The sequence below is a fragment of the Rattus norvegicus genome, chromosome 16, assembly GCF_036323735.1.
Source record: "Rattus norvegicus strain BN/NHsdMcwi chromosome 16, GRCr8, whole genome shotgun sequence".
NCBI classification, from domain to species: Eukaryota; Metazoa; Chordata; class Mammalia; order Rodentia; family Muridae; genus Rattus; species Rattus norvegicus.
Genome location: NC_086034.1, coordinates 7728770 through 7858207, shown reverse-complemented (window position 1 = coordinate 7858207; position 129438 = coordinate 7728770). Strand labels below are relative to the sequence as shown.

The window sequence follows — 129438 nt, the reverse complement described above, 5'->3', positions numbered from 1 at the left end:
AATTTTCTCTAACCTCTTTACACTTGATGTTCACCAGACTCATAATGTTAATTGGCTTCATATACGGATCATCAGTTTAATGAAGAAATAAATCCTGTGTTGCTTTATGTTTTAACAGTGATTGCTTTAATGAGGAATTGTGACGTGTTCCAAAATCAAAGCTGCAGGAGACATTAAATGGGACTTCTATTAGGACAGAAATGCTTATTTAAAGTTGAAAGACAGGATCATATTTCAGCATTTTTCTTTTGTGGGGGCTCTTCCCACCCCCACCTACCTGAGCTGTTTCTAGACTCTACAAGGAGACACTTCTGGGGTCCTGGAGGCTGCTTGTAACATTTAACTCCATTGGCTTCAAGCTGCATTCCCTACAAGAATCATTTTCTGGTTATCGCATAGGGCATACTAACTTACCTCCTGCCCAGAAGGGCAGAGCAAATCCAGAACAGAGTGGGGAGTTCAACTCTCAAGGTTGTTCATGGCTTTAAATAAAGGAGGAAAAGAGTAGCACACACACACACACACACACACACACACACACATACACACACACACACCAACTTGTGTACAGATGTGTTGCAGAGGCAGCTTGCCCAGTGCAAACATATTCACAGTACTGGAAATCCAAGGCTGAGCTCCAAAAGGCAAACAGCTCCCAGATTAGAGGGGGGCTGTTTGCTGACCTGTGCTCTTCAGGGGAAGTGCTGGGCCCCCACCCAGGTGCTGGGAGCTTTACACCCCCTATCAATTAATAGCAGAGTAAATCTGCTTTCTCTAATGTGGGTTTGATTTTTCTAATTTTAAGCTGGTTCCATGAAGGGAAAACTGTCGTTACAAAAACACTGAGAGCAGCAATAACGTGCTGGAAATAGGAGCATTCTCCATGCAAGACCTCGATCGTCTGCAGTTATGCTGTGAGTCATTTTAAATTGATTCCTGGAAAGTATCCTGTATCCCTAGAAAATGGAGGAGTTTGAGATGCTGGGTTGGGATCTCCAACACCACACACAGCTGTGCTTCCTCCCATTCGCCCTGTTTAAGGAAATCCGGGGGAGCATTTGGGAGCGCTCTATGCACATCTTGTGAAGCCCAGCCCATGAGTATATGCTGGATTTGATAAGTGTGTTCAGGAGGAGATTTTCCCAGCTTCTCTTTTAAAATTTACCTTTAGCAAAACCAGCTCCAGGAAACACCACTCAAGTCCATAACAACAGGGGCAAATAAAATCCTCCAGTTAGCAAGAAGGAGAGAGAGCGTACTGAACTCCTGCCTACTTACTCTGGGAGAGTCTAAGATATGTGTACTGTTATTTGAATGACTGTTTTAGAATCTGCCTCTCGAGCTCAGGTGTGCTTAGCTGTGTGTTTAGGGTGAGTGTAGAATTCTTCCTACTTACAGCCAAAGGTAGGGTCATTTTGCTGCTGTAGAAATGGCCAATAAGCCTTGGGTTAGCTACAAATATTAAATATGCTTTCTTAAAAATAGCAGCCTTTAAAAAAAAAAAGAAAAAAAAGTTGGGGATTTAGCTCAGTGGTAGAGCGCTTGCCTAGCAAGCGCAAGGCCCTGGGTTCGGTCCCCAGCTCCGAAAAAAAGAAAAAAAAAAATAGCAGCCTTTGTGAACGAGCAATTAATGTGTAGACAGGATGTGTGAGTGAAGGAAAGGATGGCTGTGCTTGTTATTACCTTGGAAACTATCCCCCACAGCTTTATCCGCCATGTGAACGTGATAGAAGTTACTCACATGCAAACCACGGTCTAATAACCTCACTTGCCATGGTCCAGGCCCTCAGGACCACATAGGTGCTGTATGGTTCCCAGGAATCTCACAGCTCAGCTTTAGCGTCTCCCTGGTGAACTTAGAGGGTGGACCAGGGTCCCCAAATGGAGGAGAACAGGTCCACTGCTAGTTCCCCATGAGCCAGCCCTGGTCTTCAGACGCTAGATGAACTCATGTCCTGACCTCTATGACACCTGCTGTGCGTGGGACAGCAGTGCCTACATCGAGTTTTGTTGAGATGACCAAGAGACCACTCTGGCACATTTTCAGAACCTTACACTGTTGTGTATAATTCTATAGGGTGGAATCATGTCATTCTGACATTCACACAAACCCAAAGGATATTTAGCACTGTGAGTGAACCATGTTATAAGCCCTGCTCCCAGGATGATAAGGATGTGTCACCACAGGGACAAATGGACCTTCTAGAATCACTATAGAAGAAATACATGTTAGTCAGGTCAGTGAGCATGTGGGAACCTCTCCTCAGTTTCTGTTTAATTTTGACATTTATAGGAAATATCTCTTTATAAATAACTATTTTTTAAAGTTTTGAAATGCAAATTATACGCAATGCCCAGCCCTCAGCAGTCACTCAGGGAACAGCAGCTGTGACTACACCATCATCACCACCATCACCACCACCACAATCATCATCATCCACCTTGCTATAATGATGGTGTCTGGCTTTCCTGGCTTTCCTGGCACCCGCTAGAGTCTGTATTTCCAGAAACGGCTATATGCGGGGCTTCGGGTAGTGAAGATGGCACCCTAGTCTTCTGCAGTCTTTAAGGTGAGTTTCCCGTGGGACTAGGCAGCAGTCTCCCGGGAAGACCGCCGCTGTGGCTTCCCACCCTAGCACTTCGCTCCTCTGCCATGCTGGTTTCCTACATTTTCTACTTTCCCCACTTTAATTCCATTCGTTCAGCTTTACCTGGCACATTCGTTTGGTTAGAAAGTCTAAGCGAGCGCCGTTGTGCTGTGATAATGGTATTCTATTTGGCCAACAGACGTGCTTTTGAAGCATGGCCTGATGCCTTTGGCCTAAGTGTGGAAACTCTGCAGGGCTACCAATTTCATCATCCTGTACGTCTTCACGTATGACCTCCTTTCAAACCGTGGGACCTTCATGATGTCCACACGAGTGGTGACCTCTTGTCAAGTGTTAGGGTAAGAGCAGAGGGTGTTGAGGGAGACCAAATCTACGGCTTCTGGTGTTTTAAGGTCTATCTGGGAACAGGGAATACATCTGAGCTCATGGGGGTCTCAGGTTCCAGCCCATGGAGAATCTGGCTGTGAGAGGAGATGGAGAACGAACGAGAGAGAAAACATTTGTATCACCAGAAAACCTGTGTCATCTAAGCTTTCTGGCTGCACAGTCTGGCCCTCTGGAAGGGAAGCTCTCAGGAGGCAGCCCACCTCTTCTCGGAGGGTCTCCTGTCCTCAGTAAGCTCCCACTGCTCTGGGAAGTTGGGAGAATCTCCACAGGACATCTGTCAGCTGCCTGCCTTCTAGCCCTTTCAGGGGATTGGGCCTGCATCCTTCTGGGGTGTGTCCTAGGACTTCGGCTACAGTCAAAGGCCAGTGTCTACATCCAAACAGGGCTTCGCTCATGCGTCTGCTGGCGTCACTGAGGTAGAACAATATCTTTCCGTACACATCTAGTTCATCAGGCCTAACTGTTATTAAAACACAGCCAAAAATGCTAGGAGATGAAACCAATCCAGGGGAATCTCAAAGCCAACCCAGCCAAGTACAGGGAACAGCTTACCTTCAGAGAGCAGCAACTGTCTAGTCAGTTCCGGTTCCAAAGCGGTCGCTTCTCCGTAAGACTTGAGGAGCAGCCCTGTGGAACGGCTTTCCAAGCAGATGAGTAACAGAGGCAGCCTGGAGCTGGGCTTCCCAAGCCAGGCCCACACTCCCCACCACACCTCTTGAATAAGACATGTTTCTCCTAAAACATAAGCACAGTCAATTGCCCATGCTAAGTGCTCAATAAACGTGCAGCGTTTAATTGAAATGCCTATTGAACAAATGAAGTAAGTTTACTACATGAGTGATTAGTAAACACAGCGAGGCCTTCCCGTTTCTAAGAGACTTGAATTATGTAAAGGGTGGTGGTGGAGGGGCAGATTTCCAATCAGGCAGACTTGGGGTCAAATCTGACTTCTTAAACCTCCTCCTTTATTGGAAATGCTTGATGCTCAGTATCTGACTCAGCATTTCCTCTCACCACCCCTCTCTCTCTCTCTCTGTGTCTCTCTGTCTCTCTGTCTCTGTCTCTGTCTGTCTCTTTATATCTGTTTCTGTCTCTCTCTGTCTCTCTCTGTGTCTCTCTGTCTCTGTCTCTCTGTCTCTCTCTGTCTCTCTGTTTCTGTCTCTCTCTGTCTCTCTCTGTGTGTCCTCTCTCTGTGTGTCTCTCTCTGTCTCTCTCTCTGTCTCTCTCTGTGTGTCCTCTCTCTCTGTCTCTCTCTCTGTCTCTCTCTGTGTGTCCTCTCTCTCTGTGTCTCTCTGTCTCTGTCTCTCTGTCTCTCTGTCTCTCTGTCTCTGTATCTCTCTGTCTCTGTCTCTCTCTGTCTCTCCCTGTCTGTCTCTGTTTCTGTCTGTCTGTCTGTCTGTCTCTCTCTCTCTCTCTCCACACACACACACACACACACACTTTTCTTACCTGTGCTTTTCTCCTTCCTTGTCCATCCTCACATACACATATCTAGACAGATGGATAGACAGACAGACGGACACAGACCGACACACACGTACACGTGCAAGTGCACCACAGGTTCTCCACAACTCTGACTTTTCTATGGTACTCGTAAACACCTAGACTCAAAGACCCACAACAGCTCCCAGCCCTGCTCCCATCTGTCCTTATGTACGTCCTTAGGATGAAACCTGCCACCCATATTGCACTCCTCTGCTCCTCTTACAGCTCTCTCTTGACCTCGTGGTACATGTGCTCTTGCCTACCACAGCCATACAGGCGGACCTCTCAGAGCACTCCAGAGGTACTTGTCCCAACCCAGTGCCTCATGTGGGGGCAGCCCCTGTGGAGCACATCCGGATCTTAGCAGAAATGCTGCTGAGATCGTATGGACTAGGACAGGCTGGCTCAGTCAGGTGCTACTCTTGGCATTTGGACAGTCATCGCACAGCTCAACTGTCCAGGCTGGAGAGGAATCAGGCCCAGCATGACCATGACATACGGGAACCATTCCTTTATCTTGCTATTTATAAAGAGCTAGGTGCCAGATCAGCCTGCAGATCTGCAGAGCATCAGAGAGATGCACTGTGGCTGTGATAAAACACCTTGACCAGAGCAACTTATAAAAGAAAGCGTTTACCTGCACTGCAGTTCCAGAGGCTGCAACCATGAAGGTATGGAGCTAGGGGCTGGGGCAGCAGCTGAGACCTCCTGTCTCACAAGCGGAAGACAGAGAAAGCACACAAAGAACGGCAGTCTTGAAACTTCATAGCCTGCCCCCAGTGACCACCTCCTTCCACAGAAAAGGAATTAATAACTGAGGTTGGTTCTAGGGAGCGGGCTCTTGCTGCGACTGGCCTATGTGGTGATTTTTGGAGGAACACGGAAGACTTTGGGACTTTGGATTAAGAAATATATAAATATTGTAAGCAGAGCTATTGACCATGACCACCCCAGTAGGATCTCGGAAGACAGTAGTGCTTCAAACTATGCAGACTGGAGAGGCTGCCTCAGGGGGCTTTAGGCAGGAAAAGTATATGCAAACGGGCTAGAAAACGTTCCTGTGATGTTTGACTAAGAAGGTGGCTGCCTTCTGTCCATCTCTTAGGACATCTCCTGAGATTACATAGAAAGGCAATGAACTAGTTCTATAGTGGAGGAAATGCTAAGACAGCCCAACTCTAGCATGCTGTTATTAGCAATCAGCTCCGTTCAGGTCTGCGACGGAAAAGAGCAAACGGAGCAGAAAAGAAATGCAAAATGCAGTTTGGAGAGAGAAAGAGCACTAGGAAATTAAATGTTGGACCCAAAGCATGTGCTGGAAGAGACGAAGAGATGAACGAGACAGCCAATGAAAAGAGGAATAAAGGCGGGGTGCCCCTTAAGGTGAGACCCACCAAGCTAAGCTTCCAACTTGTGGAAGGAAAGGGCCTGAACTAGTTTTTGCTCCTAAAAGGTAACAGAAACAAAGGCTGCTGTAAATGTGCGTCAGGGGGGCTGGGCTCCATGCCAACTTGGTAGCCAAACTCGGCTGTGTTGTTCACAAGGTTCTGACTTTAGAATCATGAAAGATATGCAAATAAGGAGTCATGGAGTCTTGGTCTGGGGTCAAGGAGAGCTGCTGAGGCCATGTGTGTGGAGAGGAGTCCCTTCATGGAGAGCCTGAGCGGTCATTTGGTGACGCTGTGAGAGTGGAGCTTGGCTTGTGTTGGACCCCACAAAATGTTTGTGGCAGAGTCGTGGGATATCCACCAAAGGGAACTGCACACAGGAAGTGGAAACAACCCAAGAGAGAGAAGTTTGTTGCAGATAACAAAGCTGCAAGGGAAACTGTTAAGCCCTTTGACATTGGACATGGAGTTGCAGGATTTGGAGTTCGCCCTGATGGACTTTGGTCTTGCTTGTGTCCCATATTTCCTTACTATGCCTCAATTTAACCCTTTGGGAACGGTAATGTATAGTCTGTGCCACTTTATGTTGGATCTAATTTGCATTTTTTTAAATGGAGGCTTACAATGAAAAGATTTCCTTGAGTCTCAGAAGAGATTTGAACTTTCCAACCTTTACATAATACTGAGACCAGAAGACTATGGGGACTTTTGAAGTTGGACTAAATGCGTTTTGCATTACGATATGGCCACCAGCCTATGGGGGCCAGGGACTGTATTGTGGTTGCTTGGATGAGAATGGACAGTCCCCCTAGGCTCATCTGTTTACATATTAGGTCCTAGTTGGTGGTACTAACCAGGAAGGATTAGGAGGTGCGATGTTATTGGAGAAGGTATCATTGGGGGCGGGCTTTGAGGTTTCCAAATACTTATGTCATTTCCAGTATACTCTTTGCCTCCTGCTTGAGGATCAAGATGTGACCTTTCACCTGCTGCTCTGGCCACTTGCCACCAGGCCTTCAGGCCATAGGAGTGAACTCATAGACTAATGAGAGAGACTCTGTGGCCTCAAGTCTCAGAGAATGGAAACATAAACAAAATCCGTGGCTGCCTGTGCCTCCCTGCACACTGCCCAGTGCCCTCCCCTGCTTCTCAGGCTAAGCCAGGGCTTTAATACACCTACGTAATAAAGACAGACCTTCCACCAATCATCTCTTTCCTGCACTTGTTGCTAATAGTTCCCAAGGGCTTTGGGACAGTCACAGATGGCCTAAAGGACATTGAGTTCACAATCAAAGGGACACCCTGCCCAGTCCAGTCCTGCAGGGAAAAGAGCAGGAAGTGCACCCCTCCTCCCACCCCTCCCCTCCCCCACCCCCCCTAAGTCACCCCGGGTGCTCCATCCCCACCCACAGCCTGGAAAGATGACTCCCTCAGAATTCATGCTCAATGTTCCCATGGCTGTTTTCCAGCTCTGGCCTCATCCTAACTTTGTGAGAATTATTTGTCCAGTCTGAAAATGAGAAGTGACCCCCATCCAGGAAGAAGGGCTTTACAAATGGGAAAGGATCCCCCTTAGTGGCAGGGATTGATTAGTTAGTGTCACTAGGGTAAAGGCGCACGATGCAGACAGCCCTTCTACCTCTGTAACCCTGTCCTTACACCCAAAGTAAGACCAAGCCTCTCCTCAATTCCCACCATTCTCCCCACCCCTCTCCTTCCACTTTCTGTCATGCTCTATTCTAGCATTTCTTCCTCCCCATCACTTCAGCCTAACCCGTTAATGCCTGTGCTAAATCCAACTGTCTCTGAGTGATCCCGTGTCCTCTTCTCTCTGCAGTCGCCTCGCTGGGAGCACCTGCCTTGGCTCTCCTGCCTTTGACGTTTAGTGGGGGGATTGCTGAGAAGGGAGGAGGAGCACTGGAGAGAGGGTAGAAGGGAGGGAAGCTCCCCCAGAAGATGCCCTGCTGTTCGGCTGGAGCACCGGCTCTGTCTTATGCTGCGTTAGTGTCTTGTCTACAATATGGAACACGTGCACACAGCACACTGTGCGCCGTGCTTCACACGCTACCCCCCGTGCAGCATCCCACCCCGCACGCAGCGCCGACTGCTCTCTGACTTCTGAAAATGTCTGAGCCTAAACCCCTCATTCAGACTTCAAGTGCTGTATCATGGTTGTCTTTCCTTCTCTTGTGTTCTTTTGGAAACGTTCTCTAAAGCGAACTGAACTTAAGGTCGTTCACACATTACTACCTCAGGATAAACCTCCCTCACATGTTCTCAGGCACCGTGCCAACATTTTATATGAACTTATCACAGGCATCATTTTAAAAAGAATGAGAAGCCGCAGCACCTGCTTCTGTGGGGCAGTCTCTCATGTAAGGCCACACTGCAAATGTCTCTCCCTGTTATTAACTGTCCTTGCCCGTGCTCCAGCTGCTTCTGTCAGTAGGCAGGATATACATCCACCCGCTGTAACACAGTCTATAACAATGGCTTAAACAGCCATTTTGACCCTCCGAAGTGGATGTCAAGGGTACCATGAGAATGTAGAATCCATGCAGTCTAAGAATTCCCCCCAAATTTGCATTATAACCCCCCCCCAGGGAGATGGAAAGGGGGCCCCAAAGGACATAACTTTCCTTAAAGAACACACTTTCGAAGTCCTGGAACCATTATTTCTGTTCTCGTCCCATCAGCCACCCTATTGGTAGGGAAGCTTAGAAACCATGTCTTGGCTTCCACATGCCCAAATACAGATAGACAGACAGATCAACAGAGTCCAGACGTCCAGATAGAACTTGCTGAGCCCCACCCCCAATCTCACCCCACCCCTGACAACCAGAAGTTGACTGGGGAGGACCAGGAGTCAGTCAGCAGCCCAAGGCCAAAGGACTCCTCAAGGGAGGTTAGAAGGCTCTAGAGACAAGCATGGCGTCAAAAATATTTCCAAGGTCAAATGTCAAAGGAGGTAGGAGCCCACCTAGGCCAGTTCTCCAGAAGAGCCCTCAGTGACTTTTCTAGGCCCAAGGGGCTGTTATAAACGGGGATCTCTGCCTACTGTCCTAAAGAAAGCTCCCTCAAGTGGCCAGAGTTCTTGGGTAACTAGGCAGTTATGTAAACTTCACAACATGTTAATTCAGAATAGCAACTAGTGCCAAAGGAAGTGGAGGCAGCCAAAGAGGGGGCAGTCATCTAGACAACCCCTATGCAGGAAAGCACAGGCGCTAAGACAGACAGTGCTTTCTCCATCTCCAGCATTTTCCCAGCCCCATGTCCCCAGATGAGACCTAGACAAAGGCATGAATCAACCAAGAGATATGCTGCAAAGTCAGGAAGTCAGGGAATCACCCAGCCCAGAATCACGCTCATCTGTTTCATCTGATACCACAAGTTGCCACTAGATGGCACCAAACTGCAAGAGGGAGAAATGCCCTTCTCTTAGCTGCAGCAGCCACTTCAGAACAAGGCAGGAGCTGTTTTTACTGAGGTGTTCCCGGCTCCTGTCTGGGCCCTTGCAAGGGTAAAGCTCAGAAAATGTGCAAATTTCTCCTGATTGGAGGGAGAATGGATGGGTGGGTGGGTGGATGGATGGATGGATGGATGGATGGATGGGCAGGTGCAGAGTTGACTCCTCTCCCTAAAAGACCTGGACACTACTTCTCCTTTGCTGTGTGTGTGCCCTGGCCTTCCTAGATGTCCCCTCACTTCATGAGGTTCTGGGGTCTGGAAGAGTATCGCGGTTGCACGGAGTAATGAGATCAAGTCTTCTACCTCTATGTGGGAGAGAAGAGGAGCAGGGGAGCACTGGACATGCCCTCGCACTGCATCTATGTCTCCTGGGGCAATCAGAGTAAAGGCCTTCCCTGTACCCAATTCCCACCCAGCCAAGCAGCCCTACTGTGGCCTTCCCACCCTGACATTGTTTCATCTGAAGATCGCCCATGACTGGCCTACGAAACTCTGGCATTGACGCTGCCTCAGCTCCAGATGATCTCTTTAAGATTTCCTGGACCCCTCCTTCCTACCCTGCAGTGGCCATGTTCCTGCTTTGACTTCCTTCTTGGGGATTCTTTCACATGTTTTGTGGGTTCATGCTGAGGCTCCTTCTCTTCAGTGCCATGCCAGCTGCATGGTGTACCCTGACATCTACAACAGAACCCTGTGCACTGAGATTTGTTATCTAAAGGAAGCTCCGACCCCTCTCTGACTGAGCGAGTACCAGGAAGCCGCTGGCCCCATCGACCATCCTTACCCAGAACTCCCCACCACCAGGCACGAGCTGTACATTTGGTTTGTTTGCTTTGGAAAAAGAATTTCTAGCTTTCTTGAGGTCCGATTGACAAGTCCTTTTAGAAAGGCATGCACATTCATTGTGAATTGGTATCTAATTAACATCAGGGACATTTCACAAGTTACTCGTTTTTGTAAAAATGGTTGGCATAGTTATGATTTACTCAGTTCTCGAATGACAAGCATGCGACACAATCTTTGACCTACTGCTCATTACGCCCCAGAACTTACTGATTCTGTGTACAGAAATCTTGTGCCCGTGGGCTAACAAGCCCCATTTCTCCCAACTTCCAGATGCTTCCAACACCTACAGTGCCGTCTGCATCTGAGTGTGGCTTCTTGAAATACCAGGAGAAGCCAGCACAGTACACAGGCCCATTCCTGGTGACCCCGGCAACCTTGAATCCTGTCTTCAACCTCATTTCCTTACAATGGCTAGAATAAACAGACCAAATATAGTTGTCACTTCATTCTCTCTGCTCAATGAGCCATAATGAAAGTAGACAAAAAGATGTTCCCAGACACCTCCAGGGCCACAGCCAATGGTGAGGGACCAGGCAGGGTCCCTGGTGATTGAAGCCTCAAGATTCAGGTTTCATTAACTGTAATTCTGGCTGGCTCTGCCCAGAAACACCATCATTTATTCATTCCTCTGCCTTTGGCTCTGAGCCTGCCACCCTTGCCGGATGCCTGCCCTTCTGAAGAGTCACTGGGAGCCCAGGGACAATGGAAATTTCCCAAGGGCCAGGTGCAGGGAGCTGTTGGCCATTTTCACAGAGGTCGTAGACCACATTTACAGTGAAATCAGAAAGCTGACAGGCCATGTAAAGTCACCTCCCTCTCTTCGTTTTTCATGTTTAGTTGGTATGCAGTCTGTCACATACTCTCTGGCTTCTTTTGCAGGACATCACCCCATTTTTGGTTTGGTCCTCACAGTATGTCCGAGCTCTTCACGCAAATACTACTCCACTGTATGTAGGACTTAAACATGTGCAGATTTTTGACATTTGTGGACATCCTGGAACCCAATGGGTCCTAAGGGTCAAATGCATACAAATAAACCACATGGGCTGGCCCTGCAACCACCCAGCATGCTGGCTTGCCTTGGCTTTCAGCCTCTTTTGAGATTTTACACGCTGTGGTAGCCTGTTGTTTAGTGAGAGGAGGGTTGGAGGTGGGAGCCCCTTTTGGCATCTGCCACGTAATGAGATTTGTGGGGTGGGGGAGCTGTACCTGCTGCAGAAAAAGCGGGCAGACCCTGGAGAAATGTAGGGCACAGGTGACACTGGACTCTGAAATGTCACTCACAGCTGATCCTAGGGAGCCCAAGGCCCAGAAGAGTCAACCTTGCTGTGTGGATCTTCTGTCTCCTGAAAACTTTAAGAAGACTTAGCCAAGCAGGGGACCTACCTGACTCCTAATACAGTCAAGGGGCCATTGCACATCCTTCTAGCTATTGAATCTACAAGCCACAGTCACATCCAAGGGGTGCAGATATGTCTGGTGTCATCTGCCAGGGTGCCCCTGCAGTGGACAGTAGTAACCTACGTAGAGGTGCTAAAAGGCTGCTCCTTTGTGTGGCTGGGTGTTAACTATGGAATAAAGAAGCTTCTCTCTGGATACACTGGTGGCTGGGAGCCTGGGGGCCTGTAGGCCAGAGCCTCAGTCACTAAGCTCCACAGACATCTAAGCCCCACAGAAGGCAGGTGAGGCAGGTAAGCCACAGAATGGCAGAGAGACAGTGCTGGCCCTGGTGAATGAAGAGAAAAGCGCCTTCTAGGAACTGGTTGGACCTCCACCACATTTTCTTTTCTTTTAAAAACTGTACACACAGTAGAGGAGTACGAGAAAGTGTGGAATCCTATTTGGTGGCTGCAGGGACAGAACTGGAGGTTTCTGTTTAGTGAGATAAGCCAGGCACAGAAGAACAAGTGCTGGGTGTGCTCACCCCTCCGTGAAAGCCGGAAGTCTGACGTCAGAGCGGTAGAGAGCAGGATAGCAGTTCCCCGAGGCTGGTCACAGGCACCACAGCATAGCTACGTAAGAGAAACAGGTTTCATTGCATGGTGGGCAACCTGTGACGTGACGTCAGCTCACAGTTCACGAGGAAGTTTATAGAACAGGCAGAAAGGAAGAGCTCATGGCTTCCCAAGCAAAGGGGAAACATTAAATACTCTGAATTGATTGGCATGTGCTATGTACCAAGTAGCCATATTGCGCCCTGTAGCTTATAGAGTTACCACATGTTCATTAAATAAATCAGGTAGAAAGAGGCAAGGGAAAAGCCTCTCAAGGCAGCCAGGTCTTGAGGCAAGCCATGGTTTCTTGCTTCAGCAGACCCAAGCCCATGTACATTTGTGATGGGAACACGACCCCAGCGTATTTGTCTTTGTGCATCAGAGTGCAGAAGACCTTCCTGCCTCACTATGTGACCTGTGCCTCGGTTTCCCCATCTTTGTACAATAGCCATTGTGCTGGTTAGTCCTTGTCAGCTTGGTACCTGGGAAGAGAGAACCTCAAATGAGGACTTGCCTCCGTGAGCATGTCTAGTGAGCGTGTCTTGAGTAACCATGATTTGGGAGGGTCCAGCCCAATAGGGGCGGAGCCACCCCTGGGCAGATGGTATTGAATTGCGTAAGAGCATGCTGTCAGAGCAAGCCGTGGAGAGCAAGCCACCAAGCCGAGTTCCCCATGATGCTGCTTTAGTTCCTGCTTTGAGTTCTTGCCTTGACTTGCACGGATGATGAACTGTAGTCTGTGAGCTGAATAAACCCTTTCCTCCACAAGTCACTTTTGGGTAGAACGTTTTACCACAGTAACTGGGATGATGGTGGTAATGGTGTACACACCTCATAGACCTGTGGTGAGTATTACACTCGTGTGTGCTGGCAGGGATAGGCTAAATCTCTTAGCCCATATCAGCTTTCCCAACAGCTGGGCGTGTGCTGCTGTGGGGATATACCAGAGTATCTCTCCATATTAACAACAACAAAACAAGTCCAGCAGCACGGGGCCCAAGGCCTCTCTGGTGTTTTATCTCCACTCCCAGATTTCAGTCATTTCTGTTCCAGCATCGCGGTGTTTACTGTGCCCAGTATCTACTATGACTTCATGTTTTCCTTCCAATTCCTTCCATTGCTCATCAAACATTCATTTTAAATGGCAGATGCTTCATAATGAGATCGTAAACTTAGTATCCATTAGTTCATGGGGTAGAGAGAAAATAAACATGGAAGCGAGCACACTGGGCGGAGCTTCTGAACACCGGTCCCTGCTGAATGAGGAACCAGTCTGCAAAGGTTACACATACTCAAGACTATTCCAGAATAGCCAGTTTAAAACAAGGAGAGGAACGGGTAAAAAGAGGAGGAGACATAACTCTTTAGAGAAATGTCCAAAGGATAATTCCAGAAAAGGCAGAAAGTATACAAGAAGCCAGTGTCAGGAGGGAAGGAAGTGGCCCAAACCATAGGGGCACATCAAAGGCCACAAGAGCCAACTCACAGAAGCCCTAGCCACAATTGGATCTACCTGAACCTCAAAATAAAAGACAAGACCAAATGGATTATAATCTTCAAATAATAAGATGTTATGAGTCCGTTCTGACGGCAGTAAATAATGGAGCCAGCTTTTCCCTCCAGTAAATGCCGAGGCGTGGTGAATGAGAGCCAAAGGAGCCTTTGGCAGGCACCATGGCCACAGCGGGTTTAGGAAAAGGCATCAGTGAAGGTTAGATGGGTGAGGAACAAAAATATTTTTATTTTCAAAACATTCCCCCACGTGTCACCTACTAAGCTCAGAGGGGTCAAGAATGGCTGGTGGTGACGTAGCCCCGAGGAGCCCATCATACAGGGGCATTAACATTCCAGGGACAGATGAACACTGCATTGAAGACACCATGCCAGGTCACTTCACCCTGTGGTGGGCACAAGGGTCAGGATGGTGGGTGCTGTCTTAGCCACAGGTGGCAGCAGACAGTGACCAAGCACAATGCTGTGATTCTGGGCAGACGACAGAGCAGCTGCAGAGGTTGGTGTCGAGGTAGCCGGGGAAAGCTGACCGCTAGTGCTGCCTGTTTGCTTGCTAACTGCTGTGGCTATTTGGAAGACTGTCTTGTTCTTGAGGAAAATAGACAGTACTGAAACACCAAGGTGGAGAACAGTCTTGTATGGAGTTATGTGCCTGTGATAGCCTCCAGGACTCAGGAGTGGGCAGGGGAGAGAGGAAGAAAGGAGAAGAGAGGAAGAAACAGATGACTTTGAAATCCTGACCCCTTAGCCTCTACTTCCTAAGGTACCGGTGTAGTACCATGCCCAGCTCTTATGGGAAATTTAAATATTTTTTAATTTCTGAATCTCCTCCCTACAACCTGAAGGTAGAAATGATCAGAAACGTGGGCAGCCCACTCCTCTCAGAGAGAACTTAGCCTGACAGGACCTGATGGGAAAGCCTGCTTGCTTGTTCTACCCACCCGTACTGTATTATCAAGGAAAAATAAACAAACTATGTGGTGTCACCAACTTAGCTGACTTGAACATCACTAGTTTTGGGAGTTGAGGTCTTGCACAGGTTTGCAACACAACTATTTTTGCGGTAGGTATCGCTGTCAAGTTTGCCTAAGCCACCTTTCTGGGTCTCGAAGGCTGCTTTTGTTGTTGAAAACACTGCCTTACTCCCTGGGCTTGGAGGGACTGACAGACAGCTAGACCAGGGTGAGAAGCCCAGTCTTCGTCTTCATACTGCGTCTGTCCTCTTTTCAGCTCCTGGTGTAGCTCCCGGTGTTAACCACTGATTTATTCAGGACTGTGACCTGATTAGCTTCCTTGACCTAAACTTGTCTCTCTTTCCCCACACTTTAAAGCTAAAGACACCCAGCAGCTCCCATGACCACACACAGCAGACGAGGACAGAGAAGCAGCAACAGTTCCTGGGGCGTCACAACTGTCTCCATTCCTCTCCTGTACGGCTATCTCCCATTTCTGGGTCTCTGTAGCCCATCTCTGGAGTTCAGGAAATGCCCACTTCATCCTTGGTCACTATAGTCTTTCTCTCTCCCTGACCCTTGGACATTGGTTTTCATGTGGGACACGCTCTGTGTGTAGATGGGGTCATGTAACCCCAATAACACCTGGTGCTGTCAACCCAGGAGGGGGAGACAAAGGGGCTGTGGTTCACACCAGGGCTCACCCTTCTCACCAAGACGTGATAGAATTGCTTACACGATACGCACCCTATTTGCTCGGGACAATTTCTAAGGACACGTGGAGGGACTTGTTCTTCCAGTTTCCTGTCAGAGTGGATTTTTGGCTAGTGAGTCTGCACATCGTCCCTAATGTTAGAAGACTTGGCTGTGTGCTTCTCCAAACCAGGAGAGGGTATTAGAGGAAAACTGTCAATATAGGCAGAAGAAAGATTTACTGAGAGCTGGCACTGGATTTAAAGCTGACAAGAACCCCTTTCCCTTGACCCGACTTAACCATCTATCAGAAACCAGCAACCGTCAGTTTTGAAGCTTCTCTTCAATGGCAGGAAAGCGAGATGGCGAAGGACAGTGCCGCCTATAAGCATTTCGATGCCGGACGTTATCACAGCGTGCACATTCTGGAACACAGGAAACGCAATCACCACTATTACAGCTGATCCAAGTGTTACAGAACAATCTAAACATCAGAGTGCAAGTCCAGCAAAGTTGCTAGATGACACGGATAGCATCAGTGAGCAAAGCCAACCTAGAGAGAACCAGGAGATGAGACTTTATGAATGAGAGCATGTGGGTTTTCAGAAGGCGTCCTTTACCACAGGTACAAACTCAGGGCTGGGACTAATGTAAGCTGTCCATCAGACTCACTGTTCTCACCAAGGCTTTACAGGATTGTTTGCATGGCACACGCTTTCTATCTATGCATAAGTAAGTTGTCTATTACAAATTGTGAGATATAGAGCAATCATTTCTTTATAAACATGCAATAAAAATGTGTAGCTGTGGCTTATTCAGAAATGCGGGGGGCCAAGCATCCATCATAAATAACCCTCAACAAATCTGCTTATTCATTGTAATCACAAAATCCCAGTGTGTCAAGGTGATCTAATATATAGAGACTGAAGATCCAAGAGTTGTTCTACAGTTTTTGACAACCAACTAGAAACCTACATGATTAAAAATGGCTTATTGGTAAAGATGAATGGACAAAGTTAACAAAACATAGAGTTAAGATACATTTCCACGATTATATGGACACAGGACATAATGGTGGTGTGGTGGCTTTATAAATGTATAAATCAGGAGGGGGGATGATCTATGGTTTTCAAATGTTAGGAAACTAACTATTTCTGTATAGCTACATTTAGTCATTTACCTTATGCTGACAAAATACCCAAAATACAAAAGAACCTGAGGAAAGAAGGGTTTGTTTTGGCTGACATTCGGTGACAGAGACTGTCATGGCAGCGGTTAGGAGGTCCACTGACTTACTGCATGGGCAGCCGGGATGGAGTGGAGCGGACTATGAACTTCAAGGCCCACCTTCAGAGATCCACGTCCTCCAGCAAGCCGGTATATCTGGCTTTCCCACATTCCAAAAGAGCACGGGTTCAAAGACAGGAGTCTACAGATGGGACACTTCCCATCCAGACCACACTGTAACTAACAAGGCCAGTCATGAGACTGCGCCATGACCCTAGGTTATTAAAAAACGAAATGTAAAGGCTTCCAGGAGATAGCAAGACAAAGTTGACACAGGAATTCATCATCATCTGGAATTTTATGTGAAAGTAAAAGAGCCTTAAAAATCCTAAACGAAAATTCTATAAAACACCTAGAACGAAACTAATGCGAAGTGTGAAGACCCTTATAAGCAATGCGACCCAAGCACATAAAGGAGTTAAATAAAATTAGGCCTGCCATAATAGTAATGGGCAATTATATTAATTATGAAGAAGTCTATTACTCTCCAATTAACGCAAAAACCAATGCAATCCCGGCCAAAAGAGCAACACTTGAGTGGAACTTAATGAGCTAATTCTATCATTTGCTTGGAACAGAAAATGCACAAAAGGAAGGCACAGAAGAGGCTGAAAAGGAGAATGGCCTTCCCCACAGGTGGCAGAGGTCAGCATGCGCAGTGTGAGGGAAGAAACAGACACAGGGTCTGACATCAGCTTTGCAGCACAGGGTGATCTGGAGTGGGCAGGGGTGATGGGCTAGCCATAATGGCCTCTCATTTTTGCCTATTTCACAGCTGTTTTTCATTTTATTTAGGAAACTAGGCGAATATGGTATTCTATCTAGCATCAAAGTAATCATGGAAATTCAAGTTAGAGTAAGGTTATTCTGTGGAACAGGACTGATTTTCAAACAATGTACCAGGATGGCAGGGAACTAGCCGTTGTGGGCAAGCCTGGGAAAGAAGGGCCTGTGATGTGCTTAGAGCTCAGCTATTTGGAAAACAGAGCTGCGTCACAGGAGTGAGGAAACCTGGATAAGGTAAAGTTAGATACACGGGAAAGACATGGCATCAATGTGTTACACATATTAAACCAACTGGATGCTGAAACAGTGTTAAATAAGATTCATTTATTTCACTCCAAAGTATCTGGTCACGGACAGCTGTTCTTGACTGGCAGACCAACCACCCTCTCTTGAAATACCCGGAAACCCGAGGCTTTCATACACATCCCGACCAGCAAAACAGGGAACTTTCAGGGGCGTGCATGCCATGACTTTGTGTAAGCTTCAAGTTGGCGTTTTCCATCTCACTGCCTGGAACTGTCATGCGGCCACACTTCGCTGCAGGGAGGCTGAGAAACGATTGTCAGCTGAGCAGTGACTGGCCCAGGGGACACACAGAAGCGAAGCAGCAGCCCACGCCAGCAGCCATGCAAATGCCTGGGCAACTGCACAGGGCTCCGGAACCGCAGCTCCATCGGCACAGGGTGGGAAGGCAGGAGCGCTTGAAGGCTTTAACAGTGACAATACAGTAAAAGCTGGAATTTTAAAGTCTTTTATTTACAATTATTTAACATGTTTAACACATTAATTCTATTTACACCACACAAAGTATTTCATGTTCAAAAAATCAGATTGCAGCTTAATGTATAAAGGTATTGTTCATTGTTAAAAAGTACTTTAACCTAGAGCACTGGTCTCTGAGTTTCCCAGCTTGGCTGGAAAACCGTGTTTACAGAGTCAACCTCCCCAGGCTGGGCAGGTCAGTGGCAGAGCTGGACCATGGACTCCTCCCTTACTCATGGGAGGTCACTTGCCATCTAAGAGGTGTTTATACCTTCTCCAGCTCAGTCTGACGTAGATCTCAGGCATTACAGACACAGCACAAAAGCTCACACCAGTGAGTCAGATCAGGAGTCAGCCTGGGACAAGAACAACGCCATTCCCCTGTAGGCTGACAACTAGAAGAAAAAATGTGTGACTGCCTTCTGAGCCAAGTGCTGAAGTCCAGACGTTACTGACCTATTTAAACAAACCCCTCCCCCTTCCTTACACAATGATGACAGAGAAGAAAAGCCAGACGTCCTTCGTTGATGCGTATGTATGAACTGGATGGAACCTGGTGGTGAAGCACATGCTCGCTTAGCTCGCTTAGCACGTGCAAGGCACCAGACTGTCGTTAGCAACATTTAAAACAGACCAACAGTAAAACCCAAACCTGCTACTTTAAAAGTACTGTGAAGAATTAATCGTAGGGAATGATTTGACAGATAGCAAGGATCTTTCTGTATGTGGCCAGTGGGTCATAAATACTTACTGTATCAAGGTACTAAGGTTATCAGATACCGTGAAGTCCCCTATGGGATGGCGTGGATAAAGAGAAGACACGTTCCCAGCACCAATAAGAAGAATCAAGATCTACTCTTAGACAGAATGTGCTCCCTGACAGCATCTCTTGGGTTAAGTAATGTATTTGCTCCATTAAACAACTGCTAGGTCCCTGGTTTTATAACAATTCATAGTGCCACCAAAAGAAAACCAAACCAAACAAAAACCCTCCAATTATTTTCTTCTTCAAGTTTTAGTCTTGAGGTAGATGACACAGTAAACACCAAGTGCAGCTATACTCTTATACACTTACACACACACACACACACACACACACACACACACACACACACACACACACACGAGCCAAGATTCCTATTTGAAAAAGTTCAGGAAGCAGCACTGTTAGCAGTACTCTGGCTTCAGTTTCCAAATCCCTTCACCACCAGGAGTTCTATGGAAATTGCACAGATTCCTCAGTAGTTCTCGGAAGACACAGGACTGTGCCACAGACAGCTTGGATTCGAACGCCTGTAGGATTTCCTGAGTGCTGGCCTGGCCATCCACCTGAGCCTGGAAAGCAATGAAGTTCCTCATGTCCACCAGAAGGGCGTCGTGCTCTGTGCTGCAGGGAGGCGCAGCCGCAGCCGCAGCCCCAGCAAGCTGCTCGCCGTCACTCTCCAAACGCTCCGGCAAAATCATGTGGTTTCGTGCTCGCATTCTGGCCAAGAGCGAGGAGGAACTGGGGGCTCCAGACGACGATGCTCCATCTTCTTTGCCACTGAAGTGCTCAGCGGTGTGAGCTTCCCCCTCCTTCTTCATGTTCTAGAGAAGAAGAAAGACCGCATGTCAACAACGACTTGCAGACTGTCCCACTATCTCCCCAAAGGCTGTGAGGACTCAGAATAATGGAAATGCCATACGGTGAGATGCGGAGACAGATGTGGACGCCATCCAATGCCAAGGTAGAGGAGATGTGGACATGAATCCACCCATTTGTAATGGGCATTTCATAAAGAAATAAGCAGGAGAAGAGAATGCAGCCATCTTCTGGCCCCTGGATGCCGAGTGTGAGAGCACAGGAGCTGAGGGAGACCTTGCCTGCAGGCACAGTGCCTGGGCGAGTCCTCTAGAGGCCTAGGACAGCCTTTGACGGCCATGGGCTTGCCCTGCTTTCTCCTGCATGCACCCTGGCCCATGCCACGAGACAGGGAGCAGCCGCCACTCCCTTCACTTGTCAGCCTTTTTCCTTAGAACAACAGACTTAACCTGGAAAGCGCCTTGGACCCCTGCTGCTATAGACTAGAAAGTGTCTGTTCTCAAAGGCTTCAATTGCCCAACATTCAAGAAGGCTCATGGGCATTCAGCTTAGACAGTGGGGTCCAGAGCTGACACCTCCTCCAGATAGGTGGCTGTGCATATTAATTTTCTGGGGACTGAACTGCCGAGATTTTGTGCTCTAGGAAGTACTACACGAATCTGAGCCTACAGGTATCAAATGTCACTACATCAGTTACAACCATCTTCATCTTCACACCTAAATGACATTTTCCTGGCCATCCACAAAAATCTCAAGTGTAAGAAGCAGCCAGAACACCGTTACCTGAGTTCTCTCTGTTAGCGACGAAGGACGCTGCACAGGGAGGCTGGAGTTCCTTTTCTGACCGAACCTTTTCCTAAATAATAAAGAGAAACAGGATGTCAGGTGCTGCATCAGAGGCTAAGGAACCCTCAACAACTAGCCTCTTCCTGGGAAAACTGCTGCCTGCCATCAGATTCCTCACTCCTGCTCTATGCCTTGCCTACGCTCACTCTTGTGAGATCCACTCAACATGCTCATTCAACAATGGACATGAGAAAGCATCCTACATTATAATTACACAATAATATGTCAGTATTATAATTGGCATAATTACTGAGTGCTGCAGACTTGCTAATTGTCTTACTAACATTTAGTTGCTGTTTGTATTCCTCACTATTACTTTTTAAATAATTGGTGTTTTGCCTGCCTGTGTGCCTGTGTGCAGGTGTTGGAACCTTAAGTTACACACAGTTGTGAGCTGCCTTATGGGTGCTAGGAACTGAACCCAGGCTCTCTGGAAAAGTAGTCAGTGCTTTTAAGCACTGAGCCATCTTCCCAGCCTTCTACTTCTCACTATTAAACATCATCTCTCAAGCAAAACTGATCACCTTTTTCCTGGAAAAGTTATCTCAAGAGAGAAGGAGATGAGAGGGAAGACAGACAACAGGACTTTCCCAAGTCACTCAGGTCTGTCCCCACAAAGCCTCCCTGAGGGAGCTTTGACAGAGAACCAACCTTGACTGTACAGCTAGCCTCAACCACTGGGACTCCTTGCAAGCATGTTGGGGAGTGGTCTCTTACTTTACTCCTGCTGGTGCACCGGAAATACCCCTGTGGCCAGTCCAGGTGGGAACACCAGATGTTGCCCCCAGGCACTGCTGACGAGAGAGCCTCAGAGCTTTCAAGGCATCCTGAGCCACTCTGTTGGCTTCTGCCTCCACCAGCACATAATCCGGACTGGACCCATCTATGATGGCATCATGCTTCACGACGCTGTGCACGCCCACTAACGAGAGTAAGGAGAGAGCGAGTGATGACTGGGCCTATGTACTGAAATACTACGCATAGTAATACTACACACTGTAAAACTATACAGAGTAATACTACGCACTGTAATACTACGCACTGTAATACCACACACTGTAACACTAGGCACTGTAATACTAGTTTCACAGGAGGAAAAAACCCCATAATGCTTTTAGCTGCTATTTTTTGGGCGTTAGCAATAATGAGAACTTCACAAATGCTTTCTGTTCATACTTGCCACTACCCTACAAGGGACAGTTATGAATTATCCTTGTTCTAAAATACTTAAAATCTTTAATGGTAATTTTAACATTTAATCTCTTCCTAGCTATAGTGTGAGACAATTAAAATATTAGTAAACCTTTCAAAGTAAAAATATTAAGCAGAAATAAGAATTTCAAGTAAATTTACCTTCCTGGGAATGTTACTAGAATACACAACAGAATAATCAGTGGAAAGTTCATTTCCCTGAGTATTTGCATCAGTAAAAATGACCAGCAATGCAAGATGCGGCATGCCTCTAATCCCATCTCCTGAGAGGCTACAGCAGAAGGATCAGGAACTCAAGGCCAACATGAGATATACAATAATATGCCCAAAAATAAATAAATAAATAAATAATAAAATTAAACTAAAGTAAAGATAAAAATAAAACACATTTCTAATGAGACATAAACACAAGGAAATAATTATGCTACCTAAACCTCATCAAAATATAAAAACAAAAGCAGTAGAAGAAAATTATAAAATAAAATAATGAAGTACAGACTAGATTAACTATGGATCCCTGTTAATAAATAAGAATCCTGGATTATTAGATAAAAGTAGCAAAATGAACAGCTCACTTAAGGTTAAGAAAAAGAAAATTTTATGGGATAAAGTCAAAAGAGAAGCTATCTTTGGAAAAGGCAAATCTCTATAGGAATATTTGTATACCTTTGTGCCAATCTGAATAGGAACCAATAGTAAAAAGGATTACAGACGACGCAAGTAAGAACCATGGGAATTCAGGGTCAGTTAATGTTCCTTTATCTAACAAGCTTTGTGATGCTCTTTTCAATACCAACCACTGATGCCTCTATAGTGAAAATGCCTTTGACAAACTTCATCATCCATACCTGAAAAGCCAGTCCCCAAACCAGGAAGTTCCTTAATAAAACACGTGCTTTATCCCAGCTCCAGACTCTTAATGAGTGAACACCCCAGGTCACTTCTACTGCGGTAACAGATAACACTCTGATATCATCACTGGCTGGTAAATTAGTAACAGAATCAAGGTGTGTGAGAAGGCAGCCCAGTTCTCCCTGAGTCAGGGCCTTCCTTTCTTTACTCCCCCACTCCCTTTCCCTCCCCTCCTTCCCCTGTTTTTTTCCGGGCTGGAGATGGTACCCAGAGCTTCATGCGTGCTAGACAAGTGTTCCACCATCGATCAATAACCCCAGTCCCACTCTTTTGAAGTTTATAATGGGTACAAAGCTAAAGGACTCTAGAGAACCAGTGACAAAGCAAAGCAGTAAACATCTAACAAAATGGAATATAAAACAAACCTATCTATAAGCTTCCCATTAAACAGCAGTTAAAGGAGACAATGATGGGAGCTCCACATACAATAACAATCAACATAAAAATCTGAATAACAACAAAAAGAATGGATGTATAGGTTTTAGTCAATGCCACTAACAAAAATGCAAATTAACATGAGATGCCAGGTAGAGTCAGGACAGAAAGGGAACTTAGGGAAAGTAACTCCTCCCATCCTCACTCCCCCAATTCTGACTGCGACCTCTCCTGCTGAGAGGCAAAACTGCAGACAATCAACATTTGCTGAAATATTCCTTTGGTGCACATCTATCCTATGACTAATAACATGGGCCCCAACTTGAAGCCTGAGGTGTAAGACCTCCTGGGGGGGCCTCACTTCTCTCCCCAGACATCCCCAAGAATCTCAAGCAAAATTGTAACCTTTATTTACAGCAGACATCCAAACCTTCCTTGTCTAGCAATCTAGACTCCAGCCACTGTAATCCTGACGGTTGCCCTGAGAACCACCTGTGGTCTCACTCAGGTTTCTTTCCTTTTTTTTTTTTTTTTTTCCGGAGCTGGGGACCGAACCCAGGGCCTTGCTGAGCTAAATCCCCAACCCCCTCACACTCAGGTTTCTTAACAGATCTCTCGAGATGTAAATTTGAGCCCTGTCTGAATCCTAACACTAGTATTTAAGATGAGATAGGTGGCTGTGACACTCAAGGTTCACATCTGTACTCTCTAGAACCTTACTTTCTCCTAGCAACTCCCTTTCTTGTAATCCTCCAGCTTAAACCAGTTTAAAGTACCTTTACTAAATCCCAACTCTCCTAGTACTCACTCTTCTGCACTGAAGCCACTAATCTCAGCATAACCTGCATCCAGGTCCCTATAAAGTTAAGGGGACTCCTCAGGCTACTATGGCTGCCATACTGTAGCTGTACTTCCTGCATCTGCCCTTTAGACATGGACTTCTGTCTGTCTGTCTGCCTGCCTGTTTGTTTATCTATCTGCCCCTCAGACACAGACTATCTGACTACCTACCTACCTACCTACTTTTCTGAGACAGGGTTTCTCTGCAGCTCTGGCTGGCCTGGAACTCAAGTCCTCTAGCCTTTGCCTCCCAAGTGCTGGGGTTAATGATGTGTGCCACATCACCCAGCTTCTCATATTTACGTAGGCAAAAAATAAAGCTGTAACACAACAGCCATGGCATGGCCCTCGAGATAAACTGCTGAGGACAAATGCTAACAAAAACCTCTTTGTTCATGATGGGGTAAGATTATTTCAAAACTAAAAACACCCCGCATGCATCCATCTTCGAAGAGCGGCCTCCTTTCTAGGCATTTTAAGAAGCTGTTGTATCTAACATCAGGACAATAAATGGCACAAGATTATTCACCACAACATCGACTGAAAAGAGCTTAGCAGTCTATGTGCTCAATGTGAAGAAATGACAGTGTGTCCGTGTAAAGGCCACAGAAAGGGAGAGGATCTCTGTGAACGAATATGGGGGGACTATCATGACTTGCAACGTCCTCTTCCTGGCACATGCACACACGGGACCCCACCCTACCCCAGTGCAGAGACGACCATGTAGACTCTGCCCTTCATTCTACAGAGGTGACTTATAATCATCTTTATTCTCAAGGCTCTGAACTTTGTTTCTTCTAGACTTTTCCACCTACAGTGTTTCTCTCCACCATCTGGTTTGGCCCCTTTAGTATTATGCTTTTGTATGTTTTTCTTTCATTTTTCTGGCCAGGGTTTTATCATGTGTCTTAATGTGGGGGTGTATGGCTTTCATCAAGTTTTAAGTATTGTTTACAGCATTTCTGCAGATTGATACATGTCTCTTGGTTAGGACTCAGTTACCATCACACAAGGCTGTTGACGTCCCGCAGTCTCTTTGCTTCTGTGACTTTACTACGTTAATCTCTGCAGAACTTGTCTGCTCTCATGTTCACTGATCTCTTCTCCTGTTATGTCTAATATGCCTCCAACTCCTAGGTATTTTTCACACCAGCTATTACATCTTCATATAAATTTACTTTCAATGTGTGTGTACATCTTTTATGGCTCTCTTTGAATATATAGAATAGTTATAATTACTTACTGTCTGTGCTAACTCCACCACCTGTCAGTTCCAACTTACTTCTTCATTGTGAATCACATTTTCCTACCTCTTCTATACCCAACAATCTTTCTATTTGATGCAAAACCCCATAGACTTTGTGTTGTCCAGCGTTTGTATCCAGTCTATAAGAGTTTAGGGGAAGCTCAAACAGTGCTAAGGCTGAGTTGGAAAAACTCCAGTTTTCCTGTAACATGACACACTGCCTAGTAGGCACAAGCACAGTCCCTGCTCTGGGTGTGCACAAACACTTTCCCTACTTCTGAACGGGCCTTCCTGCAGCCTCAAACAGAACAGCTTCCTTGCAGGTCATGCTCATCAGCATCCAGCTCAGTTCCAAGGATTACCTCTGCAGGGTAATCCTGCTGCTCCCCCTCACACTCTTGCATAAACTCCAGCACCTAGTTCTCCCTGGAGCTGTCTGTCCAGGGTCCATGTAGACTCCCCTTTCAAGTTTTTCAAGACAGCAAGCCACAAGCTCAGCTCATCTACTCCCCATCTGAGAGATCACTATCCTTTGGTGCCCTCTTGGCATCACTGCTCAAACGCGTCCTGCGTCATTTCAGCTGTTGTACCGTGGGAGTAAATGCTGTTCCAACCTCACAGGAATCATATGGTTCTTACCCCTAAATGAAGAGATACAGAAGAATGATGCATCCATTTGTACACGCACACACATGCATGTTATTTGTAGGCATTTTACATATGCATGTGAATGATGAAGTACTGAAAAGTGTTCATGTTGGCATAAAGGCTACCACAGAGTCCATATGTTCTCCATGCTAATTTCTGTGACAGTTTTCAGAAGCAATGCAGAAACCTGCCTTCTCAAATACAACACCCTGACTCAGGCATCTTTGGTAACTATGGCTACTACTGTCGTCATATTGCAGCAAAGGCAAAGAAGATGACAACCGGGAGTGCCAAAGCTGAGCAGGGCATGTCGGCTTTCACTGTCTCAGCGACTGTTAGGTGACTTCTCTAACGCTTGTTTCTCTTTCCTCTTGGCCTTCAGTTTCTCTTTCTGCTACCCCTAGCCTTTCTGCCTCTCTCCCACGACCCGCCTCTCTAACCTTCGATAGTTAGAAAAGAAGTAAACACAGCATGAAAGGAAACTGCCTACCTGCGCTCGGGCAGCAGGTGCCTATCTGTGGTACCTGATCTACTATAAATGGTCAGATGTTAAGTAGTATTGTTTCCTAAAGTTTTAAACCTTTCAGGTGTTCAAAAAGGGGGGAAATACAATCTCCAAAATATCAGCTCATAGTTAAAGACTACCATACTAGAAATGGCTCCCACATTCACTTCCTAGCATCGGGTGAGAGATGCATCAAAATCATTACCTGATTTTTTGAAAAGCTTTTCCAAAACATAATCATCACTGCTCCGGTCCTTGGCTCCGCTCTCCTGCTCAGTGGTTTGCTGATGGTACCGCCTCTTCTTCACCAGGTGTGGGACTCGAGTTCCCTCAAACTTAGCATCTCTGTGATGCCTGGAGTTCTTGGCCTTTTGCTTGGGCTGTGGACACTTCTCTGTGGTCTCTTCCTCCGCTGCATCATGTTTCCTTTTTGATTTGTGCTTAGAGAAATGACCTTCCGTTTGTTCACTCAGGTGAACAGGTCCCGTCTGAGCCTGGCAGCACTCCCCTTCATAGGAAGAGCCCTGCTTCTCACTGGTGCTCGCCACAGCTGACAGCCTGGATGTGTGGTCAACTGCTGGAGAATCTCCACTCAGCCCTGAGAGATGCTCCAGCGTGGACCCTGCATCTGCCTCTTCTCCAAAACCAACACTGCTGGCTCTGCTCCCATCTGTGTGACGGTCACTTTTCAAAGGGCCACTTTCTGTAGAAGGGACACTGCCCGTAGCTCCTGACCCCTGAGATTTTTCTTCCATCACAGTGGCACCATTTACAGATGTGTCAGAAACCAGGGGCTTCTTGCGTTTGGGATCCATTTGTAGGACTGGCGGAGTCCTCTTTTTAAAATGGCATTTCAGTGTCTGAATATTAGATCCGGTTCCTATAACAGGGAAGACACAGCTAACGTTACACTGCAGAATTCTTATGCAAATCATTAAATTATTGACTTAAAGGAATACCTGCAAAAATAGCACTTGTTTCAGTGCCCTGGGAGGCATCAGGACTAGTCAGAGTAAACAGCTCATAGAGATCATTGGACTTGAAAAAGCGCCTTTGTTTAGGGTCTTTTAGCACTCTGTTTGTCAAAAATTGCTTGAAGATTTGTCTGAAAAGATAAAATCACATTGATATGAAACAATGCCTAGCTGTACCTCAAAATTCCATATATAAAACATGAGAGATGGGGCTGAAGAGATGACTCGGTGGTTAAGAACAATGGCTGCTTTTCTGAAGACCTGGGTTCAAGTCCCAGCACCCACAGGGCAGCTCACAATCATCTGAAACTCTAGTCCCAGGGAATGTAATGTCCTCTTCTGGCCTCTCCAGGCACTGCATGCATATGGTGCACAGACACAGGCACACAGAACACCCATACATAAAATAAAGGGTATTATTTTTAATATGAGATACTAACAAGAACAGATCTATGAATGATTATAAAGCTCCCAAACTTTCAGCCACAGAAAATTAAAACTCAAAACATAATACATCAGGTAGTGTCCCAGGTTCTATAAATGTTAAATTAGAAATGATCCTTTAGCTGCAGTGAGTTTCATTTTACCTCCAAAACCTATCACCTTTCAAATCCCACCTTTTTACATTTATGGACCCCAAACTCTGCAGGCTGTAAGGAGCCAATCAGACTCCCTGATTCATGGGCCAAGGCTGTCCTGCCCTGCCCTCCCCTGCCCTGCTCAGTGCCCTCTTGTGGATGGGTTCAGTGCTCTGTATAGCCTTCCCCTGCTCTGCTCCCCAGTCCTTCCTGCTGGCTCACTTCTGTGCTTAAGGTCAAATATTGTTGTCCTTTCCACACAGGCATTAACAAAGCAACACCATTCCCTCCTATCCACTGTGCTTCAGGATGACCTTTTCTCACAAGATGCACCTCATCACCAGGCCCTACAATAAACCTGCAAGGACACAAAATAGCTCTGGAACAGTCCAGCGCCATCGCAGGCCTGGGATGTGGGACAAGAGTAGAGTCTGGGGGCATAGGAAAGCTGCAATGTCTGGACTCTCCCTGCAGATACTGTTGCCTCAAGCTGCCTAGTTACCAGGGGAAGAGGCACACACTGTAACCTCTCCAAGGGTCTCTGAATAAATTGTCCTCACTTCTGTCACTTCTCAGGCACTTACAATTGTAAGTCACAATGTTTTCATCACAAAACAATTTCAAATTTACATGTAAAGAGTCCCTGGTTTAGATTAAGGTATAATTATTACTAGGACCAGATATTTTTAGGAACAGTAAGGTTGGCTGTGGTAGCACACGCCTTCAATCCCAGCACTGGGGAGGCAGAGGCATGTGGGTCTCTGTGAGGCCATCCAGGTTTACATGGTGAGCTGTACGCCTGCCAATGGCTACACAATAAAATCCTGTCTCAACAAAACAAATAAACAAACAGAGTAATGGATCAAAATATATTTTAATGGTAAAGAAAAATATACTTAATTACTCCTCTAGATGAAAGGATCTTTAAGGCCACACTTGGAAATGAAAACCCTTCTTCCTGAAAAGTCTAGGTTTGAAAGCTGAGGCTCAGGAGCCCTCTGTACTGACCGGTGATAGATCTTTTCCTCTATGGTGCCGGCCGTCAGAAGCCTGTAGACAGTCACCTGCTTCTTCTGGCCGATCCTCCATGCTCGCTCCCGTGCCTGGCAGAGAGATTTTAAAAAGGGCCACTAAGAGAAAGCAGTGACTGATCACTGCCTTCTATCCCCTCGTCAGAATTCTGTCTAAAAAGAAACGTGCACTCGAAGCCTATGCAAGTCACATGACCAAGAGAGCCAAGAGAGCTCGACTGCAACGGGTTTCTGACTGTGAGTACTTTTCACAGCAGAGCTGTGACAGAGGCTTCCCCAGTCTGTAGGAGTGACCATGTGTTCTCTCATGAGGCAGGACGTGACCACCATGCCGACTGCACGCGAAGCCAGGTGTAACATTAGAGAGACCGATGAACACTGCTACTAACAAGCTGTCCTTCTGCAGGTACCTTCTCTTCATGGAAGACAGACCTGTGTGTCGGTGCTTGGATTCCAGTCAGGGTCGTAGATGATGACTCTGTTGGCCCCGGTCAGGTTCACTCCTAAGCCGCCCACCCGTGTGGTCAGAAGAAAGACAAAGATGGACGTGTCCTACAGGAAAGACGCAGAACAGAGTGCGCAGAGCTGATTTAGCTCTTCACTGCCCCACACAGGTCCTACCATGGGCTCTGCAGCTTACCCCCACACCCGAACTACATGTCCCCATGTGGGAGCTCCTACTTTTATTAATTATTCTGACAATTTTAATAACTGTGTACAGTATAGACAGACACACAGACTCTCACTGGCTATGCTTCACCAGCTCCTTTCATTTCTCCTCAGATTTCATTTCTAAATCTTGTATGCCCATTTCCAAAATCAAAAAGTGTACACTCAAAGGTCGCAGGTCACTAGGTGTGGTGGCGCGTCTCTAACTCCAGTACTTCTGAGGCAGAGGTAAGTGGGTCTCTGTGAGTTTGCAGTCAGCCTAGTCTACAATGCAAGTCCCACACACACAGCCTGGGTTATACAGTGAGACCCTGTCCCAAAGAAAAACACACAAAAGAAAATACCCAAAAGGATAATGTCCCCCTCTGTAGGATGTCATACAGATGAGCGGGTACAGGATAGAACGAGGCCTGATATTAGACGAGAAGGAAGGATGGGCGGAGAAAAGGAGACTGGAGACTGGAGACTGGAGGGGAAGGCAGAGAAGCAGCAGAGAGAACATGGAGGCTGATGTTAAGATTCCACTCTGTATTTTCAGGTTGTTATGAATGTTCTTAAGGGATGGATGTGTACAGGGCTTTGTATGTTTAGGTGGGCGATTATATCTTATCAATTGGGTCAGAGGTTATTGTGCTGTGTGTTCTTTCATGTATCAATTGAAGTTTAAGTGTGGCAGCTAGAGACACTGGCCACAACGGAGTTGGGATGTGTGTTTCTGGCAAGATGTCTACCAGTACCTTGGGGCACTAGAGGGGGTAAAAGACAGCCTTTTTTATAATTTTACAACACCATCCCTCCACCTGCTAGCCAGACACAAAGACCCTTGAGTGGCTGTGAGGGCAGCCATGTGCACTCTTCCCCTCCACATTCTGTTGTCCTGTCTGCCTCCGTCACATCCCTTGTTACCTCATTGTATTTTGTAATCAGCGGCTGCCTGGATGCTATGGTAGTGGTCCCATCCATCTTGAGATAGGAATACTTGTGGGCTCTCAGGAACACTTCCAGTATGTGCAGCATCTGTCAGTGGATAAGGGAAACAGTGCAAACCAAGTGTGCTCCAAATACATGCTTGCCCATGTATGTAAGCAGTGTGGCTTCCCCAGTGGGCCTAAATTGAAAAGGTTTTCTTGCTTTGAGAAAGAGAAATAATAGCTACTAAAGAATTTGTGCTAATTCTCTGTAAGTAGCCCAGCCTCACTAGGAATCCTGCTGTGAGGTTTGCTTTAAAAAGCCAACTCTTTTCCCTTTTTATTCCTGTGAAGGGACCCACGGCTGCCACCTCAGCTAAGGGGTGACATCCGACCTTTTGCATTTGTGGTCACAAGTCCTAAGAGCCGACTTGTTGGCTGATGTGTGAGGCATGAGCACTCACCTGCCTTGACTGGGAAAACAGCAGCACCCGCTGACCCTGCTTGTGCCAGATTTTCAGCAAAGACTCAACAACAATCATTTTCCCAGAGCGTTTCCAGTATCCGAACTGCTCCTCCTCCAGTCCATCCTCTGGAAGAGCACTGGTGTTCTTGGGACCGCCAGAAAAGAGGTCAGGGTGGTTGCAGATCTTCCTCAGAGCTACAAGTCCAGAGAAAATCTGTGATTAAAGCAACAACAGGACTGTTACATGGGCGCAACGACAGGAAGGAGGAAGGGAGAACACGCTACATGGACTACAGCCACTCTAACCAGCTCACTGGTTTCTTCTCTATGTCAACATTGAGAAGCAGAGTGGATCTGGAATGCCCCACCCCAGGTCGCACGTGCACTGGTTCCCAGTGTGGCGGCATCTACATATGTGGTTTGGGGACGTGACTGGCCCGTGAAGGCTCTGACCTCATCAATAGACTGATGCACTGACGCTCATGGGTCCATGGCCTGGCTGAAGGAAGGGGGCCTAGAGGTCCTACCTTCCAGTCACATGTACTTCCTGCAATGCTTTGCGGCCTTGCCGAGGGCCACAGGCTAAAGGTCACAGGCTGAAAACCACGAGCCCCCGACACTTTTCTTCCTTAAATTGATTTTCTTAAGTGTTCTGTCACAGTGATAGAAAACTAACCAACAAACTGGAAGAGATGAACCTTCATTCATGTTCTTTCCCTAACTGGACAACTTCTCTGAAGGAGGCTGAAGTTCCCACTTCCTGCTCCTCCACCAGAGAGTAAAAAACAAAACAAAAACAAAAAACATGAATGGAGGAGATGTGCAGGGTTGGACCATGGAATAGAAAAGTTGCTCTCCACAAACCCCAGGGCCCAGCCTCTGCCTCTAAGTAAAAAGAAGAATCATTTCAGAGTATGGTAGATTTAACTGAACAACAGTTGGACTAACAAAAGAAGATCTGGGCAGCAGGAACATGGTCAAAGCTCTCTGGAGCCATCCTTCGTCACTTCTCCTCTTCCTCTCACCTCGTCCTATGCAGTACAGCACTAACCACATAACCACACAGCCACATGCACTGCTGAGCATAGGCATGGCAGTCTGACCGAGATGGACGCAAAGCAAAGCCATACCCAAGTTTAAATACACACCACAAAACACACACTCTCTCTCTCTCTCTCTCTCCTCTCACTCGTCTCTGTATGTCTCTGTGTGTGTGTGTGTGTGTGTGTGTGTGTGTGTGTGTGTGTGTCTCTCTCTCTGAGGTAGGAGGGTCTTACTATGTAGTCCACTGGCCTGGACCTCACTATGTAGATTAGGACAGCCTCAAACTCACAGAGGTATGCCTACCCCACTTCCCCTTAATCATTTTCAAGTTTTCATTACATATTGAAATACAATTGGGCCTGCAAATGAAACAAAAGATATGATCTTCAGTTCATTTGTTTTTCTTTTCAACATGATTCTAGAAAATTTAAGCCTTTCCTTTTCTATCTATTAGATAGAGCAGCTTCGATCACCTGACCCGGAGGCACGTGAGGCTAATGATAGCTAAGAAGATGTGAGTGATTTGGGAAGAATAAGAAACTGCTTGGACTGAAGAGATGGCCCAGCAGTTAGAGCTCCTGATGCTCAGGCAGAGGACCCACCCAGGCTTAGTTCCCAGCACAAATGGTGGTCGATATGCACCCATAACTCCAGTTCCGAGATGCCCTCCTCTGAGCTCCACAGGTAGCAGGCATGCAGGTAAGACATTCACGCGTATAAATCTTTTAAGACTCTGAGCTGGGGGGTTGGCTTGGCAGTTAAAAGCACTGACTGTTTTTCCCGTCACCCCACGGCAGCTCTCAACCTTCTAACAGCAGGTCCAGGCGATCTGCTGTCCTCTTCTGGCTCCACAAGCACCAGGCGCACACAAGTGCACAGGCATACATACATGCAGGCAAAACACCCATACACATAACATTTAAAAACAAAGCACACAAAAAGTAAGTGCTGGGAAGTGATAAATACGTCAAAATGACTGATCTCAAAAAAGTACAGGCACCTGAGGTAAGGACAGCAGGTGGCCATTGCAGAGCCAGGGAGCAGACATACGTGTGAGTTCACCTATCCTTCTCAGAGCCCAAGATACACAGTGTGAGTTCACCTATCCTCAGAGCCAGGGAGCAGACACACGTCTGAGTTCACCTACCCTTCTCAGAGCCAGGGAGCAGGCAGAGTGGACTCTGAACACACTCAGATGTACCTACAATAGGGCAGCATGAAGGCCATGGCTGCAAGGCTCAGCATGCATTTAAGGGCATGAAAGCTTGCACCTGCTGGGGGAAGGCACAATACCCGAATGCACTGGGCTGCTAAGACTTGTTCTGAAAACACTGCACAGAAACAGCTCTGCCTGGATAAAAAACAAGAAGAACTTGTCTCCTTGGCCCTAGGAAAGTTACATGTCATGTCAGTGAAAGGCTGTGCAGGCTGTGAGAGAACCTGCAGCTTTAGCTTCTTACCAACCTAGCACAGAGACTCACTGACAGACACCGTCATGCTGAATGCTGGCAACGCCACTTCGGAACAGTGTGTGAAAACATGTCCTCTTTAGTATGCCATATACCCTGGCATGCTGGGCTTTCCTAGCCCTGCAAGCCTCACCACTGCCAGACCCACTCCTCAGTGCTCCTCTTCAAGTGTACCAGGCCTACTGTAGAGAGGAGCAAGCAGCATGTTCTCTTGGGTAAAGAGCTCTCTCACTTCCGGAAGGGCTGCAGATCCAGTTAAGGTTCTCACAAATGACTTCACAAGGGTCACTGAAAACAGCTGGCCCAGTGGCAGCACCTTCCAGCTAAGTGAAAGCCAGATGCCAGGCTTGTGGCTGTCGCACCTCACTGGTTCATGAGGTCCCTCAGCACTGTGCAGTCTCAGCATGACACTGTCATGCCAGGCGCTGAGGACACTCCACAGTAGGAAGTGTTCTAGGAAGCCAAGCTCTCATATCTGTGTGACTTACATACCAGGATTTTCTAAGTAGACAGAATTTCCAAATTCTGGAATATAGATGAGTAAATAAATTCCTTTCATATGCTGGGAAAAGTGAGAGTGAGAACCTGAGAAATCTGATCCAGACTGTTGTCTGGTTTCTAAGATGGCAGTGGTCTGCCAGTGTTTACTGGGCATGAGGCTCACTGAGAAGCTGGTAAAACTTGCACATATTGATAACCATGTCTTAATAATATAATTTTAGTCATAATTTCTGAGAAAACCCTGCAGTGTACCGGGCACCACTCCCTGCCAGGTAGGAGCCTTGCTGGAGTGGTAGGACTTAGGAACACATCCCCACCTTGAACCCAGCCTTTGCTCAGGGCTCCCCCTCACACCAGTGACCTGTCTCCAGCTGTGGCTGTGACTCACGAGCCACGCCACAGATGGCAGGTTTGTGAACAACGTGGGCACGAAGCCTGGCACATCCTAAACCCGTCTCTTTCCCCACCTCACCCCCCTTGATAACAACTTCTCTCTCTGGAGTCTGCTCTTTGGCTGACCTGATTCTCTCCATTGAGAATCCTGTAAACTGCTTTGGAATCGATGAAATTCTGGTAGACTTTATGCTGCTCATCAGTTAGACGGCAAAATAAGACCTGCAAGGGAAAAGGAAATAGTTTTAAAATACACTATCAATAAGATTCCCTTTTCCAAAAAGTTCAATGTGCACAATTTGAACAATGATACATCTCTCAGCTAAAGAGTTTTCCCTTAGTCTCAACCCATGGCCCAGCACTTCCTCCAGACTTCCCTTCCTGCTCACAGGCAGTCTCAGGACCCAGGTACACAGTCACATTTCACTTCAACTCAATGTGATGAGACTCTCCCCCAGGCCTCTCACCTACGCTGTTTGGCTGACTTGGCAGGAAGCTTTACCTCACCTGGAACTCCCTGTTCTAAAGAGTCGTAAGTTTACCAGGCCCTAACAGCAACTCCCACCTTTCCAGCCATGGGGTCAGTTATTCCATGACATCACATTGCCCATCTCTGCCTTTCAGTCCCTTCTAGGTCTACAGCCAGCATTTCAAGGCTTGACTTTCCTCACAGCAGTCCACCACTGTCTGCCCCAAGAGGCAACTCCCCACACACCCTGCTTAGCACCATCTAAATCCCCAAATAGCCATGCTAATGCTCTGGGGCTTCCTAAGCCACTCACCTAGCAGCCATCTTTATCTCAGCACCTAGTCACACTCAGACAAACTGACACCGGAAGAAACGGAACTGAAGCTGTCACGATCCGTATCTGTAGGGTTGGTTCCCGTCACTAAACAGCTCTACTCTCACGCCTACTTTATGGGTGAATCACCCTGCACTGGATCTGAGCATTTACCTGTCTTCCTCAGGGCAGTCCCCTGCCTGTTAGGCTCTCTACAGGGCAAGGGGGAGCATTCTGAGAAGACATGGGACAGCCCTCACCAGCCAGCTGCTTCCCAAGCCAGCATCCATCTGGTACAAGTCACAGATGCCCCTGAAAATGCCCAGGCATCAGAACACCCTTCAGAGCTGCCCTGTGTACCAGGCTCTTCCCAGATCAGCTGTTTGCCCCTCACTCTGCCACCTCCCACTGCACTGCCTATCTGCCCGGGCCTCCGAAGTCTCCCCACTGGTTCCTCTTCTTCCGCCCTCTCTTCTGATGCTCCTTCAGCTACTTGCTTTTTCTTGGTCTCCACAAGCTCTTTAGATAATCCAATCTGCTCAGCTCACAGACTTAGCTACGGCCACCCTAGACCTTCTCACATCCCTCAACCTCATATGCAAGTAGATGTTGCCCAAGTACTTCAACATATGCTCCCAGCTTTAGCCACCCTGGCATCCCTGCTGGCCCACAAGCACTAACATACTGCCCCATCTTTCCCCACAATGTTCTTTGTCCAAATCCCAATTTGTCCTTTGACCTTCCTTAGGCCTCAGCACAATTATCAAATCAAAGGTGTCCTCTGACTATGCATCAGAGAAAGTCTGTTCCTTCAAGATGTCGTGTCTCCCCACTTAGTGAAAACACCCTCACAGTTTTTACTACTTGGGAAAACCTATGAAGTTTATGATCCCAAGGCTGTTTGCTCACTTCTGTGGGAAAGAACTGGGGGCTTAAAGAACATGGAGATGTTTCCCAGTAGTTGTAGGATCAGGCTCATGTGCTAGTAACGGAGGAAAACCAAAGTTGGTAAGCTAGAGGAAAACTCCAGCCATGGGAAGATGCCACAAATGGTTACGGTCACTAGCAGACCAGCCTGTCCACAGTGCCAGGACCAGAGCTGTAGGTCCAGCTGGTCACATGGACATCGTTCGTGCCTGAGGACTGCTTGGCTACCTCCCGGACTCACACACCTGTTCATTTTTATCTGGCAGCGAAAGGCTCATCTTGACATCTGATTTCATTCTTCGCAGTAGGTACGGGTTTATCGTGTCTCTCAAGACACACGCACACTTATAGGCAGTTTTAACCTTTAATAAGAGGAAAAAGATATTAGCTTAAGGACTGTATCTGTTCTTCTGACTGATTCTATTTCTTACAAACTAAAGAACAATCCACTGGTTATAAATTCAACTTAGAAAAAGTCAAGTTCTGGATGCTCCAGGGGATGGCATCTTTTAAAATAGTATCATCAGAGAAAATAAATTACCTCATTAATCAAAAGAGATGAGAGAAAGCCCGTTAAATCACGGTTTACCTCCTCTTCTATACTTGCTTTAATTATCACTGTACTATTTAGTTAAGCAGGAAAGAAAAGACTTATTTGGTTAGTGACCATCCTCTAGGGGGAAAACTAGCTTCAAACAAATCCTTATTTATAATCTTGTACTCTGTAGGAACTACAGAGGACCTGAGTCCTGCAAGGGTAGAAATCAAAAGCTAAGTGTGGTGAGAGCTGTCCCAGTGGGAGCCACCAGCTAACACAGGGAGAGTAGACTCCAGGGAATGAGTTCAAGAGGAGCCCTATGACCCCAGAAATGGAAGGTCTCTCTGGCCTAAGACGGAGCATATGGCTCTGTAATGGCCATGGCCACATGAGAGGGCAGTAACTGTACCAAGAAAACAAAGACCTGCAGCCCAGGAAGCCACACCCTCTGCAAGTCACTTATGGGCAGCAAAGGCGTCAATTAATTATCGATACTTTAAAATATTTTAAATAGGTCCAACAATTTAGTAAATTATTATTCATAGAACAAAAAATCTAATACTTAAATGTAAAAACCATAGCTTTAAAAGAAGCTTAGGCATAATAAACACAGAAAAGTTCAAGTTAAACACAGTAAATATGTAATATTTGGGAAGACCCTAAGGACTCCTCACTTGGGTTTACACTGTGTATGCACATCTGTCTGCATGCAAGTGCTGTGTGAATGGACAGGAATAATTACAAAACACAGGCAGAACCTGTACACCAAGAGGCTAACCTGAGGACAACTTCTACCCACTAAGTTTATCACTAGACAATGATAAAAGTCACCTGTGAGGAATGAGGTACGGACCATTTACAATGCTGAGATGTTAAATTTCACAATTTATGAAACACGGCCCACGGAGAAGGCTGTGGTGTATTAGGTAAACCCTTCACATCTCCCTACTGCTGCTTTGGACACTGGGACTACATTAGGCCTCAGCTGAGGTGTGATCAGTCTCCAGTGCCCATGGACTTCTGCACGGTACTTAATGCCCTCCTGGTCTCCAGGTGTGGAGAGGGGGAACAGGGCAGGTTATACCCCTTCTCTTACTCCTATCCCTGACAAGACCTAAGACATCTGCTGAGGCTGACAGAAAAGGAGGTGGCCCAGCCTTGCTCTGCCTCTGCAGAATGGCAGACCTTAAGCAACATAAGCATGGTTCCCTAGACCTCCCTGAGGCAGTCCCAGCACTTGTCTGCCCATGCTCTTTTTGGAGCTGAAGTCCTGGTCACATCTCTCGTCATCTGTTCTCCAGGAGGCTGTCTCAGTGTCAGGGCTGGCTGTGCCAGCTCCTGTGTGCTTACCAACCTCACTGTCTTGGTCTAGCTGCCCTTTTACCACATTTCCCTGGCCGTACCACACTGGGTTTCTAGGGAGGTCTCTAGTCTCCAGCCGCCCCATACAGTACTTTCCTGTGGGCGGCTGTCTTCACAGGATTCGACAGCAGGTTGCAAGCACGGCCTTAAGCAAAACCAACAAACAACAGCAGTGCTTGCCGTCAGAACCGAGAAAGCCAGGCTCGACTCAGCGGTCTCCTCTTACCCAGTTTTGCTTTCCGTGAGGCCAACTGCCTCACAGGGATTACATGGAAAGTTGCAGAATGAAACAGTTCAACAGCTTTTAGCTGTGCTGTTTACAGAGTGTAATAAAACCTTGTACAGCTCTGCTCTGGTCCATCTGAGACACAACATTCCTCTGCCCAGTGTATCCCACTACAGATGACACCCACCCATTAGTCACCAGCAGTGGGTTCAGTTATCAGATGCCTGTCCTATACCACAGAGCTTGGCCCATAATGGCAGGCATCAGCCAGATGGGTTAGCAAATATCTCCTAGACTCAAGGAGGAACTCTGCACACAAACTCCCAAGCGAAGAGTTCAAGCTACCTTCCCGCAAATGACCTGTCAATTCCCACAGAAGAATAATGAATCCAGAGTTTGGAGATCTGGCCCAGACAACTTCGCCCAACAGTCCTCAGTACCAGGACAAAGCGGCAGACTCCACACACTGGGAAAGCATCACGTTCATGGTGCTCCTGCCACAATTAGAGTCTGAATGCAATGGGAAAGCCATGTGAGACAAAACCCAAGTAACAGGCCTGTGACCTTCAGAACTACCAAGGTCACCAAGTGTCCTTCACTAAGAAGAGGCACTGGGCACCCCTGGCAGAGTGTGAACAACAGGCTAGACACAGAACACCGACCTGCTCCTGACGCGTGTCCTCATCACAGGGATGCACGAGGTTGCCGCTGTTTTTAGAAGGCTTGCTGAAGGGCTAGAGAGATGGCTAAGCATCTCACAGGACATGGACACCCTTCCACAGGACCCACGCTCACTTCCCAGCACCCACATATGATGGATCACAACCGTCTGCAGCTCCAGTCCCAGGGCACTGCACACATGTGGTACACTCATGCAAACACTCTTAGACACAAAATAAAAACTCAAAAAAAAAAAAAATCCAAAAACTAAAACAACAACAACAAAATCCTTCCTTCACCCACAAACTCAGACTGAAGGAGTTGAAGAACGCATACTTGAGTTTATTCTCAAATGATCCACTCAAAAAAGAATTCATGTGTACGCAATCGTATGTGTGTTAATGAAACTCGACATCTGGGTAAAGCACGTGGAGGACGCTATTCTTCCAACTTCGGTTTGCAATGATTCTACAATGGAGAGTTAAAACGACAACAACCACATAAACAAAGAACTAAGTGAGGACTCAGAATGGGAGCACTCCCTCCCATTTTTGTTCACTAATAACCATTCCGTCACAAGGAGAAAGCCATTAAAATTGGATTGACAAGCCTCTAGTTTTAAAGGTATAAAATTGTTTTTGTAATTAAGTATTCCAAAACATCAGATCATCAATCTTTGAAGGAGAACTTTAGTCTCTGCCTAGTCAGGACCCAGGAGGCACCTCCCCATCTGAATAGGTACACACAGATACCCTACTTCACTGAAGGGTTGGGGCCTGTTTCCATAGGTCACAGACTGCCCTCTGGAGAGCCCCCCCCCTCTAAAGTCTATACTAACCCAAACCTACCTGGGGCCCAGACCTAAAGCCTCAGTCAGGTACAGCAAGCCCAACCCTGTTTCCTTTATTCTATCAGCATCTACATCCTGCTTATTCTGCCTCAAATGTCACCTGGATCTCCTGCCGTGTGATTGTAAGACCACCACCTAAGTCTTGGTCTAGCTCCTCACTTCACCCTCAAAGCCCCAGCTCCTGTAATGCCGGCCTTCTCATGACTACTTGCAGCCCAAACAACCCAACGACCTTCTACCTGCTGGATCAAACCCTTCCTGCTGTCCCTCAGCAACCACCAACTTCCTTCCAAGGCCCCTAGTTCCAGCTTCCCCACACACTCTGGCCTGTTTTCCTTCACTGTCTTTCCTAGCTAACAGCCCACCTCTTCTCACTGTAAAAGGGGCACTACCCAGATGACACCAAGTGTGTCCCGCCCAGAGCTGCTCCACCTTTATGACTGCCCACTGCTCTGTGCTCACTTCCAATGAGATTTCAACTTCATTTCTGAGTAACATTTCCCAAGAAACCAACACTGAAACTATTTCCTTTCTCTTGTGAAAGGGAAAGTTTTATTCTCGTACTTTCCTTAAGTAAATAGTGTACATGAATTTTTTTTAAAAATTTATCTGTGGGGTTGGGGATTTAGCTCAGTGGTAGAGCGCTTGCCTGGCAAGCGCAAGGCCCTGGGTTCGGTCCTCAGCTCCGGGAAAAAAAAAAAATACAATCTATCAAGTAGGGATAATTTCTGATTTTTACCAGACACCAATTTAAGCCTGGCCACCTTCCTCACCACTGTTAGTGATTTGGCTACAAAGTCTGATTTTTAGAGACATGCCCGATGACCAGCACCACCACCGTGTTCCTGCCTACCGTATTACCTGTACTGGGGAAGCATTGGAGTACCCCCCCATGGTGATGGGGACAGAGAACTGCTCCATGAACACAGGCAACGTGCCTAGCTTTCCTGGGAAGGTAAAGTCGAAGAGTGACCACAGCTCTCGCAGGTTATTCTGCATCGGTGAGCCCGACAAGATGATCCGATGGGGTGTCCGGAACTACATGAGGAAATGAGACGCTGTTTTATGAAATTTACTTTGTAACAAATGAATGCTATCAACCCTAAACCACATGTAATTGTTACTTAACACAGTTAATCATCATTTTTGTTTGTCCATTATTTGGTTGTCTCCAAACTGGGTATTTTGTCCAATTTTCTAACTGCACATGGGAGAAAACATTGAGAAGAATTCTGTCTTTGTCAAGCTAACCCAGCAGCACCTATTAGAGTGGGCTTGGTTACATTCTAACAGCTGACCCCAGAGAAGACCTGAACAATGAAAATCACAAAGGACAGATAAAAGGAATTTTCTACACTGAGACAAAATTCAATAAATGCATTTATAAAGCAAATAGCTTTTCCTAAAATTAAATACCACTACTCATCTGAAAACCCCCTCTATGAGCAGCTATACCTGTTTGCAAGCAAGGGTGACTGCAGCATTTGGATTTCGAATTTTATGTCCTTCGTCTAAGATGACGTAGTGCCAGTCATGCCTGCTAATGTCGTCTTGCATCAGTCGAATGTAGGAATACGAAGTTATCAAAACTCCATGACAATGAACAATATCTCGAACCAGCCTCTCCTAGAACAACAGCACAGTAAGGGCAGATTTACGTAAGAAGCAAAAACCCCAAGCATGACCTAAAACGACAATCTAAAGGTTAGATCTGGATTATCATAAAACCACCTAAAGCACACCATAAAAATATACGACACGTAGACAATTCTAGTAACACACGTTAGCACTGTGTTTGGTTAAGCTGCAAAACAGTAAACACACTAAAGTAGAACCTCAAGGAAGGAGTCAGAGAAGTGAGATCATTCACTCAACTGCTGCTTTTCTAAATCATCCTCTGTGTCTGTCCCTGTTACAGCTTTAAAACAAAGTTGAGAAAAGGTGATTACTGCAAAAACAAAGAAGTGGAAAAAACAGTCAAAGACAGAAGACACACTGAACAGTGTGAGGGAGGGCAAGGAAGGTGTAAAGGCAATGGCATAAAGTGTAATAGAAAATCCCACAGCTAGGAGACCCTCTGGAGAAACCATCTCTGAATGTCAGCAAAATCATGACAAAGGCCTACCCCACCCATATCTGCTTAGATGTTCAAAGTAAGGAATAAAGAGGAACTGTCTGGGCATGAGAACATGAAGAAAAGTTTTCCTTCCAAGGAAATAGTTCTCATCAAGCATCTTTTCTGGGACCTAAAGCTGTCAGAAATAAATAGTTTTATGAAGAGAAATACATAGTTCTTAGCAGGGAAAGGTCAAAACCTAGAATCCTGCTTGAGCGGAGCTTCAGAGACCTGCCCAGGCACACAGGGAACACAGCCGAGGTGTCCCACAGAAAGCCACTGGGGCACAGGGGATAGGGTAGTGCCCCGACAGAGCATGCTCACACCAACTCCTGGTGCAAGGACAGTGACCACCATGAACTCCCCTTCTACACAGAGAAACTATGGCTTGGATCAGGTCCTGCAGCTGGAGTGAGTGCTGAAGTCAGCATTCGAGGGCTAAAGGGCAGCCCACTGCAAAGCTACGGTCATCCAGTATTAGGCTGCACCGCTGCTCACCACACTACACAAGAAAGCTCTGGAGTGGAAATTCAGTGTTAATGCATAAGTGTCTTTTAAAAGCCTGCTAAAACATGAAGCATAATATAGAATACTTTTAAGTAATGAAAAGGGATTATATTCTAAATATTACTGTATTTGTTTAATTAATAAACCCACAGGGAAATGAGGGGAATGAATACCAAACTACTACCCTCCCCATGCATGTGCGCATGTGTTCCCACGGATGTGGGGGCCTGAAGACAACTTCCAATGTTGTCCCGGTATTGTCCACCTTTTCTTGAAGACAAGGTCTCTGGCTAGTGAGGCAGCTCAGTGAATTCAAGTGCTTGCCAACAAGCCTGGGGACTTGAGCGTGACCTGTACCCACTGCATGGTGGAAGGAGAGCTGATTCTCACAAGGTGTTTATTCTCTGACCTCCACGTACGTCTCACGCATGAGCACATGCTGATGAAGGATACAAAAGCACAGCCTGGAGCTTAGAGGACACCTGTACAGACTGATGCAGGACACTGGAGACCAGCAAAGTATACCAAGGAAATGAAAATAAAAAGGACAGAATTTACAACATCAATATCAGATACTTTTGTATCATATTTATTTTATCTCTTAAAAAGGAATGACATATTTTTTTAAAAGACCAGGAACTTTTACATACAAAAACACTGTAACGACCATGGGTAAAGTAGCCAAAGAAGTCAGGACGTCCTCTGGCATTGGGTCAGGGGCCTTCTCCTGGTCAAGGAAGGAGCCAAGCAAAGACACGTTTCACCTGAGGACACAAGGTCTGAGCATGGTGCCAGGGCGGCTCCTCATAGTATGACCGAGACCTCAGTCCCTCATATGAAAGCACAAACCCAGACATATAGGCAACTCAAGGGGCACAGAGGAAAAAAAGACAGAACTAACAAGAGTTTTTGAGAAAATACGTGGCTGACCAAGGCTGTGTTCGATGGCAGCACTCGGAACACAGGGTTCAAAGTAGGAAGTTCCAGGCCACTCAGAACTACAGTCAGATCCTGTCTCAAAGCCAAAACAATAACAGACAGAATGAACAAATATATAACTCTTTGAAAAGACAAAGCAAAAGAACAGACGTAGTGTGTGGCTTGAAACAAGTCACTTACGGAGTGAATACAGAACTAACCCTGCAGATCAGAAACCCTCAACAAGGGGTTGGGGATTTAGCTCAGTGGTAGAGCGCTTGCCTAGGAAGCGCAAGGCCCGGGGTTCGGTCCCCAGCTCCGAAAAAAAAAAAAAAAAAAAAAAAAAAAAAAAAAAGAAACCCTCAGCATTCAACAGAAAAGACTCACAAAAATTAAGCATTCAAAAGAGAAAGGGCACAAAAAACTTAGACTAACTAGGTGAGCAGTTAGTCTGACTAGAGGCTTATAAGTTCAAGTCCACCTGCACTGTACAACAAAACCCTAGTTCAAAGGAAGGGAGGGTGGGGCTGGCTCAGTGTATAAAGGCACTTGCCACTAAGATTGACAAGCAGAGGTCAATTCCAAAATTCCATACAGCACAAAGAGAGAACAACTCCCACAAGCTGTCTTCACTCCACATATAGTACCATGGCACCCATGAGCTCATGCCACACACACACACACACACAAGCAAACATACAAATAAAAAATCCGTGTGGGGCTGGCAGTAGCTCAGCTAGCAGGCATCTACCTAACACAGGGCGTCCTGACCTTGGTGCATACCTGGGATCTCGGCACTCGGGGATAGAGGGCAGAGGATCAAAAATTTCACCCTGTCTCAAAACAGGGTGCACAGATGACACATATGTGTGTATCCATCTCTGTGTGTGTGTGCACGTGTATAAAGGAATATAAAGGAATACAAAGAGGGCTGAGAAGAAACTGAAGTGGGAAATTGTCTGTTCGTGTGTCAAAACACACAATGCATTGAACAAGTATCAGCTGTGTCATTACAGTAACTACTCCTTTGCCACAGACCACCGAAAAGGTCAGTGTCTAATGCATAATACTATACCAATAATTCAATTATTTTGGTGCACAGCCTTGCAAACATGAGCAGGAAACTAAGACTCATCCACCCCCATGATGCTTGCCACTCTTGCAGCTGCTAGTGCATGCAGAAAAGAATCACCCGAAGGGGCAGACTCTGCCCGTGAACCCAGTAACTCTGAGACGGATAGCTAGAGCTAATCCCTCCACATCTGCATATTCTTCAAGACTCTAGGCAGGCAGTACCCCAGGTCTATGCCTGTTTCCCTCCAGGAGAGCAGGGCACCCCAAAGCCATGCAGTAGGTAGAGCATGAAGTGACAGCAATGGATACTCCATGCCTGAGTGCTGTCCAGGTGTCAGCTGTGTCCTGCTGTCCTGGTGTTGGCTGTGCACATTGAGAGACAGAAGAAGGAGCATAATTCCAGGTGCCTAGGGCTTGCAATAAAGAGTGGAATTAAGTTAAACCACCACTCGAATTTACAATGTGGGTTCACTTGCTCATGGGCCTTGCGACTTCCAACTGTTGCAGGCTCACCATGGTCACCCCACTTATCCCTAAGGTGCCCAATCCCAAAAAGAGTTCTTGCAATCACTTGACGCAGCTAGATGCTTTACCAAAGTTAAGCTACCGAGACCCTGACCTGCTAAATGCGCACCACTGGGGCAGTGTGCCTTCCTGTAGCTGTCTAAGAGCTGAAGTTTATTTGGGACGTTCTACAGTGTTAACTACAGAGCCGTAGAATTCCTATTTCTACCATGTTCAGAAAGATGTACAATGATCATAAAGAATTTTAAAGATGCCCACCTTACAGAAAGGACAAGAAGTTGTACAAAATGTTCACCATGAACATAAGAGGTAACAACCCATCTATGACTATTGATATTCACCTGATTCGATTCAGAATTCTATAACTGCCTGGACTGGAGTTTCAATAATGGTGAATTGTTGATTATGGAGGTCTCAATCCAAACACTTAAGACAAATCATCTCGGGCGGTTTCAAATTAAAAGCTTGTAAAATATGTAACCTCTCCTAGTTTTTGCAATTAATAGGGTACATCTGCAATTAGCCTGACTTACTGAAGTAGTACTGTTGTCATTAAAAGATGTCTGAGGAAGTGCTGCCGTTATTATGGGGGCTCAGGAGACCAATCCCTCCTAGAGGGCAAACAGTGGACTGGTAGAAAACAACAGCCATAAATCACACTGTCAGGCAGCGGGGAAAACCAGTGAAGCACCGGCACATGAAGGCCATTCACAGTAAACACTCGGCAGCTTCCCAGGCAGGATTTACTGCACCTGTAATTAATTAAAATTTCCTTCAAGCTAAATCTTTAATAAACAAGGATTTGTGCTGACAACGACAAAAAGGGGGCTCCAACAACGTAATCTTACGGTGCCTCACAGAGCCAACGGAGCACCCATGGCTCCTCCACCGTGCAGAGCAGCTGAGGAACTAGGAAACACAACACTGCCTTGTAACTGTGCTTGCAATGGCTCTGAAGTGTTCAGGAGGCTCGAAAGAGCACATGGCCACCCTTTCTCTTCTGACTTGTTTTCACTTTTTCCCTTTCCCTTTGCAATTAATTTTTATTTGTTTATGTATTACTCTCAGTGGTGAGTATGTGTGAGTGTGTCTGTCTGTCTGTCTCCATGTGTTGCCACAACATGCATGTGGCAATAAGGGGACAAGTCTCTGGAGTGGGTTTTCTCTGGCCACGTTATAAGATCCAGGGATCAAACTAGGATCACTAAACCCGTGTGAAAGCACTTCTGCCCACCGAGCTACCTCCACTTTCTACTTTTTAAAAAATATTTACTTATTCATTTTATGTATATGAGTACACTGTAGCTGTCTTCAGACACACCAGAAGAAGGATCCCATTACAGATGGTTATGAGCCACCATGTGGTTGCTGGAACTGAACTGGGGACCTCTGCAAGAGCAGCCAGTGCTCTAAACCCTCCTTTCTCTAGCCCACTTTCCATTTTTTAGGAAGACAAGTGCTGGCTCCTATTCCAGAAAGCAGGCCTTTGTAAAGAATCCAAGATAGCATTCATCAAATGGCCAAGCACTGTTTTGCATCTGAATCATACCCTCACCTTATACTTTAAAAGAACTGTAACCTTCTAAATCATTCATTCATTTATGACCTGAGGGAAAAGAAAAGATCTGAGTATTGGCCATGAACACTTTTGATAATTAGATTATGATGAACTTTTCTATCTAGAACATAGACCAAATAGTCTTTGGGGCCATCTCTGTCAACTAGCAGGATCAGAACCTGACAGGCTACGTCGCTTGCTATTGAGAAAGTAAGTGAACCACTGTTACCCATCAGGGAGCATGATGTCCCTCAAGCATGCACATTACCTCAATAAACCTGACCTGGTAAACAAATCTTGTTCCCCTGAAACTTCAGAAGATGGGTGGGTTGTTGTTTTTCTGTTTGCTTGTTTTGTTTTGTTTTTTGCATTTCTAGGACTCTAGGGGCCTGAGTTGATCAAAATGAGACAAAACCTTTTGGATTATCTAAAATGTCCACAAAATCACTAGATCTTACATATCAGGAAAAAGTGGTTATTTTAGAATACAAGCAGTCTCCTCTCATGATATGTCTTCTAGCAAACTGAGAAGATGATTCTTAATCGTTAAATAAGCTTTTCAAAAGAGTGCTAATGAGGCACCACCCGCTGTGCAGCGTGGTGGGCTGAGCACCACAGACCGCCTTCCTTCATTATCTTCCTGTGCGTTCCTTCCACGAAGAGTTGGCTTTCCAAGGTTAATGAAAACATCATGCCCCTTTCTTCCTGGGACTTAACAATAGGAAACACCTGGACTATAGCATTTATAGTTGTTCCACAATTAAATATTAATCGACTCATATACAATGTTTTTCTATGAGGGGAAAAACTGTAATGAAAAGCAGTGGAAGGAAAAATAGGAACAACCATGTGCACGCATGTGAATGCAGCAGGGAGATAGATCCTCATCGTGAAGGATGCAGTCAGGAAGGTCACAAGTTCAAGGCCAGCCAGGACTACAGAATGAGACTCTCAAAAACCACACCACCACAAACGAGAAGAGCAAAGAAGCTGGAGCTGCTGTAGACCAGGGGACACACCGGTCCTTAAGGAGCTGCCCTCCGACACATAAGGTCCTAAGTTTCCAACAGGCTCGGTAGCAACTATCTTTCACTAGTTAGTCAATTTGTAAAGACTACTCTTTATCTGAGTTTGCAACCCAGCCATTAAGAGATGCCACGAAGCAGTAAGATGAAAAAAGAAAATGGCGATGCCACGGCAAAGGTAAGCCTCCTTTTAAAAAATCTACCTGTAGCTGGGTGTGGCGGCACACAACTTTAATCCTGGCACTTGAGAAGCAGAGGAAGGAGGATCTCTGTGAGTTTGAGGCCATCCTGGTGTACACAGTGAGTTCCAGGACAGTCAGGGCTACGTAGAAATGCTGTCTCTAAGGGGGAAGGGGGAGGGGAGGGAGGGGATGTATGTGTTGCCAAATCTGCAAGCATGGGAGGGATCAGAGTATCCAACCTACTGTGATCCAGGAGAACAAAACAAGGAAGCTAAGCTATCTGATCTAGGAAAGTCTCAAAGGAGCACACACCATCTCCTGCATCAAAAGCAGATCTAAGAAGCGCAGACACAGAGATCTTAGTAATTAAAGTTAAGTGTTTCTTGTCCACAAGGCTTTGGGCCTGGGAGTATGTCAGATTCTGGAGTATTTGCATATATATGCTAAGGCCCCTTGGGGGCTAGAACCCAGCCTAAACACAAAATCCACTGCGCCCCATACAGATCTACAGGGAGTTCTTATACAAATCATTTTGGTGTGTCTGTATTTTCACTGTGGCCTCTCATATGAGTCCAGTTGTGGTACCATTGCTCAAAGTTTCAGATTTGGAGCATTTTGGACTTCTGATTAGGGATGCTCAGTCTGTGTTACTTTTCAAATTCACTTTTCTCAAATTGCTTAAAGCTGCTAACATCAAGCTCCCTCCAGTAAACTGCCACGTAGACGCCTGATTTGCGATCCCATGCACACTATCGGCCTGTGGCCCTGTCTGGGCCCAGCTTTGTCTTCTTGGACATCAAAACATACTACCAGACTACTAAACACGAAAGCCTTTGTTCGTATCTGTTTGATAATATGGAACTACAAGTCAATAATGAAATAAGTTAGAATGAAAGAAACATACACAGGCACATTTGAAAGGGAAAAAAGCCCAATACATGGAGTAGCAGCCAAACCAAGCAGCTGATCGCTGCACTGTTACCTTTCTGTGGGCACAGGAGCCTGTTTCGTGCAGAATCGCCACTCTGAATGGAGGCCACCACGTGTGGAATTCTTTCACCCACTGATGCATCACTGTCGTTGGGCAGACAATGAGAGTGGGGCCGAGTCCCTCGAACCTGTACCCAAAGCCCATGAAGAGAGAACAACCGTGAGAGACAGTGGAGAAAGTGACCAGCACCAAAAACCCTGATGGTTCACAAGAGAACACAACCTATAAACATGTACTGATGCTTTCTTTAAGGAAAAAAGCTATCTAGGTTAACAGTTAGGGATATCTATATGAATCCATTCACCCCTTAGTGGATGCAGGAATTAAGAACAAACAGTAGGTATACTTGGATGCCAACATCAATAGTAAAGAAGATAAAAACAAAACACAACAAAAGCTTCCTCCCTCCTCCTGTCTCTTAGCAGTCCAGACCATACACAGTGCACCCTGACCTAAGCGCACAGCAGCAGCTTACCTCTGGATGAAGACTCCCCATCCACCAGAGCTTTCAGCCCGGGGAATTAACACATCTTTACTGCTCTAGAAAGCACTCTCGACAGACATGTTTCAGAAGCTTGGAGGGATGCTCAGGGGCCTGCTCTGGTCTCTGGGGCCTCCTCTCACGATGACATGCTGCCTACTTCCCTAAGCAATGGGAACACTGTGGAGGAGAATGCTCTCTGCAGGGAAGCTGAGCTACAGTGCTCACTGGGTCACTGGGAAAGCACTGAGCAGTATTAATCTATACTAGGAGGGTCCTATGACCTAAATATGCAGGGACGAAGGAGAGTTGAACTATCCCATGCAACACGAGCCCGTGGTTACGGACACCTCCTGAGTCTGCTCACCACTCTGTATAATCTAACATCTCTGAGCTTCAGTCTCCCATCACTAAGTAAACGACAGTACTGAATTTACAATCACTATAAAAACTGACAGACATCATCTATGAAATGCTTACAACTGTGTCATTTGGTAAATACTAAAAGGGTTTATTGAATAAGGCATACTATCATATAACCATTAAAACTGTTTTTGAAGACTATCTAGTGACCTGAGAAGATGCTTATAATAAACTTAAAAAGAAAAAAGAAAAGTCCTTACAGGTCACATCAATTTCCTAACACACAGGAGCAGGAGGGCAGAGGAAGTCACCTCACCATGGTCTTCCCCTAGCCCCGCTGGGAGCAGACATAACTGACTCCCAGAAAGATCTATCCTACGGGGTCGTATGCCATAAAGCAGAGATGCCCTCTGTCCACTGCCAGCAGCACAGCATGGCCCTGAAACTCCCGCAGGAGGAAGTGATTGGCTTAGGAAAGAACTCAGTCTCCAGGTTAGGGGAACCATTTTTCTTCCTCTGTCCTGCTGTGTGGATGTATGCTATTTGGTGTTTAAGATGAAGCACAAGTCAAAATCAACAGTGGTGTCTCCAGAGGAGCACAGCCCCTTCTCCCTCATGGCTTTCCAATCCAAATGACAGAACTGTCATCCATTCTTCAGTCACCAAACCAGAAGTCCAGATTTGGTTCTCTGATCAATCCTCTTGCTTCCCACCACAAGATGCCTGTACAAGTTTACAACCCTCCTACCTCCTAAACCTCTCCACAAGTCACCATTTCTTTCCCTGCACAGTGCTACTGTTCCAGTGTAGCCACTACCTTCTCATCTACCTTCTAGCATCTTCTGGCACTATCTCAAAGCAAACTCTGAATGTCTTGTCCCATCCCTCAGCCTCCAATGGCTACACACTGCTCTCAGAAGAGCATCTACACCTTAGCCTGGACTATGAGACCGTGCAGGTCTCACTCTGCCTCACCTGTCTCATTGCTGATACTGTCAGCACCAGACCCCAGACTGTGCCAGTCTGCACTGCTGCCAGACTATATGTACACTGTCTTCTAGACACTTGCTTCCTCCTCCTTTCCCTCTCCATTCTCCTGCTGCCACTACCTTATCCTTGAAAGAGCTGGCCCTTCTCGCCAAATAAAATAGATGAGCCTCCTTGGGGTACCCACGCTAACCCCACTGTGATATACATCATTCCTCTTCAGCTCTTTAGAAGCCTGGACAATCTCTTTATGGTATGACCTCAGGGCCTGGCCCATAGCATGTAAAGGATGAATATGATAATGTGAATGATTATTTTTAAGTTGACATTATTTAATTTTTATATTATTATAACTTAGGAAATGATCCTGAACTTTAAAATGTTTAAGATTTAAATGTGAGTCACACAGAGCTTAAGATTTTAAAAACTACCATCTACATAACTAAAAAATAATCTAGCAGAGAAACAAGCTACTGGCCAACTCTAACTGAAAACTTTACCCCTACGCTCCAACATGATGAGATGCCTCAGTCCATTTATGGGTCCTTTACCTCCTGCTGTATACGGTTGCTATCCCCTGGACCTCAGATGGGAACACAGAATACAGTGATCCTAATAAACTCAACCCTTCCCACAGAATTGCCAAGCCATGTTGTCACCAAAGGCAGGGCCCAGTCAGGGTCTCTCACTCTCCCTAGGGAAAGCAGAACTCTGCCCTGGCCCCTGGCCCCTGGCCCCTGGCCCCTGGCCCCTGGCCCCTGACCCCTACGATGACAGCACTCTTTTTAAAAGGATTAAATGTGCCAGCTTCTTTATAGCCTCCAGTGAGAATAAAAGGGAGTTGTCATCTGTATGCGCTTGATGGGGATTAGGAAATGGCCCATCGACAGCAGCCTACGGTTGTCTAACCAAGTCTGAATGGATGTGCACAGCTCTTCAGGGTACAGCGCATTTCCTCTCCTTTACAGCACACTTCCATACACTGCTATCCCAATGGTGCTTGCTCACAAGGCTACTATTTAATCCCAGCTACACTGCTACCTGGCATTGCTGTGCCCTTTAATTTCTGTCATTCTCACTCTGTTAGAAGAATTGGAGGTTTTTGTGCAGAGCTGAAATCCCACAGTTGAGGCAGGCAGGCTATTCCTGGACCACAAAGGGGGCAATCAAATCCATTAAGAGGCGAGTAAACCACCTTCTGAGCTGAGTATCAGGGAGATGGTACGAAATGACTAAATGTACTAGAGTGATTAGCATCAATTACCAAACATGAATAGCTCCTTTCATCTTTGATTATCATTGATTACTTAATGAATTTAGGACTCGTCAATAGCTCCATGGTCAAATACTTCAACCTATGAGCGGAAAGCCAGTTACTAGCTATGGCCTAGGACTTACTGGGAATTACAAAGTGTAACATTTACCCTTCAAAGTTCGTTAACATTTTTACGACTTTAACTCTTCATTAGAAGTTAATTAAATGACAACCAGGTCAAGTATTAACTAATGTGAGAGGTAAATCACTCACCTCTTCCTGTTATAAAATTCAGAGGACCCATCACTAGAAGAATGCTCAAGTAAAAGGTCAGTGTGTTCACCATGCTCTGGAAACATAGCTTCCAGTATTCACTCACTCACTCATGTAACATGCTTCTTTCTCTTCTAGAAACAAACAGTTGTACACCATCCACCAAATCATAAATTAATACAACAGGGGTTGGGGATTTAGCTCAGTGGTAGAGCACTTGCCTAGCAAGCGCAAGGCCCTGGGTTTGGTCCCCAGCTCCAAAAAAAAGAAAAGAAAAAAAATATTAATACATCAAACTACTTTTAAGAGAAGGTTCTTGCAGTTTCAAAATGTCCAAAGACCTTGAAATTAGGTCACCACCTCCTATTGGGACCCCAGCATCTGCAGTCAACAACACAATACTGGCCTACACACATTCCCATTGCTTTAAGAGCTATTTTTCCTCAAGACATCAGTTCACCTAGTACAGAAGAAGGACGTGTTACACAATCATCCTTCACAGAGCTCCTCAGCCAACCCTGTAGTGTGGCTGATGCACTGTCACATACATCCTCAGAAGCCTGTCCCACCAATATTATTTTAATAAAGACGATCTGGGCACTAGTCCAATATGCCACACAATTTCATTATGGAGGAGAAGACAAGCATCGATTGCTAATTGATTGCAGCTGATGCTCGTTAGAAACCCTAACTTCATCCTTGTAGGATTGTCACCACTCAAGAGAACATGTTTTAATTTTTATATCAAAACTACACTGCAGGGATGAGTCAAGGTCTCCTATGCCCAGAACGTTAAAACTCCACACAACGTCCATGTTAATAGGACAGAAAAAGAAGAAAGGGATAGGGAAATGAGAAAATTCCAGAAATCACTTCAGGAGAAAGTCTTAGAAACAACTGGGACAGTCGGGATTTTCTAGCTGTCAGAAAACCTTGAAAGAGCTGTGGAGACCAGGCCTATTTGGAACAGAAAAGGTCATTTGTAAATGCTTTTTCCAGTCACAGACAGGAACCCTGGATGCTCATTTTCAGCTGACTTACTTCTGAGGCTGGACCTTTTCCTACTACCAGGCCAAGTATACACCTGAAGAAGTGTCTGACGGCTGCAAACTCTCCTGCTTCACTACCGCTTCCCTGCAGCAGCAGCAAGATGGTCATCAGTCTTTAAGATCTTTTAACAGGTTCCCTCCACCTACAGGGGACTTTAAAAAATATCTAGGGGTGAGGGATGACTCAATGGTTAAAAGCACACACTGCTTTTACAGAGGACCTGAGTTCAGTTCCTAGCACCCACTCGCATCTCTGACCTCTGACTCCAGCTCCAGAGGATTCCACAGGCACTTGCAGTCATATGCACATACCCCCAACATATATGTACAGGCACATGCACAAACAAACATACTAAAGATGAACCTATTTTAGAATCTGAAAACTTCAAGCATTCCTCACAAGAAGTGCCAGCCTGTTAACTGAGCAGAGCAATGCATTTTAAAACAAGTGACAAATAAAAGCTGGCCAGGATACCTGGAAGACTCCATGAAAGTCTTTAGTAGCAGGGGTTTATGGGACATATCTGCATCTCTACTACATATTTTTGTGCCATTTCCTTAGAATACGGGCAATAATGTTTGTTCTGTAGTTGCTGACTTATACACATCAACACTGTTTCAAGAACATCTGCAAACTGCATACAGTGAGTGCCTCAGGTCACAGAACACAGATCCACATGGAACCTCCATCCCTGCTGCTCACACATGAACCTAGGAACACAGCGAGCTCTTGGTTTACCTGTGTCCACGATCAAACAGCCTACGTAACTATCCCACAGCATTTTTACCAATGTAGAGTTCCACGAAGATAATTTACAACGTAAGCAAGGCAATGCTCACAGCTCTTTATTACAAGAACCAACATTTCAGAGCTCCCTCCAATCAGATGAAATGTTCATTCTTTCACAACGCTAATGCTTTAGCAGTGTATTTGAAAATAAGCAGAAACAGACTAAGACTACCTTCTACACTGTCTGGACGTCATTCAAGGGAGTCTAGAACTTACTGAGCAGACTAAGTAATTTCACTCCCAAAGAGTGAGCACACCTCCAAATGCGCCCACACACACAGACTTAGAAGACACAGAAACTGTAGAGAAAGGCTTCTTCAAAGCTCCAACTTTGCCCCTGAGCAGACTCGTCCTTACTGTAATGCTCACCTGGTCTCCTGCCAGAACAAATATTTTAATGTAAAATTTAATAAATGGGACTAAAGGTATTATGTCTAATTTAAAATTCCATATTGTGTAAACTATTGATATTAACATAATTGAGTTTGTAAACAATCCATTTGCAAGAGCTAACCTTAGACACTGTATTGACCCAAAATATCTAGTGGGGCCCATCTGCAAAATGCAGCATCAACGCCTGGAATTCATTACAAGTGTTACATGTTTAATTTCTCCTGCCCTACAGCTCCACTGTCTCGTAAAATTTTTCCTTTGATGTCCCCCACTAAAAGAATTAAAGGAATATTGTAATTGAAATGTCATCAATAATTCACAAGACCCTCCTCCACAGCAATCCATCTGATGAAATATTAATTGAGCTCCACAGACTGACAGTCTGCACAGGAGCACTTGCCTGTAATTTGAACCGCGAGTCCTGATCTTGCTGTAGCTCAGACCTGCCAAGAAGGCAATTATCTGGATGGTCTTGCCCAATCCCATTTCGTCTCCCAGAATTCCTCCTGCCTGCTGGCAGTGCAATTCCCACAGCCACCTAACACCTGTCTGCTGATACCTACAACAACAAACACCAACAAGGAAAGAGAAAACGGCAAATGGTGGGTAATACAGACTGTAACAGAAAGTACTCATGAATTAATCATTTGGTTAGGTTCTAGTCCAGTCAGAGAAGCCTGCCGGATGCGTGTTTTATATGACTGTTATATTTATAAGGCCATACATTTTTGATCACTTAGGCATAAAAAATCATAATTTTTGTTATAGAATGTTAACACGTTTCTAATTAAACTGATAGATGGGGTAATTAGAACTATTTTATTCTTTTTCAACATTAGATATAGCTTGATAAGTATGAACTTACTAGCTTTGACTCACTTTCTGGAAAATAAGAATCTCAAATATTCTAAGTATAGAAAGGTCTGTAAGTTTTTCTACAAAAAAGAAATGATACTTTTTTTAATTAAAATAGCATCAAAAAAAGCACAGCAGAGAACACCACAACTTATAGCTTATATATCTGTAAAGTCACTTTGTAATCATATTATCTTTTACTAGGGAAAATTGCATTAAATTTTAAGGCCATGAACAAGTATGAGTAATAGAATCATTCTCAAAATTAGTGTGTAACAAGCAGATGATTCTGTTGCACAATTAACAGATATAAAAAAAGAACTATTTATAAAGGACAAATAGACAATAAGTCTTTTAGTATTTTAAAGCACTCAAAGATTTGAACAAAAGTTATAAGACCAAGAATTTTAAATAAGAATTTTAAGTTAAAAAAAAAAAGCAGTATCTCCCTTTCCCCTCTCAAAAGAGAAAAGAAAAGAAAAGAAAAGAAAAGAAAAGAAAAGAAAAGAAGAGAAAAGAGATCCAGCTGGTATTTTCCTTTCTTTACCATTCACATACTCAAACCTAGAAACCTCTAAGGTTTATTTTGTTTTTAAGTAATAAAGCAAAAATATTTTCAGGAGTGAATGATGACCTGATATCATGGAATGGTATGAAGATTATCTGTCAAATTAAAAAACCATAAACAAAACCCACTTATGATAAGAGCCCAAGGACAATCCCACCCAAGGACAATCCCACCCAAGGACAATCCCACCCACAGAAAGCACCGACGCTAAGGCTTTCCCCACAGCAGGAGAAGGCGCTTATCTCTCCTCCTTCACTGCCTACTGAGCCCGTGCTCCGCAATGGGCGTTCACAGCCTCAGCACTCAGGCTGCTGTGGCAGAATTCCAGGAGTTCCAGGTCTGTCTTGAAAGAATGGAGGGAGGGAAAAAAGGAGCAGACAGACACACAGACAAATGAGCCCATCTCATTGTGGACCTCAGTTCTTGGTGAGCTGTTACTTAACTCCTTTCAGTGGATGTCCCATAATTAATTTTCTCTCAATATTAAGTCAATTAAGTGTGAATCTAGGTGGTAACATCATTGCTCATGTGTAAGAAAAACTTTGAGACACTGCTTATTAGTTTGGCTAATTATAATAAACACATTGAAAAATACACTTTGGAGAAAAGGATTAAAAAAATCAAAACCCAGTTAAGTATAAAAATAAGACGATCTGAGAAGACAAGTCCATAAATGCATCACATGTCCTGGGAAAACAATGGCTCCCACTCAACAAACCCATTTGTAGGGAGGCTCTGGACCAGGTAGGCTCCACAGCGGAGGGGCGGGGGTTGGTGGCATATTTTATGGGCAGGAAGAAAAGGCTCAGGAAAAGAGGGAGGGGCAGGGGAGGGGAGAGACATACAAACAACCAGAATACAAGCAAGCAAGGTTGAAGTCCAGAACTGTATGAGTCAAGTGACCTCATTTTGGAAATAATCTAGAAGGGCAGCCCTGAACCAGGATCATTGCTCCCTTGGGCCATTTGGCAGTATCTGCAGACCTTTCTGTTCAAGTGGAGAACAATCAGGACCTAGTGCACAGAAGTCAGAGATGCTATTCGTCCTACAACACTACAGTCAGTCCCTACAGAAAATTATTTGGCCTAGAATGTCAAGCATGCCAAGGCTGAGTTAGTCTTGACTTGGAAGAAAATCTGGCTTTACACACCTATAATCCTAACACACAAGAGGCTAAGGCAGGAGACTTTAAAGTCTGAGGCTACCCTGGAGACTACAAGACAATACCATATCGCAAAAGAATAAAAATTAAAAAGAAAACAAAATAAACTGTTTGCATTCACAGTCCAAAATGCTGGACTCTAGGCACTGGCCTTCTCCTACTAAAGCAGAGAAGTCATGGGAGCAGCTCCACGCAGGCCCAGGATCTCCTAGTGGTCACCCTGAAATCAATCTACCGAACACAGGGCCAACACTCTTCTCTCCCTTGGGTCCAAATTTTATTAAAATGGTAAGAATTCAGAAACCAGCAACTGGGGAATTTGGAAAGGAATACTTACCAGTTTAGTGTCTCTTAGAAAGAATCTGGAATGAACCAGGCTGGATTCCATGTGACCCTGGAGGCTGGAGGCTCGGCAACAGTGTTTTGCCATCTCCTGCCCTAAAACCCCAAGGTTTTTCACAGGGTGCACACTGGATGTTTACACAGAAATAACTGAAGGAGAAATAGTGTAAGGCAGCCCAGCAACTGCCTCTCAACAGCCACAGACCTGGATAAGGAGCTAGCTCCCCCAACCCACAGCATAAACAGGCCCTCAGACTTCAGTTGAAGAGTATCCATTGATAATGGAAGCGCCCTGGTCAGCAGGGTAGATGGTGAGGTCAGAAGACCAGAGCTCTGAAGATCTGTCCTCTGAAGACTAATTACGCTCTGGCTCCAGAACCAGTAAGCGCACTGAGTTGTACTGCCTTACACTATGAATAGGAAATACCATAAAACAACTGCACAGCTAAAATGAAAACAGGGGTTAGAACCTAGTTCTCAAAATCCTTGAGAGATAGTATTTTTAAATTACTGTACAACAGCAAGGAAATTACTGAGCTCTGTTATCTCCTTGGGACCAAAGCATCAGCAAATAACCACACAGAATTGTTGACTCTTGGCATTGTTGCACTAACCCACGATTGCATTTACTAGTTTGGTGGAGGGTAAGGTCAAAACAAATTGAAGTTTTTCATGAGGCTGTTAAATTATACAGATGAATACATTTGCTGGGCAAACTTTCAAAACTGAAATTTAGAAGTTAAACATTATCTTGCAGAAAATAGCACTTAAATGGAAAACTGTGCCTTCTGACTCCCTGGGGTGCAACTATACCCTGTTAATTCAATTCCACTGAATGTAGTAAATAGAATAAAAATATATCCACAACTTAAAAGTAAACTGGCTGGGCTAAAACTTGATCATAAAAAAGGCAGAGATAAAGGCTGGAAAAAATGGCTCAGAGGTTGAGAGCGCCGACAGCTCTTCCAGAGGTCCTGAGTTCAATTCCCAGCAACCACATGGTGGCTCACAACCATCTGTAATGGGATCTGATGCCTTCTTCTGGTGTGTCAGAAGACAGCGACAGTGTACTTTATATAAAATAAATAAATCTTAAAAAGGGGGGGAGGGCAGAGATTGGAGGCTGGAGAGCTCAGCAGTTAGGAATGTTTGCTGCTTTTGCAGAGGACCTGGGTGTGGTTTTCAGCACCTCACAGCAGCTGACCACCCACTGTAACTCCAGTTCCAGGCCACCTGGCCCCCTCTTCTGGCCTCTGTGGGCACTACATGCACACACCATACATAAGGCAAAGAACCCATACACATAAATAACTTTTTTAAAAGTCTCTATTGGTCTTCCATTTTCTTACAATAGAAAATATGAAAACTAGTATCATTTATAAAGTATTTTAAATTATTTTTGTAGATAAAAAAACAGAATATTTTCCAGAAAGACACAATTGAGATAAATTTAAAACACTAACAAGCACGTATTTATAATAACTATAGTAAAGTTAATAGCCAATATACTGACACTTACATACACTTATTAAAGCGAAGTTAGGTGCTATCACCTGTGAAACTTCTTTGCTAGAAAATCTGACCCTTAACAAAACTGCATTCAACTTGACTCCTGAGGACGTTTGCCAGCTCACTCTTTGATCATGCAGAAGAAGCCTGTCCTTGCTAAATCACCTTAATGTATAATTTGGGCATTTCTTTTTGCTAGTACAACACGAACACTATTTTACTTGTTCCTTAATAAACAATTACTTCAGAGAAAATAAAAAGAGGTGCCAGTAAGTGTAATCTTTACCTTTCCATAGTTAACTCTCACTGGGAAGCAGCAGTAAACAAATCACTTGCTTTTCTGGGCTATGAACTAACTTGTCTGCAGAAATGACCAGAAATCTAAGTTCTACCTTCCTCTTCTAGTCAGACTACCCAGCCATGCCACTTCTGTTAGGACTTGGTTTTGCTACGTGTTTAATGAGATAAGTATGTACTCTTTACTCCCCCACTCCAAATGCCTCCAATCCAAAGAGCCATTACAACTGGAGACAAAACTGTAATTTGAGGACGCTGCGTGGTAGAGCAGTTGCCTCCATGAGCAAAGCCCTGGATTCCAGCCTCCAGCACAATAATCAAATAAACAGTATTTGGAGGTCTTGATCTCACCTGGTGTCTCTCAGGAGTACAGTGCGCATCAGGGACATACGTACCCCACACATATATAAACAAGCTCTTGGAGAAGAATTATAAAGAGCACTATTTTTAAGTAGATATCATCGTCCACAAGTTTAGGGCATGGCTGACAGCTGAATCTATACAGGACGTTAGACTTTGTCTTCTCACAGAAAGAAGTTTGCTGCTCTATGGATTGAGGACACGAAAAGGAAAGAAGCTGTGTAATGGTCTCACTTCCCCTGCACAGCTAAAGCCTTTGAAGGCGAGGAGAATGAAACCGTCCCTCAGTGTGGACCACGGGAGTCCTGACCAGTCACACAGACCAAGCATGCATATCTCAGGCAGCTTCCAGTCACCACAGCACTCAGCCATTTACACAAGGAGCTTAAGTCAGCTTCTAACACCAACTCAATCCTCAAAGTGTTGTCTGTGTCTTACCTTTTGACATTATGTAGAAAGACATCCACATAAAATATTCAGATGCACATTTGGTCAGCTCAAAAATATTATCCCTTAGGTATGAGACAAGTACTCAGAAATCAATCCACAATTTGTTTCCACACAGAACTAAAAATAAAAAACTCCTCCAAGGTTTGATTTTCATATCTGTAACACCTCTTGTTGATTTTAATATACAAATCTTAAATAAATTAATCTAATTTTTAAAATGAGAGGTTTGGTGCCTTAAATTTACTAAGAGCCAAAACATAATTTGATGCAGACGCTTTTAAATGTGTTGCTTCTGTCTGCTGAGACGAGTCCACTCAGATCCATCAGTTCACAAACACACCCAACGCGCACCTCTGTCAATTTATTATCATCTAATTTTAATGAACAGCATGTGGCTAAAATTTCATCTGACAGCATCTGGATCTGCAATAAATTGCTGCAGATACCTTCAGGGCCCACAGGTAACCACGGTGTAATTTCTAATGTTAATCTGTACACACCAGCTCGATGACAGACGGAACACACAGAACGAATGGCACATACTTAAAGAGCTTTTTGAACAGAAAACCCGGCACTTTGAAACCTTCGTCAAACTCAGCATCGCTCTCCTCAGAATCGTCTTCAAGCTTCAGCTTCTCTTTGTCCTGCAGCCTCAGCCTATTCCACCTCCTGCGGCAAAAAACAAATTCCATTTCCATTATTTCGATTATAGGACATGAAAAGAAACAACCCCAGACTGTGCACCTGGAAGGAGCAGGTGAGTCCGAGGGCTGTGGGGCCTCTAGACACCGCCCCACACTAACCACCTACAGACCCCTCTACCTGAATGACTGCAGCTACGTACGCTACAAAGATTCCTTTACCTCATACTTCATTATCAATGCTCCCCTCAGCACACCCTAAGGAGAAACTTCCCGCCAAGCTGCTAAGATACATGACCTTCATCCCAGGACAGACGCAGAAAACTTTCAATACAACTGAGCATTTTCCAAATGGTAATACAGTAACAAGAGCATACTTTATTTAGAACTGATATTCCTCTGCTGAAAATAATAGTCAAGGAAAAAACACACTATTTTGAAAAAAATACAATTTTTGTTCAAAATTGTTGTATCAGATATTTTTTCTAAAACTCGACTTGAGAGGTTCTGCAGTGCCAGGCACGGACGATCATCACTTACGGAGAATGTGTCACAGACAAACTTCAATTTAAAGAAAGAAGGACACTGGTATTTCAGAAGCATGGTGTCAGTACGTTTTACAGATGGTAACAAGCTCTCAAGGGCCGGTAACACACCAGAGCTGTCGGAAGGACGGAAGGACGCAGCCATTTAACTAGACTAACTTTACATTCCTACAACTGTAATCAACGCTGATGCTGTGAGGCAATTACCAAAGTAAATGACCCTGGATTCCATTATTTAAAAAAAGAATTGACTTTCTTAGCATGCGTACAACTGACATTTTAATGTTACAATGTGGTAGAGCTGGAATAAGGTGTGACCACTGATAAATGCCTCCACCCAGAAGCTCGGAAGACAAGAGCAGGGCGCAGGCTCTTAACCTCTGACGACTACGCAAGAGGGGCAGAGGGTGTCTGTTTGCAGAAGCTAGGGAAGTGTGAGAGGAGAAGGCAGCACGTGCTGCCTAGAGAACCCGTCACGAACGCTGCCTTGGCCAAAAGCCTGAGAGATGGACAACAAACCCACCCAGGAGGCCACCAGCAAACGGTCAGGCACATCCTTCAAAACTCAGCTCTTCAAAGTAACTGAAACCTACCTGTGGTCACCCAGAAAGCACTGATGGTGGAGTGACCCGTTCTGCACTGCAGTGGGAAGTCTGCCGAGGCACCTCTTCACACAAACACTTCCGAAGGCCACCTCTTCTACCCTTTACTAGTTGTCTTCCTGAACAGTGACCTCCATGCAATCAACCGAGTCAGTCCTGGGGCTGACCTCGACAACCCGCTGCTCTGCTCACCTGCTTGTCATTTTCAAATGTAATACAGTGCGATGGTGTGCCGCAGTGGTTCTCATCAGGGACAACTGTTCCCTCACGTGCACCTACATCACCCTGGCAATGCCTAGAGACACACCAGGTCATTACAGAGGCCTCCTGCTGGCCTCCTGTAAGGGGAGCCCAAAGCAGCGATGCATGCCACCCCACATGTCCTCCTCACACGTCCCCTCAGGAGCACGGTGACTGTTCCTGCCTATCGTGACGGTGACTGAGGTTCAGCTCTTGGATGAGGAGAGGACAGAGAAGCTTAAGGCAGGATGGCAGACTTAGGACAGCCCACTCTTCTAGCAAAGATCTTAGCTAGCCTCACATATGTATAACACCAAGAAAGTCTGGGGATTTCAGGAACTGTCAGGGAGCAGGCCCCATGCACAAATCCAAACTGTGCTACAGTTTCAGATAAGGAAATATCCTTGGCGCCCAGACCCTGAGCATCAGAACTGAGCAGCAAATCTCTATAAAGTAAGATACCTCCACTCCAAGAATCACAAAAGCTGGCACTTAAAGAGACTTCATTCTGCAGAAACCCCAGAAAGTACTGGCTTTGGCGGTCTGGCACAAGATGAACAGTGGCCTTTCCACCTTACACAGTACATTTTCACTCACAGGTAACAGCTATTTCCTTAGACTCCACCACTCAATGTTTGTGGCTGTTAAATCTCCCACCACAACATCCTGCATTGACAAGACTGCATCTTCTCATCTTGCCTTCCTCTCTCAGTCCTAAAACATACAGGCATCTGCTGCCACAGAACCCAGCACCTAGAAACCACATGAACCACCACAGAAATGATTACATCCCAGAGCTTTCGGCTTCAGAGAAAGACGACAGCATTTAACACTGGCCAAAGAACGAGCAAAGGTGTGGGGCGAAGTCATTTCAGTCAACCAGCACCCGAACCACTGTGAAGACAAAGTATCCCAAAGGATCCAAAGGACAGAAAACACGACGTCATGCACATGGCGGGGGGGGGGGGGGCTGCAGACAGCAATACTACTTCCTTGTGTAGACTGGGGCTCACCATCTACAGTGTCCCCAAGAAGTACATGGCATACGCAGGACAGGTAGAAGGGCTGAGCCACCCAAATTCCGTAAGATGTAGTGTGGTAATGAAGTGCCTGTGTGACATGTTGCCTAGGACATGGGCTCTACACCAGGTCTTCCAAGAATTAAGGAAAAGCAGCAAAGCAGAGAAACAGTGGCTTCTCCACCAAGGTACTGCCAAGAACCTTTCTGTTGGTGATAGTGTATACATGTAAGTGTAGATCCACACATGCTGTGGTATGCATGTGGAGATACACAATGTCCACTAGTGGGTTCTCTTCTTTTACCCCCACAGTTTCCAGGGTCAAACACAGATGGTCAGACTGCGACAAGCACTTTTACCTCCTGAGCCATCCCACCAGCCCCAGCATCTTCTTGAGAGTGCCCTTTTCAACATGACCTCTAGGATCCAGCTTGGTCTAGGCCTAGAAGGCTGAGCAATCTACTGGCCAGCAGATATGAGGGGCCTAATAAATATCCTGCATAGGAGGAGACAGAAGGCCAGGCCCCGTACAGTCTGGGTACAGACCACCAGAAGCAAACCCTGCCACATATACTGGCTGTGTGAGTCACCTTTCTGTCAAAAATGCCTGAGAAAGCCAACTCAAAACAAAGAAACTTATTTTGACTCATAGCTTCAGAGTTCACATCATGGTCACCTGGCCCCACTGTTTTCTGGAAAAGGCACAGTGGCAAGGAACACGAGGAGGGGCCAAACTGCTCTTCCCTGGGGAAGGAAGCCAGGAAGCAGAGAAAGATAGGAAGGGATAGGCATAGCTTATTCCCTTCCACTAGGTCCCACCTCTCAATAAACCATCAAAATATGACCAGCAATGGATTAATGTATGCGTGAGGTCAGAGCCACTTCCCCAAAACCTCACTAAACATTGCTATAGCTGCTAAACACATGAACCTCTGGAGAACATTCCAGAGCTAACCAGAGGGCACTCTTAAACCAGCAAGAAACGTAACCTTGCTACTAAGCGTCCCCAAAGAGTCTTGAAACAAATCAGTGACACCTGCTTCACTGGGCAGTGTGAAGGGCTGACTGAGGTCCACACGAGATCAAGACATGCTCACCTAAGACAGAACTGCGTATGCTCGTGCACACCTGCTGCAATGCCATGCTCACTCTGTAAAGGGAGCTACCTTTAAATTACCAGTGTACAGAGGGGAAGTAGAAGCAATATGATTTCCCCATCTGTCTGTGTGCAGTACTGCAACGGCCCTCCAAGGTGTCACAGAACTACCAGAAGTGAATGCATGTCAGCAAATACCACGACACTTGATCAAACAGTGAATTACTGCCAAGGATACCTTGCCTTCAGAGAACACCTGCTGAGGGGCTGGGGATTTAGCTCAGTGGTAGAGCGCTTACCTAGGAAGCACAAGGCCCTGGGTTCGGTCCCCAGCTCCGAAAAAAAGAACCAAAAAAAAAAAAAAAAAAAACAAACAAACAAACAAAAAAAAAACACCTGCTGAATATCTAAAATTTTAAAAGGTAATTGTTTGCTATGGACTAGGAATGCAGGGCCATTTTTAGAATGTTCAAACCTCGAGATTCAATCTCCAGCACCAAAGACAGAATAAAAATTTGATCATAAATGTTTATACTGTCTGAATTACAGCTGACTTTCAATATGACAGTAACAAAAGGCACATGCAGAATTACTAAACAATTGGTTGGTGGCATTAAATAGTCCAACATTTACGTTTTTCAGAAAAGAATAACTCTTTCATGTTCTCCATCCTCTCATTTAAAAACCTCCACACATGTAATAGTCACAGCTGCAGCCACATAAAGCTGAAGTGCCTGGTGTTCCCTGGCACAGCTTCCAGCTCCGCATACAACTGCCACACTCCCTGCGCCGACTCCACTGGCACCACTTAGAGGGGAAGCCGGTGAGAAACATAAACCAAATCCTCATCAGTCGCAGGCACAGAAAACACTCCTCGGCCTCCCTACGCCTGCAGGAATGAGACCCTGGCCCAGGCTCTGGGACCTGGGGCTGAAGCTGCAGTCAGCTGCAGTAAAGTCTGTCAGAAGCAACCCGCTGCACTACACCAAGGCCCACATAAGCTCCTGGGGTGCTTGTCAATGAGACCTAGGGATGGACCTGCAAGCTACATGCCCCCATTCGCTATTAGTTTGCTTTAGAATTTCTAGCATTCCAAGGAGAACTGAATTACATAAATGGAAAAACACAGCTGGATGTGTTATACCAAGCCTTGTTATGTGGCCTTGATTCTCTTCAACTGAATATGCGGTCCCCAGCCTACGTCCTCCAAACATGAACATTTCCACACTTGGCAGACCCTTCGGATGCCATGTTCCTTTGCCTTAGAAGAGACTGTTCCTGACCAAGTAGAGTTAGGCATGGCCTGCAAGTGCCATCCTAACCCTATGACATCCTAGGCACACAGGGGCCTCGTGCGGTGCCTGCCGGTCAACAGATCCTTATCTGTTTCCTGAAACATCCAAAGCAGCTATTACGGCCATCGTCCTAGCACCGAGGAGGTAGAGCAGGGAGGATCAGGAGTTCATGGTATATCAAACACATAGTTTGAGGCTAGTTTGGTCTACCTGAGGCTATCTCAAAAAAGAAAAAAATTAAAGAATAAGTAAACAAACAACAAAAACTACACAATGCACACCTGGGCCAGTCAGATTGAAACCTGCCACTACCCAACCCCCCTTGGGCATGGACGACTGTTCCACCCCATCCCAGCCTGTCACGATGGAGAAGACATTGTAGGTATGACATCCTATATCAAAGGGAGCAAGGGGTCTAGAAAGCAAGCCATGGAAGACTACAGAAGAGCCTCAAGAAAGGATCCTTTAGAGCAGCACTGAGGGGACTCCCAGCATAGCCTTGACATACCTGGGCAGGGGTCTGGTGCCCCCTAGTGTTTGCAAAGGTGAAACAACCACTTAACCAAGGTGCTCACATTCCTAATCTAACAAAGAGGTGCGAACACTGCAGAAAGCACAACAGCAATAAACTAAGTCTGTGCCAGGCAATACGTACGCATACATACTGGCCAGCTGTTAGGCTGCCTTTTACTGGTTCATCTCATGTGTACAGTGTCTGCAATATCTCCATGGCTCTTCACGGCCTCTTCCCAAGGCTCTTCCTAGTTTGTCAGAATCTTCGCCTCAGTTTCTGCTTGTGGAATGAGAGCTCAAGGACAGCCCACAGGTACAGGCTCCCGCCTGTGGTCTTGTCTGCTGTGATCTTGCCACCTGTGGCAGAGTACAGTTCCCATTCCTGTTTTATAGACGAAACATGATCTCACGGCCACCCGTGAACGAGTCTGATGCTCTAACTTCATGGCCTATGACTTCCAACTCACGTGAGAGCTGGCTCGCCTCGAACAGGTTTCTGTTGGTTTCGGGTGGCAGTGATCGGGTTGGTTTATCCCTGGGGGCGTGGTATGGACAACTTCCAGGAGCTGGTTCTCTCCTTCCACTCTGGCGAAGACTTGCTCATGGTTTAGGCCACTGTGCAGGTAGCACACCCAAAGCTATGGAGCCTGTGAGCTTCCAGGAGCTTCCCCTGTCCTACCTCCCATTCCACTGTGCTAGACCACAGATGTGCAACATCACGAAGCTTTTCACTTCCAGGAACTAAAGCCATCAGGTTTGGAGCCCCCTAGACAAATTTTGAGATCACATGTATATCTTATATATTTAAAAAAAGTACTATATTTTTAAATTTAGAGTCAGAAGATAAGGAGTGGTAAAGACGGAGTCATTGGTATCACGATCCCAGACACTGACCTAGGCAGTTCACATTTATTAACTTCTCTAATGAGATAGATATTTGACTTTTTCCCTAGAGAGAGACAAGCTGGGGGCAATGGAGAGGGACCCAGGACACCAGCCCAGTCTGACAAGCTTCCTAGGATCTCCCTTCTTGTTACATTACAGTGTCTCTCAGGGGGCATTTTCCAACCTTCCAGCCAAAGGATCAGTGATGACCTTTGTAATGAGGGAAGGCCAAATCTCACACCTTCAACTTCCGCCCTAACATCAGCAGTACACAGTGGCCTTCTGATATACAGACTTTGGGCCTGGTTAATTTCTATGTGTAAGAACATTTTTACAAAATTTTGTAATAAAGTTGATTATGAAAATATCAGCAATGATATGGATTGCTTCAGTGCAGCAACATGACTCCACCCCCACCCTGCACAGGGAAAACCACAGTCCGCTGTTACCTGACACCTACAGACTCTCCCAAGTCACAGAACAGCTGCTTGGCAGCTCTGACTACAGATGATCTGAGCTGAACCATCCCGAGAGACACACTTAACACCAGACAAATCGATGGACACAACTGCCCACACCAACCCACTAACAGGACAAAGTACACCTATTAACGGGAACTGAGTCAAAACATGAGCATGCCCCTCCCAAACTCCACGGTCCTCACTGCCCTGGTCTCTCCACTGTCTTTACACTGCAAAGATCACTGGGCTCAGCACCATTTAAGACTGAAAATGGGGGAAACATACCCCATACAGTCAAATCACGGTTAACAGTGAAATTTCAAACTCAAGATCATTCTCTGCTCATTGTGATTTCCATGCAGACTCTGCGACAGCAGCGCAGTGAGAACCGCCTGACTTCCGGAAGTGCATCCAGACACCGAGCTGTGTGTCTCACACCGTCTGCATGGGTGCCTGACAATAGGTTTGCTGCTTCAGACAGCTAAGAACTCCTTGCAGATCAGTGTCATTTGCTAAACTGAGATACTCAGTGTTTTACTTCTCTTATCCCCCTTCTGACGGTCTGTCTGGGTGGACTTAATTGGCGCATGTAAGCAGATGAAATACCGGCAGTTAGGAGTCCAGGTCTCACACAGTAAGTTAGGACTGATGCAGACAATTATGCACTGAGCAGAGAACAAAAGGTGTGCACAGAGCAAGAAGCAGAACTAGTCTTCATTTGTGTCTTGGTTTTGTCATTTCAAAGCCAGCATGCTAAGAAAACATGCTGGGGGGGGGGGGGAGCAACTTTCTTTTCTCTTTAAAATCTAGATTCCTACGAAGAAGGTAAAAGAATGGCTTATTTCCTTGATAAATAGTTAAGTTCCTGGAAAAATGTTAAGAACAATTTTCACATTGTTTTATTTAGGTTTCTAGACCATATCTAGATCAAACATTAATCTTATATTTTCAGAAATCAAATTATTAGAGCTTCTAAAAATGTGTAAATAAATCAATTTGGCTTATGCTTTAGTACGCACATTCTAAATTGCTGAAAGTCCACTCTGTCTAAGCAAGGATCCATCAGAGGAACAGAAACAATCCATCCTAAACTGGATTCTGGCAAGAGGAGGAGAAAGAGGCTCCACATCACAAAGGCTGGAGCCCTGTCTTCAGCAGGAAGTGGACCCCAGGCAGGGTGGAACCGCCACCCTCCCATGAGGAGAGAGTCCTTGGAGACAGTGAGTCCTCTGCAGCAGACCCCGCTGCCGGCTTCCTCACAGCCACCCCTTCCCGAGTTCTTTCAGTCAGTAACTCAGCCAAGAGAGGGATGGGCATCAGGAGGAGTGGTTACTCAGACTGTCATGGCACCAGATGCCACCCTTCCTCATATGGTCATAGAAGACTCCAGCCCTCCAAATGAGACTCTTCTCCTAAACCATCGCCACCTCCGAGTCCAGGTTTCCGTTTGGTTTTCACTGGAAGAGAGGCTAAAATGTGCTGCTTCTTAGCACCACCTTGTGGTCACGCATGGATACTATACTTTCCACCAAATCACAATGGAAGGCTACATTGCCAACATTTGCAGCTTCAAGCCTCAGCTCCAGCTCTTAGCAGTGGACCATGGGCCAGTTGATTACAACATCTGTGAGGGCCACAACCATAACCAGGCAAAAGCAGGCATGTATAGACTCAAAGTCAGAACAATGAGGAAAAACATGAGATTTTCCCATCTTGGTATTGTTATGTATTTACAAGTAAAGCAAGCGGAGAAAGAGGGAAAGCCTGTAAGCCAAGCACAAGAATCAACAGGAACCAACTTCTGGCTGAAGCCCCGGCACGCAGCCCAGGGCTCCACATGAAACCAGGCACTTGAAACCGTGGTTTCTGACCTCTTGTCTAACTGACTGGAGATGAGGACTGGGTAAGGATTATCTAAAAAAACAACCCCATACTATTTCAGGGTGTAATGGAGAAAGCATTGCACCTCACACCTCAACATTACCAGTTTTTCCCAATGGCATCAAAGGCTGAGGCTCAATTCCACCCCAGGCCCTCTCTTACACAAGTGCAATCATCCAGGCACACAAGGAAAGCTTTTGGAGAAACCCAATCAGCCAAAGGCTGTGTCTCAGAGGAGGAACAGTAATGGACATACAAATCTTGGCAGTTTCCAACACAGAGAGTCACGCTCTGGGTGGGACAAGCTTCTGGGTGGGATTTCCAGGCTAGGCGAGGGGCATGGAGGAAGTTCATTTCCAAAGACAACTGCTGATGGTTTCTGTGGGCAGCAGGAAGTTAGCATTTACCGCTTAGCTAATTCATACCTAAAAGCCTTACTTCTGGTTCCAGCCAGCTGTGATTTAAGCTGCCGAGTGAACGGCCTGTGCATCTGAAGTAAGGGGCCGGCACTGGAGCAGAACTTAGCAGACTGGACCCTGACCCTGGGAGTGGCTGTGTAGGCCTAGCCTGGAAATCCCACTCCCAGCATCTCCGCTGTCTTTCCTGCTGGCTGACCTTCAGAAACTTCAGCAAAACCCAGAGTGCCTGCAGAGAAAACTCTAGGCTTCCCAAAGGTGCTAACAGGGTGCCAAAACAACAAATAAGCAGGGCCTGATTGGGCCTGAGTGGCTGAAGCCTGGATTTGACTGTATCAGCACTTCTCTCACCCCTAAACACAAACACTGTGCACTTTCACTTACAAATAAACAAGTAAACCAATTCATATATTTTGCTTAATTTTTAAACTGCTTAATCTTTAATCCTTACAAGTTATATTCTTTGAGTAATGTAATGTAGAAAGACACAAAGTCATCTAAGTACTCCTCTCTCTTTGGGAAGCCCAAACCCATGTCTCAGTTAAAGATCCCTTACCAAACATCTGTCCACCATGCAGAGTCTCAAGTGTGTATCCCTCATCTTTACACTGCTAACTCTGCTTCACTGACTCGGCCTCGAGTGTTCTTCTGTGGTGTGATCAGGGTCTGGCTTAACTAAGCAAGGTCTCTGAGGGGAGCAGTGCTGAGCTGCATGTCCCTGACACTGTCATGAAATGTTCTCTTTTCCATTACATAGCAGAGGATCTGAGGCAAATTTAACATGGACCACAAGGAGCAGAGCAATGTATCTGACTAGCGAGTAGACGAGGCCCTGTTCCAGAATGAACTCCCTCCAGAGCCGCCTCCACACCTCATCTGCACTCACGGCTCCCTTCACACTAAGGTTCCGCATCTGTTCAGTCCACTAACAAGCAGCTACCAATGCTTCCTGGAAATCCTCTAAGCCAGTCCTAGGACGCAGACAGGCAGGCCTTGTGGAAGCAAAGAGCCAGCTACAGAGCTGCCCTCCCATCACAACTGGGAAATGAGCACACACCAGCCAGGGAAAGCGTCCAGCCCCAACTAGACAAGCAGATCTGTGTCTTGCCAGGACACAGAGAGTCTATTTAGCTCTGGAGCATGAGCATCGTTAAGAAAGCCAATCCTACAGATACCTGTGTGCCTCCAGCAGAACAAGGCTCACAAGCACCGGCTTCTAAGCACAGCGCCTGCTGAAGGACATTCAAGAGCTGACTACAGCAGCTCCCGGGTCCCAGCTGAGGATCCCAGTACATGAAGGAATAAGGAGTGCACAGAAAGGGACGCGCCACAGTTTACACCCGAGGCTGAGCTGAGAGCTTGGGCCTCATCACAAGACGGAGGTTGCGACTATGTCTCTCCAGCTCTAGAGAAGGTATGCCAAACCTTAGCCAATTGAAAACAGTTTCTACATCGGAAACTACGGGTTTATTCTGAGGATTCTAGTCATTCTGTGACCAGCAACCCTCAAGTTCTTGTTCAGTCCACGAACTACTGCTACATCTCCATCTATCTATAAAGATCAGCAGTGCATAACAGAATTCCATGAATGACAAATTTCAAACATTAATATGCTTCTCAATTCTTAGCATTTTATTTTCTTTTAACACCCCCATTCGAAAGAGCACCAAAGGAGATGTAATATAAACATTTCAATGTGTATATCTGCCGCTTAACAGCCTTAATAACTAGCTATAAAATTTTAAGAGCTATCGTATTTTGGTGGCAATTAAGAATTATTGATATTTCTGAAACTCATTTCAGATTTTACTGTAACTTTAGCAAAAAATGGATTATGATATGGCTTTGGAAATAATAAATTGTTTTACAATCTTAACATTATTAAAAAAAACTTACTGCCATGAAATTAAACTGTACCCATATTTAAAATTCAATCAAAATAAATTGCTATGTTTAAAATACATTTAATATTGACCCAGTTTAATGAGAAGACTATATATTGCTCCATTTATAATCAATATGCTATGATTAACATTTTTATTAATTTTCTACAGTAAAGACTGACACTATTCCCTGTTTAAGAGTATTGAGCAGTATTCCTCAAACACTGTGGCTATGGGAGTGCACACTATCATATGCTGCAGTAGTAAGTGACCAGCATAAGCCCTCGCTACCCATGCACTACCACGAGGAGCTACTACAATGGCAGTGTCACTGGGCATCGACTTACCTTTAAGACACTCTGAAAAGGTTATACAATGACCTTGGAGCTTGGACACAGCAAGGGTCACAGCAGCTCTGAACTAAAGAAGATCAATAGGCCACCTTTCCCAGGAAGGCGCATGGTCTCTTCTAGAAAGCTATCGGTTAGCTTTCCCCCATGAAGGAATAAAAGCACTGCTGAGGACCAGCCAAAGCCATCCCAGTAGTAAATATTTCACTAGTGCCATGGTTTCTTTGCTCCTGACCTCTGAGGAGCTCAGGTAGGTACCTGTGCCTGTGGTGTGTGGAGTGCTCTCCTGGCTCACAGAAACCGTAATTCCACAGACACCCCCCGCCCCTCAGCTCACACCAAGTCCTGAGAGTAAAAGCCAACCCAGCCTCAGCAATGGCAGACGGTGGTGAGGGGACATGTGTTGCACCTAAGTATTACGGTAATTCTGAAGACAACTGTTTTCCCAAGTCACCGGAGGAGGTATTTGAAACAGAACATCTTCTCTCATATGCAAAACACACGCTTCGGCTTTTTTCTAAAGGAAACGTCTTTAAAGTGAATACTCTACCTCATAGGGGAAAGACCCAAGGTAGAGTGCCAGAGTTTCCTTCCCGACACTCCTGCAGGACAACAGCTCTGAGTAAGGAGCGTGCAGCTATTGTTAGCCCTCTCAGCTCTTGCCCAGCCTTCCCCTCAGCTCCTCATTCCAGACTTGCCTCTCAATTAGAAGAAAGACTGAAACCTTTGGGGCCAGCTCCACCAAGGACTCCACGTCCAGATTCCTGTGGGCTGCACAGCTGGGTTCTCCTACAACAGGGATGTAAAATGCTAAGCTCTTCAGGGTGGCCTCCACACTCCCTGTAGGCAGCGGAGGCCCCACACACTAACCTTAATCGTTGTTTATAATAATCCTCATCTCCATCGTCTGGGCGCCTGGAGACCTTGCGGCCTCCTCCTCTTCCTTCCACAGCTTCATCTTCCTCCTCAGAACTTGGAAAGAAGTCATCGTCGATCTCCTGCACTGGGACTTTCTTCTCGTATTTTTGTCCTTTCCGAAGAGGCTTCAGTTCATAGCTAATGTCATCGGAAGACAGAACGGCTACCCCTTCCTCCTCTTGTTCTTCCTCTTCCTCCCCATCAGTGGGAGAGGACCCAGACTCCTCACCCTCAGTGTCTCCCTCTGCCCCTGGCCTCTCCTCAGGCTCCAGAGGTCTCTTCCCCCTTTGCAATCCCACTTTGCCCTGGAACTGCAGCGCCCTCCTCTGGAGCTTCCTGATGTGCTTCTTCAGGCGCTTGTCTGTCTGAGAGAGCGCTTGGCTTCTCTGGTTTGGCTTAGTTTCATTTGGTCCTCGGCTTGACTCAGATACAACCACAGCTTTTTTAGCTGTTCTTTTATTAGCAGCTTGTTTTTTCCTTTTAAAAGAAAGTTGTGCTTGGTCTGCCAAATATTTTTCAAAGCCTGATGCTTCATTGAGCATTATTTTTCTAGGCTTTTTCTCCTGTTTCTGAGGGGCTGGGGTACCGAACGGTGTCATCTGGCCAGTGCGGATAAGTTCTTCCCAGGCGCTCTCCTGGGCAGGCATGAGCATACTGCCGAGACATGATGGGCCTGGCTCTGAAAGGGAAACAACAATGAAGACCGGAGTAAAACTCTTAAAGAGCACACAGGAAAACAATCACTCACTCACAGAAAGTAAGAATTTCCAGGAACTCACAAAACAAAATCAGTGGACTGAAGCAGAGTAAAGTTTACAACCCATGTGTAATATATTCTTAGTAACTTCTTTTCCCCAAGATATGACACTGTATAACTGTGGTACACAAACACTATGCAGCCACTTTTTAAAGGGTGAAATTTTACACCTGTGGCAACCCAGAACTGAAGATTATGTGAGGTGAGAGAAGCCAGGCACAGAAAGACAAGCTCTGTGTGCTCTCCTTCACATGCAGAGCCCAGAAGAGGGCGTCTTCACGATGCTGACAGTAGACTGGGACTATGGAGAGCTGAGAAGAACATCAGGGAGGAAAGAGAGGGCTGACTCATGGTGCCAAGTCCCAGTTAATAGAAGGGGAAGTCTGTGCTGCCATTCCACGGGAGAAGGAGTGCACAGTGTAGTAACAGATTGTGTTGTTTCGATAGCTGGAATAAGGTTTTAGATGTTTTTCACCATTAAAAAAAGTGATAAATGTTTGAGAAGACATATATGTTTAGCCTAATTTACACACTACACAATATATATGCGTTGAAATATCACAACACCCCATAAGTACACTAAATGTTTACCTCCTATACATACATGAGTTCTTTTGTCTAACTTTGAATGTGAATAAAAATTATAGTCATACTTTCTGTACAAAGGCAGGCGTACCTACACATTATTGGTTATAGACAAATGTATCTGTGCTTGCTCGTAAGTTAAGAAGTAAGGCATGACAAGGGACCCCCGCATTCTATGTCGTTGCTTTGCCCGGCATTCCGATGGACCGTGGCTCATCTAAGGAATCAGCACGCCTATCTAAAAGACAGAAAGCGCTGCACTTCCTGCACGGTCACAACCAGTCCTGAGGATCCGACGATTTAACTTTTTGACATGGCCACAAGACACTGTCATCTAGTTGGGCTGCATTCACAGCTATCTGGGGGTACATGTGGCCCACAGGACATGCCTGGTTCACTTCAGAATGGGAAAACTAATTCCACAGCAGCAATGCAATGCCGTGAGTGCTCAAGAGCTAGGTGCAACCAATGTCGGCGCACTGAGCACCAAAGAGAGCATGTTCTTCTCAATGCAGACAGGCCCATCGGAGAGCTGGAAAGAGAGCTGGCTCTAACACGACAAGGCCCTACCTAAGTTTAAATCCTCAGTTCCTGGAAAGCCAGGCGTGATTACAGTGCTGTAACCCCAACACTAGGGCAGAGGCAAGTGGATCCTGCAGGCTTAGCCAAAACAGTAAGCCCAAGGTTCAGTGAGAAACCCTGTCTCAAGAAATGAGGTACAGTCGACACCTCTGTCTCCTGCGTGGGATACGTGTCGGCCCGGAGATCCCCGTAATAGATCTCCGTAATAAACCTCGCCTTTGCTTATTAAAAAAAAAAAAGAAAGAAATGAGGTACAGAATGGCAGAGGAGAACTCCCCATATCCTCTGCTGGTCTCCACATGCACACATGCAATGCACACACACACACACACACACACACACACACACACACACACACCCCACTGGATGATACCATGCTAGACATGTGATGTGGATAACTTGAAAAGATTAACTAAATAAAAAGATATGTCAAGTACAGTCATCCAGAAACATGCGTCCCCCTAACTGAAGCTGACCTCCAGCGAAATACTTCATCATGAAATCAGAAACAGAAGACCTATCAGGCCAATGTCATCACAGCCAGTGTGCCACTAATGTTGCATTGAAATAAAATATACATCAGAGTATATAAATCATAAGTCCAATGACTATTCGAAAAAAGCCCCAAGCATCTATAGTTCTACATCAGCATCCAGACCAAGTACTAGAAACCAAGACCTAGTGTTCCTTCCTCTCTGCCACCTTCTCAGTCTCTAGCCTCCCCTGAGACACTGACAGGCCTGACTAGGGATGACTCATGCCTGGCTGTGTGTTCTGTATGCCTGCTATGCCTAGCACTCAGCATGAAATCCACGCTGACTTAATGTTAAATTGAACTGACATTTATTAACTGTTACTAATAATCTGTGATTATACAATTTTCTCTTTCCACTATTAACCTAGTTTGGCTGGTTTCTAGGTTAGACTACTAGGCTTCAGAACAAGGCTACCAGGAATACTCTGGTATACTTCCTTTGGGAATAACATCTAATTCTTCAGTATGCTACGGTTTAGCAAACACTGCTGCAAAGATTTGCAAAGTGGCACGAACTTATGTTTCAGTAGTGTTTAAGAGTTCAAATTGGGGGCTGGGGATTTAGCTCAGTGGTAGAGCGCTTACCTAGGAAGAGCAAGGCCCTGGGTTCGGTCCCCAGCTCCGAGAAAAAAAAAAAAAAAAAAAAAAAAAAAGAACCAAGAGTTCAAATTGGCCGCATTCTTGCCATTCCATGACCTCAATGATCCCAATGAAAACAGAGGCCTTTCAAATCCGTGTCTTTTGGACAACTGCTTTTGTGTATAAAATCTTGATCTTAATCTGTCTTAACCTTTCTTCTAATTGTTTTCTTTTGTTTTGTTTTACTGCATCATAAATTCAAGTCAGTTGCATGTTCTACAAATATCTTCTCCCACCTTCTCTGCAGCGTCCCTTCTCCCAGTCTGAACACTCTCTTGACAGGCAGAACTCCCGGCTGTTCCTAGAGTTCATTTAGCTGTTAAACGGTTCTCTTCCCGTGCACACTTTACACCTCTGGTCTTGCTTCAGTCCTTGCCTCCCCACCCCAGGATCATGACAGTGTCTCCCTGTGTCACGTTCCCAAAGCCTTTTATCATTAACATTCAGATCTATAAACAGCCTGGGTTTATCTGTGGATGGAATACATGTAATGGTGGAGATTCCTTAGTCCGTGTAAATTAGTCTTTTGGTCAAGAGTGCTCACCAGAGCACTGCTTTTGATTTCCGTCATAATCAGGTGATTACACACAGGTGGGCCTGTCTGAAGCCTTCGATCCCATCCATCAGCCTGTGTACACAACACTGACTTAGTCACTACCCTTTTATACTAGACGTTGGCATCTTGTTTTCTCTTCTTAGGCAAGGAGTGATAAGGCAAGGTCTTACTCTGTGGGCTACACTGGCCTCAAATTCCCAGCAACCCTGCTGATTCTGCCACCCAAGAGGTGGACAGTGGATTTTAGCACTAGCTTGTTATTAACCCCTACTTCAGCCTGTATGTCTTAGACATGCCGTCTGTCAGTTTTTAAAAAGACTCACATTTATATTGGGGTAGCGTTGAAACTACAACTGGCTAGACATGTCATCTTTATAATACAGACTCACCCGACATCAACCACAGTGCATCACCACAGTTACTTAGGCCTTTCTTCGTCAATACCATTTTGCAGTTCTTAGATGTACAAAACAGTGCAGAACTACTTTCTCCCTAAGATTTATTTCTAGGTATCTGGATTACAACTGGTACCTGTATTAAGTTTTATCTTTTCTTTTTCCTAACATACAAAAGTACCTAATTTTTATGTACTATGTATTTAACACTATTATTAAGTCTTGTGGTAATTCCACAGCAATTCTTTTGGGTTTTCTATATAAACTGTCATATAGCTGTGAGTAAGGATGGATTCCTTCTTTCCCACCTTTACTCACTGGGCTTCTTTCCCTCTATTCAAACAGGACCGTGGGTGGCTGTACAGAGAAGGGAAGCAAGTGTGCTGCTGCCCTGAACACACACTGACTAAGGCAGACCTCCAACCTGTCCTTAGCCCACCATGCAGGAAGTGCTGCTGCCAAGCTGCATAACCACCCTGGGGAAAGCAGTGAAGCCATGTCCCCAGGGAAGCACGTGGGTAGCACATCCCAACACTTGCTACATGGCTTCAGATGGGCTGAGAGGTCCACACCCAGCAGTACAGAGCCAGGCCCCCAAAACCTGGCTACCCTGGCATTCAGCTCTATGGCCTATGCAGACAGGGAGGGCAGAGGACAACGAGAGGGTCCAGTCTCCAGGAATGGCTAGTGGTCAACAGGAAAGCATCCTGGGAACCAAGAGTTCAGAAAAAAGGGGCTATGGATTTATAAGATGTCAGATCCTAGGTGGCTACAAAACCCATGGGAAATGGGATGAGCGTCAGGGAGAGGAACCAACAGGAGCACTCGACAGGTCCCAAGCAGTATCCGCATTTAAGATACGGCCAGACGAGCCTCCAAATAACTAACCAGAACCAACCAGAAGGCAGAAAAGAAGCCAGGAGATGGGAGACTGACATGCTTTCAAGGCATCATCAGGCTGAACTCGGCAGAGGTGAAGAGGCATCAGGATTTGCAGTTGCCTGTGAACTCGGCAGCAACTGAACTAAAGAACATCAGGCTTCAGACAGACAAGGAAGATCTCGGATACCTGAGATCTTAATGAGAAATCTAGTACCCACGTGGCAGAAACCATGGTAGGACTGACGGACCATATGAGACTGAACTTTATAAGCAAATGCAAAGCCAAGAGTGAGGACAAACACCTGATGCAGGAGACCGTAACTAGGGACACAGTAAGATCTTACTTTAAGTGACGGGGGGTGGGGGAGCAGTTTTTTTTTTCTCCACTGTTACATTCTTCATACAAATCCTCTTGTCTATGTGAAAAAAAGTTCCAGGAGCTAGCAAAGAATGTTTGCTTGATCAACCAAACTCTAAATTTAATCTTTAATCTATGTTTTAAGCAGAAACTGGCCAAGCAACAACCAACAATGTGTAAAATATTTACACAGGAAAAATATTTAGTTTTGGAGTTTATTCATTTTCTCCACATTTTTCCAAAGTACAGCTGTCCTGAAAGAATTTTAAATGGCCACGATCTAACCTGAGTGCCTTCCTTTCCTTAGCAGAAGGAATGCCTGGAAAGCCTGCTATGCTCCTTACAGAGGATGCTGGACAGTGAGAGCAATCCTGCAGATGCTGACTGACTGACTGAGGACGCTGGACAGTGAGAGCGATCCTGCAGATGCTGACTGACTGACTGAGGACACTGGACAGTGAGAGCGATCCTGCAGATGCTGACTGACTGACTGAGGATGCTGGACAGTGAGAGCAATCCTGCAGATGCTGACTGACTGAGGACGCTGGATAGTGAGAGCAATCCTGCAGATGCTGACTGACTGAGGATGCTAATATTACAAAATGAATACAATCAAGATATAGTTCTCTTTATCAAGTTAAATGTGTATGAATGTGCAAATTTCTGATTTGTTAAGCCCAACACAAGCATGTGCCATTAACCTCCAGAAAGAACTAAGTTAACATTTTATTTTACATTTAACATTTTCTCTAAAAGGAATATGTGCCTTAAGAGTTCTGATTCCGGGGTTGGGGATTTAGCTCAGTGGTAGAGCGCTTGCCTAGGAAGCGCAAGGCCCTGAGTTCGGTCCCCAGCTCCGAAAAAAAAAAAAAGAACAACAAAAAAAAAAAAGAGTTCTGATTCCACAGGAAAATAAGATTTCCCCAGACCCATTTGACACAAAGGCAAAGCAGCATGTTAGTCTCAAAACTCAAAAAAGTCTCACGAGACACCTTTCCTGAATACCAGGCATCAACTAAGAGCCAAGCTGCCCCTGCATCCTCACCTGCATCTTCCTCCTCTAAGCTGCCATGATCCAGTTCCACATGGACCTCCGCTCCTCCGAGAATGGCCTGGAGACGTTTCTGTTTTGCAGTTATCTTCTTTAGCTGTTGTTCCTTCAGTTGTAAACCCCAAACATAAGATATACAATACAGTGATTTATTGTTAAACGGAGAAGACTGCACTGTACGATGTTAAACTTTAATCAAGAGTAAACTAAAGATGAAGCAGACGCCCACGTGGTAACTAACATCACTAGGGAGCACCAGCTAAACAGTCCCTGCTTTCAGGTAGCACGGGAGCCACACCCACAGGTAGCCCGGACCCATGCGACTGAGCACCAAGGTCACATGCACTGCCTGGGAGATGGAAATGTTCTCGGGGCTCCCTGTATACAGTCTGCATACATCATTAAACTCTGTTTCTGACCTAGGCAGTCAACTAGCTACAGCAGGCAGCAGCCCAGAGAGACAGGAAATAAAAGTACAAACGCTCACACAGTTACAAAGCCAGGCCTAATGGAGATTTGGCCATGAACGGAAGGCAGTCTTTGTAGTACTCTACCCCATTGAAACTTTGAAAGGCATTTGGCTAAGCCTTTCTTCCCGTGTAACTCAGGCCCTGGGTTCGATCTCCAGCATCAGGGTGAGGGACCAGGGGAAACAACAACAGTATGCTACCATGACTGCAACTGGGGTTTTCTCAGTCTTCCTGCATCCTGCCTAGAGCACTTTCCCTCTGAAAATCCTAAACACAGAATATAAATAGGCCGGACCATAATCCAGTCACCTAAGGTTTGATTCTCTCCACCACAAGAAGCCGAATGTCTTTCCTGACTGACGAAGGCCCCATCTGCGCTGAACTACTGCCAGCACGGACATCTGGGCTGCTGCTGTAGAGTTGAAGAGCCAAGTGAGGTAACAGGCTGCTATGTGGAAAGGATAGAGAAGGCTGCAGGACAGAGTCTACACACAGCCCTCAAGTGGAACTTACAGGCACAAAGACTCCACGGCCGACTGAATCAGCCACAAACACAAAGACCCCTGCCGTCTGGGAGCCAAGACCATCAACACTAGTCATTCGCAGCTACCACCATCAATTTCCACAAGGTGGTGTATGAAATGTTTCAGCCCTCACAAAGCTGTATATAAATCCTATTCTTAAAAGCCTCAGAAAAGCAATCTCAGAGGCAACAGTTCCTTCCTAGCCCTGAGTTCTCTACCTCTATGGGCGGCCCCGTACAGCTGTGCGGACTATACCCAAAACAGAGATGCAGCATGTGAGTGGTGATGGCTCTGTCTGCAGGAAACAAAGAGAAGTCACCCAGGTAAGCAAGACCTAAGCAGGATAGCTAAGTTCAGACAAAACAGACGGTGTGAGAGGTCAGAGCCCAAGCGGAATTAATGGTAGAATTCATAGTGACAGGGAAGACCATGAAAGAGCACAGAAGTGAGGAACATGCAAAGCAAAACCACAAGAACTACTCTCCAGTATGTATGTGTGGACATGTGCATCCACATATATACACAGATGGGATGTGTGTCTGTACATATGGGTTATTAAAAATACTGTACAGCAGAGGGACAGATCACACATACAAAAGGCACCACACATTTTTCTACTGTGGGGTTAGAGAGGTGGCTTAGAGGTTAAGAGCAATTACTACTCTTAACAGATGTCCTAGGTTCAGTTCCCAGCACCCACATGGTGGCTCACAACTATCTGTAACATCAATTACAAGGGATTCAGTGCCCTCTTCTGGCCTCTGTACACACCGGGCACACATATGGTACACAGTCATACACTTAAAATAAAAGTCTATCTTTTTTAAAAATACGTTTCTATTATAATGTTGTTACCCATAACGTGTGTGTGCTCTCAGGAATCCTTCCTAAGTACCTAAATGGTACTGAAATGTACTACGGCGCTCAGTGCTTACTCAGCCTCACCTTGTTGTACTTCTGTCGTTTCACAGAATCTAGTTTCCTGTTGATGTCTCTGTTGCTGGCAGCTTGAGGGCTAAGTTGCTCTATAATTTTATTGATTTGCCTCAGGGATGTTGTACATGACCTGAAAAATAAGAATAATTGTCTGCTTTTCTCCATGCTAACATTTTCTTACCAGAAAGTTGAGAAAATATTAAAAACACATCTATTTACTTCTTATGAGCTAAAACATAAACAAAATTAAAGCAGAATGCACTCCTGACGGCCACAAATAGATCCCAGTCAGTAACAGTGCCCCTCTCCTCTCGGGTGGTTTAAACTGGTCCGCGCCTGTTTGCAAACTGACTCATTTCTCCCACAAGCACTTTTTTGGTGTCTATTTATTCACGCCAGTGGGGTAAGGACAGAACTCAACCCTTAGGGTAAAGACAGGACTCAGTCCATGGGGTATGACAGAACTCAGTCCATAGGGTAAGGACAGGACTCAGTCTGTGGGGCAAGGGCAGGACTCAGTCCAAGTTTCCTTTTACATATGAAGAAATTGACACACATCATGGACGCCTCCCAGCGTTTGAAAAAGTCCTAAAACAGTGTAATTATTCTCTTAAGTGAACCCTTATCTATGCAAATATTCTCCTTTCACAGATCTGGAAATTCCTTTACTATAACAGTAGACTTCATGGTGTAAAGAGAAAAGAATTAAAAATAGGTTGCTCCTAAAATACAAAATTGCTGCTTCTAACTTTTGAAGAGAACAATCACTCTCATAATTTGCTGTTTAAATTCTTTGCAGATTTCAGGGCGACAGCGCAAGCCACTGGCTTCTTAAGGCAGTGTTCTCCTCTAACACCTCTGTAGAAAGTGAGAGCAATCGTAGAGGGGGGCCACTGCACAGAACAAGAAAGGTTTCAAACTCTCAAACAAAAGATGTGCTACTCAAGGGGCGAAAGCGGATAACAACAACAATAACCATAATTTCAATTCAAACAAAAGAACCTATCAAGAAAGCTGTTAACAGAAATGTTCTTTGAGCGTCCACAGACCTAGCAACAGCCCTCACCACTGGGCAGTGCCTCCAGCTGTGTTCACTCAGCCACCTCCTTCTCTAGCCACACAGCGGGGTTCCTCAGTGACCCTACCACGACATCACCCAGGAGGATGAAAAGGCTCCATGCGTCCTGCCTCCCTGCCCTTGGCCTCTCCCTGAGGCTGGCCTACACCTTCCCCACCAGGATACTTCACTCAGCAGAGCCCACGCCCCTTTCCTCTACAGCACAAATGAAGTCTTCACAAGACTGAATCTTTCTTTAGAGCCAAATATAGGACAGAAAAAAAAGGAAGGGAGGGAGTTTATTCTCAATATTTTGTATAAATTAAAATCTGAAAACTTGCCAAAAGAATAAGCATTGTTTGGGAACAGCAGACTAGAAACTACAGTAGAGAGAGAAAGGCAACCATAGGCCCCAAGCCTTCCCCATGTCTCAAGCAGGAAATTCCCAGAATTCACTCCAAAGAGCATTTGCACATGCTGCCATGAAGGCCTTGCTTTTCAAGACGCTAGGCAAGGTTCAGGGGCTGATTTAAGCCTAACTACAGGTAATGTTGCTCCTTAAGGGAGAGACAGGCACTCAGAAGGCAAATGGAGGATTGTCTTAACCGTCTATTTCCCAGAAGAGAGTTCTATACATCTCAGCTTTCTATTACCCGAGTTTCCCTGTCATATTTCAATACAACCTGTGAAAAGAAAAAGGCTCATACTCACATGAGGTCGTCCAGGACTGACTGATACTCTTTCTCCGCATCAGCACGCTGGGCCACACGGCTGGCCTCATGCATTGCACTGTCCACCTGCTGAAGCACACCTTCCTCCAGGACGGCCTGGTCGTAGACGTCCACACCCAGGCCCTGCAGCTCCAGGGCCTGAGCACTGGGCTCCACCGCAGGAATCTGATGCCGGTCGATGTGCAGCAGGGCGGGCCCCCACCTTGTGGCTGCCAGTACACAAGCTTCAGCAGATGTGGACGGCCCATGGTCACAGGAAGGAGAGGAGAGGCACTTCCCCGCCTCTGAGTCCCCAGCAGTCTCCTGCCCAGCTGGTATGTCTCTGTCAGCACTGACATGCTGACCTGGTAACCAGTCTTGGCCCTGAGGTTGAGTGGAGTTGGGGATTTCCTCATGGGGCATCCTCTACAAACTAAAAGAAAAAAAACAAAAATCACTGATAAGCCTTTTGGTTGTTGATCAGTGTACAGTGTTTTAAATATGTTAAATGCATGAGTTTCTCAAAACATCAATAACCTTCCAATTAAATAAATTAAAGTTTCTAAGTACTAACTTCTTTAAAGAGAACAAATGGTGGGGCTGGAGAGATGGCTCAGCGGTTAAGAGCACTGACCGCTCTTCCAGGGGTCCTGAGTTCAAATCCCAGCAACCACATGGTGACTCACAACCATCTGTAATGGGATCTGATGACTTCTTCTGGTGTGTCTGAAGACAGCAACAGTGTACTGTCATATATAAAATAAATAAAATCTTAAAAAAAAGAGAGAGAGAGAGAGAACAAATGGTGATAAACAAGAAAAGCTAACAAAATAAATACAGAAACAGCAACAACGGCCACATGGCAGCCACCTGAAAAGACAGTGGCCCAATCCTAAGTGACAGTCACAAAATGTCCTAAAACAGATAAAATGACCCAGTTGCTGTCTGGCCAGTTAGCGCCTTCACTGGGCTGTGGCACAGAAGCTTGGTGTCAGAGCAGCCTGGCCAACTGTGCAATGCACTCATCAGGAATGTGAGAACTATAGGAATCACACCAGGAACTTCTAAGCTCAACTGCATCTGGTAAATGGAGCATATCAGAAACTCGAAGATTAAGTGAAAAATCCTCAAACATACATTCATGTCAAATGCAGTCACCAAATCTCTACCCTCAAGACTCAGGGATCCATGTGGAAGAAGAGGGGAACAATTGTATGGGTCAATATCTGCTGAAAGGAAATGATGTTTACACAGGAGTCTGAAATAAAAGGGGCAGTCTGGGAGACTGAGTCACAAGTGGATTCAATCACAATGACTCTCAGAAAGGTGGCAGACAGGAAGCTCAAGTGGGGGTTGCTGAGTTTACGGCAAATCACAATACTGATGCACCGCATAACATGCAAGTCTGGGTCCAAGTCACAATACTGGTGCACCGCATAACGTGCAAAGCTGGATCCAAGTCACAATACTGATGCACCGCATAATGTGCAAAGCTGGGTCCAAGTCACAATACTGGTGCACCGCATAACATGCAAATCTGGGGCCAAGTCACAATACTGGTGCACCGCATAACATGCAAATCTGGGGCCAAGTCACAATACTGATGCACCGCATAACATGCAAATCTGGGGCCAAGAGGGAAGGGAAAAGCTGGACAGACGTAGATACAGTTCTAAAAACAAGAAGCCCCAGAGGCCCCAAAGCTCTGACAGGTACCAGAGATCGTCACTGAGGAGGGTGATGATAAAAAGAGAGTATTCCTCCCTTTGGGGTCTTTCTGATTATCTTCAAAGGAAAAGTCACCCTCCAATAGAAGGGTGGAGTTCTGGTTCAGAGCCTGCCTGTAAGAGCTGGAATAAAAACATCCTCAGATACGAAGAGTTTAAAGGAACTTCATCCTTCATGTATAAAGGGATTTATTTTTAAGTAAAAATGTGTCAATTTAACCAAAATTATTAATAGCACTTTAATCAAAAATAAATTTACAAATAAAATTTTAAGGAAGCTGATTTTTAAAACAGGGTGAAGTAATAAAAGAAATGAATGACTAGATTAGAGAAGAAAAGCGGGTTTGGACTCTGGCAGCTCACTGGGGATACCAGTAAAAGAAGTTTCTCATTGGACATGGCAGCACATGCTGTAATTCCAGCCCTGGAGAGGGTGAAGTCGCACAGCAAGTTCTAGGCCAGCCCGAGCCACACAGCTATACTGTTTGAAAATAAGCAACAAGAACAAGGGGGACAGGGGTGTGTGAATAGTTGAATGCAGCAGATCGACAGACACAGAAACTAAAAACCAGACTGTCTGAGGTCAGCAGGCAGCAAGGCAAAGGCCACAAGAAGGCAGCTTTAAGGGCCTTGACTACCCAAGGAAGAAAGGGTGATAAATAACCCGAGGTTTTGCTGGAAAGTAAAGAGGAAAACAAAACAAAACAAAAAATACACACACACGCACACGCACACACGCACAGCAGGAAAACAATATACTGTCCTTTGGAGATGACGTGAACAGAAAACTGTGCAGCAAGCAAGGAAGATCCAGGAGAGCAGTGACCAGAAGGTACAGCACATTCCCCTGCCTCTAGCTGGAGAGTGGTGCCCAGTGCCCAGAGATGCGAAAGTGAGTTGACAGAGAAGACAACTCCTTAGTCAGTCAAAGTTGGGATGGGCTGGGGGAGGCGTGAGAAGGTGTCTGGCACTGAGACATGAATAGCAGGTGTGTGCTTCCCAAAACGATGCATTGGCAACACTCCAAGGCTGCAGTCCCCTCCTCCTGTAACCAGCAGGCTGTGGGGAAATGCCATTCCTTAGGTTGGGCAGAGAAGTGCTAGAACAAAGGAGTAAGAATGGAAAGGTACCAAGAAGAGCAGCTGAAGTAACAGCTTGGAGTTCACAGTGGGATGGGGGTTTTTTATTTTTGTTTTTGATCTGAAAGGAACTGGAAGAGGGCAAAAAAGCCATTTAGCTTCTAGCTACAGCCAGAAGAGAGCTGGTGTGTGTGTACACATGTACTTGGGGGCTGGGGGAGAGACGATGTAAATTTAAAGGATTTGATCAAAGCATTAAAGTTTCAGAGGTGAAATAAATCACGCATTAACAAACTGTTACTGACTCAATCACATGAGGCATTAGGCACACTAGTTCCCCTGGGCAGAGCTTCGTCTCTTGGGAGGCCAGGCATTTTTAAAAAATGGCCTTAGTATAGATATGTACAAGGGCAACTGAGGTGATGGCCATAAAAAGAAATATATCTAACTCCACATAAGAGAGACCTAAGTGAAACTGTGAAGGTAGGTGTGAGGTGGCTGGCCTCTGTGACAAAGTGACATTCTAAAAAAATTAATGGGATTTAGCCAAGGTCAAAAGCAGAGTTAGTATCTCAAAATGAGATAATGAGAAAAGGCTGGAACACAGTAAGAACTTTTGTAACCAAAATTAAAGAGCTGACTAGAGTACTGCTCACGGTGTAAATTTTTCAGAGTCGCTTCAGATACATCCAAAACTTACAAGGATGGAAACAAGGTCCAGACTTGTATTTTTGGGCATTCTGAGGCCACGATCACGCTGGATTAGGAACTGGCGAGTTATCTGTATATAAGCATAGTTTTGAAGCAAGAAGGGTCAAGTCACAAAGGTCCGAAACAAAACGCGCTCTTAAGTTTTATTTCATTGAGATGGCTCTCAAAGAGTTTAAAGATGTGTGACAACGGCAGGACCCAATTAAGACTCGTCAAAGGCCAGTTTTGGATAACACTGGAAATAGCAATGCAGTCAGGAGGAAAACGACAAGACCTTGGAAGAGGAGGACAGCGGGGAAGGTGACACTGAGAGGGGTACCGGGTTAAGGCATTCACATCTCAGTCCTTCCCATTCAACTTTGCATCAATACGGAAAGCGCCAGGCATGCACCACCCTGACTCTCCCTCTCAAGGGCACCATTATCGTCATCCAGACCCAACAGAGCCCTGCAGGCCCTTCGCGACCGGCCCCATTCACAAACCCAGAAGCAGATGCCAGAGGCTGGTCCGCGCCGCGACAGCCCCCTGTCTGCCGCGCAGGTGAGAACGTGCGCCACGCGTCACTTCCGGCTCCAGGTGCGTCTGCCGGAAGATACCCGGCCCACGGGCGCTCGCTCTGATGGGCTCCTGGACAAAAGGCGCGGGGGCGGGGGGACAAAAGGCCCAAGGCGCGGGGCCGCAGTCGCATGGAGAGCCCGAGGCGCAGGCACTCTCGCCCGGACTCCTGTCCCGCTGCCGAACACTCACCCAGGACCACGCGGCCGCCCAGACGAAATCTTCGTCGCCACGGCCGCGACAAAGCGTAGAGACAGACCTTAGCGCATGCGCCCTAGATCTGTGATAAGGACCGCCTCTGAGGGGGCGGGGGCAATGTCAACGGCGCCTGCGCCTTGCTGAGACGTTTGTTTGTAAGCAAGGCTTAGCCACGTGCGCTGACCATAGGGAGCAGCGCACGGCCTTTGCACCAGGCTAGGTTGGACTTTGTGGTCATCCTATGGCCATTTGGGTGGCTTGTATCATTCTCCGCAAACATTATCTAGGTTTATGAATTAAAGGATTTTGATAGGTTATTTCTTCGTCGCCGACGGTGAAATGAGCCAATTCAAACCAGATTAGATTAGATTAAAGGCAGGTTTATTGGGAAGCTGTTTTCTGTCGAGTTCATTGGCCCCAAGGACTCAGGCCAGGGGAGTCGCCAAAGTGGAGGGAGGGCGTGTGCGTAGAGAGAGAAGGAGAGACCAAAATGCCTGGATTAAATAGGGAGGAGCCTCTGGGAGGGGAGGGCAGCCCGGCCCCTGAGCTGGAAAGTTCAGGGTTGGGGGCCAGATGGCAGGGTATGCCCGGTAGGGACTGAGGGATGCTGAGAAAACCTGGAGATTTTGATATGTACAAAAAGGGGGCCTGCCAATGAATGACTAGCTAAAGGTGCTTTTGCTTTGACGTCGTCACCGCCTTAGTCATCTAGCACATCTTAAAACAGAAGAGTAGGGGTTAGGGATTTAGCTCAGTGGTAGAGCACTTGCCTAGCAAGCGCAAGGCCCTGGGTTCGGTCCCCAGCTCCGGAAAAAAAAAAAAAAAAAAAAAAAACAGAAGAATAAAAAGTATTGCTTCCCAAGACACACACACACACACACACACACAGAGCTAGGCAGAGCACCTGAGTGCATGTACTACGTGCAGTAGGTCTACAATAGATGACTTGATTACATTAAGTTGCTTAATACTTGTTAATTAATATGGAAGCCAAGTAGTAAAATTCTTTGCCCAACAAGAATTCTGAAGATAGGGGATTTAGTTCAGTGGTAGAGCGCTTGCCTAGGAAGCGCAAGGCCCTGGGTTCGGTCCCCAGCTCCGAAAAAAAAAGAACCAAAAAAAAAAAAAAAAAAGAATTCTGAAGATAGCCTCACTTGGGTGAGAACTTTCAAAGAGAGAGTCCAGCTTCCCAAGAAATAGCTGTATTAAACTGGGAACTTCTTAGCCCAGAGATGCCAAGAATGGAGGAGGTAAAGTTATCAGGGTCCTTGGCACGAAGTCCTGTGTGAAGGTACAGTACTGAGGGAGGAATGTTTGGGGGTGGCAGTGAGGGGCTCCACACTGCCATCCCCACAACCGGAGGAATTTCAAGACTATCCAGTTTATGAAGCAGAGTCAAAAGAATTCACTAAAGGCATTTTAATAAGGGCTTAAGCTGAAAGGTTAAGGAAAGGAAAGGCTCTGGGAAGAAAGTATGACACACCTCAGGGTATGAGTGGGCTTCTCGAAGAGCCACAATTGTCGTAGCATCCGCCACATAAACATTACATCTCAAAAGATTTCTCCACCCACCCCACCCCACCCCTCCTGTTATCTTTCTCTTAGTAAATTAGATTCTATAGTAACTGGAGATGCCTCGGGTAGAAGTAAAATCAGGCTTGAGCTGACCCGGTGGCCACCAAACCTTAGGACCTGAAGTCTGTCTTCAGGACCCACATGGTAGGAAGGAGAAAACTAACTCCCACAACTTGACCTCTGACCTCCATGCATTAAAGTTATCTTTGTTCTCCTCCTGGTCTATTCCTCGAGCTTGTAATGCCAAGCCGTAGACTCCTGCGGGTTCCTAGAGGAATGGGATCATTTCCCTTGTTCAGTGCTGTCCAAGTCCACTTTTCCCTGACTCTTCTCTTGCCTATGTCCCTGTGTCTTTACCCAGGTGCTCATCAAGGACCTGTTTCCTAACTGCACCAGGGTATTAACAACATAGTTGGAACCACTGCTGTACTTGTTCTGTTTCTTCTGAGGTCTGATGGAAGGGTAACCTAACATCACCTGATAGCCCTACCCAACATTAAAATCCACATCTGATCCAGGCATGGTGGCACACACCTTTAGTCCCAGCTCTTGGGAGGCGTAGACAGGGGCCTCTGAGTCCAAGGCCAGCCTGGTCTACAGAGCAAGTTCCAAAATAGTCAGGGCTACACAGGGGAACCCTGTCTTGAAAAAAAATCAAGAGAGGAGGAGGAAAGTAGTTTATGGTAAAAGGATGACTCCTGTGCCCACCTGAGTACTACAATCACCAGTCTTTGTAACCAGAGTTTGGTTTGTGGTACCTGTCCCTTACAAAAGCCAATGAGCAGAGACAGGAACTTTATCTTAAAGTTGTGCGTCATTCAGAGTTTCTCTGCTAAAAGCCAAAAATGTCCTTGGCCCTGTCAGTAGTTTCATCCTTGTCAGAGGCCAAAGGTGCCACAATAGTTTAAACCAAAATATTTTTGCTCTGCCTGACCAGAAGTCAGGATGTAAGAAGGGAGGCCTGGGTTTGTTTGTTAGTTTGTTGCTTTGGTTGTTATTTTTTCTTATTTCTCTTCTCCTAACCCTGTACCCCTTTCTGAAAGCTCTAAGCAAGGGTATGACTGAAACTGTAATCCAGACACTCATTCCTTAGATACATAACTTTGAAACTTTATCTCTGGATTTTCATGTTGAAGATGGGTTACATCCACATCTGCTCCAAAAACTAGAACATTAGATACATTGTCTCCTACCTTAAGTTAGTCCAGATGGTCCCATCAATCACCAGGCCAAAAAACCTCCCGAGGCCTGATTCCCCATGATAGGAGACAGGTTGGCTAACTATCCCCTTAATGAGAGTTTGTCTTGAGGAAACCCTTCTCCCTCCAATCACTCAGAGTTTCCATCAATGGGGCCCACACACTTCTTTTTCTTTTGGATCCTGACAAAACTCAGGCATAATTTCCCTGACATCTGGCTTTCATTCTCTTGCCCCAACTAAGCCATGTGGTGAATTGTGACTTCCACGGCAAACAATATGGCTTTCTCTCCCTCTTCTCCATCACCCTTCTCACAGCAGTGACTAGGTGAATAGCTTCCTTGCCCCGATATTTTTCTCTTAAAGTGTCCTCAAGCTTCCTTTGGAGCCTGTTTCAAAATTCTTTTATTAACCCCAAAAAGGGGACCCCGATTCCCCTAGTGACACATCTTGTTTCAGGTAGAGATGTGAACCTTCCCACTTTGAATCCCAAGTAAGGAGGAAAAGTTGAGATGGTTGCTTAATCATTCTCCGTAACACAGTCCCAGGGGGCTTGGTCTGAAGTCCCCTAACTTCCCAGTCTTTGTGATATGCATGAAAAGAATTTAGAACATTTATATAGAACATAGTTAACCGCAGTGTGGAGCAGAGAACACTGTCAAGGAATGAGAGTGGACAATGGCGAAAGGCACCACTGGGCCTGGCTACATCTCAGACTCTCTTTAAACTATTCCCCAGGTCTCTAGAGCACACAACTATCCTGGGGGACTTTTATCATGCCCAAGTGGCCGACAGGTCTTTTCAGTTTAACTCATTCAGGAGCAATCTTCTGTAAACGAGTTAAATGTTTATTTACTAATGACCTTGCCGGCAGTTCAGGATGCCAGGTCTTCTCCCAGGGTCAGAGTTATGGCTCAGGTCCCATTCTTCTGACCAATCATTACAGTGCCCGTGACCCAGTCCTTGTTTTCCGGTCTGGAAGGCTAATGACCTAAAAGCCTAACGCTAGCTGAGAAACTCCTGACAGAAAATGTGAGAGGCTAAAGAGCATTTGCATGTAGGCCGCTAGGCTCTGGGAAGCTCCCATAGCTACAGATCTACAGACGGAATGTTCTACTGCTAAAGTTGCCTTTTCTGCCCTAGAAAGCCCTCCAGCCCCCTGTGGCTGGGTGTACAGAATCACTTGTGAGGAGACTGCTGCCCTTCATTGTCCTGATAAGAGGAGAATGTGCTTCTGTTGAAATTACTTTTACGTACATCTTCTCGTTGCCTACAGTAGTGGTTCTCAACCTTCCCAATACAACACATATTCTGTTTGGGGTTCTGGGCCCACTCCCCACTTCTCCCACCCACCTCTGCACCCTACAGGGTGGCCTAATCAGCTATACCAACAGATGCAGGCTTTATTTGGTTTTAAAAATGAGAGGCAGAGCAGATGAAACTGGAGGAACCCGAGGTCAGTGCGTTTCTCTAAGATGGTCTCTGCCTTCTGCCCCTCACCGCCCCCTCAGGCCTGCTTGCAAGAGCTACTGAAGCAGTGTAGTTAGCAGCTGGCTGGCTCAAAGAACAGAAATCTTCTTCCCTGTGGTTCTGGAGGCTGAAGTCTTGAGTTTAGGTGTTGGCAGGGTTTCTTTCTCCAGAGGCCTCCCACCACGGCTTGTGACGGCCATCTTCTCTCCGTGTCCCCTTACATCTCCATGTCCCCAGAGGCCTTTCCTCTGGACACGTGGTCTAACTTTCTTCTCATAAGGACAGAATTGGAGAAATACAGAATTGGAGCCCACGTCACTGACTTAAGTTAACTGTTGCTCAAGAGACAGTCCTAACCCCAGATACACTCATATGGTAAGGTGCTCAGCACGTGAATCAGGGGAATGGGAGAGAACTCAGTCTGTGATAGGTGGGCTCTTACTGGCCTTCCTAAGCCCCACCCACAGCTTGGAGGTTATTAACCCTCTCCTACTCCCTCTTTGTCTCTACCATCTCTTTCCCCAGATAAGAATAAGCTCCCCTGCCCCCAAAGGTGACCGTGTTAGAAGTGATACCTTGTTCTCAAAACGTTTAGGAATCACTCATGATGTGTTTGGGAGAAACTCTGCTTCTCCTTCCAAGCATTAAGGTCCTTTCCATTGCCTACCCGCTCTCCTGTCTTGTGGGGACTGAACCAAGGGTGACTGCATGTTAGGCTTGCAGATTGTAGCTGGGCAAGGCACATAAGCTCTGAATTAGTTACTTTACTGATTGCTTGCAACAGAACACTTGATAAAACAAACGGAAGGAAGGCAAGGGTTACTCTTGCATACAATTCAAGGGCACATCTATCCTGACAGGGAAGTCAGTACTCGACAAAACAAACGGAAGGAAGGCAAGGGTTACTCTAGCATACAATTCAAGGGCAAGTCTATCGCGACAGGAAAGTCACAGCTGTCTCTAGGGAAATCGGGTCACAGACCTACCCAGAGTCTGTCTCCTTCTCGATTCTTTACAATCAATACTAAATAAACCATCACACATGCAGTAAGTTAGACAGAGACCTATCTGATCTGATATCCCTCTCGCACCTGCAGATTGTATTAGGAGAAATGGGGATGGAACACGGGCAAGGAACTGTTCTGGAACTGGGGCTTACCCTTCTGGCCATGTTTTTGAGACCCGTGATGCCCATGCTTCTCCCTTATCCCTAGCTCTCCTCCTTCACTCTGCATTCTTGGGCTCAAGTTATCTCTCCTGTTATACCAACCTTGAACCCCCCTACCCAGGGGCCTCCCACCGAGAGGCAGATAACTCAGAACAAAGAACCATTAACAGTGTGTCATGACTATTGCTTTATTCAGTATGGCGTCTTTATAAGGCAAAATACGAAATGTTCTCTGTCGCCCCTGGCTGCTGCTTTCTTCACTAGTGGCCTCACGTCCGTCTCACTTGTCATGTCTAGAGTTTAGGTGTCCCTCATCGAGGATATGCTCAGGCCTCTTTCAGCATCATCTGTCATCTTCCCTGGCCCTAGTAGACATGTATAACCTTTTGACACTGTGGCAGCATGACATTGTTATTTACAAAGTTCATATGAGATAGCCATGTGACCAAGCTACCCCGCAAAAAAGTCACACAAAAAATGTCTGAAGTTTGTTACTCTGTGTTGGGTCACGTTCTGTGGCTATATTGGGGCTTATGAAGGCTGCAGGTTGGACACACATGTGAGAGCCGTGTCTGATCCTATTGTCTGTCAGTTAGTGGGAGTCCCAAGAACTCCGCCAGAGCCACTCTAGTTGGCAGTCTGAGGTCCCCATTGGCCCCTGCTGTCTTTGTGGTCTGAGCCCATAACACTTCTGCTTGCATACTGAGTCCCACAGATCTGTACCCACAAAAATGTGTTGCCCACAGGAGAGCTCTGCGAGCAGACACCATGGTGGTTTCCTCCACGGGCACATGCACACTCCCACCATAATCCATTCTTTGTGCAGTAGCACTATGTGACATGATGTGCTCGGAAACCAGGACTTTTCCAGACGTGACTCATCTCGAACTTAAACCCAGCTTGGGAATACTCCCTCCCTGTATTATCTGACAACTAGCAATACTTCCTGTATGAATTATTCATCCAGTCTTCAAACTACTTACTGCCTGGATACACAGGCATGCATGCGCTTTGCTCCCTTACACTGAACTGTCTGAACAGGTAAAGGAAATCCAGTGCCCTTGTCATGTGTCCTACATGTGGACAAGACTAGTTTCCAACTCAGGACCGGGATGCTCAAAGTACCTGTGGTATCAGTGTTGAGCCTGGAAACCAGAATGGGATAGGTCAGGACAAGTGCCCAGAGCTCCACCGTTCTTCCACAGCTCCTTGGTATGGCTCTGAGACCTTCCCAAGAGGAAAACTATTCAGAGAACTGTTAGACTTGGCGGCAGCTTCCAGATGCTAACTCTTCGTTCTCCTTGATTTGTTAAAAAACACAAAATTGGAGTATTGCATGTGGTCATCACAAGGTAGTCACACGGGGGTGGAGGTGCAAAGAGCTCACAGAAACCTGTGGAAGCCTCCAGGAAAATCAATCAGGATGTGGAAACCCTATTGTTAACCCTGCTTGGATATCCCAAGTAGTGATACTTATTTTTTTTTTTCGAAGCTGGGGACCGAACCCAGGGCCTTGTGTTTGCTAGGCAAGCGCTCTACCACTGAGCTAAATCCCCAACCCTGAGACTTCTTTTGGGATCAAATTTGTCAAACTGTTTATAAGCCTAGAAGTCTGAATATCAACTAAACCCAGTATCCTCTCCTATATCAATCAGTCCTGAGGGGCAACAGTTCAGCCCCCTCTACAGTTCACACGTGCGTGCCCCATCTTCTCCAGCCCTTCCCACTTACCTCAGTCATTAGACCCAACCTTCTAATTCTACTCACATTCATTCTCCTTTCCCTCACCTGCCGCTGCCAACGGGATTTTCACAAGCCCCAGGTCTGACTGTGTGCTTTCTCTGTCTCAAGCTCCCCCCCACGGAGAGATAACACTAAGCTACCTTAGTCATCCAAGCTCCTCTCCTTTCCTGCGCCATCTAATTTTTTTCTCCCATTTCTGCCCCTTTCTCCCTGAATTTTGGGAGCCATTTACAGCGCTTTTAGGTACATGCCGCGCTGAGTCCTGACACCTATTGTGTAGTCTTAGTTCAGGCTGTGGCCATAACAAGATGCTATAGGCTTAGGGGCTTGACGGCCATTTACTTCTCAAAGTTCTGAGGGCTGAGAAGTCTAAGTAGGAAGTGCTACGAAAGATCACGAGATAGGACCACCATGGCTAGCTAACTTTTAGTAGATACCTTGGTGTGTACTGATATAACTGAATACCTGAGTCTAGATCATTTATAAATAACATCGGTTGCTTTTTTATTGGGGCTCTAGAGGAAGCCCAACATCACGGCATTCACATCCGGTGGGTGACTTCCTGACGTGTTGTGTTGTCCCGTAGCAGAAGGCAAAAGAGCAAGCAAGAAAAGAAAATGAAGGGGTTGGGGATTTAGTTCAGTGGTAGAGCGCTTGCCTAGGAAGCGTAAGGCCCTGGGTTCGGTCCCCAGCTCCGAAAAAAAGAACCAAAAAGAAAAAAAAAAAAAAAAAAAAAAGAAAAGAAAATGAAGAAACCCTATTCCTGGTGGGTAACGTCATTCATATCTTAATTCATCCTAATCACCTTCCCTAGGCCTCACCTCTCAACATGGCTGCATCAGGATTCACATTCCAACCCACGAACTTGGGGGCAACATCCACACTACTACAGTGAATCGCAAGTGGTGCCTGAGTAGGAGACACTTCACCAGCTTGAGCAACAGGAATTCTTGAAGACATCTATGAGGGGGTTGGATGGAGAGAGGTTTTCAACAGGGAGCAGCAACGCGAAGAAGTTAACCACTTATAAGCTGGCTTATTTAAAGACGAGACACCAGGCCTCTGACTGAAGCCAAGATAGGGAAAGACCAGAGTCTAAGATTCTGCAAACTGGGCATGAAACTTAGACTTATTTATTAAGCAAAGAAGAGATGTGATTGACTTTATATTTAGGAAAGAATATGCCTGTTCAAGCATCGTCATATAGATAAATAAAACGGAACTCATACACGCATAGTCATCTGGGTTTCAGCGATGGTCCCAAGTCAGTTCACTCAATGGGGAAATAACAGTCACTTTGACGATGGTGCTGAGATCGAGAATGCTCATTCACAAAAGAATTGAATATGGGAGAAAGGGTAATCAGAAGTAGAATACTCAAAAAAGGATAATTCAAGGTGAATCAAAGAGCTAAATATGAGCACTAAAAATCATAAGATCATTAAAGGGAAACTTCTGAGTTAGCATTTATGACCCTCGACTTGACAACGGATTCTTAGATATGACGCCGAAGCACGAATAGCAAAAGAAAACCAGCACTCGCTTGTACTTTACTAAACATCTGTTGGAGGTGGTGTGGGCTAGAGCGATGACTCAGTGGTTAAGAGCGCCAGCTGCCCTTCCAGAGGACCCAGGTTCAATTCCCAGCACTCACATGGCAGCTCATAAACTGTTAACTCCAGTCCCAGCTCATAACTGCTAAGTCCAGTTCCCTCAGACAGACATACGTGCAGGCAAAACACCAATGCACATAAAATAAAAATAAATCATTTTTAAGAAAATTAAAAACCTGTTGGGCTTTCTGATGTGACCAAGACAACTCTGTCACCCAGTGGGAACCGGATTAGCTCGTGGTGTGTACATAACCACATTTACGTATGGCTATGTTAAAACTTCTCACTTCAGCCTTTTTCGGTCTCTAATTTTTCCCCTAATATCTGGAGCTAGCAGTCCCTACTTGCACCTCAGAAAGTGAAGGGATATATGTCTGAGTCGTTACTCACTTTCTCCCAGCCAAATTGTCAGTCTAGGGTACTCTACAAGTCCTCTGTGGTTCATCTCCTCGTGGCTCACCTGGCGGAAGCTTGCCAACGCCTTCAGGCTGTCTGAAGTCTTTCTTGTTTTCTGTCCAGAATTCTACTGTAGCGAGTCACTGTGCTGCGGTGGAGGCCCTGCACAGCCCCCGCCCCCATTCCTATAAGGTCTGTGGTTAGAGACCCACAGATTTCTCATGGTACTTTTTAAGGCTTCCTGCTCTGTACTGGCAAATTGTTAATCAGTTTGTGGCAGCATAAATAAAATTAGAGGCTTTAATTAAAACTAATGAACGAGTGAGCGGAGACCAGCCTGGCTGCTCTGCTCTCTGAGCCTCAGAGCAGTAAATAATGAAAGTGTCACACATCAAGTGATGTGTGTTAGCAAACTGTAAGGACAGCAGAAAGGAGACCGCAGAGCACTGTCCCCCCTGGGTGTAATTTGCAAGCTGGTGAAATCCCCATTTCGATGTTTCTTCCTAATTCTGCAGGAACTTTCCCTGTTTGCTGGTTGCCTTTTGTTGTGTGCTGTCTAACAGAATACCACAAACTGGGTAGCTTATAATGAGCAGAGATTTGTTTCCTACAGTTCTGGAGGTTGGGTCATCCGGTCCAAAATCAGTCTGGCATCTTGGCAGTGCCTTTCTGTTGCCAAACTCGCTTGTACAATAAACGGTAACTAACCTGCTCCTCCAACCACAGCAGCCGTCTATGCCCAAGAGAAAGGCGCCCGTTGATGGTGTCCTTTGACTTACAGAGCTTTTCAGTTTCATGAGGTCCCACTTGTCAATTGTTGGTCTTAGAGCCTGCGATAGTGGTGTTCTGTTCAGGAAGCTGTCTTCTGTGCCAACACATTCAAATCTCTCTCCGACTTCTCTTCTACCAGGTTCAATGTGTCCTGAGTTGGGCTTGAGTTTGGCGCAGGGCAACAGGCAATACACAGAATAGGAAAAGATTTTCACCAACTCCAGATCTGACAGAGGGCTGGTACCCAAAATATATAAAGAGCTCCCCCCACACACAAAAAACAGATATTGACAAACCAAATAACCCAATTAAAAAATGGGGGACAGATCCAAACAGAATTCTCAAGAAAGGAATCTCAAATGTCGAGAAACACTTGAAAGAAATGTTCAACATCCTTAGCCATCGGGGAAGTGCACATCCAAACAACTTTGAGATTCAGTCTTACACCTGTCAGAATGGCTAAGATCAAAAGCACAAGTGACAGCTCGTGCTGGGGAGTGTTGTAGACCCAGGGGAGCGCTCCTCCATTACTTGTGGGAGGGCAAACTTGTACAACCACTTTGGAAATCAATATGGTGGTTCCTCAGGAAATTGGGAATCCATCTACCTCAAGACCCAGCTATTCTTCTCCTGAGCATGTATCCAAAGGACGCTCCGTCCTACCACAAGGACACTGGCTCAACTATGTTCCAAGTGACTTTATTCATGATACTCAGAAACTGGAAACAACATCCCTCAACTGAGAAATGGATAAAAGAAAAAGTGGTACATTTACATAACTCAGCGGTTAAAAACAATGGTATCATGAAATTTGCAGGCGAAAGACTGGAACTAGGAAAAAAATCATCCTGAGTGAGGTAATCCAGACTCAAAATGACAAACACGGTGTGTACTCACTTATAAGTGGACGGTAGCCTTAAAGTAAAACATAACCAAGTTACAATCCATAGACCCGGAGAGGCTAAGTAACAAGTAGGGGTTCAAGGGGGACACAAGGAACTCCCTGGAGAGGAGAAGTAGAGTAGATATCACCAGTGGACTGGGGCAGGTAGAGTTGGAACAGAAGGGATGAGAGATAGAAGAAAATACTAGCAGAAACAGTGGGATGGGGCATTTCGGGGGGAGGTAGAAACGTCACGATGGAGACTTCGTGAACTATGAGAGTAACCCTAGCGATGGGGATGCAGAACCTGACCCAACCATCTTCTGTAACCAGGCAAGACCTCAAATGGAGGGGTTAGTACCCCAACCCAGCCACAAAACCTTTGCCATTCAGTTTGTCCCGTCTGCACTCCTGCCTAGAATTTTCTGGGGCTGGAGCCTAGCATAACTGTGATCAGAGAGACAAGTGTCTATAGCTTCTCACTTCTCTCCATCTGCTTCGGAGCTTCTCAGCCTCACTATGACTCTACACACAGGCACTTGCTACTCAGTTGGTCGTTGTAAGCACTTATGTGTTGAAATTAATATTTTTCTTATAAGTTGCTTCCCTCTTATTTTTTCAGCCAGGTCATCATATTGATATGGCTCTGTCTAACTCTCTTCCACCCCGTGTGCGTGTATTTGTGTGTGTGTTTGTGTGTTTGTGTTTGCATGTGTGCATGTGTTTGCGTGTGGTGTGTGTGTGTTTGCGCGTGTGTGTGTTTGTGTTTGCATGTGTGTGTTTGTGTTTGCGTGTGTGTTTGTGTGTTTGTGTTTGTGTGTGTGTGTGTGTCCCACCTATATATACAAGCATGCCCAGTAGAAAGGCCCACACATGAGAGCAGCAATCGGCGTTTGTTTTCCTGAGACTGGGTCATCGCACTTAAGATAATATTGACCATTTCCTGTAAATTTCATCCTTCTTTGCAAGTGAATAAAATGTCTTGTGTATGTGCACCACATTTTTACTATCTATCTGCTGATAGACATCTGATTTCATTGCCTTGCTATTGTGCAAATGGAAGCAATAAACATGGATGGGCAGGCGTCTCTGAGAGGATCCGGTCCTCTGTGTGTGGTACACTGACTTACACCCACTTACTATCATGCAGAGACTGCTCAACAGTTCCTGCCATGATAATCTTCGTCTCACGGGCAGAGGGGCTCTGTGGGGATTTCCGTGTGTTCTGCATACGTGTTGTAATTATCTATGCAGGAATTGAGGGAATGTTAGAGTCAGTGTCTGTGGATTCACTGGCCCCACTGTGAGTCATGCTTGAGCTCGGATTCCATTTCCTGACGACCATCAACCCACACTCTGACTGGTGGTCACTTGGCATCTTGGGTCCCCAGGAATCAGAGTCAACACAGAATCAATGGTTAGTAATCTTGGAAAGGCCTAGAAACATCCTCATTTCAAACACCACCACTCTAACAAATAGGGCCTTTTGGAGAAGGCTTGGCATGAAATTTACAGGACATGTTTGTGACAATGATATAAGGAAGACAGACACACAGACTCTCTCTCTCTCTCTCTCTCTCTCTCTCTCTCTCTCTCACACACACACACACACACACACACACACACACACACACACACACTCTCAACAGACTCTGAGCTTGTGAATCGCCTGCCTTGAGACAGTGTCAAAATCTGTGGCTGCAGTCAGATTCTTAGTGACAGGACTTAGAGTATTTTATATCATACATATCAAGTAATACTATAGTAACATGTCTGCCTATTTAATATCTGGACTACCATGAAGAATTGACCACAGCTGAAGATCTCCTTGGAGCAGAGAATTCTGACTGCCTGTACATCCCTGCTGCCCCTTACAGGAAAGGTCCCTTGGCTGCTACTGGTCTGGATTCTCATCTCAGTTGAAAACTCAGAGCTCATTTCACTGTTAGTATCCCCTATGGACATGGCTGACCTACAAAGACGAGGAACACACAGCTGCTTGGGAGGGGAGGAGTCACGTTCACTAACGTGTTTATCATTGCCTTTGTGGAGACGAGTCTTCTCATTGCCTTTGTGGAGATGAGTCTTCTGGGGCCTTCACCAGGAGCACCAGTGAGGGCAGAGGTTACATTGTGCACATGATAAATCCTACCTCCCTGGCTTTTGCATTACCATCTTTATCACATGCTAGAGAAGTTGGAGAACCTCATCTTCCTTAAACGAAGGGTAGTGTTGTGTCCCCATTTAGGTCAACTAAAGAGAAAAGCTGTGAGGAAGACTGTCCGTGAGTACCACACACATTGATACATAGCTGTATCCATGGATCAGAGTTGATTTACTGCTCTGTCCCTCTCCTTGGTCTAACATCTTTAAGGTCCAGTCGCACCTTTTCCAGGCCTCTAATGATGTACACCATCAAAATCTTGGAATTCTTCTTGGTGTGTAAGCTATTTGGGGGTGAGCATGTTGTGGTTTGAATGTAAAATCCCCCCCCCAAGCCTCACATGTTGAAACTGTTGGTTCTCAGATGGTGGCCCTGTATTGAGAGCTTATGGAACCTTGTGTAGAGGAAGGTTGCTAGAGGTGGGGTCCCAAGGATAAAAACATGACCCTCCTGTCTGTCATTCTTGTCCCTGCTTCCTAGATATGGAAAAGGTCACAACTAAACTATCACACACTGGCTTCTTTGACATACCCTTCCTGACAGGATGGGACTCCTTCCCAGAAACCAGGAACCAAAACAAACCCTTCCCCAACTAGGTTTCTTCTATCAGATACCTTGTTACAATGCTGTGACAAAGTAGCCAAGGACAGAGGAGACATGGAGCTGAAGCATACTGAGATGTGATGTTAGCTCCGGGTCCCTTGGCAACAGCAAGCAGGTGGTTTCCTTTTGAGAAGGGTGGGAACTGCCTTTTTAGGCACCCGCCTCAAGTAAGGTACCACAGAAGACTCAGACACAAGCAGACTGATGTTTTCCAGTGGCAGAGCCAACTGGAGGTTCAAGCTTGGCAGCTGCTTCTAGGTGTAACCAAAGGTTCCCATGTAAGTTTCCAGAATCACATCCTTCCACAGCCAGAGTTCAGATTTCAAGTGCAATGCAGCAAAATTAACTAATTGATTTTGCATTTGACTTTTGGTGTTATCAGTCCAGCTACAAGAAAATTTTTTTATTTGTCATTATACTTTTTATTTATTTTATCCAACTCTCTGGTTTCCAGGTAGAACTATACTTCTCATTTTCTCTTGGCAGTGTTCAAATGTGCTTAACCCAAGCTCACATTCATCAGTCAAAGAATGGGGGAAGAGGGGCTGGAGAGATAGCCAAGCACTTAAGAGCTGCTCTTCCAAAGGATCAGGGTTCAAATCCCAGCCCTCACAAGGCAACTCACGACCATCTGTACCTGAATTTCCAGGGGATCTGATGCCCTCTTCTGACCTCCGAGGGCACTAGATATTCATGTGGTATACAGACATGCAAGCAGGTAAGACACCCTATACACATAAAATAATGAAAGTTTTAAAAGAACGGATAAACAAGTGGGATGTGGTTTCCTTTGGGGGATCTACCTGTGGACTACATGGGAGCAAAGACTCTTGGAAATGCATTACCCAGAAAACCTGTCTAATCTGACAATGCAGGAAAAATTAGGCCCAATGCAGCCAGTTTACGTCGCTTAATCCTAAAATGAGAACACCTTGGTGACTCACACTTTATCATCTCGAACAGTACTTCCAACCTGAAAGTCAGCTTATTGAATAAAGAAAGACAAGGGTGAATTAGGGAGCAGCCACCCAGCCTCCAACCAAGAGGAAGAAAGGAAGCTTCCAGAATATGATAAGAAACTTGAGGAACTGTGTGTGGAACTTAAGGCCACCTTGGAAGGTTGACCAAAAGGAAAGTGGAAAAGCCATTTTCAACCAAGGGAATTTGTGAACTAGAAATTTACCATTACCGGGAAGAGAGTAACAGACCTGTTTCACCTACAACACACAGCCTTCTTTTATGAGGTTTTGAAGTCTCACGTCAGCCCTCTAACGCAGAGGTAGCACACACTGGATTGCAACCTCTCTGTCCATGTGGCTGCACCAGCTCTATGTGGAGTCATAACAAGCAGTGGCTGAGAAGCACGCACTGGGCGCGCACACACACACACACACACACACACACACACACACACACACACACACACACACACACAAACACGCACGCACTCTTTTTCCAAAGATTTTTTTTTGAAAGAAAAGAAAATGTGGTCTGTATACACAATGTAATTCTTGTTCAGTCATAAAGAAGGTTACTCTGAAGGAAACGGATTCAACCAGAGACAATAATTTTAAATGAATTAAATCAGTTTCAGAGAGACAAATATTGTACTTTTCTTATTTGTAAATTACATAGACATGGGATATCACATATGTATATTTGACATCAAAGTAGAAGCAGAACTATCCTGGAGAACGAAGGGGACTAACAGAGGAGAGAAAGGGGAGAGGAAGAGACGCCCAAGGCTCATTCTATAATGTTGTATATGAACATTAAAATGTTCCTCTGAAACCCATTACCATGTACAATGAATAGGTGCTAATCAAAAATGCTTTTAAAATAAAAATTCAAAAAAAAGATACTAAACAGAGTGAGCAAAATTTTTATTTTATGTCTTACCAATTTAAATCAATTTAAAATAACTTTTTAAAAGAAAATAAATGCTGTCATGAGACAGGGTCACTGGGATCGCCATTCTATAAACCCCTTTCAGGACTTGCCATGAGCTGCACATGACAGATGTCTTCGGATCCTGCCGTAGCACAGCCTCCCTATGTAACACTGCTCCAAGACATTCAATTTACTTGACCACAGGATCATTTTTACAGCTAGCACCTATTACTGTCACAGGGAGGCGCCTGTCATATTGTGCATAATTTTAAAATATGCCTTAGAATAAAGCATTTGGAAAAGATAAGTGTGTCAGCGTCACAGCAGAGAATATAGGGTTACAGATTTCCCAATGGAGGGCACTGGGCAGCTCCTCTCTGTTCTTTGTCTTTAAAGTCAGAACAAAGCATTGCTTTCTTTATGGAGCGGGAATATGCAGATGTGAGCTGATGTATGGCAAGGTCTTAAGAAATGGACAATAAAGGAAAGCTTCTTCTTCTCCTCCTCCTCCTCTTCTTCCTCCTCCTCTTCTTCCTCCTCCTCCTCCCCTCCTCTTCCTCCTCCTCCCCTCCTCCTCTTTCCCCTCCTCCCCTCCTCTTCCTCCTCCTCCTCTTCTTCTTCCTCCTCCTCCTCCCCTCCTCCTCTTTCCCCTCCTCCCCTCCTCTTCCTCCTCCTCCCCTCCTCCTCTTTCCCCTCCTCCCCTCCTCTTCCTCCTCCTCCCCTCCTCCTCTTTCCCCTCCTCCCCTCCTCTTCCTCCTCCTCCTCTTCTTCTTCCTCCTCCTCCTCCTCTTCTTCCTCCTCCTCCTCCTCTTCCTCTTCTTCCTCCTCCTCCTCCTCCTCCTTTTCCTCCTCTTCAAGGACCATCTTACATCACAGTCATTACCATTACCATAAAGAGTTAGAGGCAGACATTGAGCTCCCAAGAGCTTTCCTCTGAAGTCTGTTAACTAGCCTGCCACAAGCCCTCCTCACTGCTGATGGGACTGCATCAAAAGACCATCACAAATAGAAGGCGTCACAAGTTGAATGTGCAGAGCACAGTTCCCGTACTGAATGGTCACCCTAGCTTAGCAACTGAGTGCGCTGAACGGTGGTTTACTCATGCAATGAAGACTGGCAGCTGTAGCCCAGAGAGTACAGAAGTACAGTATTGTGCACTCTTAGCTCCAGAAACGGTCAGCATCAAAATCTGAAGTATAATTTATTGCTTTTGCACTGGTATAAAGTTGAAAATCACTAAGTCAGGGACCACCTCCATATGAACTCTTAAGACAATGGCTGGTATAAGGCTATTGTAAGATCTCAGCTGTTATTATTGCTACTATCAAAAACATAATCCCAGCCCCCCCCTCAGACCTCTAGCATCATAATCCCCAGGGATGGCAAGGAAAAGGCCTTGGTCCCCCGTTCTCTGGAGTGTGGCCTCAGGAATCCAGCCCAGGTGGTGCCTCATCTGATTTCATCCTCTAGGAAGAGGCCTCTTCCTTACTCATCCACCTCATGGCTTCCCTGGTTTGTCCAATGTTTCCATGCAGCCTTTGCACTCCTGAAAGGTCTCTACTGCTCTCTTGGCCTGCCTTCCTCTCCAGAATAGCTACTGTCTAGACATGATCATTTTTCCCTCAAAAGTTACCCTTTGACATGTCTCAAATAACATTTATATTTATAGCTGACTGTTCTAGCCCATGAGTCACTGCGGTAGGGACACAGGTTGAAAGGAGTTGGGGGTATAGAAACCAGAAACAGGCCAGGCGAAACCCCAACTGTATCACTAATGTTGGAGGAAAGGATACAAAGACTTCTCAAACAACTCATCCCAGGGAGTACAGTTTTAACTAAAATATTTAAATCCAGGTTTCACAGCCTAAGTCATGACCCTTTCGTGGGTCAAATAATCCTTTCACAGGGAGTCACATAACAGGTGTCTCGAATATCAGATGTTTGCATTATGAGTCATAACAGCAGCAAAATTACAATTATGGAGTAGCAACAAAACAATTTTATGGTTGGGGATCATCACAACATGAGGAACTTGTTTTAAAGGGTTGAAACATTAGAAAAGTTGAGAACCACTGATTTACAGCCTTATGGGTGATGAGAATTGGGAGTCACAGACAGTGTAGTGTGTGCTGTTTTCTGATTGATAAAAGAACAGAAGCTTTTGGTCCAGCAGAGAAGATGCCAGCCTCAGCACGTTTTCAGAGTGGGAGCAATTTGGAAGTAGTTTGGAAGAGTTCAATTCCCTCCCCAAAAGGACTAAACAAGCTGAAACTAGAGCTTTTTATACAAATGGTTAGGAATGAAAGCAAAAAAAAATTTTTTTTTCATCAAAGCAAAGGTGTGTGCACAACACATTGGCCCCTTGGTGTCATTTGAAGTAAATTAATGTGGAGGACCAAAGAGATGGAGTCGGCAGTATGCAACACTCTGGGGACCTGCCTGTGATTTTGTTCCTAGTGTAGCAAAATGAGTGCTCCCAGCAAGACTTGGGGGGGGGGGGGATGACATGCATAAGTAAGATTAATCAGTAAAGCTACCGTCCACCTAATGAGTCATCTTTGACATCACAAAGCTAGGAAAATGAAAGGCTGTAGCCTGTCAGGTCTGTGTACTCCAGAAGACACAAAATTGGAGCCGCCTACATGCATGGGTGTGGGTGGTCCCTGAGCACACTGGTCTCAGCAAAGAGTGATAGAAAATGACTGCCTCCTGGGTGCTATTCACTATAGTGGGAAGAAAGTTCAGGTGGGTACTAAAGCAAGCCTGGGGTTTTCATGTCTCCTCAACAGCCCTCCTCTATTTCAAGAAGCTCCGAGGGACTGTTTCTATAAGCAAGTGCTAGTATTTAAACAAGAATGGTATTGCATAATTGTAATCTCAGCAGCCAGGAGACTGAGACAGGAAGACTACAAACTTGAGATCGTTTTGGAGATACACAGAAGAGTCTTGGTCTCCAAAAAAAAAAAAAAAAAAAAAAAAAAAAAAAAGAAAGAAGAAACAGAAGGAAGAGGGAGGGGGAGGAAGGAAGGAAGGCACAAGCAAATCTCTAACTCTAAGAACCCCAGGAGTCCAGAGCAAGTGAGATCACAGCTTTCTGAACTATATGTCCTCAGTGGCTTCTCAGTTTTGGAGGCATTCTTTAAGCACTTGGCATGCTGCAATCTCTCTGTTGGCCACAGTAAACAATATGGCCCCAAGAGCCCGTCCTCCATGGTTAGAGGCCAGGCCCCCAGATCCCTTTCACAGATTCTATTGCTGTAGTGTCCCCACTACAAAGACCACTGCCTGACCTTAACCCAGTATGTCCCTGTCCATGGTCAACTGGCAGCCCAACTTTCTCCAAAAGACCCAACTGCAGCATCCAGTGTGTTGATATGTGGTCCCCTGGTTCACCCTGAGAGTCTTTGACAAGAATGCCTTGGTTGTGCTTGCTTTCTCAGGTCACATGTACACAGGAGGGGCTTCTGGAACCCTTTCTCAATGGTGCCATTGGATGTACAAAGAACAGGAGGTTTGGAAACAATGTGGCAATGTATTAGTCAGGGTTCTCTAAAGTCATAGAATTTACGGAATGTGTATATATTAAGGGAATTTACTGTAATGACTTACAGTCTGCAGTTCAACTAACCCAACGATGGGCAGCTGTGAATGGGAAGTCCAAGAATCTGGTAGTTGCTCAGTCCCACGAGGCTAGATATTGCAGCTTGTCTTCTGTATAAGCTGGAATCCTGAAGAAGTAGGTTTCCAACAGACAATAAAGTGCAAGCAGGCAGAGAGTTGTGAGTTTTCCTTCTTCCATTGTCCTTACGTAGGCCTCCAGCAGAAGGTGTGACCCAGATTAAAATCGTGTATCTCCACACCTGGCTATGGAACTTGATTTGTCTCAGGCTGGCCCTTGAACTCAGACACCTGCTGCCCCAGTCTCCTGGGATTAAAGGCGTATACTACCTTGCCTAGACCTAAGCTTTTCATGGTCACCAGGCCTCAAGATCTCCATGTCAAGTTCCAGTTCAAAAGCTTGAGTCTTCCAATGTCAAGATCTGGATCACAGGTGTGTCCTCCATTTCTGGATTGTAGTTCACTCCAGATGTAGTCAAGGTGACATCACAGTGGTCAGCCTGGTGTGCAGCCTTCCAGTGAGCTGACAGCTCCAAACTGCACTTTCCAGTTTCTGCGACTATTCACCGTGATCGTCATGCATCTGGACTATTCTGGACACTAAGGTCACAATGACAAATTACAGCACACAAACTCTGCTCTATCAGATTGTATTAAATGCAGTAATATCATACAATGACAAATGCCATGATAGAAGTGGGAGAAAACCCTGTGACAGAGAGACCATAGCTAGTCAGACAGGAGAGCTGGGTGGGTAGCATGCTGAGTGAAAATTGCTGACAGGTGAGGTTTTTGTTGTTTGTTTTTTGAGACTGGGTGTCTCTGTGTAGCCTTGGCTGTCCTAGAACTCATTCTGTAGAGCGAGCTAGCCTTGAACTCAAAGAGATCTGCCTGCCTCTGCCTCTGCCTCCAAAATACTGGAATTAAAATTGAGCAACACAACCAACCAGCAGCAGGTGAGTGAAGGCTCGATCAACAAGAGGGAGCCAATGAGGGAAGGTCTAGTGAATTCTGGGTAGAGGGGAGCAGAGGTAACAGTGAGTTTAATGCCGCCTCCCAATTTCTAGGAGTGTGTTCCAACACCCTAGTGGGTGCCTGGGACAGAGCCTGCATCCTAATATACATACTTATGATAATCGAGTCATAGCAAGAGATTGACAATGTAACTAATAGTAAAACAGAACAAAGGGTAATAGGGTTTAAGTTATATGGATGTCCTGTTCCTCTCTGTGTTTAAATATCTTATAATATAGCCTAAGTTAAATGGATGTCCTGTTTCTCTGTTTAAATATATTCATGTATTGCACATCTTAAACAATGTCAGCATACATTTTTTTCTTTCCCTACTAAGTTGAGAACTTCTGCCCTTTTTCTTACAGCAAGCACATCATGGACTTTCTTTGATATATTTGAATTGCCAGCATCAGTGTCCTTGGGCTTTGGGGCCATGTCAACCATGACAACCATCCTGATCATCAAGGTGGCTACTGCATGACTAATGAATGGGTCACATATAGCACTGGGCCACACTGCACAAAGGGATGAGCTATATCTGGACAGGGTAGAGAGGTATGACGTAAGATTTCATTATGCTCCTCAGAATGGCACGCAACCCAGTAGTTACAAATTGTTTATTTCTGGAATCTTCCACTTCATATTTTCAGAGCATGAATGATAGTGAGTGATAAACCTCAGGAAGTGAATCCATGGAGATGGGAAGATGCTGGACCCGAGACTTGGGAGAGATGGGATCGCATATGTCCTTGGGGCTTGCCCTAGTCAATGTTGCTGTGATAAAACACTATGACCAAGGCAAGTTGGTTGGGGAGGGATTATTTGGCTTATTCTTCAACATCACTATTCATTGTTAAAGGAAGTCAGGACAGCAACTCAAAACGAACAGGAACTCAAACAAGGCAGGATCCTGGAGGCAGGAGATGATGCAGAGGCTACGGAGGGGTGCTGCTTACTGGATTGCTCCTCGTGGTTTACTCAACCTGATATATATATATATATATATATATATATATATATATATATATATATATATATATATATATATATATATATATATAACCTAGGACTGTCAGCCCAGGGGTAACCCTATCCACAATTGGCTGGGCTCTCCTCCCATTCATTAATAATTAAGAAAGCACCTTACAGGATTCTCTACAGCCCAATCTTATGAAGGCATCTTCTCATTGAAGATTCCCTCTTCTCAGATGACCAAAGCTTGTGTCAAGTTAACATAAAATGAGCAAGTACAACTAGAGTACTTCTTGTTTGAATATTCTCCTAGACCTAAGAGAAGAGCACTAGATGGTCTGATAGGAGGGATATTATATTTTGATTTTTGGAACTACACCCACACACACACCACCACGCCGTGCCTGACCACTGCCACGGGATGAATGGGTGGTGGGGAGAAGGTGGAAGTGAAGCCAGATGTTTGAGAAGCTACCCGGAGGCACTGTGAGCCACTCTCCCAAATCCCCAAGAACTTTACAGAAGAAAAGGCACCAGTTCCTACACAAAGCACAGTGGGGGAACGGGGGTCGACAGTGGGCAACAAGAAACAGCCAATGGGGCACGCCCAGATGGATGAAATAAGGGGGAAATGGAAAGGCGGATGACAGCTGAGGAACTTCCTTCTGTTAGCCAGAATTTCCACCGAGGATGCAGAGAACAAGTGTTGCCACAGGGAGAGTTGAGGCAAAGCGCATTAGGATGCCTGGAGCATGCGCACATGACACGGGGGCCTACCGCAGCTCCGCGCAGCCGTCTAAGCAATGTTTCAGTCACTGATCACTTAGAAAAGAAGAAGCAGGGTGAAAAAAAACCCACTATTTTAAAAAAGATAAACAGCTCCATCACTTCCAAGGGTCTCCACCGCTTCTCGTGTTTTTAACAAACCACAATAATTTTAACAACTTGCAATCATGCACTTTAGATGCCTAGCTCTGTGATGTGTGTGTGTGCGCGCGTGCATGAGAGAGAGAGAGAGAGAGAGAGAGAGAGAGAGAGAGAGAGAGAGAGAGAGAGAGAGAGAGAGAGATTGACCATGTGCACAGCTGAGCTAGAGACAAAGTCAGATAATTAAATTAGGTGATGAATTAACCTTTTGGAAATCAGATTCTCTGTGACAAGGTACTCTATCACAAATCTTTCTCTTCAGTCTCTATCTTTCTCTCCCCTCTACCTGCTTCTTTCTCAAAGTGCCCTTGGCATTTAAAGTATGACATAGACATAAAACTCTGCCTGGCTGAATAGGATGCCATGTTGTGCTTTCAGTAGTGGGAGAAAACGAAATGCAAATACATTATGCATATTGCTGTGGATTCTCAGGAACCCCCAAACTGGCCCAGTGTCTCTGTGACAACCAAAGCCAGTAGTGAAGAGCACACAGCAGTAGCTGAGGGGCCAGGTCTTGAGATCCAGTACGCTGGCTACAGTGGGACATGACAATATCATAGCCCAGTTCCCCTGGAGCTGTTTCAGGAGGAACACCACAGAGCTGCTGGCTGAACCTCATTCCCAGCCCAGCTCTCTGCCTCTCTCCATTGAGCATTCGCTGTCACTGTTTGGACTCCAGCCTGTGCAGCTTCCCCCAGCTTTCGTCTGTGATGCCGAGTCTTGTCTTCCCCCAATCATTCTTCACGTGGTATTTCGAGGCAGGATCTCTCTCTCTTGAACCCAGAACTCACCAATTCAGCAGTACAGCCAGCTTGCTGGTTGAGCCCCGCCTTCTGAGCACTAGAACTGCCGACAGGGCATCCCACACTTGTATCTATATGGGTGCTGGGAATCCTGGCTTTGGTCCTCATCCTTGTGCAGCAAGACTTTCCCACCGGAGCCCTCCCCCAGCCCTACTTCTGTTCATTGTGCTTATGCAGAGTGTATGTCTGGGCTGCACCCTGTACATTTTGGCACACCGTGCTTGTGCTTCCGTTCATCTGAGAGCATTTTCAGGTTGCTCTGTGATTCAGGAACCTCAGGGTTAAGCATATATTGTTTCGTCCACATGTTCTTTGTGACCGACACGGTTTCCCTTTCTCCTGCTTCCAGTTTCATCACGATGCAATCAGGAATGGCACCTGGTAAATCTCCAAACTTTTTAAACTTACTGCCACTTGCTGCCTCAGTCAAAATATGGTCTGTTTCAGAAAACACTCTAGATCTACTTGAGAAGAACATGCATTGTGGGATAAAGTAAATGTCTTCCATTGGTGAGTTGCCTTACGTATTTCTAATTGTTTTCTTTCCTTCATTAATTGACCCCCTTTCTCAATATATAATAATGCTCTTCTCATCGGCAACACCTTCTACTTGAAGACTGCTTTTTTCATTCATTCATTCATTCATTCATTCATTGTTTGTTTTATTTGTCTTTTTGAGACAGCATTTTTCTGTGTAGCTCTGGCTGTCTTGGAACTCACTCTGTAGCTCAGGCTGACCTTGAACTCACAGAGATGTGCCTGCCTCTGCCTCCCAAGTGCTGGGATTATAGGCATGCACCACCACTGCCCCGTGTGAAGACTGCTTTTTTTTTTCTAATACTAATGCAATCAGAGAGGTTTTTCTTTCTAGTAAAATACTTTAATTGTTAAGGAAAGCCAGCAAAACCATTCTTAATTGCAATAATAAAACCTTAAATGTATGTGTGGTATGCAAATGGGGGGGGGCAAAAGCAGCTATTTCTCTCGTCACAGCATCTACTGAGAAGACTGCGTAAGTGGACCAAGAGAGGAGACTCTAGGCAGCTGAGGTCAGCAAAGAGGCTCAAGCTTCAAACCCCAGGAGATGCTGACGCTGCAATGACCAGCATCATCTTCCCGGAGAGCATTCAAGGATTTGTAATGATGTCACGGTGGCCGTGCATCCATTGGTGACAAGTCTACATAGCGTCCTCAATTTAAACTTTCGATGGGAGTCCTTGAAGTTTGGGAAGTGGAACTTAGATAGCTACCGTATTACAGAGGTCACGAAAATTCCTTAGGAAACTTCAGGGCGGAGGGAAAAGCCAGATCCCTGCTGGCCCGGACATAGACACTTGAGCATCCAGCGCCACAGTGAGAGGTCTTTGTTTAAAAGGCAGCAGAGCTTTCCTAGGCGGCTGCCGAGGGTGGCGGAGGGGCAGGTTCTAGTATTGGATGGCCGGGGCCATCTTCTGGGCCGCCTGGCGGCCATTGTGGCCAAGCAGGGTACTGCTGGGCCGGAAGGTAGTGGTTGTACGCTGTGAGGGCATCAACATTTCTGGAAATTTCAACAGAAACAAGTTAAAGTATCTGGCCTTTCTCCGAAAGCGTCACCAACCCGTCTCGAGGCCCCTACCACTTCCGAGCCCCAAGCCACATTTTTTGGCGCACTGTGCGAGGCATGCTACCCCGCAAGACCAAGAGAGGCCAGGCTGCCCTGGAACGCCTCAAGGTGTTGGACGGGATCCTTCCACTCTATGACAAGAAAAAGCGGATGGTGGTCCCTGCTGCCCTCAAGGTTGTGCGGCTGAAGCCTACCAGAAGGTTTGCTTACCTGGGGCGTCTGGCTCATGAGGTCGGGTGGAAATACCAGGCAGTGCCAGCTACTCTGGAGGAGAAACGGAAGGAAAAGGCAAAGATCCACTACCGGAAGAGGAAGCAGCTCTCGAGGCTAAGGAAACAGGCAGAAAAGAGTGTGGAGAAGAAAATCTGCAAGTTCACAGAGGTCCTCAAGACCAATGGACTCTTGGTGTGAACCCAATACAGACTGTGCCTCAAAAAAACAAAAACAAAAACAAAAACAAACAAACAAAAAAAAAGGCAGCAGATGTCGGGCATTGGAGAGGCGAGCAGGGACAAAGGCTCTCCTCCTAACCTCAGTTTGGACACAGTTTTGAACTTGCCATAGGAATCTCCCTCACACTGGAGAATAATTCAGCTCTCAGCTGTATCTCAGCTCTGCAGCACGGCAGCAACAGCGTTTGTCCTCACATCAACAGACCAGCAGTTCCCCATTGCCAGTAGCAACCCCTTAGAGAACTCAAACGACCCCTGGACAGAGGCCGCTTAAGGCCCTTGCAAAGCACACATGTTCTACATTACAATTCACAGCGGTAGCAAAATTACAATTACGAAGTAGCAATGAGAATGTGGGGTCTCCACAGCACACGGGACTGTGTCACAGCATTAGGAAGGTCGAGAACCACTGTCACGGATGGAACCATCATCCAAAAATCAAACCAAACAATCCCTGCAGGCCCCCCCTTCCCATCATGAGTTCCTACTCTAAAGTTAGCCATTGCTGTGGATATCCAATGGTTCACTCAGCTAGAAATCTCAATCCAGAAGATTGAGGCTGAATATTTACCCCTCAAATAAAATAAAAGAGTGGCAAGGTTGGTAGCATATGGTTTGCATTTGCATACATACAAGGAGACAGGAAGAGGGTATTGGGTGTCAGAAGCAAAGCCCTGTGTTGTTCAACACACACACACTTGAGCAAGTGTCTACACAAAGAACACACACACACACACACACACACACACACACACACACACCATAGTCTTCAAGCATGTTTATCCCCTGAGGATCAATCACTAGGCTTCTCTCATAAGGTCAGAGCTTTCTTATGGTTCCCACAGTTGGGGTGAGGATGACCTATTAAGGTTATGGATCAAAGATAAAAGAGATAAAGTCCTTCTCAAGAAGCCTCGGAATGCAAACAGGCACCAAGGCTAATCTTCCAGAAACCTGCCAGTTTGCTGGCTACTCAAGACAAATCGCGTGCAGCCCTTAGGAGAATAAAGGTGCTGGGTGCTTAAATAAGCTTGGGAAGAATGGACGAATCGAGATGTCCTAGAGCTAAACAGAGCGCCACGCAAGCCTTCGAGCCTGCTCAGTGCGGCCCAGGCCCCTGTCTTTCGTCTCAAGTTCCGTCAGTGTCTGAGATGCAGGAGGGTCCCGAGAAGTCACAGGACAAAGTAACAAAGTAACGAGCCCATTGCCAGAAATGAAAGGGGTTGGAGAGTTCAAAGGTAAATGACCCAAAGTCAAGTTTCAAATACTTTATAGTGTGGTACCACTGCCCGGAAGGGTATGGATGCATCCACCACTGAGGGCTCCTGTGGGTTTGAACCTTGATCCTCAATGCAGCAGCATTAAGAAGGTACCTGTGAGGGATGATCAGGCCAGGAGAGCTCGGCCCTGCCCTTGCTAGTGGAATTAGCTTCAGAACTAGCTCGGTCCTCTTTCACATGCCTCCCAACATCTGAAGATACCTACAATGGTATAATTCTGGGAGCAGAGACTGGCTTCACCACACACCAACTCTACCTGGACTAACACTAACTCAGTTTCCGAGAAAATAAGTATGTATTGTTTATGAAAAGGCCTGGTCTTGAGAGACATGCCGGCGCCATGGAGCAGCAGGTGCTGTGTGGAAGACACCAGAGGGAGCCACTACCCTGGACAAGTATGTGCTAGAGAGTTGGGAGAGAAAGAGAAGTGGAATGGCGTGTGCTCTGTGAGGAGAGGAGGAACTGGGAAGTCAAGGGTGGTGAGGGCTAGTCCTGCAGAACCAAAGCTTAGGATCTCCATGACAGCAACAGGATATCAGAGAGGCTTGCTGGTGGAAATCAGTATCAATAGTTCAGCAGACGCCAGAGGCCTCAAACCAGACCAACGACTTACATTTGCAAGTAAAGGTATATGGACCAAAGGGTGTGTGGTGGGACACACTGTGACACACTGCAGCTTCCACAGTGAGATTTTTGTTTCTTTTGTGGGGAAGTTTGCAAGGGCAGATGGTGGATAGGAAACTTCCCATTCCGGGAAGATGAGTGAGATTGGGGTGCATGATATGAAATCCACAAAGAATCAATAAATTTCTTTTTAAAAAGACATAGTCTTGGTTATTTTATATAACAACTCGAGTGGATGGTTATAGAATAGTAAGTTTATCTGGGAAATGTCGTCCCTCCCGCAGATAGATGACTGATAAGCAGATAGGCCTGGCCTGCCTTGAGGCTCTCCAAGACCTGGGGCTCTTCTCAAAGGTGGCCTGCAAACCTGCTCTGATACAGGATCTACATCTTCTGTGAATCTCATTTTTTTTTTTTTCGGAGCTGGGGACCGAACCCAGGGCCTTGCGCTTGCTAGGCAAGCGCTCTACCACTGAGCTAAATCCCCAACCCGTGAATCTCATTTCTAAAACCGGTCCTTGCACTACTCTTGGGCCAGAAGTCATTAGAACGAGTTCTATAAAGACATGGTGACTCCCGTTTTGAAATTTCACTCGCTCACTCTTTTGTTGTATGTGCTCACAGACGATATGGAGCAGGGCAGTAAGCAGGAATCAAGCAGTAATCAAGCCAAGGACTTGATTCACGGCTGTCACTGCAGGCTTACAGTTTGCCCTAGTGGAAGAGGTCACGACATTCCCCAAGTATGATGAAAGCTGGGCCCAATGGTCCAGGAAGGGCTGCAGGTCAAACTCCTTTGTTACCCCATACAATTGCCAAGCAAGTCCCACAGACCATGGAGCAGAGTCCTAGGGGTCTTCTGGACTTTTCCTGCACTGGCTGAGTCTGCCAGCATGCTGCAGGGTCCTACACTCGCCTGTGCAGAACTGAGAGAAGCCTTCGATCTCGGCAGCTACACTTCCACAGGCCAGGTCTCTGCAGGTGCCAAACCTCCTCTCTAACCAGGGACCAAGCAGATGGAGACTCGTTTCCTTTTCAAGAAAACCAGGAATTCACTGGAGGCCCCAGGGCAAGTAGCTCATCCTGAATTCAAACATGAGGCTTACCATTCTTAGATTTGTACCAAGGTGCCTGGAGGAGGATGGACGATGTGTTAGAAATAATTAGCACCAGGTGTAATGACATAGTAAGGAGGTGGGACAAGAAGGAATAATGAAAAGTAAGATATGAGCAAAGTACCTGTGTACCTGTTCATTAAACCTGCTGTTTTAAATGCCAATTTCTAAAGCACAGATCCGACTCGTTGCCTGAATTGGATATAACAATAACCTGTAAAGAAAAAAGGCTTAAGTTTCACTGAGATGTAAAACCTGTGGGTAAATCAAATATTCACCGAGAAATGTCCTAGGAAGAGAGTTTACTTGTGGAGAAATAAAGATTAAAAGGAAACTGGGTGTCATTCTTCACTCTTACCACATGGTGGCAGTAAAGACCGGCAGTGGTGCCATCCCAGACATTTGCACAAGAAAGCCAAAGAAGGCTTAAAGATCCAGGCAGAGGAAATCAGAAAAGCAAAATCTCGAACCCAGGTACTCCCAGACTGCCCCCAAGCACCAACAGGTTCCCCCCAAATCACCAGGCACTACTCTCAGAGTTGATTATGGAGTCTTTATTTTATCAAATAGCTCCTGCCTGGCCTCTGAACTGCCTAGTTGTGAAAGAAAAATACTGCAGCCAACTTCGTATGAGAATCTGTCTGCCATTCTGACCTTCATTTGCAGTAAAGGTAGGCTCAGGAGAGGTTGGAGCCCTGAGTCTTCCTACCTGCGTGGCATAGCCATTCCTCTCCAGCCCACATCCCGCTGTCCTGACACCTTGATTCCCTACCAGCTGGTGGACCTTTTCACTCTGTCTTGGGAAAGAATCTGGCTCTATGTTTCTGTGTCATGGCTCCTTCTGAAGGTCAGAGGTTACCCTCAATGGGGTTTTCTCTTTCCATAGTGTCATAATTAATAAATTAGAGGCAGAGTCCAGACCTGACCCTCATATACAACCACCTCTTCCCTAGTCCCTTCTCCAAACGTCTTTCCCTTCCCAGTCCTGTGTCTCTTCCCACCCACACCTACCCCTGCTACTTGCCCAGTGTGGGCTTTCTACCCATGGTGTTTGGGATTGGGTGACAGGCATTACCAGAAGCAGACAGAGCATTGCTCTTAAGAAGACAGATCTAGTCTAGTCTTAGCCCCGCTACTTAAGGCAAGGTTTGCACAAGTCACCAAGACTCAGCTGTAAATGGAGGCAAAGCCACGTTCTTGCTTTTCACTGGATGATCTAGCACCGTTGGTAGGTTTCTGAGGGGTCCCCCTCTCTCAGGAAGTAGAGTGTCCTCATGCCTGGCAGTCTAGAAACTGAGATATCTCTTCTGTCAGACCTGGAGAAGCAGAGGTCACACACACACACACACACACACACACACACACACACACACACGGTGTACGACACACTCACAAATCAGCACACTAGCTGACTGGACCTGTGGGACAGCAGAAGCTGCCTGTCCTTCTAAATGTTACTGGATTTTCAGACAAGAGCCTGAGTTTTCGAAGTCCCAAATGACTAAGCTAAGCCAACCCATCAACCAAAGAGGAGAACAGCATATAAAATGGAGACTCTGTCAATGTGGTCACAATGGGGAAACGTGCAGGTGTTCCGAGCCTGTCTTTGGGGTACTGGCATGAGCTTTGGCTCCCGCGGAGGAATAATTGGGGCAGGGAGCAGCAGTACGCAGAATGCATCAATCTTGGTCAAGAGCCATAGTTTGGTTGAACTTAAGCGTCGGTTGAGCCAAGTGTCTCCAAGTCTTCCTTATTGCATGAGAAGGCCTGCCTGCCTCTGTGTGATGATAGCATCTGCTCAAGAAGTGACTCTTCTCCTGGGGGCTCTGCTGTTTCTGGCATTCAAAGTCTGGAACAGTTACTGAAAACCCTCCAGTAGCTTTGGGGCTTCTGGAGCAGGAAGATGGTAAGGAGACGGTAAAAGACGGTAAGATGCCTCCATTACTCACATCTTTGTGCCTTCATCCATGGAGGATGCTGAACATGTGGGTGTGGTACCAGAGGTTTTGCAAACTCTCCTTGAGAAATCGGCACGCCTATGGGCCCGGCTAAGCTAGAATCTGACTAAAGAGACAGACACAAAACAGAGGCAGAGGTGCCAGACATCCATTTGGCTCTCAGCTTCCTCGCCGACGCCGTTGGTTTATCTGTCTGTTTTTAGCACAAGGAGCCTATAAGCATCAGTTTCAAGGGAGTCCCTCGTGGTTTCACTGGGTGAATGGAGAGTGGGATGAACTATAAACTTAGGTGACGGTATGAAGCTCGGGCTGTAGCAGAAGGGACCCGTGCTTAGGTCAGCGTCGTGCATAGCTGGAGCTTTCTGACACCATCACGTTTGAGGGACCGCCTGGAAGCCTCTAAGTACTGAACGTTGGAACCCGGACCCAAAGTCAGGGTCTAGCCTCCCCACCTCCACACCACAGCTTCCCGGACTGTCTCTAAGTCAGAAGAGGCCAGCTCTGTAGTTCTAGCAAAGGGCCTTTAATCTGGGCAGTGCTGAGGAACACTTGATCGATATCTATCTGTAAAAACTGGGAAGACGCCGCGCTGAGAAATCCTGTTCTCTAAAACCACGCGTAGGCAGAGCGGGCTGTTTGGATTCTCGGTTGTATCTTGAGGACTTAAGCCAGGAGTCAGGAAGCAGCTTAGGCCCAGCGTTCTTTACGGATCATGACTGCAGGTTCTAAGGACAGGGACTCAACTTGCTTCCGAGCAGAACTCTGCCTCAAGCCCCATTCACCCGCCCAGCCCTGTAGTTGCATCTCCTCTTGTTGGAAGCCACAGGTCCCCAGTGTGCAGACTGCCTTTCTGCTTCGGTAAGGGAAGAAAGCTAACTTTGCTGGGATCTAAGTTCACACGTCTTTATCAGGTAACTTGATCACCGTTGATCAGCAACCCATAGCCCTCTTGGAAGATTGGGGAAGTAGATTTGAGGACCGCCTCCATGACACAGAGGCAAAGGTCTCTGAGGTAGCCCAGTTCTGTCTCCTTGGCTCAGCCATTCTTCCTTCTGGTCCATTCTCAGATCCTCTGTGGGGACAGTACAAACCAACAATCCTTTAGCTGTGATGTCATCGCTAAAAGGCATCGGAAGCCGGGAGATTTCTTGTGACTCATGCGGCTCCCAACACTGTCTGGACTTATGTCATTTGGCGACAAAAACCTGACCCGAAATGACACCAGTCTATTTATGCTCTATTGGTCTTTCAAAATAGGAATATTTGCCACTTTTTTTTTTTGCACAAACACCAACCATTTGATTATAGGTAAATTAACCCGAATCTTGTGGAGGAATTTTCGAAGGCATAGTATATCCTGTACACGCATCACCTTATTCCCCTAAAATATTTAAAATGCTCCATTCCAACAGCAGTGAGGGCCCAGGGCCTCAGGTGTGGATCTTTGTTGCTTCAAAACGAGGTGCTCAGATCACACATATGCTCGGATCATATGTATGCTCAGATCATGTATGTGCTCAGATCACACATGGGCTCGGATCATGTATGTGCTCAGATCATGTATGTGCTCAGATCACACATGTGCTCAGATCATGCATGTGCTCAAATCATGTACATGCTCAGATCATGTATGTGCTCAGATCACACATGTGCTCAGAACACGTATATGCTCAAATCATGTACATGCTCAGATCATGTATGTGCTCAGATCACACATGTGCTCAGATCATGCATGTGCTCAAATCATGTATATGCTCAGATCATGTATGTGCTCAGATCACACATGTGCTCAGAACACGTATATGCTCAAATTATGTACATGCTCAGATCATGTATGTGCTCAGATCACACATGTGCTCAGAACACGTATATGCTCAAATCATGTACATGCTCAGATCATGTATGTGCTCAGATCACACATGTGCTCAGATCATGCATGTGCTCAAATCATGTATATGCTCAGATCATGTATGTGCTCAGATCACACATGTGCTCAGAACACATATATGCTCAAATCATGTACATGCTCAGATCATGTATGTGCTCAGATCACACATGTGCTCAGATCATGCATGTGCTCAAATCATGTATATGCTCAGATCATGTATGTGCTCAGATCACACATGTGCTCAGAACACGTATATGCTCAAATCATGTACATGCTCAGATCATGTATGTGCTCAGATCACACATGTGCTCAGATCATGCATGTGCTCAAATCATGTATATGCTCAGATCATGTATGTGCTCAGATCACACATGTGCTCAGAACACGTATATGCTCAAATTATGTACATGCTCAGATCATGTATGTGCTCAGATCACACATGTGCTCAGAACACGTATATGCTCAAATCATGTACATGCTCAGATCATGTATGTGCTCAGATCACACATGTGCTCAGATCATGCATGTGCTCAAATCATGTATATGCTCAGATCATGTATGTGCTCAGATCACACATGTGCTCAGAACACATATATGCTCAAATCATGTACATGCTCAGATCATGTATGTGCTCAGATCACACATGTGCTCAGATCATGCATGTGCTCAAATCATGTATATGCTCAGATCATGTATGTGCTCAGATCACACATGTGCTCAGAACACGTATATGCTCAAATCATGTACATGCTCAGATCATGTATGTGCTCAGATCACACATGTGCTCAGATCATGCATGTGCTCAAATCATGTATATGCTCAGATCATGTATGTGCTCAGATCACACATGTGCTCAGAACACGTATATGCTCAAATTATGTACATGCTCAGATCATGTATGTGCTCAGATCACACATGTGCTCAGAACACGTATATGCTCAAATCATGTACATGCTCAGATCATGTATGTGCTCAGATCACACATGTGCTCGAATCATGTATGAGACTACCCCTTCCAGTAGAGGCGCGGAGCATAGCAACTCTAGTGCAGCTGGCATGAACTCGCCCTGACTGTATGTAGTAAGCAACACACTCCCTCCCCAGGGCTCCAAAGCACTTTTTCCTCCGTGTTCTTCAAAGCTCCTTTTAGGTGTCACTTGTCATTCACAGTCACCCTGGGATGACCAGTTCATAAAAGAGTCTCGTTAGGTGGCCTCATGCTCTCTCGCCCTGTCACGTCCTCCAATGGTACCCTTCATTTCACATCAGTCGCCAGCCAGCCCAGCCTGCCCTGCTCCCCTCACGCCTCCTTCCTACACTCAGGAACAAGGCAGCACTGCTTTTCTCTGAACTTGCATTTCACAAACCATGTTGGTCCCTTACCCTCAGGGGTAGGCCGGATCGAGACCTTCCTCCTGGCTGCTGGGCAGAAGTATGGAGGTTTTGCAGGAACTCCTGACTGGTGGAGTCTCCAGTTCTCCTGAAGACCCTCAACACCTCCATCCCTTCCCATTTGGCTATTGGAGTAGAGGACAAATCTAAGCTCAATGGCCCCCATCAAGTAAGCAAGAGCTGGCAGCCTAAGTAGCACACTACCCCTGACTTTGTTCAAAGGACTCACATTGGTGGTTTTCAGGTACCCTGAGGCCAGGCCTTATCCAAGAAAGTGGTGACTGTAAGCCACCAGGGCACAGGAGCCAGGGGCACAATATCAAAGAACTATTTTTTGCGACCATAAACAAGCTGAGGACTGAAAGATCTCTGGCCCTTAGAAAAGAGTGCTTCTTCCCCTCTGTTTACTTAAATGCTCTCAGTTTGGGGCCAGGGCATCTCTCCTACAGGGGTCTCACAGAGAAGGAGCATAGCTTGGGCCATGACCAGAGGGGCCATTCCTAGGAATCTTCCATATAAGTTACAGCCTAGGTCTCTCTTGAGCTATGGACACTCTCAGTAATCTTTCCCCCTTTTCTGAGGGTGGCTTAGAAGGGCCAGTCACCTGGTGGCATGACCCTTCTGCTCTCTGCCCAGTCATTCAGAGGCTGTCTGAGCCAATCATCCACCACGAGGACTGAATGCTCCACAAGGGAGTCTGGAATTGAGTCAATGTCTGGGGTCAGTGAGAATATTCCAGGTCATGAGGTCTGCCACCAGATGGCATCTGAGGAGTTCAAATGAGGAGAAGGCACCTGTCATCTACACATCCACAGGCAGTTCACTCTGAGAGGCAGCTTGGCAGGGCATGGAGCAAACTAATGCTCAAACACATCTCACTGGACCACACGCGCAGGGGCTAGGGAGACAGGCCCTCTCCACTGTGATGGATGGATGTCATGATTAGGTTGACACTAACTTTTTTTTTTCAGAGCTGAGGACTGAACCCAGGGCCTTGCACTTGCTAGGCCATCGCTCTACCACTGAGCTAAATCCCCAACCCTGACACTAACTTTAAATGAAGCGTAATCAATTGCATCATAATTACCCAGGAAACAATTGTTCTGGGTACCCTTCTTGACACCTTAAGAAGATGATACTTTCATTTGAATCAGAGTGCCCATGTGGCCTGCCCTGAAGCCACCATCCCCATCCTGTGCTGCCTTGTCCCCATACACCTGTGCCAGGAAGGCTATGCCTGCCTTCCTGTCTCCAAGTAATCCGAGTCCTTGTCCACATCACTCCAAGCTCTGGTGCCCTTCCAGAGAATTCCTTTCCTCTGTCCACCACCATGGATCAAGTCTAGGAGTAAAAGGACACTAGTGGTCAATATGGACACTCAAGGTCCGTCAGGATCCTCGTCCATTCATTCCACTGAGATATAGGCATTCTCACAGGTCTAGTTCCAGCAGGAGTTTAGAAGATAGACCCCCTACGTTATCAGTTAGTTCATCCGCCCAGACCATTTTTCCCTTGCAGAGACCTCTTGCCCCATGGGCACAACATAACAGCATGATTCTTCAGGGTTAATGACTTTGACCCTCAACAAGAGAGAATGGGAATGCTGGACATTTTCCTCTGCATGAGAGCTTCTAACCGTATGGTACCAGGGGGTAGAGACACAATGGGGTAGTACCAGGCCTTAGACAGCACTCGGCTGGACCGTGATACTGACATCACTACCCCAAACTACCACCAGCAATAGTGAGCGCTTCAGGTACGTGATCCCTCAGATCAATGGACACGGTGTCACGTGCACCTGGCAGTCTTGTAACCTCTTGACCCATGAGTCACCCAACCTCACGAGTCACCCAGCCTTACAAGTCACCAAGAGTCATTATTGCCACATGTTGGAGGTGGAGCACGGTCTCCAGAACACAAACCCGAGTTCCAGTCCTGCCATGATGGTCCCTGATGGCGTGATCCAGAGGGGGCTACTTCCTCTCTGCATCTCACCTGAGATGGAGAGGATAACAGTTTCAACTTGACAGAGGTACTTTGAGGAGGGGTTGCTAAACAACCATTTATCTGTTTTAAAACCAAACTAGGAAGCCAGGTTTCGTAGTATGAGTCTGTGAGCCCAGTGCTGAAAGGCAAAGACAGGCTGGTGTAGGGGTATGTGCGGGAGGCTCATTGGTTGGCCACATTAGTCGATACCTGTCTCAAAATAGTAAGGGAAATGCCAGGCATACTGGTTGCGTGCTTGGAAGGCAGATCTCTATGAGTTTAGGACCAGTTTAGTTTACATAGTGAGTTTCAGACCAACCAGGGATAAATAATAAGACTAGGTCTCAAAAATATATAAATAAAAATGAAATAAAACAATAAGGTGGAAATCAATAGAACAGTACACCTGAGGTTGACTTCTGGCCTCCCCAAACCAAATTAGTGAGTTGCAACATTTCTCTTTCATAGACGCAAATGTCTACACTCAAAGCATCCCCGGTGTCTTTTAGTCCAGATCCCATGGTGGGCCAAAGATGCCAGGTGAGTTTAACATGGCCAAGAACCCTTCCTAATGATGCTAGGTTAGTGTTTTCCTTGTTGGGGGTCTCCTCACCTTCTGGAAAGTGGATAAAGAGAGCACATTAGATGCTGAGGTCAGGACATCAGGACCCAGGTACCCCAGGCAGGTAAGCCTGTGACAGTCAGAAGTGCATGAAGGAGGCGACAGGGAAGAGAAGACCATACCCAGAGCACCTCAAAGCCTTGCAGAGCTGATGAAGTCAAGGTAAGCAATGGGGCTCTGAAGCTGGCCTGCCCTTCTGTGCCCAGGGTGAGACAATCCCCAACAACCAGTGGTGATGGCAATGTGGCCCCCACACTAACGAGGAAGTCATGAATATCTATTTTGTACTCCTATGTGTGCACCTAATGAAATCAAATTATCGCTGTATGTTACATTGGCCTACTTAAAATCTTTGCCCGGAAACTGCAGGATTTTTAGAAGTACAGCATATTAAAGTTGTACCGAAGTGCTAATTTCTGCCCACTTGTTAAAGTCCCTACCCCTTATCTTGGGAAGGCAAATACTTACAAGAAGCTTTGTTAAGGGGTGACTCCCATGGCCATCTGACAAAAGTCATACTGTACATCTTATTTGTTAAGAAAGAATTTGTTTTTATTACTACCTACACGTTTGTATCTTTTTGTTTTGTTTTTGCTACCTACAAAACACCTACCAGCGGCAAATGCTTGGTTCTGCTTCTGCTGTCCCTGTAATCATGTCTCACTATGGCAGAGACTCCTTTCCTTGGGCGCAGGACTCAGAGACCATCCTCAGGTGGCCACGCTGTTACCTGACCTCTAAAAGCTGTAAGACATTATGGGATGATGAGTTCTCTGTCTCTCTTGGTTGAATGGTTTTCCTCGATGGTTGGAATTCCCATGACATAATTTGGAGGCCCCAGCAAGATTCCAGCCACACCAGCCCTTTGCACTGAGGAAACAGCAGCTCAGCCAGGCCAGAGTGAAGGATTTCCAAGTGAAGATGCTAAGCACAAGTGGACATGCCTCTGAGCAGTACTCTGACTCAGGACTTGACTCTCTCGACAGCTGGCTGACCCTCACGACTGGAGAGAGAGGGACAAGAAAGAACTTGCAGGAGAAGGGAAGCTACTGAAACCCAGAGTTCTGGTCAGGCCTACTCTTGGGGTAGAAGAGAGCTTTATATCAAAGAGTCCTTCCTAAGAAGGCCATCAGGTCAGAAATCTCCCGAAGTGTGGTCATCTCTGAATGAATGTGTGGCTGATTGGCTTGCACTTCAGGTTCAAGTTTGTAGCTCCACGGCCAGCTTCCCTTAAAGGACCCCATAAGGCTATAGAGTTCATGAGGGCTTGCGTGAAATACCACAGTGAATTCAATGGTCTAAGAGTAGCACCAGATTAACATCTCATTGCAAGTCACTCAAAGCCAAGTCCACTGTTTCCATCGGAGCTCTGAAAATGGGCACAGGCAGGTGGGTAACTGTTTCGTCTCTGGAGGATGCTTTTTGTGGTGGTTTGAGTAAGCTTGGCCTAGGGAGAGGCACTATTAGGAGGTGTGGCCTGCTGAATAAGTGTGGTCTTTCGGAGGAAGTACTTCACTGTGGGCCTGGACTTTAAAACCTTCATCCTAGCCAGTCTTCTCCTGTTTGCCTTCAGAACAAGATGTTGAACTTTTCAGCTCCTCCCGCACCATGCCTGCCTGGATACTGCCATGCTTCCCACCTTGACAATAATGGACTGAACCTCTGAACCTGTAAGCCAGCCCCAATTAAATGTTGTCCTTATAAGAGATGCCTTGGTCATGGTGCCTGATCACAGCAGAAAAACCCTAACTAAGACACTCCTCACCCTTATCTGTCTGTCTCACATCACTGGCATAGGAAGGGAACACTGAGAAATCTGTAAGGGAGAATCCATACCAAGACCTCTCAGCCCTCAGAACCTGGGACATTTTTGTTGAAGGGAATCAGCCTCTGTCTGGTCAGGCTGGGGGTCACTTATCAATGTTACCTCTGAAGCCTGCCCTCTCTGCACTCTGAGGCTGAACTGCTAGCCTGGAGATCTTTTTTCTTTGATGTTTGAGACCTTTTTTCTTCTAGGGGAACCCTAGATCCTGCACAAAATGAGGAGGCAGCTCTAATTCTCTTTCCACCACTCCACTTTTTGCCATTTGGGTCCTTTTTTGGGTTCTCATGTCCCTGAGAACATGTTCTCATGGGCTCTCTATCCCACATGTCTGAGAAGCCTGCCACTGTGTGGGGAGCACCACCAAAGTGTCATGGAAGGGCCTAGAAGGGCTACTACTGAGGCACCTGTAACCCAGTAACCTACAAGATTAAAATTAATATGGTTTCTGGTGGCTTGAAATAAGTAGTCTTTATCCTGGTGTGCTATTTGAAAGTCTTGAGACAATAAAGTTTTATCTCTGTAAAAGTCTGTAATATATATATATATTTATATTCCCCTTACCTTCCAAGCTCAGGTAGCTCCCGGGAGACTGTGGGGGTAGCTCTTGACAAGTTCTGTAACCCTGGGAAATCACCTGTTCTCCTGGGAAGGAGGTCACCCACCTGGTGAGCTCTAACCAGTGCCCAGACTACAAAAAGGAGGATCAACACAGAGGAATCCTTTCTTCAGTGTCCCAGGTGAAGCCATGGTCCAAAAGGGCCTCTGACTTCCCCTCACACAGCTCCAACATCTGGTCAAAGGAAGGCTAGAGGAACCAGAGGCTCCTCCTAATACCAAGTGACCCCTAAGGGCCAGATCTTCAACTGGCCTTGACAGCAAAACATTTCATTTATTTTTGGTAACCTACATTGTTTTAGACCCCCAACACGGGAGTGTAAGGAAAGACTACATGCTAGATCTGGTTCTTCAATTGAATATTATACTTAACCATATGGGATTATATAAAGAATTATTTCTCAGTAACATTTTTCTTCTCAATAAGAATTTTTCTACCCATTATGACCTTGGTTCAATTCAACACACCTGTGCCTACCTCCAGCCCAGAAAGCAAGCCCTCATATGAGAATTTTTGTTGCTTCCAGTGCTGTTAAAGTTGCATTCATGGGTTAAACTGGTAACACCACCAGAGGGAAAATAGACTTTGACTGCAAGGACTCAAGCCCAGACCAACCTCTCTGGGTCATGCTCCAAAGACAAAAAGTAACCACCCATTGGTCCTGCACTAGCCACACCTGGGAGCTGGCTAGTTTATACAGGGAAGCCCTGCTCCTATGACAAACCTTCAGGATAACATGTCTATACACAGTGGCAGCCTGAGAAGTTGACATGGCCCTTCCATAATGGCACAGAAAATGATTCTAGCCATGCTCTCTCTATATAGGACTAGCAAGTTTGCTAGGAAGAATTACTTGATTTCTCTAACTGTTGATGTCTCGTTAAATATCCAAGTACCAGGTCTTTTAAGTCCTAAGACAATAAGGAACTTCCCAGATCCCCATTGCAACTGCCACTCTTACATCTCCAGTGAAACGGACTTCTAAAACTCTTGGGCCAGTCAGAGTCCTAAACTCTGCAGGACTCGTTCAGGGTTTATATAACAGGGTCACAATCCCATGGACATGTTAGGTACCTAGAAGACCTACTACATTAAAAACTCAGATGGCTTTATTCTCTACGAGAATCTGGATTGCCAGAGGAAAACGTACTTAGTTAATAGTCAGAATAGTCTATGTTGCTTGTCATAGGGTGACCTCACTGCCTGACATCCGAATGTTGCTCATAGGTTCACAGGATATTTGTACCCCCAAGACCTAGCAATAGGACAGAGGGCTACACAGGGCTGGATGCCACTTTGCAGATCCCAGATTTATCAACTCCTAGCCTAGCAGGGTATAACTGACATTTTCTGCCTTTGGCAAGGTCCAGCTGAGCGCTCCCCATCCCAGGAGAGTGCATGGAAGGAAACGTTAGAAAAGCTATCCAAGTTGTACCTTTGCTGCTGGATTTTGGAATAGCACTGGGAGTAGGGACTGCTATTGGAGACTAGCATCCTCTGGGATCTAGGATAAGCAGGTGGCCACAAAAGTGCTGTAAGACATGGGACAGGTGCCCAGTCGCTAGAGGCAACAAGAGACCAGGGAGTCTGTCTCCTCCAGATTAGAAGAGGCTTAAATTTGCTGACCGCCAAGAAGGAAGGACTCAGTACTTATAAATGAGGAACATTGTTATCATGCAAAGGGATCTGGGAAAATGAGAAACATGGTCAAACAACCGAGGGAAGGCAGAGCAAAAGAAGAGAACCATTCTGTTTGCTAAGAAAACAATTATTTTAATTATCTACAACTGTTTGTGTGGCTTTCATTGCTACAGAGAAAACTTCTGCCTGAAACGTGTATTCCTGTAGATGTGTCCAACTATGACAGACATTGCTTTAGGTAGACACGGGACTCAGAGTCCATCCTCAGGAGGCCACCTGTCACTTGATCGCCGAAAGGTGTAGAAAATTATGGGATGCTGCTGGACTTTTCCAAAGCACTAGGTTGGCTCCTCTCAGTTTTTATAAAAATTAAATAAAGTTCTCCTGTCCCTCTGGTTGCATGGTTGAGTCCTGGCCATTTGGAATTCCCAGAACCAGGAGAATGCCAATGCTTTGAAGCCCACAGTACATCATGACATCCCAAAGTATCGTAGACACAGGACCAAGCAGATGAGCAACAGAGGGCAAGCCAGACAGACTGTGACTTTGCCTCACCATTCCACCCCTGGGCTGCTGGACTGCACTTGATCAGACTTCTGGGGTTTTTCTCCCAGAAGATGATGAGACAAAAAGCCAGTAAGGAAAAAGTCTTCTACTAGGCTGACCCTGGACGTGGCTTGTGTTTCTCCTGATGCTGACCTCCTTCTCAGTAGACCCGTCTGGACAAGGCACCAACCGGGAGCATTGGTAGGCCGGCCATTCAGAAAAACAGACTCATTGAAAAAGACTGTGCTCTGGACTCTGTCCCGGCTTACAATACTAAAGAAGGTGCAGGCTTTGCAAAGCACCACCTTGCCACTAGAGGGGGCACTCTCCTCATGTCTCCATTGACTGCACTCACCTAAGAGCTGGCTTTCAGAGGATCTTGCTTGTGTCCACATAACGGAACACATCTGGTAGATGGCCACTGCTTATCTGTTTAGAGGGATTGTCTCCACAAACAACACTTTCTTCAGATAAGCAAGGAGTCTTCTCCCCCCATCACAGGCTTCATGACATTTACACACCTTCTAGAACGGTGGTTCTCAACCTGTGGGTCATGACCCCTTAGGAGAGGGCATTGAATGACCCTTTCACAGGGGTCACCTAAGACTATCAGGAAGCACAGTATTTACATTATGGTTCATAACTGCTGCAAAATTAATTATGAAGTAGAAGCAAAAATAATTTTATGGTTGGGGGTGGCCGCAACATGTGGAACAATATGTATCAGGGGGTTGCAGCATTAGGAAGGTTAAAACCCACTGGTCTAAGACATGGAGGAACCCATGGTACTGTTCTCCAAAGAGTTCCTGCCCCAAATTCACACTTATTAAGGCTAAACACGAAAGTGACAGTACCTAATCAGACCTCTTTTCTAATCACAGCAGGCCTTGGGATCTAGGAGAGATGGCTGGCAGCCTCAATTTATCTTCTGTTCTCCCAACAAAGCCAACTCTAGGCTGTGCAGTGCAGTTTCCTGTTCCTATCTCAGCCTCCCCAACCTGCCCATCAGTGGAGATGTTTTCTGATTCTTCCCAGCATGGGTCTGGTGCTTGTTGTTTTAGGGATAGTCATCTATCCCAGTCTCCCTCCACAGCACCTAGGCAAAATGAGAAAGCCCCAATTCTGTTTGAAGTAGTCAAATTCTTTATCCTGTAGTCACCTGTCCAGGATGCTCGGCACCAGCCAGAGATCAAGGCTTAGCTACCCTAGATCCCACCTACAAGGGTGACACTGCATTAGTGCAGACAGCATGAACGGTGCGGCCCAGTGTGATCCACACAGTGATAGGAGTGGAAGGAAGATTACTTGAGTATAAGCCATCTAGGAAGGCAGGAGTGAGGGACAGTATCCGAGAGCTCAGACCATCTGTAGCAGACTCTGTAAGCAGATGCACCCACTGCATAAACAGTATAAGGTTTGGTGAGCTTGAGTAAGTTATACCAGGTCAGAGACTTAGACACGTGCAAAGAGGCAACAACTTGTTAGGAAAGGATCAATTCTGTAAGGTTTTTTTTTTTAAGGACAGATTCTAAACACAGAGCATTTGAGTAAGTTTTTCCAGAGAGATAGAAGGTGATAGGATCGGTAATTAACCTGGGAGTTGCATTAGAGAGCAGCAGTGGGCAGATCAGATACAAGACCTTTACATCAAGCCAAGCAACTTGAACTGTCTCCTGTCTAAGAGGCTCTTTAAGGCTTTAACGGATGGAGCAGCCTCACAACCACTCCAACTTACCCTGTTCAAAATCCATAAACTGCCTAAGCTGGAGTGAAGAGTTAGCAGAAATTGTCATCTATAACCGGTGTGTCCAGGGCAAAGACAGCACATTTAAATCTGCTTATAATTCAGGAAGAAAAGGACAACCTAATAGAAAAACAAGGAAGTGAAGCTACGGGCAATTCTCTCTCTCTCTCTCTCTCTCTCTCTCTCTCTCTCTCTCTCTCTTTCACACACACACACACACACACACACATACACACACACACACACACACACACACACACACACACAAAGACGTTAAAGGAACACAAATGTCCTACAAACATAGGAAAAGTTTCCCAGCCAATTAAGCATTTAACGATTGAAAATATCTCTCACCAGACTGGCAAAAGGAAAAGACAGCTAAGAGCAAGCAGCCCCGGCACTGACGTGGGCTTGGAGTGAAGCTTTATGCAACCGTTTTGGAAGGCAATCTGGAAATTTGTTTTAAAAGTGTGAAATGTGCCTGGTGTGATGGAGCATTCAGGGGTCTAGGCTGGAATATTCTCCCTGAGTCCAAGGCCAGC

General features: G+C 45.9%; 1 protein-coding gene, 1 long non-coding RNA gene and 1 pseudogene across 9 annotated transcripts; 2 read left to right on the top strand and 1 right to left on the bottom strand.

Annotated features, from left to right (window-relative positions):
* Window positions 1-16312: 16312 nt before the first annotated feature.
* Ercc6 (ERCC excision repair 6, chromatin remodeling factor) lies at window positions 16313-86897 on the bottom strand. 6 transcript variants are annotated; one of them, XM_006252734.5, is made up of 21 exons: window positions 86791-86897; window positions 82528-82959; window positions 80769-80889; window positions 78824-78935; window positions 72442-73168; window positions 60288-60413; window positions 54602-54760; window positions 48602-48737; window positions 41170-41340; window positions 40576-40752; window positions 36324-36440; window positions 34496-34591; window positions 30961-31176; window positions 30495-30605; window positions 29352-29471; window positions 28897-28991; window positions 27296-27441; window positions 26542-27216; window positions 21316-21520; window positions 20536-20608; window positions 18144-19757 (listed from the first exon to the last, which is right to left on the bottom strand). In XM_006252734.5, exons 2-21 carry the CDS (start codon window positions 82947-82949, stop codon window positions 19338-19340), a joined length of 4425 nt encoding a protein of 1474 aa, XP_006252796.1. In that variant the 5' UTR covers window positions 82950-82959; window positions 86791-86897; the 3' UTR covers window positions 18144-19337. The 6 variants fall into 6 exon arrangements, with proteins under 6 accessions (NP_001100766.1, XP_006252796.1, XP_006252798.1 ...); XM_006252736.5 differs by lacking the exon at window positions 86791-86897 and adding an exon at window positions 86526-86668; XM_006252735.5 differs by lacking the exon at window positions 86791-86897 and adding an exon at window positions 83101-86249.
* Window positions 86258-95738, top strand: LOC134482456 (uncharacterized). Of its 3 annotated transcripts, none has more exons than XR_010058568.1 (2): window positions 86258-86583; window positions 94765-95738. It is a non-coding gene; the product is annotated as an uncharacterized LOC134482456 (long non-coding RNA). The 3 variants fall into 3 exon arrangements; XR_010058567.1 differs by lacking the exon at window positions 86258-86583 and adding an exon at window positions 86784-88046; XR_010058566.1 differs by lacking the exon at window positions 86258-86583 and adding an exon at window positions 86784-88087.
* Window positions 95739-110702: 14964 nt separating this feature from the next.
* Rpl13a-ps11 (ribosomal protein L13A, pseudogene 11) lies at window positions 110703-111683 on the top strand (annotated as a pseudogene).
* The last annotated feature ends 17755 nt before the right edge of the window (window positions 111684-129438 follow it).

Coding starts and splice junctions, on each gene's coding strand:
- Ercc6 (XM_006252734.5), bottom strand. CDS start 82,949: ATGCCCCATGAGGAAATCCCCAACTCCACTCAACCTCAGGGCCAAGAC. Junction 41,341..48,601: donor GCTCCTGTGCCCACAGAAAG/GTAACAGTGCAG, acceptor CTGTTGTTCTAG/GAGAGGCTGGTTCGAGATAT. Junction 34,592..36,323: donor TGCCAGATAAAAATGAACAG/GTGTGTGAGTCC, acceptor TTTCCCTTGCAG/GTCTTATTTTGCCGTCTAAC.